The 144,179-nt window shown below is 49.1% G+C and overlaps 2 protein-coding genes and 1 pseudogene across 6 annotated transcripts in view; 2 read left to right on the forward strand and 1 right to left on the reverse strand.

The window, feature by feature from the left end:
* Positions 1-1,681, forward strand: part of FARP1 (FERM, ARH/RhoGEF and pleckstrin domain protein 1) — a 273,217-nt gene extending 271,536 nt beyond the window's left edge. For all 4 annotated transcript variants that reach the window (XM_059377548.1, XM_059377549.1, XM_059377547.1 and 1 more), the window contains one exon: positions 262-1,681. In XM_059377548.1, the coding sequence (XP_059233531.1) occupies positions 262-343 (82 nt within the window). In that variant the 3' untranslated portion in view covers positions 344-1,681. The remainder of the gene's footprint in view (positions 1-261) is intronic.
* A 2,820-nt stretch (positions 1,682-4,501) lies between these two features.
* STK24 (serine/threonine kinase 24) lies at positions 4,502-117,147 on the reverse strand. Of its 2 annotated transcripts, none has more exons than XM_059378047.1 (11): positions 116,694-117,147; positions 69,575-69,805; positions 33,465-33,521; positions 25,763-25,871; positions 25,308-25,465; positions 17,177-17,362; positions 14,379-14,524; positions 12,464-12,593; positions 11,302-11,370; positions 8,853-8,989; positions 4,502-5,566 (listed from the first exon to the last, which is right to left on the reverse strand). In XM_059378047.1, exons 1-11 carry the CDS (start codon positions 116,733-116,735, stop codon positions 5,530-5,532), a joined length of 1,302 nt encoding a protein of 433 aa, XP_059234030.1. In that variant the 5' UTR covers positions 116,736-117,147; the 3' UTR covers positions 4,502-5,529. The 2 variants fall into 2 exon arrangements, with proteins under 2 accessions (XP_059234030.1, XP_059234029.1); XM_059378046.1 differs by lacking the exon at positions 116,694-117,147 and adding an exon at positions 71,285-71,501.
* LOC132002932 (small ribosomal subunit protein eS1-like) lies at positions 17,627-21,503 on the forward strand (annotated as a pseudogene).
* Positions 117,148-144,179: the final 27,032 nt, after the last annotated feature.

The following is a 144,179-nucleotide window of genomic DNA, read 5'->3' on the forward strand; positions in this document are numbered from 1 at the left end:
CAGCCGTGGTTCTCAAACTGTTCCTTTGGTATACCTCACGGAACCCTTACCCTGGCTTTCGTGTACTTGGGTACCGAGAGTTCGTTCAAGAACCCGTTTGCTAAAATAGCACGTTGCAAACCGGGCACCGGCCTGCCGTGCTGTGTTTTTGTAAGTCATGAGGTTACGTGGAGTGTCGGGAAGCCGTTACAAGGGAAAAAAACACCCTGCGCAGGTTCAGAGAAAGTAGCCCTTGACCCTGCTCTCGTTCTCCGGTCGCAGGTGGATGGAGGTGATCCGCAGCGCGACCAGCTCCACCTCGCGCGCCCACGTCCTGAGCCACAGAGAGTCTCACGGGTACTGATGGCACGTCTGTCGCTGGGCTCGGCGGGGGCGGCTTCCCCGGGAGACACTGCCTGTCCTCTGTATTAACGAAGCCTAGTAAAATTAACACCTGTCTGGGAAACCGAAACCTGGTTTTACAGCAGCTCTCCTGTCTCCACAAAACCGTTTTTAACCTTGTCTTTCCGAGCTGTTCCGCGGTCTGAACGGAACAGGGCTCCCGCTGCGCCGGTCTTCCTCCGGGTGGCCTGTTCCCAGCACACGCCAGTGTTAACCCCGTGTCCCTAACAGTGCCAAATGACCGCTCCTCCGCAGCTGCACCTTTGAGGCAGTACGACCCCATCCGTTCAACCAAAAGACAGGGCAAGCGCTCTTTTTCTTAAAAAAAAAAAAAAAAAAAAAAAGTTTTCCAGTGTTTGTGATACAGCACAGTCTTAAGCAAATGAGATCATTTTCAGATTTCGTTTTTTCAATCTTTCTACTTTTATAATAATGTTATGATTTACTTCTTTGATTAATAGAAGCAGCTCGCCGCACGCTACGTACTTTCCCCTTTGGGGTTTTATGCTCCAGCAAAATGCTGTTCTTGGCACAAGGGGACCAAATTGCTTCCGTGATTCCTCTTTACAGAAGCATAGCGGGGTGGCCCAGATCCGGCTCGAGGTCTGCGCACTCGCTGTCCTAGGAGTGGTGTGTGCGCTGGGAGGTCCTCCACTGTGGTGTCTGCTGTCTGTCTCCCGAGCATGAGAACTTGTATGTCCGTGATCAGGGCCATTTGTGATACGTGACGGTTCCAGAGGGTCTCCATGAGCTTCCAGGGGCCGTGGAAGCCCCATGAACATGAGGGGCGCGGCCCTCCGTGCTCACCCCCATAGCCTGCACCTGTGGCTGGGGACCGCACAGTTGGTAGTAGTATATATTGTGCCTGTCTTCAAGAACATTCTTTCCTCCGCTTATATCCCCCCCCCCCACCCAGGCATGGGGTATCCACAGTATGACCTTGCGTATCCGCAACAGTCGGACTACACAGGGAACCGGGCTCTGGGACCTGCGGGGCCCGCTAGTCGAAATCTGCTTGCCTGTTCTCTGTGGAGAGCGGGTGGCTGCTATTCCCTTTCCGACCCAGTCCAGAGGGGGCGACCCACCCAGCCGCTGCCCGTACCCCAGCCCCACTGGCCGGTGCAGCGGAGCCGGCGCTGGTGGGCGTGGAGGCAGCGGCGGCCCCCATGGACGAGGAGCTCGAGACGCGTTCATCACTTGCCTTACGCTGTGTACCAGATGGTTTGAAAGTACTAACAAAAGGGAATAAAAATACCTCACGCCACAATCCAGCACACTGACGTTTTAAGGCAAAACATCACCCACCTTGTCTGGTCTTTATTTTCGTCCGATGCGGGCGGGTTGCGGGGACGGAGCGGCCCAGGAGTGGAGGTGGCTGGTCCTAGCGTGGGGGGGCGGGGGGCGGGGGACCTCGTGTGAGGCTGACGGCGTGAAACCGGGGAGGCGGAACCCTGGCGGGGCCTGTCCGTGGTTAGAAACTGACTAAAACTCAAGGGATGAACACAAAGCCAGGGAGGGGGGCTACCTTCCACGTCCTTCCTCGTCCTTCCTGGAGACCAGCCACTCCTTCCCAGATGGCTTCTCTCACACCCCAGCAGCAGGACCAACTCCCCAGGAGGGGGAACGGAGGTGCAGCTGACGGGACAAAGGCAGTCTCAGGAAGATGCCCCCCCCCCAGGGTACCTGTCACTGACTTCCATAGGCTAGGGGAGGAAGGGGTCTAGTTCAGTGTCTCAGAGAGTCCAAACCGGTTCGGTGCTGATGTTGCCCTACTCCTACCTCTGTGGGCCCCTGGGACTTCTAAGTGCAAATCCTGTGGGCACCGGAGACCACCCCCAAGCTACCAGGAACCCGGGGAGTTTCAGAGACACCCAGTGTCTCAGGTCACTCGGGCAACTCGAACAGAAACATCAGAAACGCATCTCACAGCTCTGGAGGCAGGAAGGTGCAAGACCAAGGCACCGGCAGATCTGGTGTCTGGTGACAGCCTTCCCAGGTCACAGTCTGCTGTCCTCTCCCTGTGTCCTCACAGGGCCGAAGGGAGGAGGGGCTCGGGGGGGCCCGTCTTAGAAAGTCACTAGTCCCATCATGGGCCCTCGCTCTCCTGACCTCCTCACCTCCTGACACCATGGCACCGGGGGCTCGGATTTTCACCTGCACAGTCCCCCTGCACGACAGAGTCCCAGTGCTCACACACACGCCACACCGCACTCTCTCCATTTACTGCCGTATTTGATAGCACAAATACGGAAGCTGCGGTTTGTTTAAGGGAACAGAAAAAAACACTCATAAATGGACCGTGTTTTGCCAAAAGAACAGTACAAAACGCTACACGAAGAACTGCACTGGACACAAGACTAACTCAATCGGCAAACCGCTGGGTTCAGAAGGCGTGTGGCCTGTGGTTACATCACAACAGTCACGAGGCCAGCTCTGAGGTGCCGAGGCCCCCGAACCCCTGTGGTGGCCACTCGCTTGTGAAGCCAGCCAGGACACACGACAGAATGGCTAGAAGGCATGAAAACCCAACCACATAGCCCACTGCCTCTGGTCCCGCCAGGTGGTAGCTGTGCTTGCCCAAAGCCTCTCCCAGGCCAGGGACAATCTGAGCAGTGAGGCTGGGGGCCGGGGTGGGGAGCGTCTGGGCTTCAGGGAGCCTCCAGGTGCCAGCCTTGTGGGTCTGGCTGCACGGTGGCGGGGTTTCTCCCCAGGTTCCGCTAGGGCCCCCCATGGCGGGGCCATGCCGCCACCAGCCTCCCTGGCTCGCGGAGCAGCCCGTGGAAGGGCACACGGCCCACGGGCCCCGAGAAGCCAACCGCAGCCTGCGTGGCCACAGACCGGAGAGTCTGGGGGCGAGATCCCCTTGTCCAAGCTCCTCACAGCACTCCCCCCACCAACCCCCAGCAGGCTTCGTCAGTAGAAGGTGCTCAGGTAGGCTCCAGAACAATGACTCTCTCTCCCTGGGGGGCGCCGCTGTTGACCGCTGTGACCGTCTGGGGGCTGTGGGCCTTGTGCCAACCATGGGTCAATCCGCTCACCTGGAATCCGGTCTCCCTGCCAGCGTGACCACTCCTTGCGCTGGAGACCGGCTCCAGCGTGTCGTCTCAAGGTCACCGTCTACATGCAAAGGTGCGGGACCGTAAGCCAGCGGCCGTCTACACCGGCTGGCTGAAGGGCAGCACCTGCCACCCTCCGGAGAAAGCGGCGTCACTGCTTCATGGGACTGTCCCGCAGCAGATGCGCCTCGCACAGGGAGATGGGGCGCTGCCTTGCACGAACCACTCCTAGAGCGCGAACAGCCTCACGTCTTCTCGTGCAAGTTAAAGTCCCTGCCGCCGCCGAACACGCAAGATAACGATCCGCGATGCAGTTCTATTTCCCCGAATCAAAACCTATCCCTTACAGAAATCAATCAATCATTCAGATTCTGGTTTAAAAAAAAAAAAAAATTCATTGTAGGCTTTTAAACGCTGCAGTCCATGACCAAACCCAGACGGCGCACACGCACGCTCCCCTCTCTAGCTCCAGGCTGCCTCCCCTCCCTGTGGCCCAGGCCTCTGGGGCGCCAGACAGCAAACCCTCCATCCCAAAGGTGACCCAGTAACTTCCTTGCTTCCAAAACTCCCTTGTCTGCCCCTGCAAGGGCCGCTGCGCCTGCAAGAGGACGATGATTTGTGCCCACGAAAACCACACGAAGCCACGTGTACTTAGTCGGGAATCGCTGCCGACTCCCTGTCTCACCCCAGAGAAAGGACTCCGCCTGCCTCCCACCAGGCCACAGGCCAGGAGAACGACAGGCCCACGGCTGACAGAGAGCAGCCCCGGCTCCTCTAAGAAAGCAAGGTTGCCCTTAATCAAGGTCCCTGGGAAGAGAGCGCAATTTCACAAATAAGTAGTATCCAGCTCCATTTTCTAAACGGCCAATTTTTTGAAAGTCACACAGGGAGCTGACCAGGACACTCAAGAGTTTTGAATGTGGGCACGTCTTTCTGGAAGTGCTAAACATCCCCATGCGCGCGCTCGCTCGCTGTCACACGCGTGCGCGCGCACACACACACACACACACACACCAGGTACACTGCCCTCTGAAGAGTCACGTTTCAAGGAAAAATGTGCAAAATAAGTGTGTTATAAAATTTATTCGTGTAAGCATTCAGACATTTTTAGGTGGGCAAGATGATATGCGGATTCCACTACGAGGCGCGACAGAAAATCCTACTGGGAAGGACAGGAGAGCTGGCGCGGGGCCGGCCGTGGGACGATTTCAAACAAACGTGAAGACGAGAGCACTTCATCGGGGAGAAACTTAAAATAATAATTTAAAGCTTCATGAGGCAAGATATGTTCCAATTTAAAACGCTAAGAAATAGTACCATCAAATGGAAGGAAATCAACCTGTGTGTGTACCAAAAGGGCCGTCGGGCAAACAAGAGGGGATCTGCATTTGCGGAGGTACAAAGAGGAGTGTTCCGTGAGGGGGGCAGGAAGTCGTATTAATGGCAAACCCTGCAAATACAAAATAAAACCCAAATCACTGATCACAGAATTCAAAATTTACATGTAATAAAGGCAAGGCAATAGACTCGAGTTATGGCCTGTCAAATATTTACTCCACTGACATTATCTACAGAAGCACTTGGCCAATTTGTACACAGTGATTCCTTATGCACGCCAAAAGGGTTTCCGTAAAAATGACACTATATACAAATCTGTACACTGACCCACCAGAGCGATACTCCGTCTCCCGCGGCGGGGGGAGTCACCCACTTAAAGCAGGGTACCTGAGATTTCATGTCCTCAATTGCCTTGTCAGGATCCCAAATATACATTTCAGGGTTTGTTTTTGTTTTTAAAGACACTTTCCTTGATATGTGCACGATGGCTAAAATTAAAAAACACGAACGAGAAAATAAAATGATCGCTTGCAGGAGCCGACCCTCCCCAGCCCACAGGACGAGTCCGTCGGGCGGAAGCCGGCGAGGGGGGGGGGGGGCCGTGCGCCCCAGGATGGTGGGCACCCGCGGCCGGGGTCGGGGGTGGGGGGCCCCCGGATGTCACACCGCAGCAGCGGGGTCAGCAAAGGCTCTCGTGGACGTTTTCGGAGGAGGAGGAAGAAGAAGAAAAGAAACCCCAAATGCCAAAGGAATTTCAGTGGGTTGAAGTTCCTCCACCACTTAGAGAGTATCTAGGGAAAGAAAAACAAGAGAAATTTAAGTGAATGTGTGTCATTTTTGTAACCCCCGTGCAAAAAGTCAAACCAGCACCGAAATCCCAGTTTACTAGGCAATCTCAAGTCATAAAAGAAATCTAGAGGCGCAAACATCAATGGGTTCATTATTATATAAAGAATTCATAAGAACTAAGAAAGTCATGATTCTGACCCCACTTTTCGTCGGTTAGATAGTGGAAAAACAGGAAGAATGTAGCAAGCCAGAGCGCGCTTGGTCTCCTGGGAGGAAAAAAAGATGGGACAGTTGTGCTTACAGTGCACTTCTAACACTGCCCAGTGGGCAGCACCCGCTGACACGCGCGACCCCTAGGGCGCACACACGGCTGGCTGGGGCATGGCCACAGGAGGCCTCTCCAGGCCACAAGAATACTGCTGCTCGCACACGTAATCCACTTCCTGGAGCTGTCCCTGGACTGTCCAGAGAAGGAGCATTGTATTTGCACAAGGAGGTCTCTTAGGGCTTTCTGTCATTGGAAAGATTAGGCAACAACTCCGATGTCCAAGAGCAAAGAAAGGGTTAAGTAAATTCAGCAAACTGAAAAAACAGTTAAAAATTGTAATTATAGGGGGTCTGCAGGCACAGTCGGCTAAGCGTCCGACTCCTGATTTTGGCTCAGGTCATGACCTTGGCGTCTATGGTTTACACACAACGGACCCCGTGACCCAGCACCACCGGGAGGCGTGACCAGGCTGAGTGGGGTCATGGGCGCCTTCTTCGGCTTCTGATAATTGCGTGGTACTGTCTCGCTCTGGAATACAGAAAGGGGGGGTGTCTGCAAGGCCCAACCTGACCTCAACACTGACCCCCATTCACAGGCGAGGGCAGAGGACACACTTATCGGAAGTGCTCTCAACCATTCTGGCCGAGAGCCGCTCTTGCGGCGTCTACAATACTGGGCCGTCTCCCGGGGAACAAAGGATCACGTAGGACCCTGTGGGAAAGCAGGCCGTAGCCACAGATCTCAGAGCCTCCTTCCAGAAGGAGAACTCCCTGCGCCACGGGAGGACTTGATGCCACACAGAAGGGTCCACACGATAATTCAAATTACGATACATGTCTTTGAAACGCTTTAGGCAAAGTCGGTTCATTCTTCCCCAAGGTGACTGATCCACCAGAGCGATGCCGTTCGGAGCAAAACGGGCACGAAGCAGCAGCTGTGGCCACCGTGGTCTGGGCCATCTGGGTGGGGCACACACAGAAGAGCTCCAGCTGCAGGGACCTGCGGAGGACCCCCGAAGCCCTGGAGCGCGTCACCGCTGGCTGCAGAGTCTGCACGGCACAGAGCAGAGCGGGAGAGACAGACGGCGTGGGGACGAGAAGGACTGTGGACTCGGCGTTTCCTAATGCATCACAGCAAAGTACACGCCCCCGCGTGACGTGGGCCGTGGTGGGTGGGACTGAGCCGGCGGCTGCCGAGGTCACAACCAACCATGGCGGGTTCACGCCGAGATGTGCCGCTGAGTGTGAAACATGCCGGTCCGCAAAGATGCCAAACTGCGCGGGAAACAACCCCTCACTGATGACACGTCGGGGAAAGACCTGGGATGCAGTGGGTTCAAGAGCTATCACGACACTAACTTCACTGGCACCTTCTTTACTATTCCTCAGGAGGTGACCAGAGAGCCCTGGACCGTGTAGTGTGGCTCACACCAGCTGCCGGGCAGCGCGGGGCCGGACCAGCTGTGTTGGCCGCCCAAGGGCCGGGGAGCAGAGGGGAAATCAAGTCAGGTACGTGTGTCCCTCTGACCAGTTCAGGCAACTCGGGACAGGGTGGAAACCATCAGTCCTGAGAGTGGCCCTTCACAAGCAGAAAAGCAAACCAGAAAGGACCCTCCCAGCGCGGCGGGCTCCTCGTTGAGTGCTGGGACACTTGCAGGCTCCCCTACCAGCAAACACATGCACCAGCCCCCGAGCCACTTCGGGAAGGGAGAAAAATGGACCATTAAGTCATTCCTCGGTCGTGGGGAAGCCTGTGCGGTAACAAGGATGCCAGCCCAGATGAAAGAGTCACGGACACACTAACGTTAGGGACGTCCCCGCACACACCCCCGAGGGGTACGACAAGCTTGTCCCGACTGTGTGTGTCCCGCCGTCCTGACTTCTGTTTTCCTTTATGCCTGGAAGTCGTGAGTACCGACAGCGGGGAGCGGATGAACCCAAAGACTACAGCGGACTCCTTCGCTCGCCTCAGATATCAAGGCGGCCGGTAAACAGGCCCTACCGTGCTGCCGGCATAGAAGGGCGGGTCGGCGTGCGGGGATGGCGTCTACACCGCAGCCGGGGCAGAGGAGCGTGAACCGCGTGCGGTGCTGTGACTAGGTTGTGCCCCCACATCCCACTTTATCAGGACGCTTCATGGGCCAGAGGGCAGCCCCTTGGATCATCACTGCCAAGAAGCAAAAGCAACCCAACACGCCCCTAAATTCTTTACACGTTGTCAAGTCAGTGTCTCTGGAAAGACCTGAAACGCTCTACTCTCATCAAGGCTCGGCTGCCCTCTGGCAGTCACTGGACAACTCCCCCGGAAGGGGAATTTCAAAGCAATGACCCAGCCAGCTTTCTGGGGAGTGACGGTTTGGGGGTGTGGAGTAGAGCTCGAGTCACAGCTCACCTCCACTCCGCAGCAACCCCAAAGGACTGCCCTTACGTGGGGGTGGCCGTGGGAGTGGCCTCCACCAGGGAACTCCTAGAACAAGCCTGAGACTGGGTGGGGGGAGCCCGATCGCTGCCCCCCTCTGCTGCTGCCCCCTCAGGCCAGAGCCCCCGGCAGGGCAGGGAGCGCGCAGCTGTCCCGACAAGGCTCCCAGGAGCAAGGCAGACGTGAGCACGGGCATAAGCTCAGGAGAAGGTGCCCGTGTCCTAAGTCCCTAAACCCTGGGAGAGGAGAAAAGCACCCGGAGAAGGGAAGATACGCCGCCCCCAGCAGACAGGCGGCATCGCTAGGAGCGGATAGGGTCACAAGGTCACTGGGTGTTCCCACGAAAGCGCTCCAAGCGCATGGTCTGTGGTCCTCCCCTGGGCATCCCAGACCCCGTCATTCCTTCACAGTGACATCTAGAGCTCAGAACTGAAGTCTTCTCGGACTTGATTCTGCCTCAACCGTGTGGCCAGGAAGGAAACAGCCGGAGACCAGGAGCAAAGCGCCAAGGCGACCTAGGACTGCCGGGCGTCCCTCGGACAGACCAGGAAAGGCAGGGGGCACACGTGGCATGGTCTGACCCACGGGGCTGGGGCAGTTACCTCTGCAGCCGCTGGACGAGCTGGGCCACCATGGTGTCCGAGATCCCGGGGCAGGCCTCCTCGGCCAGGTAGATGGCCCCGCGCAGCTCCTCTATGGACCCCATGTTACCTCCGCACGCCTGGCTCTTCTCCTTCAGCTGCAGACACACAAGCGAGAAGAGCATGACCCGAACAGGCGAAGGAATCAAGGGGAACCTCCTCTAAGGAGGGACGCGACGTGAGGCCCACTGCGCCCCAGGCACACGAGTCCTGGCGGAGCTCGGGCTGGGCTGTGGGCAGCCTGCACTCCCTCTGGTGAGTGTCTTTCGGGGGGACAGTGCATGTGGAAACGGCATTCATTAGACCTAAATCGCCACCTTCGCCAGGAAAGAGCAGAGACAACTTTCTGGGCACATTTTCAAGACCCGACAGGACACCCGCCCCTCTTCTTCCACTTGGACCTTCGTCGACACCAGAAACACATTGTCCCACCGCTCAGCTCTGGTTCCCACAGGTCGGTCCTTTATTCCAGCAAACAGCCTTTTTGGTCCACAGTGCTGTCAAAATACTCTATTTCATACAACCAAGCACCCCCACCCAGCCTAAATTCTGGGAATCTGGTGTCCCTGTTGAGCCTCCCACCCCTCACAAGAAATCACAGCAGTGTCCTCGAGCACCACCACCGGCTCTAAGTCCCCCTCCCGGAGCAACGCAGGACAAGGAGGGCCGTTCAGGTTCAGTCACAGGCAGCAGGCGCGACGAGCCTCCCGCGGTGGGAGCCCCTCCCTGATGTCGCCTTTAACAAATGGATCACATTTGGCTTTGGCTTTGCAAACTCCCATGAACACATCACTGCCAGCATCAGCCCATCCTGGTCGGCCCATCCTGACCATGCTGGTTCCTCCTCCCCGTGGCAGGGACACATGGAGGACTCGGAGGGCCTGGTGTGGGAGGCCATGGCCCAGCGTGCTCTCCCTGTGCTCCTCCCCCCACAGACTGCGGCAGACCTGGAGGCGGCCACCGGTGTCCACCTAGGACTCCTGATCACTTAACTAATACAACCGTATTCACAAGTCGCGAGCGCCCAACCTCTCTGCCTTCTCCCATTTCCTGCAACGGTCTCCCTCTCCAGCCCACCCTGCCCTGCGCCCCCAACACAAGTCCCCCTGCCCAAAGCTGCTGCCGGATGGGCTCTATCAGCTGTCATGCACACTCCGACATCGGGACAGCCTCACTTGTAGACACGGGGATAATGATTCCTTGTTATTTTTATTGGAATTCCATAAAATGATGTATACTGATAAAAACACCTTAGACAAGACACCCGTGAATTTACCTTCAGCTTAGCTGAAAAAAATCTAAACAATATTACAGTGAGGACTAATTCACCAATTCTAAGTAATGATTTCGGCACTGTTTCTTCATATGCCCCGTAGAAAATACCTGGCTTCAAACAAAGTAAGAAATACGTTTATCATTTTCCCTAATGGCCAGACTGATCCTAGTGAAGCGCCCATGGCAGGCTAACAGGAAAGCGAGGGAACATCTTGAAAACCCAGACCGCCCTCCCACACAACATAATGAAGAGTGAGATGGTGTCTTATGGACAGGAGAGGAGGAGCGCAGGCACCCAGAAACGTCAGCCGAGGGCAGAGCCAGGGAGTGACACAGAGGGCCTCCAGCTGCCCTCTGTCACTCAGTTTGCCGTCACAAACCCACGTGTCCAGTGGTTTCAACTCTACACCCCAGGCTCAGCATGGGACCAGTGTAGCTCATTCTGGACTACCTTAAAGGCAGCCTGTGGGACTCAAAAAAAAAAACCAGAAAGGGTATCTCCAACTTCTTTTCAAATCACCTCCTAACCAGATGAAGAATAACCTTCATTCTCGTAAACTTTATTCTGGCAAACACTGCACAATGCCGTACCTCCCGGAGGCAGGGCGGGCTCCCCACCGGGGAAACAAACCGGGGGCCCAACAACAGGTAAGGAGACTTCTATGGGATTACAGTGAACTATGGGGGCACGGTAGGGCATAGGAGGTCTCTGCGAAATCTGGTATCTCCTTTAAAATCAAATTCTACACTTCCGCATCGCCATCAATTTGTGTGATGCAAAGCCGTCAGGCCACACCGAACAGATTTTGTGGAGAGCAGTGCGACAGAAGCTCAAATTCACCCTGGTGACTCCCGGAGCCATGCGGGGCCAGCACACGCAAGGAGGCGACAGTGACCTTTCCCAGGAGGACCGGGCAGCAGCCGTTGCCCAGGAGAGCAGGAGGGGCACCGGGAAGCCAGTGCCAACCCCAGCGGCCTCACGGGACCACGACGCCGACTCCCCACCTACTGGTGCCCACTGGCTCTAACCTCCCGAATTCGATTGGCGACACGTCCCAGAAAGAGGACCCTGCAGCCCACTACGTCCCTGTCACGCGCCACCCCCCACCCCCCACACGTCAACGGGGTATCTTACCTCTGCAAAGAGAGGAGAAATAATTGTAGATAAACACTGAGAGAAAGGCCTCTTTGGGATGTCTTTCATCTTAGGGAAGAAAAAAAGGTGATGAGAAGTAAGTAGTTAACATTCACATTCAATAGCGCAGAAAATTCAGACAGGCACCAAGCTAGCCAGCATACAGTCTGAAACGCTATTTGCTGTGCTTTTATTTTTAAGATTTTATTTTCTTCAGTAGTCTCCACACGTAGAGTGGGACTCAAACTCACAACCCAGGAGTCGAGGCACTTGCTGTGATAGCTAAATGGGAGTGTCTCGCTCTTTCACTAAATGTCAATGTTTCTTTGCGGCGATGTGCCAGACTCATGCAGCTGGGCCAACCGGCACCTGGACTCTAGGTGCAAAGGCCCGAGAGGTCCCAGGAGTGGCCCTCGTGCAGAGGCCGGTGACACCGAATCGCACCCCTGCGCGGTCTATGCAGCAGGACTTGACTACCGACACTCCGGAAATGGAAATGAGATCAAAGCTGGCTGGTGCAAGTGACTATCACAGGACAGGGGCCCACTTTCTACTTTTGCAATCTCTGTAATGACTCCCATCTGCCCAGCACAGCAAGACTTGTAGGATCACCAGGGGACAGCTGTGAACAGCCGCTGGTCCACGCTGCCTGACAGAAACTACACCACGGTGCTTTAAAGCAACTCCAAAAACACAGTTCTTCATAAACTTAAAGAGGCGTAAAACCAATGAAAATAAAGTCCCATGTTAAGTACCAACAGCACTATGTTTATTTTTAAGATCCTAAAAACCTTAATCCCAAAATTCTGGTATCTTTTCTGAGTAACCCCAATACACAAAACAGAGTTCCGTGCAGAGTCTGAATGTCACTTCACAGGTGAGATGCCCTCCCCCCGCCCCCCACTATGTGCAAGCCTCAGGAAAGGCCGATGGCGGGGGAGGGGGCTGGGGGACGGGGACAGGGACACAGCAGGCTCTGTAGAGCAGGAAGCAGCCTGCAGTACAGACCAGAGGCCGGGTTCTCGGATCTGACTCTCTGGGTCCTTATGGGTCCCCAATAGCGAGACCCCCCAGCACGCTACCCCAGGGAGCCCACCCCGCCCCCCACAGAGCAGGCCTGCAGAGGTGAGTGGGGACGAACTGTGGTAGGAGCCAGCGTTACCTTATTTCTTTCCAAGTCCGAAGGCTGAAGAGCTCCATTTTCAAGACTCTTTGGATCTTTCTCTCGGATAGTGAAGATCCAGTCCCCAGAGTCGCTGCCTCCAGAGGCCTGGCTGTCCGTATCCGTCTCCCTTTGGAGAGAAATCCGGAACTCCATGAGCGAGTGCACATCCCTGCACCGAGACCGGCCCCCCGCAGCCCTGCTAGCCACCCCACATTCCACACCTCCCAACCCCGCTCGTCACCCATCACCCCTCCCGGGCCCTGCCACCCGGCCCTGAGGAAAGAGACCGTCACCACGGCGCTCCCTGACTTCCCACGGCACCGGCCGCACCCACAGCCGCCATCCCACTTCCTGGACCCCAGAGAGGCCGCTCCCCGGCAGGACCACCCTGCGCTCCGCGCTCCACTGACAGTCCCGCTCTCAGAGGGCATCTTTTCTCCCCTTCGGCACCTTCCCATCAACACCCCGACACGCATCCCTTTGGCTCCCGCAACGCAACGACCCCTGCAGCCACAGCCGGCCCGCAGTCTCGTTTCTTGGCTGTGTCAGCTACACTTTGTGTCAGCTACACTTACTGCCTCTGCTTCTGACCTTCCCTCACCCCAAAACCAACCCTGTCCCTGCAGCTGCCCTGACCAAGGCCGTCGACCGCCCGCACGACACTGCGCGAGGGGGCTCCTGCTCTCTCCTCCGCCTGCTGGAGCCCCGGGTCCGTGTTCCTGCTCATCCCCGCTCCCCTCCGAAGTCTCTGCCCCCAGATCGCCCCGGCCATGGTCACCCACAGTTCGGTCCTCTACACTGGCGTTTCCCAGCAGTCGGCCCACTGGGTGGGTGACACGGTTCACTCTCACGGCTCCAACGACCATTCACAGCGTTGTAACTAAATCCCGGACCGCAGCCGGCACGCCTCACCTGCACCCCGCACCTCAATGCGCCCCTACACCATCCTGCCAGCACCTCACACATGTCCCACCCCAAACTCAGCTTCCCGTGCCCTGGCCTCCTCCCTGCCCCGCCCGGCTGCTTCTCTGGTCACCACGACACCCACCCACACGCCGAGGTCTGGATGGTCTCCACTTCCCTCACTCAAGGCCACGGCCACGTTCGGGCCGCCGGTCCACCTTTCTGTCCCCACAGCTACCACCCTCATCTCTCCGCGTCCTGAGCCAGCGGTTCTCACTCTTGGCTCCTGTGACCCTGAAACGCTTGGTCTCGCCCCCAGAAACTGATTCAACCAGCCTGGTGCGTGGACCTGGTCTGGTGATCGACTTGGACTTGTAGCCGAGGCATGAGGGAGAACAGAAGAGGTGCCACAGCGGGGCCCACTTCCACTCGTGACGCCCTCGTTCCTGCCGGAGTGGGCGGCCCAGCGCCCCCCGACACACACACACATACACCAAAGCAACTCCCAGACCTCAACCATCTCTTTGGCTAAAAGACTTCCAGAATGCGTAACCTGACACCAGTTTTCAGCAAGGAACTTCTGGTATGCGGCTTTAAAGCCCTAGCATCGACCACACCACAACACGGAATCACAAAGACGTACATTTGTATCGTCAAAAAGCGATACATGTAAAGCAGTCACACCTGACCTGACCGATAGTTTATGGGCAGGAAAAAGAAAAGGAAAAGGAGACCAGGCCTAGTTCCTTCACAGAGATTTTTCCTGGAAACTCCACTAGCAACAGAAAGAGGCCAAAAGGTCCCCAAATTGTCCCATACTGACACAAAGATCACCATCAACCTGGTGTATCTAAAAAAAAATTAACAAAGAAATCCACAAATAACAACAGAAAATCCCACCCCAGATGAGAGAGAAGAACAAACCCAAACATGACCCGTTCACAGGGCTCCCATGGGAGACCCCCAACCCAGGTCACGCGCCCCGCACGCCCACGTGGAGGGGACTCACGTGTCTGAGTCTTCGGAGCCCGAGTCCTCGTGGCTCTGCTCGGCCTTCCATCTCTTGTACCTGTCGATGAGCTCGGTCAGGTAGGAGGTTTTCTTTGCGTTGCGTATTATAAACTTGTGCTTCAGTAACTCCTTCGCGGTGGGTCTCTGGAAAAAAAGCCGCCAGACAGAACAGGAAGCAGGAGATGAAGTTCCCTGTGTTCTGACTCGACCCCAAAAGACAGACTTCTGCCTCAAAGAGTCACACACCCACACTAAAATGTAAAGATCGAGTTCTGCTTCCAGGTCTGTTTCCCTGACAAAAGCCAGGATTCCAACAGCAGTGGTCCAGCACCCACGGGTGGGAATCCACGTGCAGTGTGGACATGGCGGTTAGTGTCTGACGTGGTCCATGACATGCCACGGGGAACCACCCAGCGAAAGCAAAAAGCCTTTCCCTAGGAAGACGCACTGACACGGAAAACATGTCAGAGAACTCCAGAGATCATTTAGGACAGCTAGAATATACCTCCCAGTTTTTATAAAATATTTTGTTTTACATTCGCACACACATACTTACATACAGATGCTGACAAGAGAGAAAACATATGCTCCGTGCTACCTTGTTAACTTTCTGTGTTAGTATTTGGCTCCACCTCCCCAAAATAGTGGATAGATGGTAACGGGGGTACATCGCAAGGAAACTAGAAAGGAACCAAGATATACCCTTTTCTCTGACGCCGAAAGAGTACCGGGTGCCCTCACTCACCACGTACAAGTGCTGGCCTCCCCCGTCTGTCTCTCGCCCTGGGGTTGGGGTGAGAACCTCGTCCAGATCCTGGGCTCTGAATGGCCAAAACCACACAGCACATTCTGAAGTCGGCAACTGCCTTCCCCTCGAGGATGGCAAATCAGATGGCAAGGAGCACACTTTCCAAGCACAGCCCAAACGAGAGCAGACGGAGGGGGGAACACGGCCAGTGAGACTCAGGTCCCACTTACTAAAGCCTGATTCACAACAGCCAGTCGTGTGGCTCAAATTCAAGCCCACAGGAAACCTGGGTCACCTCAGGTGCCGTCTCACTCCCTGGGAAACTCCCAGCGTCTCCAAAGTGCTCACACTCTCAGCTTCTCGTCCTCTTCCTCAGTGTGCTTCGGGCAGGGTAGAGGTGGATATGTGTGCTCTGGGCAAGTATGCAGACACTAGAAATCCATTTTTAATGGAAAGATGAGCACACGTGTGGGGGTGTATCTTCTTGGGTGCTTCCTAGCCTCCGCACTGTGGCTAGGGACTCACATCATGCCAGACCGTCCAGAGCGCCGTGGACAGATGGAGCAGCGACCCACCCCCCGCCTGATGCATTAATGAAGCCCACCAGGCGATCTCAGGCTACGTTCCCCGGGGCTTCGAAGAAAATGCTGCATCCCCCATTTCATTCCTTTACCAAAACGAGCATACTAGAAAACCATGGTGTTCTTGTAAAATTAGTCACCCATTCTTAGATAAGAGTTAAGAAGGGGATTCAGGGACGCCAGGCTGGCTCAGTGGGTTAAACCGCTGCCTTCAGCTCAGGTCATGGTCTCAGGGGCCTGGGATCGAGCCCCGAGTCTGGCTCTCTGCTTAGCAGAGAGCCTGCTTTCCCCCACCCCTGCCTGACTCTCCACCTACTTCTGATCTCCCTCTGTCAAATAAACAGATAAAATCTTTAAAGGGGCGCCTGGGTGGCTCAGTTGGTTAAGCATCCGCCTTCGGCTCAGGTCATGATTCTAGGGTCCTGGGATCGAGCCCTGCATCAGCCTCCTGCTTAGCAGAGAGTCTGCTTCTCCCTGCTGCTCTGTTTACTTGTGCTCTATCATTCTGTCAAACAAATAAATAAAATCTTTAAAAAAAAAAAAATCTTTTAAAAAAGGGGGGGGTGGATTTAGCTTGGCCTTCAGCCAACACTGCTAGAAGACTCAGAAACAAACCAAGACACATGGTCCTATACGTAACACCAAAATACAAAGATAACTTTCAGAGATGCATCCTAATTCAGGAGAGAATTCAGCTAAGGCTATACAGGAGAGAATTCGTCTGGCCACAGGGCTCTGCCAGTCAATTACACACAAACAAAAGTAAAAAAGGAAGGGGTAGGGGGAAGGTGGGTGGTACATGCGTACTTCGTAATTTATCGTTTCTTTCCTACCACATGCCAAGAAGAAATTGAAAACATGTACTTTAAAGACACATTTAGCCATTATTTTTCTGGCCAGACTTTGCGATTACTAAAAACGGCTAAAAATAGCCTGACCTTTTACTATACACATTAAAAATTTATGATCCCACATATAATATTAAGGAGCACAGTCTTCAGGCTCAATGAGGTACGAAATGCTAGGAAATCTGAAAGAAAATAAGTAGATTTCTGTTTATTAAAAGATAAATAATAAAAACATTTGCAGAGTGCCTGGGTGGCTCAGTGGGTTAAAGCCTCTGCCTTCGGCTCAGGTCATGAGCTCAGGGTCCTGGGATGAAGCCTCAAGTCAGGGTCCTCGCTCAGTACAGAATCTGCTTCTCCCTCTCCCTTTGCCCCCAGCCACACACACCCCCCACTTGTGCAAACACTCTCTCTACCCTAAATAAATAAAATCTTAAAAAAAAAAAAAATTTGCAACTCAAATCAATCGCATCCATTTAGAAAAGAAGAAGAAAAAAGAGAACGCGGTCATAAAGACGATGGTGACTACAGCAAGAGTGATTAAGGAAATTCCAGTAAGATGGCTCTAGACCAAGTTTGGCCACACAGAAAGAGGGGCCCACCCCGAGCTTGAGCAACTCACAAAGCTTGGCTCCTTATTCAAACAGGCTTCAACAAACTCCTTGAGGGGTTTGCTGTAGTTCCCTTCCAGCGTCGGGGGATTGTTCTTTGGAATGAGGAATAAAACCTTCATGGGGTGCAGCTCCGAGTGAGGGGGCTCCCCCTTCGCGAGCTCGATGGCTGTTATGCCCAGGGACCAGATGTCTGCCTGCAACAACAAAGCATTTTTAGAGATACCAAAAGGAATAAGCTCGAGTAAATAGGCTTCTTAGGAAAAACAAGAAATACATCTCAACATACTTCTAAGGTTTTGAAAAAGATAATTATTTTTGAGCAAAAACAAAAAAGATAAGCCTTTGGTATAATTTCAAAACAGGCGACACACAGCAGAAAACGGAATACACAGACCACCTTCTAGTTCTGCACTGAAGGCGGCTTTTACAATCATTCATCTTCCGTTTACTGCTGGAGTATGAGGCACTCCATGGTGACTCAGATCCCTGGAGTGACGAGACAGTTCGCCAGAAGTGAGCAGAGCGGGCACGTCTGGAACAGAGGGGTGTTTGCAACTCACCCCATTAAACCTGCTTACAACCACGCACAGCTGTGAGGCTAAGAGCCTCAGAGACTTGGGTTTAAATGCCAGCTCCACAACCAAAGTCTTACGACAGGAGACAGTATCTCACCGGGACGCCTGGGTAGCTCCGTCAATTGGGGTCTGACTCCTGGTTTCAGCCCAGGCAGTGCTCTCAGGGTCGTGAGATCGAGCCCCGCGGCAGGCCTGGCATGGGGACGGCCTCCCGCTCCCTCTCCCTCCGCCCCTCCTCTGACCCATGCTCTCTCACGCGTGCTCTAAAATCAGTAAGTAAATAAAATCTTAACAATAAAAAATCTAACTTGTGAGCCTAGTTTCCTCAACGGCAAAATGGAAATAATACCGGGGAGGTTGAGCAGGGTGCCTCACAGAGGGCCCCGAACTCAGAACGGGTGTCTTCCAGAAACGTTCGCACACACACAGAAGTAGAGAATAATACCAGAATCTTAATAGAGGAGAATATTCACAGAACTAACATGAAGTTAATGATTATGAACAATCTGCCATATGGACTTTGTCTACTGTTTGCCACAGTGTATTTAAAAGTCAAAGATATCCTGACATTCTCCCCTGACGACCTCAGCTTGTCAGCAAGGGTTCTATACTACTGATCAAGACCTAAAATTAGGAACAGTTTAAAAATTAATAATAACTTAATATGCTGTAATAGTTAAATTTCCTCAACTCTTGAAGAAAGTACTGTCACGGTCGGTTTACTGAATCGGGATCCACACGAAGCCCGCCTCGCACAGCCTTTCTGCCCTGGTCACTGGGCACGGGAAACCCATGGAAAGTCAGAACCTACTCGATCCCTCCCTCTACAGCAAAGAAATGAAAGGCTGAGACATGGTTCAGGTCACGGCAGGACCCCGACATCCCAACCTTCAAAACCTGCTGTGTTCTCACAGCCCTAGGGAGCAGGACAGACCCTCGCTGCGATCTCCCTGGCCAGCAGCCGGCGGGGTCGGCACCACCACATGCTCTGCTGCTTCTCTTCTTGGTGAAAACAGGCCTGTCAGCAAGTCTTGTTCTGAATTCTTTGCACAAACGGATCAGACTCCAGAACCAGCATCAGGAGTCCTCTGCCCATGCTCCTTCCCTGGACTCTGCTTTAGCTCAATAGGAATGTATTACTTTTAAAGTCAGTACAAACGTGACAGATCCCAGAGTCCCTGCACCCAGGAGGAGGCAGGCTGCTCGGCAGGTGAGCGGCGCTGCGCTGCCAGCGGCAGCAGGAGGACAGGAGCAGGTGCACAGTGACAGGGAGCGGCAGCAGGAGGACAGGAGGACAGGAGCAGGAGGACAGGAGCAGGTGCACAGTGACAGGGAGCGAGGGATACGCGAACAGGGGAACGCACAGCCTCATGTGCCAACAGCTCCCAACAGTTCTTCCCACAAAAGCACCCCCCCCCCCCCCCCCTTTCTGGCTGCCTGCTCAGGCCCTCTGGGACTTCCCGAAAACTGCTGCTCTATGCAAAGCCTGCTGCTTGGCACCCACAGGGCCTCAGCCCCCCGGACCCCTGACGGACAACCTCTCGACCCCCAAGCACCCCACAGCCACTTACAAACCATAATCCAAACACCAGACCGACGGTGGCCTTTGCCGACAGCCTCTCACCATGAGCCTATGCTCATGTCCCCAGAGCTCCGAGGGCTGCGGAGCAGGCTCCCGGCTGGACAAGAGACAGAGAGTCCCAAGATTTCAAGGACCTGCACTTGCTCCTACAAGCCGGCACGGGCCAGCAGCCCACAGGAGGCCACCTTCCCGCCTGCAAGCCATGCCACAGTCTTCAGAAGAGAGGCTCAGGAATCGCCCTCCTGCTTCCCCCCTAGTCCCCGGGGAGGGTCAGCCAGTATGGCCTCGTCCCAGCAAAACGCGTGCCATCCTGCCAGCTGAGCCACAGCCTGTGTGTTGCACCAGCTCGTGCCTTCTTCTCTGGATCCTCCTCCACCAGCCAGGGCCAGGGGTGTGGCTCCCAGCCTCTCAACACTGGGGGCCCCCTGTCCCTCCTGCCCGTGGCTGGGTTCGGAGCTATCCTCTCCTCCTGGGGCTTCTCTGGGGGGGCTCCTAAGTGTCTTCCTGCCTGGAGGCTCCCTCTCTAGACCTCTCCTATCCTGCCGACAAATGTGGAAAACTTGGTGGCAATTTGGCAGTATGTAGCAAAAGCCGTAAGAACACCCAAGCTTGTTAAAACCAGTAAATTCCACTTCTAGGACTCTATCCTAAATAAATAATTTTAGATTTAGAAGATGGTGTATGCTGCCAAAAATATTCCATCGCTTCCACTAAATCTTAGAAGAAGGATGAAGCTGCGCTAACACGTTTACTGCGACACCGCACGCTCAACAGTGACAGGGGCAGAGAATCACGAATGTGAGGGGGTTTGTCCATTACTGTACTTAGGAAATCTTTGGGAAATATGGCATCAGATGAGAACACGTGTCTAGGTATTAAAATAAAAGTTATGTGGGGGAAGGGCACTTACTTTCCAAAGCAATTAAGACTGAGGTAGGAGAGGAGACCTGTTTTATTGCCATCTGGAAAACCATGAAAATTAGATGTTAAGAGAAAAGAAATAGTGGTTTTCAATATGGGCCCAACAGAAGTTGTAAGGGCAGGTGTTCTAAACTACACACAGACCCCTGCAAACAGACTGACTTCCCGCATGGACAGCTCCCATAGCATGCTCCTAAGAGACGACACAGAGTTCTCTGGTACTGAAGATCAGGGACTCCTCTCGGTAGGGGTTAGGTTGCTATGAATAGACAACACTCTCGATCTTTGCAATATCCTGTTAATTAAGTAAAAGTAAGCTGGCTGCAGATCTGCAGATACAACACAATGTTGAGTGCTATAAAAAATTTATATGCAGAAAATATTCTAAAAGGAACCATAGGCAAGGCTCTATAATCAAGAGAAGGAGGAAGGAAAAAAAGAACTAAGAATCCTGCCTTTTGGCTCCCTGGGTAGTACCATGGTGGTTGGGAAGAACCAGTGCCTTAAGCAGCAAAAAGGGAGCGAAGAAAGCAGCAGATTCATTTCCCAAGACAGACTGGTGTGATCTGAGAGCACCAGCTACGCTCAATGTAAGAAACACTGGAAAACACTAGTCACGGGGACTCGGGAAACAAACTCACATCCGATTCCCTAAGGGCTGCGTTTCTAAAGGAAGCCTTGTTCATCTGCAGAATGATGAAGGTGCACTTAGAAAATTCAGGCTAATTACTGAGGAAATTCAAGACAAAAACTGCCTGATTTTCATGGCATGCGTCTTACCCAGGACAAAATGTGCTCCACGGTCAAAAAACATACCAGATCATGATCAAAGCGCATGCCCAACTCAAGACTATTGGTTATTTACTTTGTCTATTTTGTATTGGTTTTGCTAAAAAAAAAAGGCAACAATCAGATTCAGAAGTCCTCTTATGCTCATCACCAACAGGTCTGCTAAATTTGGAAAACGATGATAGAAATCACAGCCCCAAGATCTGCAAAGGACTTGAAAGAAGTGGTCAATACATTGATTCCAGAAAGCATCAAAAGACACAGAAAAGGCCTGTCAGTCCATTTATCCATTCCATGAATGTCTTGGTTAGAAAGTAAAAATGCTGAAAAAGTCCCAACTTTGAATTAGGAAAACTCATAGCAATTCGTGGTGAAGGCAGTAATTCTGGAAAAGCTACAGGGGTTGAGACCAGTGATCAAGTTGAATGAGCCAATGGATATGAGCCACCAATCCAACAATCTGTTTAAAATTCACACATGTAATGCTGACAAAAAAATCTTATTTGTGATCTTTAGCTTCTGATCCTGCTTTTCACAGGCCGCCATGGACAAGCTAACCAGACAGATTCCAAAAACTGGTGGGCTAATACTGCCAGTCTTCCCTTATCTTTAACAATCTTATTTTTTTCCATCAACATATCACCTAGTTCCATTTTTCACCATGGTTAGATGGCAAACAGTTATTTCAGAGATGACCGGACACCAAAATAACTTAGCCTGTGCTGGGGTGGTAGGTCTACAGATGTTTTTCTTTTTTTATCTCCTTTTTCCCAACATTTTCCAGATTAAAGAGTACATACTGCTTTTGAGACCAAAAAAGGGAAAAGTTATTTACGAGAGACTAGGGACACTGGCTTCTCAGTGTCTGCGGGGTATTTCAGTCAGCAGGCCAAGTCACCTTCTCCAGCCTCACCCCCTTCTACGTTCTTCACCACAATCTAAAATCCAAATGCAAAGGTCACTCCATTCCCACACCAGACTTGGGTCTGAACACCCACCCCACCTCATCTCTGAGGGGCTGCAAAGCTCTATGTCTATGAAGCTTTCCCTAGCTTGCTCTGACTTTCTGCACACAACTCCTCTGCCCTCCCCACTCTCTGCCAGAGCCACCCAGGACTGCAATCACTCACTGAAGATGTAAATTACTCAGCACTGGGCACAACTACAGCAATAACCAAATGAACGAATACAGAGAAAGAGACATCGAACAGAGACAATGTTTTCATACAAGTCCAATCCATTTGCTAACACACCACCATAATAACCTTACAAAGAAAGCGGGGGGTAGGAGGGAATTAACATTCTTCAGCCAAGACCCTGCTCAGACATGGAAAGCAAACCCTTCTTTGTGGGAGAGCAGTTATCTCCCTTGGCACCATCTCCAAAGTCTCAAGACTTCTTAAAATAAACCAAGCTAGCCTACTTCACCTTAAAAATAACAGTAATAATGAAGGCTCGAGACATACAGACAATCATGATCTAGTAATGCTATATTTAGATGAAGAACTGAGACCAATGGAAGATGTCCCGTATGTGCAAACATGCTCAGGACACCTAAGAAGTCTGGACAAGTGACAAGGGGTCAGAGATACTGCTTCAACAGGCGTTCATGTCGACAACGTACATAAAACTAAGGCTTACGTGCCCTTTGGTTCAGTAAAGATGATGATGCTCGTGAAGCAGGGGCATTCTAGCCTTATCCCAACCTGACCTTCCTTTGAAAAGCAGGGAGTGTCCAAAAGTGAGTATGATGGGCGCAAGGGTTCAGAACAACGGTAACAGAATCCTGCCACCATGGGGCTGTGCATTCAACAGAAAGCAAAAACTAACGGGAAATATGTCTAGACAGACACCTAAGGCAAAGAATGGAAAGGGTAACTGGAAAGAAGCCAAATATGTTTGTGTACCAGGAGACCACCCGTGGCCGTCCAAGAGCCTCCACCGCCTCCCAGGCAAGCCTCTGAGAAGGGAGGCAGTCCCTAGAAAAATATCCACAAAGCAAATGCAGAAAAAGACCCTTTGTGAAAAAAAGCTGCTAGTCCAGAGCCACACCTAATGTGAGCGAACTAATGTCACATTACCCCCAAGGTCCCAGACTCAGACATAGACATCAGCCTTATCTGCACTTTCCACACCTCCTGGGTCAACAAATCTGGGAAGCAAACTTCACATCAACATCATTTTTGCACGTGATTTCCAGGTCAGAGGTGTTGGGTATGACTCGGGAAAATGAAAAGATTTAGCCCTTGATACAGGCCAGACTAAGAGGTAAAGTTAAAGGGTAGAGAGAAGAGTGGCGTAGCTTTTCATGCTCCCCAACCAAGTGCGTGCCCCTGGAGCTGGAGACAGCATCTTTAAATACACACAAGAACCCTGAAACACCCACAGATGAGATCTGAGTGTTCTGATCTTGGCAAGAACTCCGGGAAAAAGGTGGCCAAGCCTTATGATGCAGGAAAATCTCTACCGCTAGAGGCCCCATCTTGGGCAAAAGTCCAGAGTGGCCCCAAAGGAGGAAGACAGGCAGCAAGGGCAAGGTCGAGTGCGCTGTCGCGTGAGCCGTGGTGGGCGTTTCATCATGGAAAGAGAAGGTCTGAATCCAGACTCACAAGCCCCGTGGTCGAGGAGCTCATTTCCCGGGAAGAGAAGGTACACTGGCACAGTATGATCAGAGGAGTTCAGAAATGCGGATTCTAGTGCCTACCGAACTCTAGATGGACGAACTCGAATAAATGGGCCTCAGCCTCAAATAAAGAGAAAGGACTAAACAGAGAAGTTCCTGCCGAGTCCCAAACTGACAGCTCCCCAATGGCCGAACTGGCGGCAGAGATTCCCCTGGAGCAAACCCTCACACAGGGCCACACGCCAACGAGCGACAAGTGTAGTGAACACTGCGCAGCTGTCACACTGGGGACTGAAGACCCAACAGTCACCTTCAGGCCACGGCTGCCAAGGCCACGGGGGGACTACGACAGTCACGGCCACCACGGCAACTCAAAAGTGAGATAGCCAGGTCTGTCTCTGCCAGGCTAGCACCAGGGCACACCTGCGGCCCCACCAGGTACCCCACCGGTACCACCCGGTCCTTCCAACAGCCGACGGCTACAATGGCACCCTGAGGGCTGGAGGAAAGGTTGCTCTACGCTCTGCGTGCCGTGTTCAACAAGCTAGGAAGTCAACTGTCTATTTAGAAGATTCCCATTTAAAAAGAGGAAACAACGCTGGCATGTAAACGTATGGGAGTTAAACACGGGTTTGCCTAGAAATTGTCGATTCAGAGGAGCCGGTTCTCTGTGGCCACGCGAGTACTCTGTGTACAGTGTGAGAGTGGGCAGCCGGGGGGAGAGAGCAGTTAAATCACGGATTCCTGAGGCAAGAGCCGTAGGTTGTTTAGTCTATACTAAAGAAGTTTACAAAAGCTGAAGGGGACACCTGAGTGGCTCACTTGGTTGGGTGTTTTCGGCTCAAGTCCTGATCCCAGGGTTTCGAGATCAAGCCCCACAGGGGGCTCCTCACTCAGCGGGGAGTCTGCTTAGGATTCTCTCTCCTTCTCCCCACCTCTAGGTGCTCTCTCTCTTTTTAAATAAATATATCTTTTTTAAAAAAAAGAAAAGAAAAGAAAGAAATGAAAAGAAAAAAAGAAAAGAAAGTTGAAGGTACCAGGAAAAACTGGAGAGTACCACATATGACAGGTAAAAAACATAGAAAAGGGGAATCACGTTTTGCGTCATGTTAGGAAGGAGCCTCTGGGAATAAGGATCCTAATGCAGAATTGAAAATAACGAGAGGAAAAATCTGTAGCAATCTCTAAAGGCATATTCTTTCCAGATTCTGGGTTTCTATTTTCGTGGACTCTCCATTGCTTTTGCGGAGCCTCTTTCTCTGCCTGTCCCTGGAACACTGCTCCGAGGTCTGCCCGGGGCCCCCCCGCATGCTCCACTCTGCGGCCCCACACGCCCTCGTGCTTTCACCTGAACGTGTCACCAGGCCAGAGCCCGCTCCGGCCACCCTCGTCCCCTGCTCCTTCTCGGGGCGCCCACCGCCACCGAGCACCGGTGCTGAAGCTGGAAACCTCGGCAACTGTGAGCCGGGTGAGTTCAGGACAGTGAACGACGGAGAGGGAGATGACACCTGCTCTCTGACCAAGGTCTGAGAGAACCACCTTTAGGTCTCACTTCAAGGACCTCGCTTCACTCCGCTGGGAAAGGCTACAAGGTCGAAGCAAAGGGGACAACTGTCCGGAGCCGGCCACCGCAAAGAGCCGGGCCTTACCTTTGAGTCATAGGCGGACTGTTTGATGACCTCAGGCGCCATCCAGAATGGGGTGCCCACAAAGGTATTCCTTTTGATCTGCGTGTCCGTCAGCTGGCCCGCCACCCCGAAATCGGCCAGCTTCACCTCCCCATGCTCCGAGAGCAGGACGTTGGCAGCTGCAGAGTGAAAGCCGAGACGCCCCGACGTTACCTGCGGGGTGGCTCCACCCGCTGTGGCTTCAGGGGCCCGTGGTTCTGTCCCAGGGGATCGCGGGCTCACTGAGGGCAGGCAGCCCTGCTGCGTTGTGGGGAGATGCCCCCCCGAGCCACCCAGCCCAGGCGTGAGGAAGGCAGTCTCCCCACACATGCAGGATAACCTCCCTCGGGCAGAGAAGCACGAGCTCAGCTCCACAGCACCTTCCCACCCGGCCCAGGGGGGCGCTTCTGAGGAGAACAAGCAAGACACCTCCTTACCTTTAATATCTCTATGAATTTTCTTCTCGGAATGCAAATAATCAAGTCCTTTCAGGATTTCTCTTAAGATGGTAGCAATCTGAGTTTCATCTAAAGGGCCAGGTTCTAACTAATAAGAAAAGAACAATTAAAGTTACTTAAATGATCATCTTGGTTGTTTTTTTAAAAAAAGACTATTTATTTGAGAGAGTGAGTGTGTGCAAGAGAGAGCGTGAGCTGTGGGGAGAGGGAGGAGCAGGCTCCCCACCGAGCAGTGGGCTTAACCCACTGAGCCACCCAGGTGGGGGTTGCTTTAAAGGGAATGAAACTAAGATGCTCTTCCCACATGAGCATTCGATTGACACACAGACGCTGTCCTGGACAGACAAGCTGACTTGTGCATCTCAGGGCCTCGCCAGGAGGATGGTGACAGAACGGCTGTTTCCCAGGCCTGGGGCGGGGATCAGAGAGGCTCCCCTGGTCTCTTGGTGACAGCCGGACTCCTGCCTGGCACCCCCCCCTTCTGGTTCATCCAGGGCTCACAGGCCCAGCTCAGTCTTCCAGAACAGGGTCCAGGCGTGCTAGAGGGGAGGTGGGGGTGCGCGGGGCTCTTTCTCAAAGCCGGTCACTTCTCCTAAACCAATGACCCCAGAGTCTCGGGGACTCTGGCATCAGGCAGCAGTGCCCTGTGACCAGGCCGATCCCCTGGCAGTCTCCCGTGCAGGATACAGGGCCGGACAACGTGGGGGGCACACTGGTTCTACGAGACATGATGGGCTCAGAGGAGGTCACACCCTTGGGCCAACTACCCTACCAAGAAGGACCCAGTTTCTAATTCAGATACTGTCCAAGGGCCGTCCAGAGATTACCTCAGATGAAGGCAACATGTTGCACACTTTATTCCACAGAACCTAATTTTCCCCCAAATTATATGACCAAGAGTCTTATTTTTCAAGAAACATACATTAAACTATTGTTCCAAAGAGCACAACCTGAAGACCCTGCCTTGTCCGTCTCCCCCACAGCTGTTTCTGCGTGTTCACAGGACAAAGACATTTCACTACTCAGAAAGGGAACAGGCACTTTTCTCATAACCGGGGAGAGTCAGGGGAGGGCAAGGCTGCACGTGAGCGTGGGCGTGCGTGCGCATGTGCAGGTGTGTGTGCATGCGTGTGCATGTGCGTGCATGCATGCGCCTGTGCACTGCGAGTGTGTGTGCGCGTGCTACACATGCACGGGTGTGCACGGGCACGCTCGTATTCACACCAGGACCCGGAAGGACAATCCAGTTCTCCCAAATCCTATCACGGAGCACAGGTTGCATTTCCTCCTCCGGCAGGGTACCCAAATCATGAGGGACATCTGACTAGACTTGGATTTAACCACCCCCTCCCTTCTGCTATCAAGTCTCCGGAAAGGAACAGCAAGGCCGCCTGCGGCCACCACCAAGGGGAAAGAAGAGGAGCGGGGAAACTAAAACCCCTTCCCTGGATCATTAAGTGCTGGCTCTCCAATTGATAGACACATAGTTACGCCCTCTTAAACATGACCTAAGCACCACCCACGGGTGATTTACATGCCGTGGGAAGGTGGGAGATCATCCTTGCTGTTGGAGTCACTGCAGAAGGTCTGCAGTTGTTCTGGACCCAGACTTCTCCACAGGTGGGGAAGCCCGGGGTGAGCTAAGTTTGCAGAGCGATACGTTAACCTCTTCCACCACTAACATTTCTAAGCAATATCAACGTGCCGGTCTCTACCATGAAGAGGAATGTGGGCTTTTCAAATAATTTTATAAAAGAAAGACTCCCGGGCGCCTGGATGGCTCAGTGGGTTAAAGCCTCTGCCTTTGGCTCAGGTCATGATCCCAGGGTCCTGGGCTCGAGCCCCACATCGGGCTCTCTGCTCAGTGGGGAGCCTGCTTCCCTTCCTCTGTGCCTGCCTCTCTGCCTACTTGTGATTTCTGTCTGTCAAATAAATAAAATCTTTAAAAAAAAAAAAAAGAAAGACTCCCAGGAAAAACACTGAGATTGCATCTCACTTCTGGGTGACTTCGAACTCCCTCTCCCCCAAGTCTGCTTTTCCCTCCTTCCTCGGCAACGCGGACCCTCAGCCAGGCACGCAACTGGGGGCCACCTGGGCCAGGGTCCGAGGTAGCAGGCTTCACCGTGTGACTAAGTCTCACTCATGGAATATGCATAGAAGTGATGGCCCCTGGCTGGTCTTGGCCTTGAGAACACTGGCAGCAAGAGAGGACAGTGACTGAAGACCACGGGAAACCACAGGTTACAGATGGCAGAGCCACCGTCCAGAGCAGGGCCCTGACGACCATGTGGACTGGAGCCCAGTGACCCCCGCCCCTGGAAGCGGGACAAACAGAGTGGACCCTCAAACAATGTCGGGGTTAGACAGTTGAAAATCTGCAGACAATTTCTGATTCCGCAAAAGCTTAACTACTAACAGCCTACTTCCACTAAAAGCCTTACAGATAACATAAATGGTCTCTTAACATTCGTTTTGTATGTTACGTGTAGTCCACAGTATATTACAGAAGAAAATGGTATTAAGAAAATCATAAAAAAGAGAAAATACATTTACAGCACTGTCCCGTACAGGAGAAATCTGCATGCAAGTGGACCCGGGCAGTGGAAACCCGTGTTGTTCCAGGGTCAACCAGCCCTCTCTCCCGCTGGAGACACCGTTTGGGGGCCATTGCAGTAACTGCTTAGCCTAACATTAACAAACAGGCCATCTCATTGCTTTAAATCGTGTTGCATGTTCATTTTTAAGTCTGTCAACCATCTCTTGCCTGATCGAGTGACCACTTCACGGCGCAGGGGTTCTTCTAAACTAGACTCCAAGGCCAGCCCTGACAGTCTCCTGCAGAGACTGAGCTGTCACTACCCATCTCCCGGACTCCGGCCGTCTGCTGCAGACGCTGCCTGCGAGCGGCTCCATCCACCCCAGCTGGCTTCCTTCTCCCTGCGGCACTTTCCGACATACAGTTTGACTCTCTTCTCTCAGCAGAATACGGCTCCGTGCCAGGGGGATTTCCTTCTGCCTCGTTCACTGCCGAAACTTCCCGCGGCTGGAACAGTGCCCGACGCGTAGCAGGCACACAACAAGCATTTTCTGAATGAAAAATGAATTCACCTGAAACCTATCACATTTCAAGTCATGAAGTCTTCAACCGCACGATACCTATTATATTTGTAAGTCAGGGCACGCCAGAAGCAGACAAAACTTGAGAAATTATTTACACACATGGTTTTCAAACCAGAACCCAGCGTTTCCTCACAGTGCCTTCTAGGGCTTCGACGGGGAACCAAGGAACATTTTATTTCAATTTGTTCATTGCCTTTCAAATTAAAAAAAACAATCAACAGATCGAGCACACTCATATGTGTGCATTCAAAATAAAATATATGCTTATTTTACTCAAACACTCCTGGCTCCTAACAACTCAGCTATATATTGGGGGCACCTGACTGGCTCTGTCCGAAGAGCGCACAGCTCCTGATCTTGGCGTCATGGGTTCAAGCCCCACCTGGGTGCAGACATTACTAAACAAAACAACAAAATGAAACAAAACAAAAAACCTAAACTATGTCTGAAACTATTCTTCATGCCAGATCCCATCTTGTGCTGCTCAAGTTACGGGTTAAGGGTATCAGCTGCATTTTCTTAAAGTCAGGAAGGAGGCAATTCCAGAACAGAGGAAGAGCGGCTCCCAGGGACGCACCCTCCAACAGCATCAGTGTATCTGCCTCACAGAGAGAGGCCCCCGCTGCGCCCAGACAACAACACGACAGCCCCTCAGTGCCCCCACAAAAAGCAGACCTGTGTGAATTCCACAGTGGAATTTATGAAGCCTTCTGGTTGTCCTTCGACTTATCTTATCTGTGGGGCCCATGATTTACCTAGAGGCCAAGCAGCAGACCAGGATCCTCAACCCATCTTCAGCCCGCAGTGAAGTCGCTCTCCTCTCTCAGGCCACTTCCAGATGTAATAAACAGCAGCAGGGGATCGGGTCTGCCGTTCTCCTGCGCTCCGAGAGCTGACACCGCTGCTGCCTCCGACGGCTCGGGGGCAGGGGTCCGCGGAAGCATGCTCATACCCAGACAGCTCCCTACCTACGACCCAAACACCCCCCTTCCCACTGGGGAACATCCAGGCAATTCTACCTCTGTCTCCCATCCCATCGTGGAGCCGGCCTCCCTGTGGAACCTCAATTCCAGAATGACCAGCAAGCCCCCCTAAAGTAACTACCAGACATGGTCAAAAGGCAATGTCAGCTGAAGGAGGGCGGCCATCGTCCTGATCCAGGATACAGTGTCATTAAGGTTTAAGGCAAGGAATTCAACTACCATCTAAGAGCGTTAAGTAAAAAGACCCGATAACCACAATGCAGAGCGAAAAAGCAAAAACCCAAATCGGCACACGGTACTTCAACACCCATACGGACAAGAATGGGGAGGGGCTGCTGAGACAGCCATCCACCTCTGACCAGTCGGGGAAGCCTTAGATCAGGTTTCATTCTGCTAGGGACTGAACCGTTGTGCCCACCCTCACCACTGAAAATTCAAATGTTGAAAACCCACCACCCAATCTGATGGTTTTAGGAGGTGGAGCCCGCCAGTGGTGATGAGATCACATGTGTGGAGTCCTCAGGGACAGGGTTAGTGCCCTTCTCAAGGATAGGTCAGGGAGCTGCTCTGGGGCTCTCTGCTCCACCTCATGCAAAGATACAAGACACCACCCTCAAGCCAGGAAGAAGTCCTCACAAGACACCAATCTGCCCATGCCTTGAGCTTGGACTTCCCAGCCTCCAGTGGGAACTGTGAGAAACCCATGTTTGTTGTCTGAGTCCCCAGTCCACGGTAATCTGTCATGGCCGCCCAAGCCGACTATGTCGGCTGCTGAGTGCATGAAGAGAAAAGATGAATCTAGAAAGCCAAAGATGAAGCAAGAGCCAGGGAGAGCTACATGCTCTGAGGGATGGCATGGCCCTCTCCCCGACCAAGGCACATGTGGTCGCCTTTCCTCCACAGACCCTGACATGTGAGGCTCCTCCAAAGCCACACAGACATATTAGCAGTATGCCTCTTACCAGAGAGACATTTAATAAAAGCAATGTTAATTTTTCAGGCAAAAGTCCCAGAATCCATATATTCAGCTACATGGTATCCAATATTATATGCAATAATATTCTCATTCTTAAAATCTTTCATAAACAAATAACAGACCCTCTCAAAATAATCCTAATAGTTTTCAACATTCAAAAAGTAATTCTTGTCTTCTATTATGAATGCGTCATCTTTGCAGGTTGGGGACCAGCCACCAGCAAGGGGATATGAGAAAGATAAAACGAAGTCAGAGGGACGGATGAACAATGTGGGGCCAGGGAAGGCCCCAAGCTTTGCAGCCGGGCACAACGAGGTCCAAAGTCCAGTTTTACTTGCTAGCTGGGACACCCAACCTCTCAGCCTCTCCACTGGCTCGTCAATTAAAAGGAGATGACTCAGGACGTCCAAAAAAAGGAGGCCTGGCTCTCGTCAATGAGGCCATCAATGTGCATGGTGGAGAGCAGTCTGCTAGGACTGATACCAAACAAGATTTTTTCTTTTTTTTTAAAGTGGAGAGTTCTACACCTCCTTCCAATTGTAATGTCTACAATTTCACAGACTTCAAAGCTCCAAAGGCAGTTGCCACTAAATAAATTACTGTGGCATTAAGAATGAATAAACCAGGGCAGCGAGGCTAGAGCTGCTTCTCTGAAGGGCTCTGTGTGGAGGACAGAGTCCTGGCAAACAATCTCCTGCGTGCCACAAGGCGGTGCCCTCAAGGTAACAGTAAATCTAATTACCCAAAATGAGATTATTTTCTACATTCCTGTAGCAGTTCCCACAAAGGTAAAAAATGAAAAACTCTCTGTGTCAGGTATTTATGGAAAAGATGCTAAGCAAGCCATGAAATTTATCCAGCTCTTCTGCTGCTTTTCTCATTCTTATCATTGATACGGTATTAAACCCTTTCTTGAAATTTCCCCTTGAACACTACTTAGACTGATTGCTTTCATGGTTTATAACATGATAGGCTATTTTAAAATTGGGTATGTGATACTTTTAGAGATACATAAAGTTTTAGAGGTTTACCTCCCCCCCCCTGCAAAAAACGACTAATTGCTACTTCCACTGTGAGAAAGAAAAAGGGCTTTTCTTTCCTTAGTGGATAAAATCTGTGTAAGACTATAACCATTAAAACATACAGGCTTTCCAGCAACCACTCTGAGAGCAGGGAAAACTGCAGGCACATCAGCCAGACAACCGTCACCTTTTAAAACAAAAGTGACAGACAAGGCCGGTACTAAAAATGACCACGTGAGCACCCCAAGCCAGCCCTTCCAGGACAGGTGCTGAGTGCCCTGATTCCAGAGCATAACCACTGTGGGGACAAGATGTCAAGTGCTAAACAACTATGGGAGTTTTTTAAAACTTGTTCTGCCTCCATGTGTTTCTAAGACAACTGAAGTGATGCTTACGATTCACTGCTCATCTGTAAACATCTAGCCAGAAGCTAACAACGTTGCCATGTTTCACTGAGAGCAGCAAGGTGCAGCCTGGGGCTCTGAGGTCAACCCCTGGCGAGCTTCCGCTGGCTCACACACAGACTGGCAAGAAGGTCCGGGGCCAGCCAGGGGACAAAACCACGGGGATGGGGCCAGCTCCGCTGTTAACGCGCCGCCAGCACCAGCAAGGCCACCGCACGTACGACTGAGAAACAGGAGTGTGCACCCCCCACCCAGGCTTGCCCCCGGCTCCCATGGGTGACATCGCTCTGCCACGGTCACAGGCTGCCGGCCTGCCGGACTTCTGAAATCAGGTATGTTTTAAAAACCCTGCTTCTAATTAGTTATAAATGAAAATGTTACAGGCACATTTCGGAAGCTAAGCTATACTATCTGAAGTACGAAACAATAACGGGATCTCCGCTCCACAGAAGTTAAGAGCAGTTTTAGAAGACAAGCTAACAATGGTTCCCAAGGAAGGCAATGATAGGATCCTTCACGGCTTCTACGAACAAATTCACTGGCTTCCCAGGAAACAGCAGAACTGGTTTCAAAAGTAGAACTAGGGGCTCTCTGGGGGCTCAGTGGGTTGAGCGCCCAACTCTTGGTTTTGGCTCAGATCAAGATCACAGGGTCGTGATATCCAGCACCCCCCCCCCCCCCCCCAAATCAGCAGGGAGTCTGCTTGGGATTCTTTTCCTCTGCCCCTCCCCCTACTCATGGACGTTTTCTCTCTCAAATAAATCAATCTTTTAAAAAGGGGAAATTTGGGGCGCCTGGGTGGCTCAGTGTGTTAAGCCGCTGCCTTCGGCCCAGGTCATGATCCCAGAGTCCTGGGATCGAGCCCCGCGTCGGGCTCTCTGCTCAGCAGGGAGCCTGCTTCCCTCCCTCTCTCTCTGCCTGCCTCTCTGCCTACTTGTGATCTCTGTCTGTCAAATAAATAAATAAAATCTTAAAAAAAAAATTTAAAAAGAGGAAACTATAATTTCTAGTAATATTATTAGAAATGAAATTATAAGGGAAAGTCTGGTCCGCTTTCCGTGCAACTGAAGAGGGAAACACAAGTGGATAAAAACAGAATTACCTTTACAACCAAGATTTACGGAGAAGAGCTCTGATGCGTATTCAGGCATGGGGCGGGGGGGGGGGGGTACTTACTAGATCTAGCGCGGAGCCTCCACCAAGGTATTCCATTATTATCCATAACTTAGTGTCCTACAGAAACAAAAAGAGGGTAATTATTTTTAATAAACCAAACCAGAAAAAAATTTAAATAATGTCGGGGGGGGGGTTCACTGTTCTTTTGGAACTGGAAATTTCCAAACACGTGACAGCAAGAAAAGCGTGTGCAAATGAGTCCCGTGCAGGAACGGCCTCAAGACACGGTGGGCGACCATGGCTTGTCCCTGCCTGCATCAGGAGCTCGGAGGCAACATGTTCTGGACCTGCTGAGCCAGAAATCTCTGAAGAGGGGACGGACAAGCTCAGTCCGTGATCCTCGGCAACAGCAGGGTTTGGGAACCAGTCCCCAAGGCCCAGCACAGGGCCGGCGTTGGTCACACACGTTCCCCCGCATGTCAACCGGGAGGCGCCCAGAGCGCCCAGCCCCGGGGCCCGGCCACTGCCCTTCGTCGCCTGCAGCTCTGGGCTGTGCAGGGGCAGCCCTCACGCCCTGTGAGCTGAGGGAACGGGATGCTCCCGAGGGGGGACAGCAGCACAGCCTCTTATCATCCAGTTTCCCACAGCCTGAAAGCTACCGGAGTTTTCAGGAAGCTTTCCAGAACAGCAGGCCCCAAACCAAGTCTTGAGTTTGTGTGCTCGCCAGTGTCCACTTGGTGTCTTTCCCCTCCGTGTTTCCTAAAACCACTCAGCCCCCGTGACTTCCAGGGTTCTGTTTTTAAACACAAATCCCAAAGCAATGCTCCCCTGAAAGCCAAGAAGCAAGCCACAGTGCACAGGGAGCAACCCTGGGGCAGTCAGGAGCCTGCGGGCTCAGGGACCAGCCAGACCAGGGTTCGGATCCTGACCTCCTGACAGCCGGAGGGATTCAGGTAGTTGTTTCCTCTCTGAGCATCTGATCTAATCTAGTGCCTGACCCACAGCAAGCAGGCAAGGTCGACAACTAGTGACATGGACCCTCGTCACAGCACTGGTGGTGAGTAACCCGTGAGTGGTACTGGGGCTGGAGGACCCGGCACACACCAGGCACGGGGAGAGGGGTCTGGTCCCTGGCCTGGGCAGTAAACACATGGGCGGATGTGAAGCAGCAGCTTCTTACTGACTCAGTCCTGTGTGGAAGCTGTAGTGGACGTCCAGCGAGCTCTGGGTCCCTTCAGGGTGGAAGCAAGCCCTCCCTCTTCAGAGTATCCCCAGGGGCCCTCCACACTCCTGGCTCCAACAGGGCGGACTCTGACCGCCTGCTCTTCTGGAACCCTGGAACAGTTTCTCTGGCCTTTTCGCCCCCCGAGGAAGGCCGGGGGAAAAACCCTCCCCTGCCTCCCTCCCCAACATCCCGTGCGAACTTTCACTTTAGCAACTCCTGGTCGGATTTTAGATTCACGAGTCCGTGTTTCCTACCAACAGCAAACTACGCGCCTGGGGACAGTGGGGCGCGGTCAAGCTCAGGGCCTGTCAGTTACCGCGCGCTGTCATCAAGGAAGGGAGAACTGTGCCGGCCACACGTTCGCTTCGGAGAGGCAACGATACCCGCACCACATTTGTAAAATACCTTCCTTGTAAAATGTCAACTAAATTCTGACATCTGGAGTTGATTCTAAGATATTCTAGACAGTCCAAGTTTTACTGCATATAGAGCATTTTCTCAAGCTTTTAAATGCCCTTGATGTCTAGTACGACAAAGACAATTTCAGCAGAGACTGGACGGGGGGCACAGAAGCCTGACATGATGTGTTTGGGATCTACCTTCCACATACAAACATTTTACCATGACCACCCCTCCACCCCCGCCATAACTACCCAGTCACAGGCACCTGCTGGGAACAGGGGGTTCTGATTCTGAGAGAACTTCCCACCAGAAAGACTATTCTCTGGCCTTCCTTCCATTTTGTAACTGAGCCTAATGCCAGGCAGACACAGCCCCTGCTCCTCAAGAAATGTTTGTGTTATTCCTAGGCATTCCAAAAAGCATCTCATCTGACAGAAATAAATTATCCCAAGGAACAACCAATACCATTTTGGAGAACACGGGAACTCTACATTCTCCTGCCATGAAAACCTTGGAACTCAACATCATTACTCCCAAGCCCGCTGCGAGGGCTCTGTCTGACCCAGCTCCCAACGCTTGCTCTCATGGCCGTGAAGGTAGACTCAGTGGGTCATCACCCTCTCCGTCACTCCCATCTGCTGCTGGCTGTGACCAGACGTCCTGAGGGGGTCACCGCACTGCTTCCCACACCGCACCTGCCCACCCATTTCCGAGCACTAGGCTCCTCTCTCCCAAATCCCTGAGGGGTTAGCCCAGCAGGGAACTACCCACCAAGGAAACAAAAATAACTCTTTCGGGCTCCTGGGTGGCTCAGTGGGCTGGGCCACTGCCTTCGGCTCAGGTCATGATCTCAGGGTCCTGGGATCGGGTCCCGCATCGGGCTCTCTGCTCAGCAGGGAGTCTGCTTCCTCCTCTCTCTCTTTCTGCCTGCCTCTCTGCCTACTTGTGATCTCTCTCTGTCAAATAAATGGGTAAAATCTTAAATAAATAAATAAATGAATGAATGAATGAATGAATAAAAAATAACTCTTTCAACACACTACTTTTCTCCTTCCAGGGAGCCGCACCAGGTGCTAAAGTGACCCAGTTCCCCATGCTGTCCTAATACCTCGGGGGCACGTAAGCCACAGCGGAACAGGCAGCAAACCAAGTGCCCCCACCTCTCGTTGTGAAAGACCAGCCCTGCGTCTGCTATATCCAGCTCTTTCCTGGTGGCACATCTACTGGCGTCTGAAGGCTGTCCCAACACAAGGGCCACCAGATCCGAGGACCCCTGGGAAACAGCGTTAGGTCATGCGGCTTAAATACGATGGCCAGGGGCCTGTAACTAACATGCTCTTCCGCCAGGTCCACTGGCACCACTGATCAGGAACAGGTTCTCTGGCTGACCCCCGTCGGCCGAACTGGCTTTTCCAGCTCACTGGGTGAGCCGTTCACTTGCATGGGAGGTGGCCTGGGAACCGGCCCTGCACTGTGTAGGCTCAGTCCCCACTCCCTCGGGCCGAGGGGCCACAGGGCAGCTTGCCAGGGGCCGGCACCAGGAGGCTGCGGTAAGCAGGGGAGGCGCCTGCCTTTTCCCACGGAGCTGGCCTTCGGGAGCCCAAGACAGATCTTGGCAACTGTTCCCTGAACTCTATCGAGAGTAGGTGCCAAGAGAGGGTACAGCAGGGACCTGCCGGATCGCAGAGTTGGAATTGTCTCTTTGCATATAAGCCCGAATGAGGAGCTGGCTCTGGGGCTGGGGGAGATGTGGAGGAAGGGGCCGGGGGAGGGGGGACAAGTACAGGTGAGCCAACAGAAGCGAAGCTGTAAGGCAAGGTAGAGGGGACACCAAGGACCTAATGGAGGGAAGGCACGGAGGCGAGGGTGCCCCAGTGCAGAGGGACCAAGTGTGCGACAGAGAGAGGCCAATCTTGCAGCCTGTGCTAAACACTTCAGATTCCCCCTAAAAGTCACTGGAGGGCACCAGAGTAGATGCCCACTTTGGAGTGAGCCCTGGACGTGGGTGGAGAAGGAAGCAGAGAGTAGTTGAAGGCTCAGGCGGAGGCAGAGAGAGAGGTGGTGCCGGGGAGGCAGATGTGATGGGGCCTGGGGGTACAGAGGGACATCAAGGTCACTTCCAGACTTGCCCTCACTCAGATGAACACCCGGCATCACCATCTACTGACAGGGAGCCCCGGCGAGAGGAGGGGGTGTGACAAGTTTGTGGACAGGTAGATGAAGGAGTCCACAGGTCATTCATGAAGCAAGAATAACTCTCCTTTCTCCTTGAAAACAAAATGAAAAAATACACTCTGGTTTTAAGATAACTGACGGCTCGCACTAAACTGCAGAGTGAATTCCCACCTCTGTCTCAGGGAGGCCGCCCCCACTCGCAGGCACCCACGCGTCCCCTGCTCTCATGCCACCGTCCCCACCCGCGTCCCGGGACACACCGAGCTCCAAAGCCCGCCAGATCCCGCACAGCTGCTCCTGCCCCGCACGAGTCAAGACTCACAGGGCAACGCCCCCTAGGACACGCACCCCTAGGACATAACCCCCTCCCCTCTCGGGGACATGCAACCCTAGGACATAGCCACCTCCCTCGGGCCACCAGGGGCCACAAACGTCTGTCCCCATCTTCCCCCTGCCTCCGAGAAAGAGGTCTGTCTCATCCTTGTCCAAGAGTAGCGTGCCAGCCGTGCTCCCTGCCCACCCACCCCCTTCCCCCAGTGGCCCCCAGTCCCGCTACTGATGCCGTCTCTCGATCTGCCACCTTCCCTTGGAGACTCCTTCTCCACAGCCCCAACCCTCCGTACTCAATCATTCTCTCCCTTTCTATAAGCCTATAGAAAGGCTTCCCCCACGGTCCGGATGAGCCCTAAAAGCTCCGGGTTCTGCTTTGCCCTCCCTCTCCTGGCTCAAATTCCCGAACCATAAGCTCAGCTGCTGACTTCTCTTCCCCACCAAAAGGCAAGGGGGCTAGGAATAAACTCTGCCTCCCTCCCAACCTGGACGAGGACACAGATGCTGTGGTTATCATGAAAACCAGGAAGAGCGCGAAGGGACAGATCCTAGGATCTGGGGGAGCATCTCGTGCAGGCACGTAACCTGTGCCCCATCAGGAGCTCACCTGCGGGCTCCATCCCACCTCCCAGGCAGGACACATGTGCAACACAAGACAGACAAGGTCACTTACAACGGCCATGAGTCAGGATTCCGAGTAAGCTCCACCACTACCGACCCTAAAGCACACGTCCACAAGGGAGTAAATGGATGAGCTGGGGAGAGCGGAGCCAGGCTCTGGGGGAGGCAGGCAGGCGCTGCCTCTGTGCCCTGCATCAAGCCTTCTCGTCCTCGGCACCTCTGACATCTGAGGCCGGGGGAGCCTAGGCTGTCTGTCGGGGAGCTGCCCTGTGCATGCGGGATAGTTGAGCAGCGTTCCTGGCCCTCCCCAACTAGATGTCAGTAACACACCCCCAGTGCTGATCACCGACATGTCTCCAGGCAGCACCGTGTCTTCTGGGGGCCAGAACTGCCCCCACCGAAAACCCCTGCACTACATGGCCAAGGTCAATAAGCCTCAGGTGGCACTGGACCACCAGTGCTGAGCGCTCATGCTCTCCTCCACAGCAGAGCCACTACACCCCCTGAAACCTCCAGCAGGAAAGTCATCACTTATGCACTACGAGATGCTAGGCTTAAAAAGATGGTCATAACCTGCTTCTAAACCTCCAAGTTCAACTAACAGTATAATGAGATTGTCATGAACATGGACGCACTTTGCAAAGTACGAGGTGCCACACACAAACAACGTGCTACTAGCTTTATCAACATCGTCACCCATAAGTGCCTTAAAATAGCCTGGTAAAACCAAATTGCAGCCCAATTAACAAGTTACTAAATAGTATCTTCCTGCATGGGAGTGTCTGAGCAACATGAAATCTGGAACAATGATTCATACACATTCCACGCTGAAATGAAAAAAATAACTACTGCCCTACGAGCCTGAGACAAGAAAGTCCTACAAGGACGGTTTGGCTTGAGGGACACAGCAACCTGTCCTCAGTGACCAAGCGCTGCCTAGACGTGGACTCACGACCCTCATAAAACCTTCCAAATCATGACTTGTGGGGCGCTCTCAGAAAAATAAATCAGAAAAGCTCTTAAAACATGAATGATTTTAAACAGAATAATTTCATTTTTAAAACACCTCAAAAATGTAAATTATAAGCGACCTCGCGATACAATTTTCTCATAAGTGAAAGAAAATGGTTCCTTTATTTAAAAAATTCACATTTCGAAATTTAAAAGGTACCAAAATGCATACAGTGAGAACCTTCCCTCTCCCCCTGGCCCCGGGGTACCCAGCCTTTGTCCCCAAACTACCAAAACATGTGGTGCAACCTCAAAGAAAATGCTCTCCACAAAACCCACAAACTCCTCCTCCCCTTTATGCAGATGGTAACATTCTGTGCACTGCTCTGTACCTTGCTTCTCCTTGGAACATTCTCTATTTGACTATAAACAAATTCCTCTTCTTTTTTTAACCATAACTAACCCATGCCACACCGACAACACGGAGTCGTTCCCAGTCTTCTGCTATCACGAGCCAAGTGTCAAGGAAGAACCTCACATGTTTTCACTTGGAAGAGTTACGGGAAATAAAGCTTCTAGGTCAAAGGAACCCACATGGATTTTAACAAATAATGACAAATTTCTCTTCAAAGAACCCATCTCGATCCATGCCCCACCAGCAACGTAGGAGTGCCAATTTCCCCTTTCCTTCGCCAACAGCGTAATGAAACTTTTTCTTGTCATTGTCCTAAGCTGAATTTCGTGCCCCCCCAAATTCATAGGCTGAAGTCCTAACCCCCAGTTCAAGATTTGTATAGCTGACCCTTGAACACCAAGGGGTTAGAGATGCTGACACCCCCTTACCCGCCCCCGGAGCCCCAGATCCGCAGAGAACTTGCGAGTCCTCAACAACTTTACTGATGGCCTGCCGCTGACCACAACCTCACCGGTAACGCCCTTACACTGTCTGGAGAAAAGGGTATTCGGGACAAAGCACTGACAGAGCTGTAAAAACTCTGCACCCATGAGTGGACCTGTGCAGTTCCAAGGGTCAACACTATGCAGAGACTGGGTCTTTAAAGAGGTAATTAAGTTAAGAATCAAGGCACCAGGGTGGGCCCTGATCCAACGTGGCTGGCATCCTTCTAGGAGATGAGGACACAGACACACGCCCTGGGACCACGGGAGAAGGGGGGCGTCTACGAGCCTCAGAGGGGACCGACCCCACCGATGCCTTGCCCTCTGACTTCCAGCCTCCAGAACTGTGAGGAAATAAACATCTGCTGTTTATGGCACCGGGACTGTGGTACTTTATTATGGGAGCCCTAGAACATGAAGACAGAATCCACGAGCAGGGGAAAATGTCTCTCAGGACGTTTCCTTCTCTGATCGTAGGCTGAACACCTTCACATACCAAGAGTCGTGACTGCTTTCCTCTCTGTGAACCATCCTCCATCTACATCCTTTGTCCGTGTCTCTACGGGCTTACAGGGCCTTTTTCAGAGGCAGTAACTTCTTAACGTCTTAGGGAAAATAGCCTCTTCTCCCATGAGCTACAGAAACAGCAGTTTCCTCATTCGGCTTTTGATTCTGCTTCCCGTAACTTCTGCTTGAACAAATTAATCTGATGTCAACGCAACAACAGCGCAGCTTCCAGGAAAACTCTCCCTGAATGATCTGGAAACACTTCCTGAGAGCCTGGAATGGGTGAGCGAGCTGGCCCCCACATGAACAAGCCCCAGGGGCTTCATGGACACCCAGCAAAAGCTTACAACCAGGCAAATGAGACAGGGCAGCGTCCACACAGCTAACACAGAACGAGATTTTACAGCAGGAATTCCCAAGTTCTGCTCTGCGTCTGCACTGCAGTCAGAGGCCTCCAGATCCATGACCCACAATACGGGAGGCTTTATTAAAACAATGCCAGTTCCCAGCCTTAGAATATGGCGGTCTTCTTAGTGGGGGGGAGATGCCTGGGCGGTTCAGTCGGCATCTAACTCTTGATTTCGGGTCAGGTCATGATCTCAGGGTCCTGGGATGGAGCCCCATGTGGGGCTCCGCGCTCAGTGGTGAGTCTGCATGAGCACGCTCCCTCCTTCTGCCCCTCCCCCACCCATGAGTGTGCCCGTGCACCCTCTCTCTCTCAAGTAAATACATCTTTAAAAAAAAAAAAAGGATATGGCTTCCAAAGCAAAGGCCTCTATGGTAGAAAGGGAATCATTCCCACCTACAGAGGATGAAGAGGTCACCCAGATGAGAACGGGGAAGAGGAAAGAGAATCCAGGCTTCCCTCTTCCAGGCCCCAAGAGGAGGACAAAAGTGCTGCAATGCAGGGAAATTCTTCTAGTGTTGGAAACACATTATGAAGTGGGAGAAAGGCCCTATATACAGAAATCAGCTAAAAATAGGTTGTACTGGAAAGCAGACAAAGAAAAAAATAAGTCAACTAAAAATTATTTGACCAAATCCTTAGCCCAAAGGGAAAAAAATCAAAATCTTCACTACAGATCAGGCAAAAATGATGTTGGAAACACTATGCACAGGCATCCCTCATTTTTCTGCAGGCCCACCAATGGAACGTCTGTGGCAAGCCTGTGCTGAGTGAATCTACGGGCGCCATTTTACCAATAGCACTGGCTCCCTCCATGTTTCTGTGTCACATACTGGTAATCCTCACACTGCAAACTTCCTCATTAGTGTTGTATTTCTTATGGGGATCTGTGACCAGTGATGTTTGATGTTACCAATGTCATTGTTTGGGGGCATCACGAACCATGCCCGTAAAAGAGGAGGAGCTTAACAAGTACATGTGGTATGTCCTGGAAGCTCGACCAACTCGCCATTCCCCTGTCTCTTCTGGCCTCCCTGTTCTCTAAGACACAACAATATTGACTTTAGGCCAATGAATAACCCTACAACAGCCTCCAAATGTTCAAGTGAATGAAAGAGCCATACATCTCTCACTTTTAATCAGAAACAAAAAATGAGTACGCTTACTGAAGAAGGTATGTCCAAACCCAAGACAACCTAGGTCTCTTGTGCCAATCAGCCAAGTTGTGAATGCAAAAGGAACCTTTCTAAAGGAAATTAAATGTGTTACTCCAGTGAACTCACAAATGATGAGAAAGGAAAGGAGCCTTATTGCTGATGAGCAGTATGAAGTCCACTCCATAAAAGCCGAGAGAGGTCAGGTAGCTGCAGGAGAAAAGTCTGAAGATAGCAGAGAGGCAGGTTCCTGTGATTTAAGGAAAGACGTCGTCTCCATAAATAAAAGTACAAAATGAAGCAGCAAGTGATGACGTAGAAATGCATCACGTCATCCCAAAGTTTCCTGAGATCACGAATGATGGTGGCTGCACGCAACAGATTCTCAATTTGGATGAAAAAGCCTTCTGCTGGAAGACACTGGACCCTCGTAGCTACAGAGGAGAAATAAGTGCTGGCTATGAAGCCTCAAAGGCCAGGCTGAGTCTCTAGTCAGGGGCCAATGCAGCTGGTGATGAAGGTGAAGCCAGTGCTCAGTGACTATTCGGAAACTCCCAGGGCCCTGAAGAATGGGCTAAATCTACTCTGCCTGTCCTCTCTACATGAAACCACCAAACCTGAATGACAGAGCACATCTGTTTACAATACTGTTTACCTTTTTATTTTAAGCCCACTGTTGAGACATTACTACTCACGACAAAGGATTCCTTTTACAACGTTACTTCTCAGTGTTAATGGTCACCCAAGGGCTCTGGTGGAGACATGCTGTGAGATTCACAGCGTCTTCGTGTTGTGTGAACAACATCCACTCTGCAGTCCAGGGCTCAGAGTCATTCTGACTTTCCAGTATTAGGATTTAATACATTTCCTCAGGCTATAGCTGCCATAGGTTGATGGATCTGGGCAAAGTCGACTGAAAACCTTCTGGAAAGGATCCACCATTCTAGATGCCACTAAGAACATTCATGATCCATGGGAAAAGGTCAAAATTATCAACACAAACAGGAGTTTGGAAAAAGTTGATTCCAACCCTCATGAATGATGTCGAGGGGTTCAAGACTCCAGGGGAGGAGGTCACTGAGGATGTGGTGGAAACAGCAAGAGACCAGAGTTAGAAGTGGAGCCTGAAGATGGGCTAAATCACCGCAATCTTAGGATTTAACCGACGAGGAGATGCTCTTTGTGGAGGAGCCAAGAAACTGGTTTCTTGAGATGGGATCTGCTCCTGGAGAAGATGCGGCAAAGACTGTTGAAATGACAGCAAAGGACTGAGACTATGACACACACTTAATTGATAAGGCAGTGACAGGGTTTGAGAGCACTGACACCAACTGGGTATAATAGTATCCAACATCACGGTACACTACCGAGAAGCTACTTGGGAAAGGAAGAGTCAATCAATGCAGCATACTTCAATGTTGTTTTAAGAAATTGCCACAGCGACCCCAACCTGCGGCAACCACCACCCCGACCCTGAGAAATGGTCAGGATTTCTCAGCAATAAAGTATTTTATAATTAAAGTATGTACACTGCTTTTTTAGACAAAGTGCTATGATTGCACACTTAGCTGACTACAATATAAACATAACTTTTCTGAAAGCGTAACTTTTACGTGTACTTAAGAGCCAAAAAATTCATTTGTCTTGTTTTAGTATACAATATTGAGCTTTACTGCCATGGTCTGGAACCAAACCCGCAGGATCCATGAGGTCTGCCTATATAGCAAAAGCTATATCTACAGTACAGCCAAAGATGTACTCATGATATATCATGATATATTTTCATTATCACACCAAAAAATAAAATGAAAAATAAAGAAATGTTGAGTGTTAAACCCATAAGCTAGGAAGGAAGGAAAAAGGAAACCAAGAAAAGCAAAGCAAAGACTAAAGATAAAGACATATGCATATTGGAAAATATTAAAATGAGAAATGTATCATTTTTTTAAATGACAACTTCCATTTACTGCAATCAAGAAAAAACGGCAATACACTATATTTGCAAAAATAGCAATAAAGAAAATTACAAACCATTTTCTAAATGCAAATAGAAAAGATCACAATATTTCATGAATAGTAAATCTGAAAATCCAGAACGAAACTTAACTTCTTTGTAACGTACGAATTAAAATTAACTCAAGCAAGCCCAAGACCTATAGACAGAAAAGGAGTCAGGGGAAGAAACGGATCAATTTCCTTCCTCTACAAGCATCTACATAAAGACAGACAGCAAGCAGGAAGATCAGATGGTTTCTGCCTTTGAGTGATTTCAAACCTTGGAAGAACAGAATGTATCCTAGCACCATCCTGAGGAACAGGCATTTCATGGCATCGCCACATACCGAAACACCTGCAAGAGGCAGGGTTGGGAAAGCGCCATGGTTCCCACTGAAGGACGGAGCACAGCAGGGAGAGGAGAGAGTCGTGGGAACCCGGGCGCCTCTCAGCACCAGGGATGCAGCGCAGCCTAGGAGAGGAGCCGTCAGCTAACAAGGGTCATTGGCCCCAAAAGTTATTTCTAAAGAAACCCCTTGGAAATAAGTGAATGTTGGGTGTGAGTCTCTTTGCACAGAAAGCTTCCACCTTACACTAGCATCAACCACCCCAGCCCGACCAGCTCCTGCCTGCCCCCCGCCCCGCCTGTCCCCACCTGCTCCCCCGTGCCTGCCCTCCCGCCTGCCCCAATTACAGCGCTTTTGGGGGTCTGGGCTCCCCTCCACATCTGCAGTGGTCCCCCTGTGATCAGACAAGTACCTCCTTGTAGGGAGAACAAGGCTGCTGTCCCCTGGGGCCGCCTCTCACCTGTGACCACGAGGGGCTGAGCTGGCTGCGAGGTGGTGCTGGCCCAGGGCATTTAGGGAAGGAAGGGAGAGCTGTCCGCAGCCTGGGGACAGGCACGTTCTCCTTCACGGGGGGCAGCCACAGGCTCCCTGGGGAAGGAACAGTCCCAAGAACTCCTCGTGCCTTCCTCCTGATCAAGGAGGCGGGGTTGCCACCATCATTTCCCACGAGTGCAGAGCCAGGCACTTCCTAAGGAGGGTCTCACTTCATTCTCCCAATGACCCTGCCTGCTCGGGCAATCCGTCTCCTCTCGTCTACGGAGGTACCTGGCCGGTGGCAAGGAAGGACAGCAGTCGGGCGCCTCTGGAGACATTCTGACAGACTGAGACCCCCGACAGAAGCCACCATAATGAACACCACAGGCTCTCAGCAATTTCTAAAGGAATCCAGTGAGGAAAATACTTCCTGATGTCACTGTCCATAACATTTAACTGTTTAACTGGCTTCCTTTTATACAGCTGTGAATTCCAATCTGACTGCTGGGAAAATATAAAATGTTTGTCTGCAATTTAAGGGATTCCCCAGCCCCACGCTCCATCACGGCCAGTTTCAGAATTCTTGTTCTAATGTCCTTTAATAAACTGGAAAGAGCGCTGGACGGTCCCTGAAATGCTCCTCTTTGGGCTTCTATCACAGGACTCTTTCCAAAAGGGCTGTCTTATCACCGTGTATGTGTGTGCGCGAGTGTGTGCTCACACATACAAGTGTGTGTGATAGGTCAGTCTCCCCAGAGAGGTCTGAGATGGTCCTCTCTTCCCCGGCAACAGCAAGCTGACCTAACTCGATACCACACGCGACCGTGGGAAGTTTCTGTGCTGACTGCTCACGCAGAGGAAGACCACGGAAACCGCTCTGCTCACACGCAGACACAAAGCATCCAGATGCGCGTATTCACAAAGGCTCTAAGTCACAGGGAAGAGCAGCAATCAAGAGCAATGTGAGAAACACACCCTGGGAGGTAAAAGAGAAGGACCTTTCCTCCCCCGCGCCTCCGCTACCAGAACAGCAAACGCCACGGTCAGGAAATGCCAACCACTAAGCTGACCAAGTTCTCTGCCCTCACCGCGCCACGGATGGATCCTTCTGCCAAAGGGACATGCCTCGTGCCTACACGACCCTTCAGCTCAGCGACAACCATCGCGGGTGTGACGCAACATATGTCAGAAACACTCATCTCAAAACCCACAAAATCCAAAGAAGGGCCAACTCCTACTGAAGATGGCATTAGTTCTTGGAGAACGACCCAGCCCGAAGAGACAAAGCCAGGTCCGAAGGCGAGGACGGCTGGGCAAGACTAAAAATATATAAACTGTGCAGCCCGCACCTCCCGCACATCTTTAAAGAAGGGCCGTTCGTGTTCTGAGTCAAGCTACGGAGTTGGTAGATTCACAAAACACAAATGCTGTATTTTAAATGCCTGCATGCGCATTCATATCAGTATTTTGTTGCTGTGTGTGGAGTTTACCCTGAAGGCGGCGGCTTGCGAAGCCCAGGCCTGCAGGCCACACGCCGACTCCGGGCGGTCGCACCGAGACCCGCATCCGCCCGGCGCACCTCTGCTCTGCTCCCGCCGTGCTGCTGGCTGCTCACTCGGGTGTCCTCTGCACGGCACCAGTCCAGAGCAAAGGGCTCGGGACACGCACACATTCTCAACATACACTGCGTCTGCGACCAATGAGCTCCTGAAAACACTCAAGCTGCCCTTGGATCAGATGCACAAACCACGGGCTCCGTCACGGGGAGCAGCACTGGGGCTCACGGTCAGGCCCGAGAGAGCGCGGAACGTGCCCTGCGGGGTACAGGCTCGTGCTTCCCCCCACGGCGTGAAGCACCGCCAGCCCCAGCCCGCCTCTGCCCCCATAAGGAAGACCCCGTTGTGTATGAAAAGCCGCACAGCTCGATCGCAGACTCTTCCCGGACCGCCGCCCTGACGCTCTGGCTGGCCCCTGGCAGGCCCCTTCCTTTGGGGCAGGATTCGATCCAAGGGCTGGTTCCAGCGTCCACTTTCCTTTTTTTTTCGATAGTCACGCTGTGCCACATGAACGAACGAACGCGGAAAGAGAAGAATGACCTCCCTGGGAACAAGTCTTCCCTTCAATTACAACCCAAGTGGTCCCTCTTTGCATAATCTAAATGAGATCTGTGATGGCATATATCATACCATTTTTTAAGGAATTTACTCAGAAATATATGTTTTAGAGGAGAAAACATATGGCATAATTATCTTATCTAAATACCTCAGCTGTGTTTAGATACTCCAGACGAAAGTTTAAATATGCAGAACATGTATGTTGAAATGAAGAGAACGAGAAATACAATTAATATTCATTTTAATTTACATGTAACATTAGCCAAAACAACAACAACAACAACAACCAAAAACCCAGAGTTGAGTTTCTTTTTGGTGAAGGAAAATATTTAGCCTAACTGGAATTTTAATTCATTCGACTTTCTGGAGAGAAAAACATAAAATGGAGCTGCCAAATGTCTTCAGGGACCTTCTTCAATTACACTAGGACAGTGTGTTCGGGAGAGAGAAAGGGATCCAGTCGCCACCCTCAGAAACATTTCAAAGCACATCTTTTATATTATCTTTGGCTCCGAGCCTACAACTTTCCCCCCGTGACTGGTTGCAAAATGAAGTGTATTCCTTTGCGATTTGAAAGCAAGATTTACTTTCAGATATTTTCAATCTGCTCAAAAGCAAAGTTTTGTCTTTGCCCACGGTGACCCTGGAGTCTGATACCACAGACTCAGCACACCGTGTCTATTTTCCCCAGAATCGCAAGGACACATACTTGCAGACTAGAAATTACTCTCCAAGGAAACAGATGTGCTGCTCCCTGTCCCAGGGGCTGTGGCTGTTCCAGGCCATCAGGGAACACAGCTGATGCCTTCCAGACATTAAAGCAGGGATGGGTCCTGCTGTCTGCCAAGGGCCCTTCAGCTGGGCCCCCTTTGGCCAAACCTTGGTGCATAAGGCAGAGAAAAACGCCTCTGCTGGCGTGAGGGCAGCTAGGGAGCTCCCAAGAGGGGCTCACATCCTCTCAACACTTAGGACCTCCAAGCCTTGGTCTGACTGCACAGCTGGCCAGGAGAGGGCAGGAGGCTACCACACAGGGAAAAGCTGCCCCCCACCACCCTGGGATGCAGGACCCAACGGGGTGTTGAGTCAGTTCTCTGTGCGACCAGAAACACCAGCTAAAACAACTCTGGCTCCAGCGGACTCCAACCCTCCATGTCTCCAGGACAGGCTCTGTCTGGGCCAGTACCAGGGTCTCCTCACCTCCTTAATCTCCTTTGTTCTGTCTTATTGTTACCCTATAGAAATGCAACTGACTTCTGTGCATTGATTTTATATCCTGCCACTTTGTTGAATTCTTGTATGAGTTCAAGCATTTTGGGGGTAGAGGCTTTTTGGTGTTCCACACAGGCTATCATGCCATCTGCAAAGAGTGAGAGTTTCACTTCTTTGCTGATTTGGATACCTTTTATTTATTTTTGTTTTCTGATTGCTGAGGCTAGGACTTCTAATACTATGTTGAACAACAATGGTGATGTGATAGTGGACATCCCTGCTGCATTCCTGGACATAAGGGAAAAGCTGTCAGGTTTTTCCCATCAAGAATGATATTCACTGTGGGCTTTTTTATATGACTTTTATGATATTGAGATATATTCCATCCATCCCTATGCTGTGAAGAGTTTTTATCAAGAAAGGATGTTGTAAACTTCTTTCAAGATATGTCTCCAAAGGCAAAGAAAACAAAAGTGAAAATGAACTTTTGGGACTTCATCAAAATCAAAAGCTTCTGCATAGCAAAGGAAACAGTCAACTAAACAAAGAGGCAACAACACGGTGAACAACACGGTGCCTCCGCCACAACATAAAAAATCCATTTTGCCAACATCTGGGAAATTATTGCTCAAAGTTGTGCATCTGACCATAGCATGAATTTCCTTTTTTTTTTTCAGAGTCCAATTATGTTCATGGACTTAAATGGAATCATAATCCCCAAACCCATCTTCTTTAGAGAGTAAAGGATATTCACTGAAGGAAACAAAGAGCAAAAGGAGAAATAAGAAGCATGGAAACAGGACAGATACTTGAAGTAAGTCCAAAATCAGTTGTGTTTAAAATAACAAGCCAAAAATCTAAGAAAACAACACAGAGGAATCACAAAATGATCAAATGGACAGATCTGACCACTTCCTGGCACACATTCGACTCCCTTTTCCAAGTTTTAATTTACTTAGAGTGAGTGTAATAATGTTAGGTCAGACATTTCTAGAAGCAACTGGCATATTCCAGATTCCTCCCGATTCTGACACAGGCCAGGGAAGCAAGCAAATTCTGCATAGACGCTTCCTTCCCTGCCAAGCCGGCTCCTCGTGGCTCCCCTGCCCATGGCACTCTTCCTCCAAACAGCCGTCCTCATCCACCTTCCACCTTCGAAGCCCCAGAGATACCACAGGAGCAAAGTGGCAATGGAAGGCCTCAGGCAACCCCAGACAGCCACCGGGGAGATGTGTTCTGCCAACTCTGTCTCCTAGAGACCACGGGCAATTTCATGAAGGCTTCAACATGGCTTCAGGGGTGCCGGGGTGGCTCAGTCAGTCAAGCATCCAACACTCGTTATCAGCTCAGGTCATGATCGCAGGGTTGTGAGACCGAGCACTGCGTCAGGCTCCACACTCAGCCTGGAACCTGCGTAAGATTCTCTCTCTCCCTCTGCACCCCCCCCCCATTCTGTCTCTCCTGCTCTCAAGAAAGAAAGAAAGAAAAGAAAACACAGCATCAGATGAAGGCCGAATGTTCTTGACACAGTCACCCTGAAAAAGCGCTGCCCACATTTCCATGGTATTTTCAATGTATGCCCTACAAGGACCCTGCACTTCAGAAATTTTAAACTGATTCATTTATAAACAAGGCCAGGCCACCATCCCCAAACTCTAGCTGAAGGACAGGATGGGAATCAGCGGTTTTCAAAGCCCTTGGATGTTCTGCTTTAAGTTACTGTATCCACCTTAAACACGCTCCTTCTCACCGATGCCTTCCTAACGTCAACTCCGGATTCCCTGAGACCCAGCTCACCTGACAGGAAAATCCGCTGCTCGGGCCTGTGCACGGTGAAGTTTGTATGCGACATTCTAGGGGAAATAACTGGTAAATGCTTCAGTAAGTAGATCTGAGGCCTGAGCAAGGTCCAAGCTAGCCGCGAAACCTGGGCGGGAGTTAAAAGCCAGGACAAAGGAGCATGTGACGAACAAACAGGAAAAGCCAGCTAACAGCAGGCAAGTAAGGAACTGCAGACAGAAGACATTCCTGTCAGACATGGAAACCGTCACGCTCCCCAGACCAGAGGGCACGAGTCACCTCAGCTGTGCTCTGGCCCCAACACAGGGACCCACCCCAGCATCAGTGTGAAGGTTATGCAACACCTCCCTCCCCTCACACCTCCCCCCACTCCCTCCCCGCCCATCCCACACCGCTGCCAACCCATGGAGCCCAGGTGTGCACCCCTGATCACCGACTCAGCATAGAGACCCAACCTAGCGAGATACAGTATAAGTTAGCGGCGAATTTCTTTATTCGGGACACTCAGAACAGTGGGCTACTTGCATTTTTATGGCACATCTAGACTTGGAAAGCTTCACACCACTCGGTCCTCAAATGCGCGCACCTTTCCCCACCATACATGGTGAGTAAAACGTGCCTATCACGGCAGGTGAGCCAACAGATTGTCTTTCCAGAACCAACCCGGTCTTTCTGTTACTGCTGAAACTCTGAAACCAGAGACAAGGGGAAAAAAAAAAAAGAAAGAAAGGGAAACCACAACAGAGAGTTCCAACAATATTTATATACCGTTATTCACACCTCTTATGTGTGCTCTGAAACACTTGAGTTTCTAATTAATTAACCAAATGAGTAAAAACAGTTTGGACTTCAGAAACTTCAGTTTGGACTTCACCTGTCAAGTGAAATTCTATTTTTTTTTTTTCCATTTAGGAACAGAAAACCATGCTATCTGAAAACTGGGTGCACGTACAGAACTGACTGCTGTCATCAAATCCAACTCACACGCCAGGTGCCTGACCTGACCAGCAGCCACCTACAGTCCCCACGTGCAGCAGGAGAGCAGCCACCGGAGGACAGTCCAGGTCGCTCTCCTCTCTCCCTCCTTCAATTCAGTGTGTTTATTAAGAAATTTCGGGGCACCTGCGTGGCCCAGTCAGTTAAGCGTCTGCTTCTGACTCAGGTCACAATTACAGGGTCCTGGGATCGAGCCCCGCATCAGGCTCCCTGCTCAGCGACAGCCTGCTTCTCCCTCTGACTCTGCCTGCCATTCTGTCTACTTGTGCTTTCTCTGTCAAATAAATAAAATATTTTAAAAAAAAGAAGAAAGAAATTTCCCGGGTATCAACCTCCTAAATCACCCCACCTTCTCACCCTCTGTCCAAAGGCTTCTCCCAGGCTCTCCGAGGCCCACTGGCTCGGTCTGCCAATCCTAAATCCGTGACACATGAACTCCAAGAAACGCACCCCGTGTCCCCCTGCCCTCCCCCTCCTATTGTGGAGGGCTGCCCTTCCTGTGTACTCCAAGTACAACCTCGTGCCCCCACCATCAGAGCACTTACTCGGGTGATGCCTGCCTGGCTCTGTCTCTCTTTCCCTCACGACACCAAACAAGTTTCGGGTACAGAGACCAAGCCTTCATTCTGAGACCAAGACAGAGAAGCAGAGCTCAGGATGCAAAGAACCGGTGACCCACAGATTATGACAGCAGGAGAAAGAAATGCACCTGACCCTACGCCTGGGAGCCCTAGAAACTGGGTCTTGGGATTGAGGGAGAGTATGACCTTGAGGTGCAAACACAGTTTTAAGATGCTGTTGGAGAAAGAGGCTGGCGCTGTCATCCCAAGTTCTTTCCTCACATCGATGAAATCCCATGGGCAAGGTTTAAAAAAACAAACACCTGGAGGACTATGAGGGTGGTGGGGGCAGATCCTACTAATGAAGGGCTCACACATCTCATACCGAACATACTGGAAACAACTGCCGTCAATTTTTCTCGGTGTGGTACAAGTAGACGCTTCTTAAATGTGCTCTAGGGGCTTCCATCCCACACCCAACGGCCACATACGGGACTCAGGGTACCAAGGTGGTGATTTTTAAAACAAGTGCAAGGCGGACACAACTCTGCACACTTGTGGTGCACCCAGCAGAGGTGAAGGGACCCAATCATTCCTGCTCGAAGGAGAAAGCAGAAGTCAGAGACCAAGAACATGCTGCTTCTGCTGCCAGCTACGCCAGTGGACTAGTTCTCATTCCTCCAATGTACACTGGAGGCAGAAACTTGATGATCAACATCAGAAAGTGTAGTATCCAACTTGGTACATTATTAAACCAGGCACTGATGCTAGAATCAATTCATTCGACAGCCCTGAGCCCCTTAGATGGCAAACACAGCAGTGGGGACCCGAGCACTATAAGAACATGTGAGAACCAGGAGATAAGCTTCCTAATACATTCCACACTAGCCAGAGCCTCACACGAGCACGGCTCCCAGACAGGCCCGGAGCTTACAAAGGAAATCCTTGTAACAGACCTAAGGTGGACCTTAAGAGGTTAGAATAAAAAAAACAAAAAGCTGGGCGCCTGGGTGGCTCAGTGGGTTAAAGCCTCTGCCTTCGGCTTGGGTCATGGTCCCAGGGTCCTGGGATCGAGCCCCTCGTCTGGCTCTCTGCTCAGCAGGGAGCCTGCTTCCCCCTCTCTCTCTGCCTACTTGTGATCTCTGTCAAATAAATAAATAAAATCTTTTAAAAAATTAAAAACAATTTAAAAACCAAAAGCTTATCACGGAAGTGTCTTCCTTTCTTAAAAATATGTACAAGTTGGCATAAAGGAAACGCTCAGTGAGGTCACGAGACGTTCTCCAGGGAGAACAGCCTCAGGTGGCAAACACTCGGCAAACACGTAAGGGCACCCCTTACACTCTGCAGACCACAGCAAGGGCGAGGGTGACTTCCTCCGCCTGCACTGCCGGCGCGTCCTGCCACGCTCAAACACACTCCTCTCCTCGCTTCTGCCAAAAAGGGAAACAGAAGATCTACTGAGAAGGTCTGAAGATGACACTCGGGTTAAAATCCATCGCAACAGTGCCACGGAAGCTTCCAGAGTTTTACACGGAAACAGTGAAAGTGAAACTTTGCTCCCAGCAGCTTTTCACAAGGAGTAAGTTAAGATTTCTCCTTATTTCGACCCTGCAACTGAAGCTCTTAATTGAAGGCAGGAAATAATTAAAACAACAACCAAAAAATGCTAAGAAAACCCTAATTTATTCTGATACATGTAGCCCTTTAAGAATAAAGCAACACAGCCCAAGGCAGCAGAATCTTTGCCAGAGACAATCTCACCTACACGGGGTCGCAATCCACTTCCTGAGGAAAGGTAAATGTCTGCTGCACTGTGCCCTCCTTGGGTTAAGACGTGGAGCAATACCTTCTAGAAAGTTCCAAGCTCAGTCTCTGAAACTGCACATGCCTGCACCAGAGTCATAACATGGTGTTGCCAGCAAGTGCATCAACAGAATCTCCCCCAAAAGAAGGGACAGACCATGTGCAGCTTGTCCCCAGATAGCAACACAGTTGCTCCTAGTGACCAGAATTAAGCCCAACACGCAGTGAGAAATGAACACAAAGCCGTAAAGGACTGACTGTGAGTTCAAGACCACCAACTCAGAAATGCCTGTCCTCAGTCAAGAGAAAGCTGCCACAGCTGGCTCTCACTCCACACATCTCTAATCCCTGTGCAGGAAGGGCTATCTGTCACCTGAGGAAGTGGAAAAGACTCAGGTCCTCTGAGCACGTGTATGGACAGTGTGGATAGAGGCAGCGCTCAGGACTGATGAGGAAGGCGCCTGTCCGTCTGGGTGGCACTGACAGAGCAGCTTACCTCTGAGGAAGTCTGTTGATGTCAGGGTCATGTGCCCGCTGTCCATCGGGCTGCCATCCCTTTGAGGAGAGGGAGACACTGATGTGAACCAAGGGATCTTCTAAAGGCAAGTTCTTACTGCAAGCTGGCCCAAAGGTCCCTGCAATCAAAGAAATCATTGTGGTTTTGCATCTGGCATACTTATGCCCCCTCTCTTCTAGGAACCAGTCCGTCAGCCTCTGAATGCATCTCAACTCTCAGAAAAGTGTCCAGAAATATAGATCCATCAAAGGAAGGAGAGAAAAGCAAGAAGTCTTCATGCTACCGAACACAAGCCAACTCCACCTCGTCGGGCCTATTTAAGATACATAAGCAATAATGGCTGCAAAATCCATACCACCCTATACCAGCCTCGGCCAGAAGCAAGAGAAGACTTGTATATGAACAAGAAACGCAGGCAATGAGCTCCCATGAGCCCTGGTCTATAATCAACCTTGCCATTGACTTCTCTCTACTGATTTCACTTACGATGACAGCGAAGAGTCCATCAAAGCATAAACCAGAAAGTCAACCTCGTACCAAGTTAACCAAAAAGCATGATAATTCAGAAAACTACATACCTAATCCAGTGTAGCAATGCTTGGTCTACTTCACAGGTTATATATGAAATGTTTTTAGCAATTTGGTCTGCAGTACGCCAACAGCCCCCCAATGCCAGAACACACTTTCCAACTGCACAGCTAGGCAAGTTATTTGTCTATGTTCTACTGGATATCGTTTCAAAATTTCCTTTCTTAAAAAAGTCCTTTCTTTCAGGCAAAGAAATGCCTTAAGATACTTGATCCTTACCTCCGTAATTAATGCAAATAAACAGAAGTCAGAATACTCTGTATACAGAATAACTTGCATACAGTTATCTGTGCAAAAGCATACAAAAAAGGAAGAATGAAGAAAACCTACTCACGCAGAGTTTCGTGAGGGAGAACATCTTCATGTTTTAAAAACAGGATTCAAATATGTGTTTTTTCTCCAAATATAGGTTATAGATATCCAGGTAAAGAGGAAGGAGGAAAGTCACCTACAAATTAATTTACTTCCCTAAAGATCAATCATCAGAAAACGGACAAAAGGGCTCTTAAACATACCAATTAAACCTTTAGGTCTGGCAGGTTCTCAAAAGGCAAGCATCTAAGCCACTTCCCTACCCCAAAGGACCAGGAACTAACTTCACATCAGTCAATCCGTCAGAGCCCAAAGAGTCTGTCACACAAAAGAGCAACAGCCACAAAGGACCTGCTCTAGGATGTACCGGGGAAAAGAAAACAAAGGCAAGTTATCAGGAAGAACTCGGCTCTGTAGAAAGCAAGTTTGCTACTACAGCAAATCCCCCCTTATCCATGGCTTTGCTCTTGGCAGTTTCAGTGATCAGCACTAAACCACAATCCGGAAGCAAATGATCCTCCTCCCAGTGAAAGGCCCAAAAGGTCAATGCCTGTGTCTTGCACCTCACTTCATCTCATCACATAGGCATTTTATCAACTCACAGCATCATAAGAAGGGTAAGTATAGTAAGATATTTTGAGAGACCACATTCACATTAATGCTATTACTATAACTGTTCTATTATTATTATAGTCATTGCTGTTAATCTGTTACTGTGCTTATTTTATAAATTCAGCTGTATCACATATGTACATTTAAGAGAAAACATAGTATATAGGGCTTGGTACAATCTGCAGTTTGAGGCAACCACTGGCAGTCTTGGAACTAATCCCCCACGGATAAGGGCAGGCTACTTTAAGTTACTCGAACGGCTGTTTGGAAAAGGAATGTAAACTCTGCCAGACTGTTTTATGGGCAACCACAGAATCATCCACAGGTGAGGAACAAGGAAGGTGGTGCTAACAATGAGAGCTACAGGACCACAAAACCAAAATGGAAGGAATAGGAGGGACAGGGCCGCCCTGCAGGGCTCCTGTGACAGCCAGCTCTGGCAGCCAAAGCAGGTCCCCATTATCCCAAGGGAGTCCAATTATGAGTCCCATAGGAAAGATTTTTTTAGGTGTTGGCTAGGCTTCTGGATCTATGTCAAAGCGGGCCATAGCTACTGAAACAAATTCAAATTCATTCATTCATTCAACACATGTGAGCTATAGAGGTTGACAATCATCTATGCACCGAAGAGTAAATAACTGAATAAAGGAAACCTCATTTAAAATGGAGCTGAGAGGCCAGAAGGGGGGAGCCCCATACACCCTACTACTGTACGCAACGCCTTAGAGCCCCAAAAGAAAGAAGCCTATACCCTACCACTCCAGCAAGAGGGACTTTCTCCTCCCCCGGCAACACCCCAGCCAATGAGAGACCGCCACAACTCAGCCAATGAGAAGCCGCTACACATCCAATCCTCCCCTTCAGTCCAATGGACTTTGTTTTTAACAGCCCTGCCCAGCGCCCCCTTTCCCCTATAAAAGAGTCTTCCTCTCCCATATCTTCTGGACTTGACTATGCCTTTTGCTTCAGCTTGACAGACCCAAGTTGCAATTCCTCTGCTATCCCGAAATAAATTCATTTTGCTGGTAAAATAACTGATTATTTTACTTTTAAGGTCAACACCTGCTAGGCAAGAATCTCTCTTGTTAAACCAGCCAAGAAATAAGGTAGAAATTCAGCACTAGGCCATCTGACGATACTAACTTGGACTCAGATTCAAGGCAGGTGTGAAAAGATGACCTAGGGCCAGGCGCCTGCAAGTCCAGGGTCTGGCTAATTTGATCAAGTTTCCAGTAGAATCTCAATGGCCACCAGCAAAATGGAACGCTCCCAGGTAAGCAAATGCCAGACTCCCCATGGCAGGGGTGGCAGAGAGCTTCCCAGTGGGCATGTCTAGGGCAGGACCTAACAGAATTCCTTTTCAGAGGCTCTGTTGGTTGACTTACTCAACCAACACTTCCCCCTTCTCCCTCCCTTGACTTCAAGACTCTGGGGGAAACCCACTCTTCTCCAGCTCAAGAAGTAAATCCTAGAGGTAACTGGCAGGCTCAGTGCAAGAAGCATGCAATTCTTGATCTCGGGGTCATGAGTTCCAGCCCCACAGTGGCTGCAGAGATTACTACTACTAACAGGTAAACTCCGGGGGTGGGGGAGAGAAAAAGAGGTTAAGTCCTATTTGGTGGGGCCCGATGAGGTGGCCCCATCTCTCCAGCCAGGGGCTCAGTGAGGCATCAGGCTGTCACCCAGGTCTGATGAGTGACTATGTAAGGAGGGGGCCTAGGGAGGCTTTCTGAGAAAGGTTTCCTATACCTGAAGAACACTTCCTAAAAAAAGAATGGCCCTTTATCTGCCCACAGGCCAAGCTAAGACCCTGAGGACTTCGGTATGAAAAGGAAGAAGGAACCTGGATCCTTGAGGACCCTGGGGACCATCAGCAGGAGGTGCCCTTCTTCTGGAATTTTTGCTCTGTGAGGAAACACACACCCTTCTTGCTGAACCTTCTGAGCTGGTATTTTCTCCAACACTGTTCAAGCTTCCTTAGTGGTAATTACCTTCTGTGTGCTGCTCTCTGCGGACGCTCCTTCTCCTCAAGGTGATCCTACCGATTAATGACTTTCACCGTGACCTCACATTACAGTCACCCGGGGAACTTTTAGCACTCCCACGGTCTAGGCCACAGTGGGGAACCAAGAAAGGAGATCATCTGCAGGTGCAGCCAGGCCTCAGGAGCTGACGCTCGCCAGGGGCTGCCTGCGGAGCTCCATCATCCGCGGGAGGGAGGAAAGGGCAGGTGCTTCGTTAAGCAACGGTTAGGACCCCCGTCCTCAGGACTGAACAGCTCAGCTCAGGCAAAATGGGCTAAGCCACGGATGAGACCTTGAAATCCTCTTCATGGAAGGAGGAACAAGCCACCAGCGGAGGGAATCCAACACGGAAAAGGGAAAAGTATGTGACAGGACAACAGTCAGGTGCAGGGAAGCCAAAAGGGGACAAGGGGCGAGGAGCCCCGCAGCCCTGAACCCAGCCCGACTCTGATACCAGGAGAAAAGGAAATCACTCAGCTCATCTGTGCTTTGGTTTTCTAATCCAGAGAATAAAGAGTGTGCCAGGAGCCTGCCAAGTCCCTTCCTGCTCTGACAATCTAGGATTCTAATTTCTCTGACTGTGCTTAAGAATTGCTTATTGGGGGCACCTGGGTGGCACAGTCGGTTAAGCGTCAGACTTCTGATTTCAGCTCAGGTCGTCATCTCAGGGTCATGAGATCAAGCTCCGAGTTAGACCCAAGAGGGGCTAGCTTGGTACTTCCTCCCCACCCCCCAGCCCCCACCCCACCTCCAGTGCACCTGTGTGTGCTCACGCTCTAATTAAAACAAACAAATAAGAGGGAAAAAAAAACTTACTGAATGGCAAGCTAAGCCAAAACAGAGACTGAAAGGAACTTTATTTTGCAGACGAGGACAAAGGCCCAAGATTCAGAGCCAGAATTAGCGCTTCAGAGGCAGACCTCCAGATCTCCAGGGCTTGGGGTCAGGGGGGCTAGAGCAGAACAGAAAGCGGCAGGGAAAGGCGATCTTTCCCTTCTAACTAGGTCTCTTCTAGAGCCTCTGTAGGATATTTCCCCAAACCAAATTCAAAGACCCTTCCCCCAATCCCCAAGCGTCTCTGTTCCACGTTCTCACAAACCTACCTATCCCGAAATGTAGAGGCAAAGTACCAAAGTGCAATCTAAAACCAGTGGATGGAAAATATTTAGTATTATAGTAAATTCAAAAATACAAGAACCACCAAGGCAGTCTGAACCACCTCAACCCATCCTTCCTCTCCTCTTACCGCCACCGAAAATACTCCCAAGTGTGTCTTGGATAGTCCCCAGCAAAGGGAGAAACAAATCCCAAGGTGCACACGTAGAAATGGTGACCCCTAGACCTTCCAGATACCATCTGAACAATTCCCAAAGAGACAACTCTATCAAGGTACTCTATCAAGGTACTGCCCCACAAGTAATCCCTCCAGGCCAGTTTCAAATACAAAAACTTTCTGCCTCCTGGAAACCTCTTGTCAAATTCAGCACAAGCCAGTGTGCAGTGATTTCGGTCCAGCTGCTTTGAGCCGGGTTATACCTCCACCCCAGGAACCCACACAAGGTTTGGGAGCCAAGACGCACAGTAACTGCCCGCACAGATGTGAGTAAATCACTCAGCAAGCAATTGAACAGCTGCTAAAATTCTGTCTCAGCATCGTTCCTGACCCGTGACCAGGAAGGAAATGCGATGGTGGGAATCTTGGTGATGGGGCCCCTGCAGCGGCCTACAGTCCAAGGCAAGGTCAGGTTCTACTTCTCTCTGTTCCATCTGAGTGGTATGCAAAAAACTGCAGGCCCCAGAAGAGGACCCTAGTTCTCAGCTAATGAAACCAGCTCCGGGGTCTTCTTACCAACATCAGCTAGAGAGGACCGTCCTCAGCCTGTGACACCCGTTTCCTTTCTCAGAAGTTGGAAGGGGCACACCTCAGATCTAGCCAACCTACGTACACGGAGACTGAAAAAGTCGTAACTGAAAAGACATAACCGTCTTTAAAACTACAGGGAAAAAAAGAGTATTATGATTTGTTACCTCCCCTTCCCCGATTTTATTTATTTATTTGACAGACCAAGATCACAAGTAGGCAGAGAGGCAGGCAGAGAGAGAGGAGGAAGCAGGCTCCCCGCTGAGCAGAGACCCTGATGTGGGGCTCGAACCCAGGACCCTGAGATCATGACCTGAGCCGAAGGCAGAGGTTTTAACCCACTGAGCCACCCAGGCGCCCTGTTACTTCGTTTTTTAAAGAGCCTTCTAACTAGGACTAGAGGCAGACTTCCTTATTTAGAAAAAATAGTCTGCACCGCCGAACTCTGTATCAAATCCCATACCTATTAAAGAAAAATTTAAGATGCATTTTCTTTAAGATCAGGAACGACACAGGTATACCCTTCCTATCACTACGTAACCAACACAGTCACAGTCCTAGAGGTCACAGCCAAAACCGAAAATGGAAGATGCTGGCGGAAGGTGTTAGGGAAGGAAGAAAACGGCTGGTATTTACGGATCCGAACATACGCGTGAAGAATTCAGCAAGATTACCAAAAACAATACGAAAAAAATTATCACAGTGCCCTTAACTAAACGACCCGAAAATATATCACGCAAAACAGCAAGGTAAGATATGTGTCTAGGAACTGACCTACAAATCCACAAGATCTTTTATGGGACAGTATTTAACTTTATTAAGGTTCACAAAAAGACAACTTTCCTCAAAAATAAATCTTTAAATTTCAGTAGGATTTTAAACAGAAAATGTACAAATTCATTCTTAACCTTATACGATAGAATAAAGATACTCAAAGACCTCATGCAAAGCTTTTGTTTGTACGCGGGAAAGATGAAGAGGGTTATCCCCACCAGATATTGAGACTTAAAGACAAGCTAATAATCACACACATAAAACATGTATGATACTGGCTTCACAAGTGAACAGAAAATCCAGACACAGGCCTAGAAATATGTAAGACTTTGGTGTGCTACAGCATCATACCTGAGCAGGGCAAGGACAGACCATTTACAGACTCGTAATGGAAAACCTATCCCACTGTATGGAGAAAAATAAAATCCCTACTTCCCACTATATACCAGATAAAGATCTAATAAAAAGCAAAACTCCAAGGCTAACTGAAGAAAAAAACCATAAAAACTATAAACTTGAGGAACTAATGGATTTCTCGAACAGGATCCCAAAGGCACAAACCAGAAGGTGAAAAACTGACAGACTGATCTACACTAGAATTAAAGATTTCTTTCAACAAAGGATACCTCTCAGTTAACAGTACAACAGAGTCAGAGAAGCTACTTGTGATATCAAATATGGACTTAAAAAAATCAATAACCTCTGGGCGTCTGCCTTTGGCTCAGGTCATCCCGGAATCGAGCCCCGCATCAGCCTCTCTGCTCGGTGGGGAGCCCGCTTCTCCCTCCCCTGTGTGTGCACACTCTCCTCTCACTCTCTATCAAATAATGAAATAAATCTTAAAAGAAGATTCAATTATTTTTTAAAAATCAATAACTTAAATATACATACCAAATACTAAAAACTTAAATATACATACCAAATACTAAAAACGGAAATACTAAAAAAATCATACATATGATGGGCTACAATTCAGCCATGAAAAGGAATAAAGTATCAGCACATGCTAGAACATGGGTGAACTTTGAAAAAGATTATGCTAAGTCAAAGAAGCCAGTTACAAAAGGCCACATATCCTAGGATTCCATTTATATGAAGTTTCCAGAATAGGCAAATCTATAGAGTTGGAAAGTAGGTCCTTGGGGGCCTACGGATGGGGAACCTGGGAGGAAATGTGGAGTGACTGGTCATGGACACTCGTTTCTTTCTGGGGTGATGATAATGTTCTAACGTTCACTATGGTGATGGCTGCACAACTCTGGGAATACACCAGAAACCACTGAAGACTTCATCTAAATGGATGAACTATGGGGCATGTAAATTCTACCTCCTTAAAGCTGGTTTTTTTTTTTTAATTTTTATTTATTTACTTGACAGACAGAGATCACAAGTAGGAGAGAGGCAGGCAGAGAGAGAGAGGAAGAAGCAGGCTCCCTGGCGAGCAGAGAGTCTGATGTGGGGCCCGATCCCAGGACCCCGGGATCATGACCTGAGCTGAAGGCAGAGGCTTTAACCCACTGAGCCACCCAGGTGCCCCCTTAAAGCTGTTTTTTAAAAAGAAAAACAAAAAAACAGAGAAACCAAAAAGGAGTGTCAGGTAGTAAAGCAAAAGTACCCTACTCCAGAGGGCTGATGGAAATAAGAGCCATATGAAAAGACAGTCAAACATCCTAAGTCGCTGGAGAAATGCGTATGAAAACTGCAACGAAATACCATGACACACCTACAGAGATGGCTACCATAAAAAATGCTGACAAAGCCAATGCAAAATGACACAGGCACTGTGGGAACTCCAGCATAAGCTTAACCACATGACTCAGCAATCCCACTTCCAGTATCTATCCTAGAGAAACGAAAGCTTACGTGCACCTGTGGGGGAGTGTTTACAGCAACATTACACACGATGGCCGACACCCGGAAACTACCCCAGTGCCCTTCGATGGGTCAGTCTGGTACATCATGACAATGTGCATGACCCAACAATGAAAAGGCACAAAGAACGGACACACACAAACGTGGATGAATCCCAAATACACAACGCTAGCTGAGAGAAGGACCAGGATGTGCGATTCCCTTTATAGGACACTCTGGAACCTGCACATCCCCAGGGACAATAAAACACATGAACGGATGCCAGGGGATCAGATGGGCAACGAGTTGGGAATTATTCGTGATGCTGGGATTGTTCTGCGTCCTATGTATGGCGGTGCTTGTAAGAATCCATACGTGTGTTAAGACACAAAGAACTAGAACTGTAAGAACTGTACACCCCAAAACGCTTAATTTTACCGCGTGCAAATTTTGAAAAACAACCATGTGGTAGGGAAAAATAAACTCATGCACAACACACAAAACACTGTATCTACTGAGGACACACTATCCTAAGACATATCAAAACCTATGATACAGAAGAAAAAGGTAGGGGGAAGAAGGAAATACAATCAAATGGATGAAAACAGACCAGGGTCTTACACAGATCAATACTGATGGTGCCACACCGAAAAACAGGGGCGGAAAACCTGCACTCTCCTTATCTGATGTCCATTAATGGAAAAAGTGGAAAGAAATACGGGGGCGGGGGGGCATGACCAATTCTTTATTTAACATTATAAAACAGGTCATTTTATTAATTAGGCAGTTAGCCCAAAACTCGGAGAGGCTACAGTGGGACGATCTCTGCTTAAGACTAAGAATGACACGCCACTGTTATGAACAAGTGACCAAAAAGAACTAAAAAGTAAAAAACATACCAAAAACGGGGGAAAAAAAACAAGGCATCAGCATCTCACTTGCTGCATCATTAACTTTTGACCTTGGCTGTCATCAAGAACACAGACAATAAATCAATCGGAGGAGGTTACGCAGCACTCGTCTGGGTATTAAATAATGTCTCCGGGGTATGAACTTTGTAGTAAGCCCACAAATGCTCACGGGAGAATCCCGCTTCCCACTCAGACACTCAGCAGTGAGGGAAGGCTCCCTCTCCTTCCCGAGACCAGCATCCCTGGGCGGCCGGACCAGCAGCACTCTCCAGGGCTTTGTTGAAAAGGGCAGAGTTTGTCATGGACACTAACCAAGAGAGGGTCCTAGACAATATTCAGGTAAATGACACACTTACTGCCCCATAACGTTCTGAAAAATCCTACAGCCTTTGTCCTATCTTACATCAGAGTAAAAGTCACGGAGGAAAGCATCTTTTGGATACCACTGTCCCCAAAATACCGTGTGACATTTCAGAGGTTAGCCCAGCATACAGAGCATGAGGTCACGGTCCCAGATGTGGACGCACCCTGCTCACGCGGCTTCCGAAGCTCGCTTGTGGTCTGGCCACAGAATCACATGGACATCATCATGGTCTCTGAGAGTGTCCAAAATACCCCTGGGGATATTTCCCAGAGTCCCAACCGAAGCCCCAGAAATTCCATTCCTCCTACATTCTGGGACAAAAGATCACGGCTCACTCCATGGGCCGTGCTGTCTCCGCGGTGGCACGACGGACACTTGGGCTGAGTGGCTCTCTGTTGTAGGGGCTGTCCTGGGCTCTGCAGGGTCTGTAGGAGCAACCCCGGTCTCCGCCCACTACCACACGCCAGTAGCACCATCCCCGGTGCTGACAACTGAAAATGTCTCCGGACATGGCCACGGGTACCGTCAGCGTCGCAGGGTGCGGCCTGGGGATGTCGGCAGGAGGTACAGAGGGACCACATCTACTCCATTTAGGTGCCTGGGCTGGGCCCCAATTTCACATGCCTTTCTCTGTTACAACCACAGAAAGTCCCATTCGGCACAGGGACTCCTAACAGCAGGCGAGTTCTGACTTTCCCCTCTGGCCCCTTAACTCTCTGCCTTGTTGACTCAAGTTCAGTTAAGCTGCAAATCGTTGCTCGTGGACTATACCCACAGAATCCTAGATACCACGGTATGGCATCTTCTCTGTCTCAGTGAGAATATGCTGGGACACTCTGCTTTCAGGGGCAGGGAAAGCATGAGCGAGGAGGAACCTGTGTGCTTTATGTAAGAATGCCTGAGGCAGAGTGTTTACACGCATACTAGGCATATATGTGAGCTGAAATGCCTCCCAAAAGTATTGCTAACTATGTCTGAAACTAGGTCAATACAACAGCAGGATCTACTGTGGGGCAAGCAGTTGGGGAAAAAGTGTGAGCGAAGATAAATTCAGACATGTCCCAACAGATATGTTTACTATCATGTTGCAACACTCTTATTTCATCTCTGAGATAAAAAGATCGTGAAATTATAATACAATATAGGGAAGCAAGAGACTGTAGTTTGGGTTTAGTTTTTTTTTGTTGTTTTTTTTTTTTTTTTTCTTGAGATAAAGCAGAATAGGCTGAGTACATTGTCCAAACATGGATGCTTCTGAGAGTCAAAGGAGAGGCTATTAGTCACGCTGGGACAAGAAGCATGAGCATAGTGGGTGGACGGTAACCAACCCAGCAGCCTCGTTCACAAAGATGCCAGCCATTTATACATGTTTTCTTTTACTTCTTTTCCTAAGGGCAAAATGATTGTTTTTTCTATTTCATCACGAACTATTTTCCCTTTGGAGAACGAAGAAGAAAAGAACCAAAGGGTGCCTGGGTGGCTCAGTGGGTTAAAGCCTCAGCCTTTGGCTCAGGTCATGATCTCAGGGTCCTGGGATGGAACCCGCATCGGGCTCTCTGCTCAGCAGGGAGCCTGCTTCCCCCTCTCTCTCTGCCTGCCTCTCTGCCTACTTGTGATCTCTGTCCTTCAGATAAATTAATAAAATCTTTAAAAAATAAATCATTGTGAAGTGTACTTGTAATGTACACAACGTAGCCAACCCTTTTACCAGCCTAATCTGTCTTTACATAGAGCGCTGTGTTTTCTAAAACTCATCAGGGGACTTTTCCATGTTAGTTTTCTAGTGAATCTGATGAGTAAAAGTACCCTAAATTTTTTCAGGAACTGAAGAAAACCTTAGTTTTAGGTTGGGGATCTGAATTCACTACTAGACACCTACTCACTCCATGGACATGTTTCCTTAGTATCAATACTATGACAAAAACAGCTAAGAGAAATACAGCTTTTTTTGTTTTCTGGATTTTTTGCCTTGCATTTGATTTGCTTTGGTTAAGCTGGCTTCATATGTGAAAGTACTAAGTCATTTACTTTAAAAGGAAAATGATCAACCTCGTTTTTAAAATGCTAATGATCTGTTTTTAAGATTCATGAATTTGGGGGGCACCTGAGTGATGCAGTCTGTGAAGCCTCTGACTCTTGTACGGATCTCAGGGTCCTGAAATCAAGACCTTCCCCTCCTCTGCGCTCAGCAGGGAGTCTGCTGAGATTCTCTCTCCCTCTGGCCCCCTCCCCAAAATAAATCTTTTAAAAAATAAAAACCTCATGAATTTGAATCATTTGTCACAGGTAACTTCTCTCTTACTTTAAAAAAAAATGATCATTTGCGAAAGATCTCCCACATGCCAGGCACTTTATCTACCTGTTCTCAATGTTCATCAGTAACCCCGTAGGGGAAGTTTCTGCTTCTGCGTTTTCTCCTTAGAAAATCAGCAGCCTAAAGCACGCGGGGTGGGGGGGCGGCGGGGGGGGGGGGTGTCAGCACCTGTGCTAAGACCCTAGACTAAACTCCTGGCCCTTACTGTGACCCTCAGAGTGGAGATTCTAATAACGCATCTACCTCCGCAAATTGACAACGACAAAAAAACCCCGGAAGAGCCGGGTAGAGCTAACGAGGGTGAGCAGCACTTGTGAACACTGCTCAAGAAGGAAACAGGCTTAGAATCCTAAGGAACATCATGTGGTTACGATCTTCTGTGTCTTTCCTGCCCGACTAAAAACCACCGACTTCTCTCTCCCCTCCCTCACATCGCCCGGAGCATCGCCACGTGCACGCGCGCACTCACACACACATGCGGGGTACGCACATGCACACAGTTTCATTCTGACCTTGCAGGTGGTATTTTTCTAACAGGAAATTCCAGTAGTTTATGGTTAGGACTCAGAGGCTTCTGGTTAATTAAATATTCTCACTGGTTTCATTTCCCAAACATGAAACACCTGAACTACAACAAATGCGGTTCTTCTCTGGACCCTGGTAACCTTCAAGCCCCCCCCAGGCTTCAGATTTGTCACCAGAACCTGAATTGGTCTCCTCCTTCAACTGACCTTGTTCAGGCGGAACACTTACTCCACTGCGGTTCTTGATCGGATCCCAGCCACACAGTAGGAAATCAACTCCGCGCCCCTCATCTTCAATAACATTCAGTGTATCAGAGCACTCCGGACCTATTGTGCTTAATCTCTTTTTCTAGACCAGATGATGGAAACCAACGGACACAGTTAGGAAGCCTCTAAGTGCTAGCCCAGTACGAAGAACCCAGTTTCTGCTCATTTCTTCTCTGCCCGGTCGTGGTATATGAAAGTCCTTACTCAACGCCAGGTGAAACGGAAGGCCCTCGCTGCCATCAGCCCTTAAAGAACTAAGAATATTACCCTCTGAATGCTACCGGGAGATTTTAGAAGGGAAACAAAACCACAGAAAGCACAGTAATTTTCAACTTAATGCCAAAGACCCACTGACCCACCATCTGTCTTTTCTATCGATTTAATTTGTATCCTACCTGACAGGACTTTACAAGCTTCAACTGCGTCAGCCTGCAGAGATGATACGAAGCCCCTGGCTCATCACTGAGGCTCTTCCTCTGGGCAAGGAACTTCATGGAATTGATAAACAAGAACCAGCGGATAGACTCACAGTTCTGGATTCTTGTCCTGCCCAACTCATAACAGCCATTACTGCTTAACTAGAAAAGTTCCTTATGTTCTTAATCCAATTACACAGAATCCACTTTTACGTGGTTTAAGAAACCAAGGGCAAGTTTCCACAATGATGATATTATTTTTGGCATTCTTGAGGCAGTTATATTCTCTAAAAGACAATCTGCCTAGTAAAATGTAAGACATTCTAGACAAAGTTATCAAAACTTTTCATCCTCCTGAAGATAGTTAGTGGAGAAAATCACTCTGGAAATTATTCTACGTCCTTTACAGGGTAAGAGGCTTCAGAAAGGGACGGTTCATTGAGCACCAAGCCCACAGCCGGCTCCATGAGGCTCATGATGAGATGCCCTTTCCCAGCCTCTCCGGAGTCTGGTGTGGTCGAATGACTGCGGACTGGCCAGGGGAACACGGGCAGAAATGACGTGTTCCATACCTAGGCCTGGGCATATGGACACTTCTCACAGGAGTCTCCATTTTGGCTCCCACAGTGACTTAAGGCCCACGAGCAGTCACGCACGGAAGGTGGAAGGAAGAACAACAAGGAACCAGGGTTCCTCAATCACTGTCTGGAGGAAAACCACCCATAAATCAGGCTTACCAGTGAGCAAGAAATGAGCTTGTATCCAATGTGAGCTGTTATAAATTGGGGGGGGAGGAGGTTATTCTAGCAGCTGACATTATGTTAACCAAATAAATTTACTGGACGACTCTAGATCAAGGTTAGGTTGACTTGGAATATATGTTCTAGAATCAGTGACTCTGGCAAGAACGAGACATTATAGATGGAATCTCTAAGTATGTAGAGTCAACACCATGTTTGGCCATAATACAGCAATCTATTCCAGCAGGCAGTTAAAATTTTGCTGGAGAACTGGGCTGAAAAAGATACTTTTGAACCACTGATCCTTTATTCCCATAGTCGACTATTAGCTGGCATAAATCACCACAAATTTGCCAGAATCTTCCACCCTTCCTTTGCCGAAGGAACCATGAACATATTAAAATACAACATCAACACACCACATAAAACCAACTCTGAATTTACAATAAAGCTATTGTCGAAGTCATTTCACAAAGAATATTAAGTGGTACAGCAGAGTTCAAGTTGAGTTTCTTTGGCTGTTTGTTTTTTCTCAATAGATATTTAACATCACTAAGACCTTTGCTTTTCCCGTCTGGTAGTCAGACGTGTTTTTGCTTAGACCATGAGAATCAAAACATACGGTGCTTCTTTTTCTGCCCTATCACGACCCAAAATGGATGCACCCCACCCCAACATCCACTGTTATCACTGGCACACTTCCTCCTCCTTGCTTTGACCTCAGTGAATACGTCCTTCATTGCTAGGTAATTTCAGAGAAGGAGTATGAATAAATTCAATTAAGGAAGGAAATTAACACTCGTTAAGCACCTAGCACATGCCAGGTATTTTTACATACTTGATACCATTTAATCTTTCCAACAATGAGGTATATACCATAATTTCCCATTTTACAAATGAGGAAGCAGGGAAGTTTTTCAAAAAACAAACAAATAAGCTTGCTCAAAACCACATGCCAAGACAAGCAAGATTCAAGACCAAGACGTCAGACTCCAAAACTTATTCTCTCCATTTCACAAGGCTGCATTTGACCCATGGCCGACTGCCATCCTTTGCCATTTGAACCTATGTCACATTGCCAAAAAAAAAAAAATAGATTGGATTACCACTTGATTTTTATTTCTTTAAATATTCATTTTAAGTGAATCGATGGGTTCTCAAAATGTCCATCCTTCCGCTTATACCTTATTATTCCATTTCCTCAAAGTCAAAGCCTGCACCGTCAGGAGGCTGACATGGCAGGCAGCACCGTGAAGAGTTCAGAGCGTAAACCCGGTCGGGAGGAAGCCCGGCCATACATTCTCTGGGCTCACCGCCGACCACCTCTCAGGAAGGAGTTCTTCCTACCTATGAGGTTTTCGTTTCCACAAGTTATTTTAGAATTTTTGTTCACCAATTCTTAATTGCCAAAACTCCACGTTGGAAGATACTACACTGTTAAGGTCAGTAAAACGGGCGTTAAGTCAAGGGACTTGTAACCCAAGGGACAGCCTTATGCTTTCTGAGTGGTGCAACCGGAGTGACTGACAACACCTAACACAGTCCCAGGAGGGACCAGAACACCGATCTCAATGCTCGTCTTACCGACTCACAGAACCAGGTGAAGTCAAGGACAATGCGTAGTGGACTGTTGTAACTCTTTTAAGTAATTATTTACTTACCTACAATTCTTCAAAGTCAAGTGGAGATAAACTAGCTCACTCAACAACAGTATCAGTTCCAGCAGTTTTTCTAAAATAGTATTAAACTACACTAGATAAGTGATAAAATCAAGAGGCTAATATTAGGGCAGCATGAGTTTTTATGATAAACCATGCTAAAACCAGGGAAAGTCATCGATGCCCATTATAATACCTTCAGAATAAAGGTGTCTTTGATGACCAAGTCCCCCTCAGAAATAACTTTCTTCTTTGAAAGGCAACATCAACAAAAACTTAAACCAAAATATATTTCTACAGGTGACATTTAGGATGATAAAACTATCAAGGCCAGGTTCTTCTGATCGCAAAGGTCAGAACATTTCTCCTTCCTCTGAAAGCTGCCACACTGACGTCCTTCACGTACACAGCTCCAGCTCGGTCACACACCGGGTCATGGAAAATTGCGTTCTCATTTTCAAGCCTTACCTTCAGGTAGGATCCATAATATTTGGTTACGTAGGGACTGTCACACTGACTCAGCACTGTGATTTCTTGTTGAATGTCCTCTATCTCATCTTCAGCTTCTTCCAGATCAATGATTTTTATGGCAACCACTTTCTGAGTCCGAAGGTCAATGCCTTTGAACACCTCGCCAAAAGAGCCTTTTCCAATTTTCTCCAGTTTCGTAAAAAGCTCTTCTGGATCTGCTTTCAGGTTCTGTAGGAGAGAACGAAAAGAAGAGAACCTTCAGAAACTCACAAGATAGGGACAGATTTTCCTTTTTCCTTACAAACATAAAGAACACAGTCTTCCAGTCTTCTTCATGTAAGGGTCAGGCTGGTTGTGCTCACAGCTCTTCACACACAGGACAACACGGAGATTTCTAAGCCTCCTCTCTATAAAACACAGCGAGTGTGCAAATAAGAACCACCCAGACTATAAAAACTGGGAAAGGCTCCAGCACTTGCTTAATTAAAAACCCAAACCCTTATTTGAATGCAATATGATATATGGATTTATTGAAAAACACCCCTATTGAAGCAAATATTCCACTTTTCTCCCTTTTTTCCCCCTCTCTGCCTCATTTCCTAAGTTCAGGTTGGTTATGCACTACGATGTAGGTTAACCAGCACTTAATGATTTCCTAACAGGCCCGGTCTGAAGTCCAGCAAAGGCAGCCCTATGCATCTTCACCTACAGCTACTACCTTGGCCTCAATATTTTAACCAGAACCCAGAAAACATTAAGAACCTGTTTCCTGTTGTCTTGTAAGCATCACGCCCTTGAAATCCCTTCTGAAAGCTCTTAATCTCTAGTGCGATTAGGTGAACACACACACACACACACAGTGTCCATTTCCTAGGGGACTCCAACACCCACCCTAAGGACTCCTTGACCAGAGAGATGTGTGAGCAGCTGAGTTCTCAGTGGGCAGCAACCTGTCATCCCAGGAGGTGACAAGGGAGGAGACTGACATTCAGCAAGGAGACTGAGGGGTACGGCCTATCTCAGCACAAGGGACCATCCGCCCCAAAAGACTGCTGGCACCACCTGAAACCCCCCAGAGTAAGACAGGGCCCTGGATACACCGCCTCCCACACCTGCTCTCAAAAATGCTGCCCACCAGTGAGAGGATGGCAGGCGCACCCTCAAAGTCTACCAGTCCTCGTAAGAAATGGAAACATGGAGAAGGAAGGAAGATGGGGAAGGAGAAGGGCTGAAAAAGAGGCGGGAAAGCAGGCACAGGAGGAGGAGGTGTGGGGGCCTCAACAGAGAATTACAGCAATGTCGGCAGCACCGTGAGCTAGTCGGCACTAACCACGAACCTGCTTTCAAGGTGAAACCCGCAGAGTCCCAAGCAGCACCTCACGAGGGAGGGACTACTGAACCCCAGCCCGCCCGTTCCCATGCGGAGGGGCTGCTGCGCCGCAGTGTGAACCCCGCAGGGATAGCATACCCCACTAACACAGGCGCACCAAGTCAGGGGCTATCTCTCAGATGCCAAAGAAGCCCCATTTTTGAGACTGTGCACTTGAACAAGGTAAACACTCGCAAAACCCACTAACCCCATCAGTAAAAATGAACAAAGTAAGTGAGAAAAAGAACACATCCTGGGTTGCAAGAAAAAGGAACAAGAGAGAGACCACGTCCATCTTCAGCAGCTAGAAATCCCCATTTCCAAACCCCTTCCCTTACCTCCTTCCCCCCAGGATGAGGGGAGGGGGCCCTCCTTTTCTTCAAGGCCAATCCCAAGCGCTGAGCTTTTGAGTCCATCCTTCTGTCCCCCGGGCTGTGGCTTCATCGGGGGCCGGCTTCACTGCTCGCTCTTCCGCTCAGCCCTCTCTACAGACCCATCAGCCTTGGCAGCCTGCTCGGGTTTCTCCCATTTGAAAACACACACACACTGGGCTTCCCTGGTCGCCTTCCTCCTTCGCCCTCTCCTTCCCTTAGAGTTCCCCGCCGGTCACGGAGTCCAGCCAGGTGCCCTGCCCCGCCCGCCCCCGTCCATCGGCTGCAGCCCAGAGGCTGCCGTGCCTGATCCTGTCCTCCTCCACGAAGCCCTCCCTCTGGGAACTTTCCAGGCCCCTGGCATTAAACCCTGTTCTGCACTCGGCTCCTCCCGGTCCCTGGTCCCAGCAGAGTCTCCCCACACAGACTACCCACAGAGCACAACATCCTTCCTCTACTCGTCCCCGCCACGCAGTGTCACGATTTGAGACTGTGTTCCCCCAGCCTGGCTGGTCGGAAGCCCCTGGGACACGTGGGCAATCCCAAAATGCTCTCAGCCATGCACAGGGCAGGGGCACATAACCCATATTGTTCGAAGACCCCCAATTAATTCTGACGAATAGCCACCTCCTAGGAAAAACGGCTTTAAATTACACATGGGGTAACTTTCAAAACTGCGAGCTCCTGCCCTGCCTTCTGAATTTTAACTCCCAGGATCGAGGACTTGCTAGATCCATAATTCTACATGGACACCTCGAGCTCCAGCTACACGAACTGCATTTGTCACTTCCCTGAACCGGCCAGCCCTCCCACACTACCTCCTTCACTAGACTAGGAGCCGAGGGAAGTCAGGGACCATATTTTAACTCCTGACCCATGTCCCTGGGCACGATGACTGATGGCCAAGAAATGTCCCCTGAGCAGGGAGAAAGCCCCAGCCTCACACCGACACACGCCCTGCAGGGTAGAGTCTACAAAGAATATCCTAATTCAGGGGGACTGAGAGCCAGAGGAAGGGGGAGCGAGGAACGCGGCCCTCCAGCTTGCAAGGCTAAGGGAGCCGTAGGAAGAGCCCCCTGAACTTGCAGAAACGACCTCTGTGGCCTCAGAATCACCTGCAGGCTTGTTGGAACACAAACTGCCTGGCCCCAGCCCCGGAACTTCTGGTTCAGCAAATGTGGTGTGCGGCCCCCAAGCACCAGAGAGCAACCAGGTGACGCAGATCCATGGGCCCACTGTGAGAACCACTGCCCGGGAGACCCGGGGACAGAAGCGCAACAGCCTTGACAGGCTTACATGCCACTAAGATACGGCTGTTTTAGGTCAGCTAACCTGACACCCTCTGTTAACTGTCCCCGCCCCAGACTAAGAAAAGACCGTGGCATTCCTTTTTGAGAATAGAAAATGAAGCCAACAAAAATGTATCCACACTCCCACAATGCCGGAGAGGAGAGCAGGGAGCCTGGTACCAGGATAACCCCAGCGAACCGCCCGGCTCTAGGCCCACACCCGCCTTTGCAAAGTCACTGGCCCTCCTCCCAGCAAGAGTCTGCGTCCCCACCCCCTAAATCTGGGCAGACTTTGACACAGGCTCTGGCCAAAAGAGCGTGGGGACTTCTAAACCTAGGCCCCAAAAGGGCTGAGGAGGCTGGGACTGAGCGCAGGGGAGGGACTCACTCAGCCCCGGCGATTCCACGGCTCAGGGGACCCTCAACCTCCCAGCCGCAGCCCCGCCACCAGCTCACCGAGCTCAACGCAGCCGCGTGACAGCGCCCAGCCAAGGCCAGCCCAGCCTCCCGGGCAGCCACCGACTGCAAGAGAGGGAGCAAATTTGCTCTTGGAAACCTCCAGGTTTCAGTGGGCTGGTTATTGACCACCACCAACGGACACCACGGCTGACGCCCAAAAGGAGCCCGCTGCCAGGGCAGGGCCGGACCTCAGAGCTGCTAGGACCATCCGCTGCTACACGCCCTTCCCTCCCGCCACTCTTGAAACAGGCCCGGCTGCTGCAGTCACCGTGTTCCCACCCCGCCATGCTGGTTTGGTTGCTTGTTTTGGGGGGTGTCTTTTCAAGCCTCGGTTCCCTGAATGAAGAGAAGCCAGATCTGCGGAGCTGCAACCTGGTGGCCCCCCCGGGACCATCGCCGGCAGAGGCCGGCGGAGCACAGATTCTAAGGTCGATGCTGTGCCACCTGGGAAGGGAAAAAACAGGAGATCCGTATATCCTGTAGCTGTATCCATATATCCTGTAGCTGTAAAGGACACGGATCCTCTGGGACAGCAGGCAGCCTGGGAGATTATTAGAGTAACAACTCCATCGCCTTATGTCCACACCCCAAAGCCACTGTGCCCCTTGCTCCCACCTAGAGGTGGCCTGAATCAAGCTGGCCTTTGGATTTCCTAGGGCGCTGTGCTCTTGCCAAGGTTAAACCTTAAGAGGCCCTGCCTGCAGCATCTGTCTCTGACATCTTGGAATGCATCCACTGGCACAAAAGGGGGCCTGGGCTTGCCTGCTGGAGAGGTCACACGGAGAAGAACCAAGACACCAGACATAACCTGGGACCCAGGGCAGACAGCCAGCACTCCTCCTGCTGACCACAGGCACAGAACGAGCCCAGGAAGGACCTGCAGGGAAACCCTAATCAACCCAGGAATCATGAGCCACATTCCATCATCAATGTTTCAGGCCACGATGCTCTGGGGAGAAGTTAGACAAGAACAGGCAACCAGTTTAACAGAAATCCCACATCACTGCCAGAGAAACGTGTCCATCGTGGGGGCGGCAGGGGCAGACAGACATTCTCTACTCTGGTGGAGTGTTTCATTTTAATCAACTGCCCGATTTCCCTCTGGCCTGATGGAGACCCAGCTGCTCACACGACTGCTTGGACCCTCTCCCCCAAAGCCCTCTCCTGCAGCCTGTACGGTGCAGCTGGCGGCCACAGCTTGCTATTGCGTGTGGTCGAATGTGGCGTGTCAGTCCCCACTCTCTGCCACTGTGTCAGCAGCTGGAACCAGGCTGCAGACTGTCCCTGGCATGGAGGGAGACATATGCTAATACAGTGACAGCAGGGGACTAAACAAGCAGGGTCCCCTGCCCTTTGGCAAGTCATTATCAGGCCATGCAGCCCCACAGCCATGAGAGACTCAGTGCCAACCATGACCTTGTTCAGAAAGCAGCTTCAGCATTTGCCTGTCGGAATCTATGCCACGGGCAAAGCAGATCCCCTTGGTAGAACGGGGGCTGTTCTGACCACCATCCTGAGGCTTTTCTCTCCAGAACAGTTTATGCTGGGGAGCACCTTGGCTCCTCGGATTAAGTGTCTGACTCCTGATTAGGGCTCAGGTCATGATCTCAGGGTCATGAAATCAAGCTCTACGCTTAAAATTCTCTCTCTCACCCTCTGCCCCACCTCCTACCCCCACTCCCAGAAAGGAAGGAAGGAAGGAAGGTAGGTTGGTTAATGCTGAATGAACTAAGCTGGCCATCATCCCAGATGAGAAAGGCTTGCTGGCGTCTCACCCCCGCATCCCACCTGCCAGACAGGTGGCAGGGTCCTGCTGCTGGAGCCCCAGCCAGATCCCAGGCAGGGGTCAGGACACGCAGCAGCTCAGCCTTCTCCGAAGCAGCGGGAAGGTCAGGACCCTCCTGCCAAAGTTCACCTCTCCTGGATCAACAAGGCGGGGCAGGGAGAGAGCCCCAGGTGGGGTACTGCCAGCACAAGAACATCCAGCTCCCACCCTACAGGTCCTGGACTTGACCCTCAGAAATACCACTCAGGCCCCCCAAGTCCAAATTCCCACCCGCACTGCTGGCCTGGAGAGCCTCATTCTGAGCCGGAGGAGGAAGAGGTTTCTCATGATGGAAGAGTTTGGACGGCGTTTATATATCTACTATGTAATAGGGCCCCATATGCTACTCAACATCTGCAAACTTCCGTTTCCTCCTTTGGGAGAAGGGTCATGGGGACAGAAAGAACAGTGTCTCCAGGAAAAGCACTAAGGAGTGGGCACCTAGCGCCTTCTCGTGGCGCCAGGTGACACACGGACCATGCGATGTCTGCCCCAAAGGCCCTCCAACACCGAGGGCTCGTCTCTAGTCACGGCTCTCCAGTTCTCGCAGAACCACTACGGGCTATGTCCAGAAAGTCTGGGAAAGGACATGTGGATTCCACTTCTGGGTGCCATCGTCCCACATTCATCACCCCTTCTCCCTAACACCACCAGGCTGCCTGTCTCATTAAACCTTGGCTACATTCTGGAACTTCCTACGCACTCACACATTATCCTGTTTACTGTTAATTACAAGGTCTAGGGAGACCGGAGCATTTGTTACACCTAATCATATTAAGGTCAAGATCCCTCAGAACTGACCAAAATAAATGGCAGATGCATTCCCTCAGGGGCGGGGCTCAGGCAAAAGTCTGGGCTCTGGAAAAGCTCCTGAGCCCCGACCCCACGAGCCTGGAAAACCTCCAGAGCTCAAGGACTGTGGGAGAGCTGAAAAGTCAGGGTGAATCCAGAATCAACACAAGCCTCTCGCTGATTAAAATATGGAAGTTTCGGGGTGACCAGCTACCCTAGCGCCTGGGATCTCCTAGAAGCCCCGGCCACAGGAAATGGACATGTGCTCAGCAGAAGTAGTATCCCGTGCCACGCGGCACAGTGAGGACAGGCCCACCTGCACCGTTGGGATCTCTTTGGGAAGAAAATCCACATGCACAGTGACCCGCTCTCCTCCAAAGCTTAGAGAAAGGGCTAAGCTGCGCGCTCCCGGAGCTCGGGCTTCTGCTACAATTCAGCGTATTTCGTAATCCCTTGAGAGAATACATTAAAATAGTTCTAGGATGACAAGTATTTTATATTTTTAAACTTGAATAGCTATTACTGTTTTCTTTGGATCATTTCTGGCAATGAAAAATGCATTTGGCATTACTAATCAACTTTCAAAGCTCCTTGGCTTTAGCTGTCCGGCTCTGGCCACGCCATACTACCCCGCTCTGGGTTAAAGCCAAGCTTTGCTCTTTGTTTCTCTCTGAGAAGAAGAAAGGAGCCAAGTTTGATATGTTCGAACACTTGCTACTTATCGCATTCCCGTCCCTATAACAACAGAGAGCACATGATGAGGAGGGGGAGTCGGCGGCAGGTGCGCCCCAACCCCACCTCGGAATCGGGCACGCACCCACTCACCAACCGCAGATCTGTCCTCCTAGAGAGGCCCTCGGCCTCAGAACCCCTTCCCCCCGCCAGGCAGCACCGCAGGCAGCCACCACCCGTGCAGCGGACAGGCACCCAGCCGGGAGACCCATGTGCCAGCCGGGGCAGCCCCACCACCCGCATGCTTCCACCCTGGCTGCCCGCCGTCCCTTACCCTCATACCTGCCGGGCTCTCCCAGCCCATGTCCCAGTGCCACCAGCCTTCTTGTCTGCCATTTCTATAGCGGCGGATTCCAACATCCTAATTCCTCTGCTATCCCAACCGCCCAACTGTGGCCATCATTCTTCTGGAATGTCTCCCCATGCAATCCCCCCCTGCCCCGCCTGACCCCACAGCAGCTGTGCCTCCAACTGACCCACTGTTAGACCTTCCTAAACCCTGCCGGTGGGCTCCCACTTAACCTTAAAGCCCATGGTTTTCCTTCACTCCTTCACCCGCGGGCAACGCATCATCTCTACTGAAGCCCCAGATGCCCCCTGTGAACCAGAATCCCGGGGCTCCTTTCCGACACCCCTACTGACTCTCCCATCACCCACCTTCTCAACACTGTCTATGAGCACCAGGGGTTTAGTGTACGGTTCCATTTATAGAACATTCCTGAAGTGACAGAGCTAAGAGTGACGGAGAACAGCTGTGAGGCTGTGGGGGAAGGGATGCTGGGTAAGAGGTGACAGGCAGACTTTTTGTGACAGTAGAACAGTCCTGCATCCCAACTACACCCTCCAAAAACTACAGGCAAAAACTGGCAAGTCTGGCCTGAAGTAGGTCTGCAGCTAATTCACCAGCACCGTGCCAACATCGGTTTCCTGGTTTTTACAGCGTGAGAGGCTATCATTGGGGAATGCTAGGGGAAGGGCACACAGGAACTACACAGCGTTTTCTGCAACTTCTTGAAAGTCTTAAAGTACTTAAAATTATTAAAAATTCTTAAAAAAAAAAAAAAAAGCCCAATCTCAACTGTGTGTCCCACACCCTCTTTCTTCTGTAACCAAAGAGATCAGCCTTATTTCAAGGCTCTTGGGGGGGGGGGAATTCCCATTTACTGCTTAATGACACTCAACCCTGACCACTCCCTTGAGCAAAGGCAGTGGTTCCAGGAGCACACCCACGCGGTGGGAGGAAAACTGTATTAACATTTTTGCAGGCTGTTTTCCCACTTGAGATTGTGATCACCGAAGAGAGCATCTTACCATCTCGCCAACCTAACCAGCAAAGAGGTGAGCAGCAAGACAGCATCCAGAGTTCCCTCAAAAGGAAAGAACGGGGAGAATCTCAAGCAGACGCCCCTTTCCAAGAAGGAAAGCCGAAGACATATTCAAACAATAGAAAACAAAAACCCAGCCCACATCCAGAGCATTACAGGGAGGAGAGACCAGGAAAGCGGAGGCCGAAGAACAGAACCGGTGTCAGCTGCTCGCTGACATGCACAATCTCTCATTTGGGGCAGCAGCTACCTAAGATCTGGAGAGATGAGACCCAAAATAAACTATCAGACAGTTACTCAAAACTGTCCCTCTTGATGCTTAAATTACCCGCCAAAAACTATGGCGTCTAGGGGCCCGAGCACTTCAGATCTCTGCTCTGCCAAATTCATAGCAAGTTACTGAAACCCCCATATCTGTCTCCACATCTGTAAAATGGGCAAACAGTACATTTTCAGGATGCTCAAGAGATAAAGGAACATAAGGAAAACTGCTTCTGTTGTAGTTCTTCGTCGTTAACACTGAGCTGCCCTTTCCGACAGCGCTTGGTCATGACTCCGTAGTTTCTTAAAAGCCTTTCCCTTGAACTGCGGACAGAAGTAAAACCCCAAATCACCTAACTCACAAACCAATGCACATGCCACTGCGCTACCCTAAAATCAACTAAAACAATGAGGCCTTTCCTCCTTCAGGAAAGGGATGAGGGAGATTCTAGGAGGCTTGAGGGAGCATCACCAGAAAGCGGGAAGGAAACATCTGCAAAACTCCTAAGTTGCAGAGGACAGCCCCGTGGAGGTCATGTGTGGTGGTCGTCAACGAACCACCGACCAGGGAGGCCAGAGGGTTGGGCCGCCAAGCAGCGTTCTAGCACAAGGCTTCCAGAGAGACCGCTGAGCCCCAGACAGCCCCTCCTCCAAGTAAAAAGCTCTGAGGTCTAAGAAATGATGCTAAGAATTATAAAAAGCAAGAACTTTCTGAAGACCTTCCGCTCCCGGTAAGTGCGGACTACTCCATCCCCTAAAACGGACACAGAAGCCTGGGTGGCTCAGTGGGTTAAGTCGCTGCCTTCGGCTCGGGTCATGATCTCGGGGTCCTGGGATCGAGTCCCACATCGGGCTCTCTGCTCAGCAGGGAGCCTGCTTCCCTCTCTCTCTCTCTCTCTGCCTGCCTCTCCATCTACTTGTGATCTCTCTCTGTCAAATGAATTAAAAAAAAAAAAAAAAAACGGACACAGAAGGCAGGCTCGGCCGTGCAGGAAGTCTCAGAGAGACTCAAGGTTAGATGAGCACAAGCAATGGAAAGGGAGAATTATGGCCAAGGAGGAAAGATGCAAAGGCACTGCCTGGTGGGTGTGGACACAGCACACCCAAGCAGTTTATCAAGAAGCCCATGTGGTTCCCAAACACAAACACAATCTTAGAGGTGCCTGGGTGGCTCAGTCAGTTGAGCGTCCGATCTTTGTTTCAGCTCAGGTCACGATCTCAGGGTAGTGGGATCGAGCCCCACAACAGGCTCTGTGCTCGGCAGGGAGTCTGCTTGAGATTCTCTCCCTCCTCCCCTGCCCCACTTGTGCTCACTCTCTTTCTCTAAAATAATAAATTTTTAAAAACAACAACAACAAAAACAATAACAGAAAAACAAAAAAAGTTTTAGTTTGTGAAAAAGACATCCTACTAAAACTTCCTGAGCAGAAACCTGAACCTCAGTTTGTCTTGCAAAACAAGCTGAAGACTGGAACACACACAGCAGCTACATCCTGACACCTGGAGAGAAGCCAGAGACCTGGAGCAACTCCTGGCCTTCCCCATTTCACAAGGTAGGGGAAAGCTACAGTTGGAGGCGGTCAAACTCTTTGGTCTCAGATGTGCCCTAAGGCAGAATGAAGCCCTAAGAAAAATGACAGATGCCCACTCGGAAGGATGGATCCCCTCCAGCTGGCAGCGGTCATGCTGATTTGTTGAAGGACACAGGGTATATGACACACCCCGAACTCAAACCCATAGCCATCTACTTCCAAAGCCTGAGCATGTCACATTCAGGTAAGCGACCGACTCTTGATTTCAGCAGGGTTGTGAGTTCAAGCCCCGCATTGGGCTCCACACTGAGCTTCGAGCTTACTTAAAAAAAAAAGAGAGAGAGAGAGAGAGAGAGAGTAGGGCACCTGGGTGGCTCAGCCAGTTAAGCATCTGCTCTGGGCTCAGGTCATGATCCCAGGGTCCTGGATCCAGGATACCATGGGAGCCTGCTTCTCCCTCTGCCTGCCACTCCCCCTGCTTGTGCCCACATGCTCCCCCTACCTCTCTGTGTCAAATAAATAAATAAATAAATAAATCTTTTAAAAAAATAAATAAATAAAGTTTGAGCATGTCCCTCCTTGCCTCCCAAGCTCTGACAGCAAAATACAAGAACACAAAAGCATCAAAAGACCCGGATTGTCCCCCTGTGGCAATACTGTCCTATGACTTTGAGCAAGTCCTTAATTTCTCGGTGAAACAGAACAATGATGCTCCCAGTATTTATTTACCTTATACATGTCAGAGGATCCAATTAGCCTCAGAGAAAGAGAAAAAGTGAGGCACTGGCACTGACTTGTTACCTTTGCTAGAGCGGGCGGGCACTCAGCAAGCACCTCGGAGAACAGGTGAGGTCATCTTTAAAACAGCACTTAGTTTTGGAAACATTTTTAGAAATCACTGAAACACTGGCCAAAACAGTTACTGAAAGCATACCATTTATAACAATGCAACGTGGTCCCAAATAGGGATTTTTTTTTTTAAGATTTTATTTATTTATTTGACAGAGAGAGAGAGAGATCACAAATAGGCAGAGAGGCAGGCAGAGAGAGAGAGAGAAGGAAGCAGACTCCCCACTGAGCAGAGAGACCGACGTGGGGCTTTATCCCAGGACCCTGAGATCATGACCTGAGCCAAAGGCAGAGGCTTTAACCCACTGAGCCACCCAGGCGCCCCCAAAGACACATTTAAAGACTATCATAATTTTAAAGTATGGCTTAATACTCTTGTTTAAAAAAAAAGATTGATCTATTTACTTATTTTAGAGAGAGAGGAAGGAGGGGCAGAGAGAGAGGGTGAGAAAGAATCCTGTGCAGCCTCCGACTGATCATGGAACCCAACACAGAGCTCCATCCCAGGACCCTGAGATCATATATGACCTGAGCTGAAATCAAAAGTCAGCACTGCTTAAGCCTCTGAGCCACCCAGGCTCCCCACATTCCTGTTTTTTTAGTATAAATTATTCTTCTCATAAATAAGATATCTTAGAGCTAATTACTGGCAAATAAAATGCCCTGAACACCCATCTCATCAGATTAATGTAATCGTTACATTTCAAGAGGCACTCTGCACTGAAAGATGGGATTTGTCTAATCAAGTCCATGAACCCGTAAAAGCTTTTCCCCATCCTAACAAGTTGAAAGTTCATTCTTGATTGGGATCTCTCCCATGCCTACCCATCTTTAAAAAAAAAAAAAAAGCTGAACTTTTGATGAAACACATATAAGATTACATACATACAAAGCCACTCTAGTATCTATAACCTCCCCCCAAAAAAGACCCAAAAAAACTCAGATGCCTTTCCATGAGTATTTTCCCAGAAATCCTTGCCATGTCTGGCCCCCTAGAGTTCTGGGAACGGACACAGTGAAGAAACTTCGTGGTACACCCCTCGCCTCCACCCTTGCCTGGAAAGTCTCCGGCACACTTCTGGGAAGGGGTGTCCTGCTTTCAAGGAACTGAATCGTCACAATCAGCACATCTCCCCTGGTCAGATCACTGGGGTTCCCCCCACCCCGCAGCCAACCGTAGACACATTTTGACCTAAACACAACAGGGGAACCCTGGCCTCTTCACTCTGACTCAGTCGGAAGTCTAAGGTCGGGGCTTTGGCCTTTACACCAAATGCTGATTCAGGACACGAGGGCTCCTCTTCAGGACACAGGACAGGTGTGCAGGACAGTGTCCTACTTGGTCAGCCTGCACCCTCAACAGCACAAACGGCACTCATGAGTTGTGGCTTGAAGAACTAACCACCTGATGGCATGCACCATCCCCAAGATGGCGTTGGCCTCCTTTGGCACCGAGCAAGAGCCACAGCGACCAGAGCCCGGGGCCAGGACAACCTGCTGGGGAGGGAGCAACAAAGACCAATGGCTCTACTGGCTGCTGCCCCACCGCGGAGTGGTTCTCAACCGGGGCTGCACACCACAATCACCCTGGACCATGAAATCCAAAGCTCTGGGGAGGGGACCCCCCAGCATCAGTGTTATTTCGAGTCCCCAGAAGGTTCCACCAGGCAAGCAAGGTTAAGAACCAGCGGTCAGGCGCAGGAGACTGCTCCACAGTAACGCCTTGAGAACTTTTCTCCCGCTCACCTGCTTTTCTCCGCTTGGGAAGGAATCACATCAGCGAAGTGGGACGTCATTCGGGCTGGGGTATCTCCCCAAGGCTCAGCCTTTCAATCTTCTCTACCTCCTTCCCCTGCGACCTCCACTAACTTGCCTCCTGGTAATTCGCTGACCTTGCAAGCTTGCTCTCTGCCTCCAGCCCCAAAGGGTGTTTTGTGTATTAAGTTGGTTAATTCAAAGTCTCCAAAATAAAAACTTTTATTTACCATAAAACACCTTTAAATAGCAAATGGTGTATATTAGCTCAAAGAACGGACAGTTTTCCAATCCTCAAAAGAAAGAGAAGCCTCATTCCTCACTAACCGATGGAAGATCAATTTGTAATGCGAGGCCGAAGTCCCGGGTCTGTAGAAATCTGCTCTCTCCTCATTGCAGTAAATACACGGGGCAGCACAGGGGACGCCCCGGGCCTGGCTCCTGAGCACAGCACCTCCTGCCCTCAGCGGCAGCCCCGGCTTCCCCACCTGAGCTCTCTGAAGCCCTTCCAACGTGCCCACCCCACAATCTGGCTTGGCCAACGCATTTCCCCCATACTGTACACTTCGGCTCAACCCCACAACAGCCCCATAATCTAGAAGAAACTCAGTAAATACTCTACAGTATTTGGCAAGAAAAAAAATTTTTTTTGAGAGAAAGGGATGTGAAACCCTATGAATATAGATGTCTAGACCTACAGACGCACACCGGCAGGAGCTTTAGGGGATCCTCATACCAGGATCTACTATCTTTAACGGGATGTGTTCGGTAGAAATTGCTTAAGTTTTAAACTCACAAATGCAAGTTTTTTAGAAAAATATTATAATTAAGAGAATAAAATGACTTCTCCCCCCCAGTTGAATTCACTGTTTTGGCCTCAGTCTCTAATAACACACACAAACGCACATACACACACCCGCGCACACCACCTTACAGGAAACCAGCGTCTGCAGCTCTGTGCCATCAGAGCTCCGGCGAGAGAAGGAGCGACAGCGGGGACCCAAGGGCCAGGGAGGGAGAGGGCCCGGGCTGGAAGGACCGTCCCTTGGCTGCAAGCTCTCTCAGCACACACCGAGCAAACGGCTCTAAGGCTCTGCCTGCCTGCTGGGTGCCAAAGCCTCACCCGCCCTCACCACTCACTGACAACACAGGGAGGAGGACACCCGGGCCTGGGGCTCCGACTTGCCCAAGGTCACGAACAGTGCAAGTCACAGCAGGACTGAGCTTCTGGGCCCCATAGGCCCCACGAAGTCCAGCCCTCTGAGCCCCTGCAGGGGTTGCCGGGCACCCTTTTCTTCCATGGAAGGCTCGCCGCTGACACAGGAAGGCCTGGGGTGTCTCCGGGATGATGAGCAGCCCCAGACACGCAGGCAAAGACGGAAACCAGGCCAGTTCTATCGGGCAAGCAGGTGATGAAAAACACAGAATGCATCCCAAAGAGATGACAGAGCTCCCAGAGAAATGAACGCTGCCACCTCCCTTATTAACCGCCCCCCCCCCCCAAAGATACATGCATGCCCTGGAAGAGCTTCAGACTGTACCCTACAATAAGCACTGACAAACAACAGGCACCCCCACTTCCAGAGCCCCCGCACTCAAAGGCTCTGTGCAGGGCGGTCTTCCTAACTGGGCCTTTCCAGACCTCACAGCCACAGCAGGAGAAAGCGAACATGACCCTTGTGAGGCAGCTGAGGGCACCTGGGTACTGTAGGTAAGTCACGGGCACGCGGGCCCCTGCAGCCAGTCAGGGGGCTCAGCCCCACTGTCTATGCATCAAGGGTCAGCCTCTGTGTGGGGAAGTGCGCTCCGCAGGACGGCTGGGGAGAGGAACCCAGCAGGCAAGGTGTGCCCTCGGGTGATCACAACAGAACGCCACCATCAGCAGAAGGAGCACAATCGGATGCCCCCCTGCCCCCCGTTCCCTGCAGGTGAACTCGCCTTCCCGTATTTGACAAAAGCTTACAGTAGCAAGTATCAGGAAGCTCCGGTTCGGACTATTCCAAAAGGCAGACCAAACAATTTAGGTGTATTTATATTTCAATCAATGGTCACATTTCCTTTACCTGAAAATCCTCAGCTTTTAGAGGCATTAAGGAGAAAACAGATGAAATAAAACTGCCAAGGCAATGAGCAAGGCTGATTCGGCCCAAGCAGGAAACCTGCCTCCCGCCCACCAGGGAACCGAGGGGATCATAGAGCGCTCCTCTCTCCCGGGGTGGGGGGTGGCGCGTCTCACACTGCTCAGAAGTCTTGCCGCCACGACCGGCCAGGAAGACAAGCACCAGGTTGGCTGTCCTGGGCGATGCTCGGGAGGGCTGAGGCCTGCGTGGCCTGTGCTTGAGCAAGGGCAGAAAACCTCTCCAGGAGCAGACAGCCAACACCTCGGCTGCGTCCGCCAGTCTCCGTGGCTCATTCCTCTTCTCTTTCTTTGAACAACTCTTTATGAATGGAAAAACCGTCTTAGCTCATGAGCTGACAAAGTGAGCCCAGGGCAGCTGGAGTCTGCCCATCCCCAGGCCATACCACCAAGAGAGTAGACTCTGTCCCCCCCCTGCATGCTGGTAAGGCTGCCTGATCCCACCAAAGGGACCCAGGACCAGTGCCCAGGGCAGGACAGGAGCCGTCTGGGACCTCAGAAGTCACGGCCAGGCATCCCTGGGCAGAAGCGAGCAACGGACCCCGCCACGCCCCTTCTCCGGCCCTCGTTTCCCAACCCAACGCGCCTGTCCATCATCTCACCAGCCCTCGGACGAAGACACTCCCACGGGGGAGAAGATGGAGGCCGGCAAAGTCTGTTACTTCCCCGGGGACACAGTGCCAGAAGGCACAGCGTTTAGCTCTAAAGCCGAAGTCCTATTACCCTACACTGTGACCCCTAAAAACCCGCCTCACATGGACCAGGCTACCTGTTAAGCATATTTATTTTTACAGTTGGTGCCAGTGATGGAAAGCTTTCTGGGCCCCGGCCCCAGGGCAGGGTTCCGGTCAGAACAATGCTCCCGGGTATGACTCTTTAGAAGGGGGAAGATCTACTTACCTTCCTGCGCTCTCGAATAGCAAACACAACCAGGTTCAAGCAGGCGTGAGATGTCTCCAGCCCAGGCCAGCTCTCCCTCTGGTCCAGGGCACGCTCCGCCTTGAACAGTGCCATCAGTTCGTATCGCTCCCCCCACCCAGCTATACAGAAGGGACGCAAGTAAGGCGACCCAAAGTTAAACAGGAAGCAAGAAGGAGCAAGACTATTTCTAGTCCTCTTCTGGGTCCATTTCCACTGCCTCTCAACCGAACACACCCTGCAGCTGGACTGCCTGGATCAGATTCTGGCTCTGACAAGGGACAGGGGATGAGATCCTGAGTGGCTGGGGACCTCTGTTCCCTCTTCCGCCCATGAGGACAACATAAAGCCCCTGCACTGAGGGCGGTGGGAGGTCGGATGAGTTCATCGGTGCCAAGGGCCCTGGCACGGGCCGTGCGAGTTACCGGCATTGTCCCTCCACTCCACAGCTCAAGGTTCAGCTCAAGTTCAGTGCCAGCAGACCCTCCCCTGCAGATCTGACCTCCTTCACAGCAGACACTGGCTTTCTGTCACTCTCATCAATGTCACTGACCCACAGGGCCTTTGCAAATTCTCATCACTTCCAGAACCTCCATACTGAGGACCACACCAGACTTCAGGTTATAATTAAACTAAACATCGTTGGGCTTGAAAGCCAAGTGCTCGGCCCAGGTGGTATTTCACATCCCTTGTCCCTTTATCCCCACATTAAGTTGACCTTTGGCTCCAGAGGACACCTGTTAGCTCGCCTTACTTTCTGCCCCCCTCAGGACCCTTCCGCTCCTCTTCCTGCCCCGTGTCTTACACACACACACACACACACACACACTCACACAAGACAGACACACTCCCTGTCCCGGGATCACGAGCGGCTCAAGGAGGGGCCCGCCTGCCACCCAAGCCCCCAAGCTCCTCTCAGTCCCTCCCCCACAGCTGTGCGGGGAAACCTCCGGAAAACCTCAGGAAAGGTACCGAAGGCTGTCATGACTTCCAGAAACTACCAGAAGGAAAATCAAGTGAGGAGACGCAGGAGCCCAGGGCTGGCGAGGACTGAGAGGAAGGTTTTAGTAACTGAAAAGGACACACACAGTTATAATCCACAGACCCTGACAGCCACCAAACAGAACGGAAAGGACAAGTTGTTTACATGCACTCGGCCCGCAGACCCCTGGGCACGCTGTCCTCAACTTCTGTCCCGTTCACTCCAATCACGATGCTCGGCGGCACGCACCTCTTCGACGGTGGGTCACGATGGCGCCAAGCCTGAAATGGCTGTGGGTGGGTAAGGAATGAAACCACTGCTTTTGCTGTTAGGTTGTTTTTCTCTGTTTTGCCATATTGATGGAACAGTATCCATGTTATAATGGAAGCAATGGTAAATCTATTTAATCTATTAAAAATATGTTGCCCCTTCCTACGGTAAACTGCTAGTGGGATGTAAAACGGCGTGGCTACTTCATGAAGCAGTTTGGCAGTTTCTGAAAAAATCAAACAGCAGACCACCGTATGACCCAGCAGTTCCACTCCCATGAGAACTGGAACCCCGAGGGCTCGCACAAAGACACACACAGTGGTATTATTCACGGTACCCAAACACTGGGGACAACTTAGATGTCCGTCAACTGGTGGACAGACAGACGAAATGAGGCACATCCCTACAATGGGACAGTATTCAGCAGCAAAAGGGACCAAGCTACTCACACAGGCCACATCACAAACCTCAAAACCATGCTACGTCAAAGGAGACGGTCACAAGACCCACAGACTGGATGAATTCATTTATATGAAGTGTCCAGAAGAGGCCAAGTGATGGAGACAGAGGGGACTGGGGCTGGGGGGACAGAGGCCGACTGTCCGTGAGCATGAGGAGTCCCACTGGGGGATGAACACGTTCTGAACCGACTGACAGTGAGGGCTGCACCACTCAGTCAAGTCCCTAAAAATCACTGAATTATACACCCCGGGGAGTACATTCTGCAGTATGGAAAGGAAACCACAGAAGCGTTTCAAAGAAAAAATATCCCACATTGCACTCCTATATTCGTCTGCGTCCCCGCAAACGACCGTGAGCCCTACAAGGACAGACTCCACTCACTCCATCTTACCTCATCCTCTCGCGGAACACCCGGCTGAGGTGTCCACGGAGTGGTTTTTTCCAAAAACAAGAAAGTTTTGTGTTTTTCCATAGCTTCCTGATTCACCGAAATTTCACATCCCTGACGACGACTCTTCCAACCCACCTGCCCCCAAACACAAAGGCCAAGCCAGGCCACAGAGCATAAGTGTCCATGAAGCGTCAGGCCACTCACAAGCGACCCCAACACCTCTGGAGGTATCCTGAGCCCCTACTCAGGAAGCACAGCACGGGTGTCTGCTCAGGGCGGGAAAAGAAAAGGTGGTTTTCTTCTGTTTTCCTTGTGGCATTACTATGAAAACTCCTGGGATTGTGAGTAGAGAAGAGCATGCTTTTAGCATCAGATTCAGAAAAGGTGAAGGTTCAAGGAAATTACATTCTAATCTAAAATAAATTCTCAACTTCTTTCAGGGAAGATTTATTTTTTACTTAGAAGCAACCAATTTAATAAATACAGAAGATACTGTCCCAGGAGGATTAAAGACACAGCAAGCAAAGCGGTAAGATAAGCTTTGGACTCGCCTGTGCTCTACGCCATTTTCTCCGTCATGAACAGAACCTGAGAAGACGCTGTTTCGACAGACCATAGTTATTATTAAGGAGGAACTCGTTAAGCTTGCTTTGAAATGTAAGGTCTTTCTTTTCTCAGCCAGTACTGTGGCAAAAATAATGCAGGAGTACAAACAAACTGCTTACCATATTCCACACTACCTAGAATTCATTCGTGTCCTGCCTTCCCTCGTTTAAGTGACACCAGCATCTGCTGTTAAATAGAGAAATAAAATACACTTCCTCATGGTGTAAGTGCGAAGTGTAGTGGTTAAGGGTGTGGGCTTTTGAGACAAACTGGTTCAAGTCTTGCCTCTACCACATATTTGTTTAATGATCTTGGGCAATTCACCTCACCTTTGTGTTGTGGTTGCCCTGGCTTTTGAAGAGGTAAAGATTAAATCATTTAATTTCCTCCAATCCTCACAGGCTACTTACCCCACCTTGAAAATGAAGGTGTTCACAAAACTGCATTATTTTCGGGACGCGGTCATCAACTCGCAGATTTCGTAATTTCTGGCCCCACATTCCATCACGCCCAGTACAGACCGGTGGGTCAGCTGTTTTCAAATATTATAAATGGGGATTTAAGTGAGCAACCTTCTGGAAGGTGTGCAAACCGAAATAAATACTGCTGAGTAAGGCCCATTCCAGCCAACTCCCTCCTGGCTACCAGGTAAGGGCAGCGAGTCTAAGGAAAACAACACACCAGCCTTTGCACAGTCAAAAAAACCAACCTCTACCAGTAAGCAGGATCGTTCCAGGATTGCTCCCTGCCCTGCGTTTTACTGATTGTAACTAAAATCGAGCCGACCTCACAGATCCTAGGTCAGTTCCACAACAGCACAGTCATCCCTCACACCCACTTAGACCCCAGAAACGGCATACAAGACAATTCACCTACTTCAGATTAAGGAACGGACATGTTAAACCTCACACTGCTGAGACGAATACATACTCCGTTTCCAGGGTCCTCGCTTCTCCAGCACCTCTGTGTAGCAAATCCTCTCAGAGGAGGGGAAACACTTGTATGTTAGGGAAAGCCACATCACCAAAAATGCCAGCAAGGGTAAAAAGAGAAGGAAGATGGGCCCTGGGCCCTGGGCCCTGGGCCCCGATGAATAAGAAGAAACAGCCAGGCATGCTACCCCTCCCAAAGATTACCGCTTCTGTGAAATCCTTCCCTACTCAAGGATACTACAGAGCTGCTCATTCCCAAAAAAGAGAACTAAACACTTGAAGGGCAAATCAAATGCATAAGGCAGCAGAGTTGCCCGCCCCCTGCCCCGACCCAGGGGCTGGCGTGCTGCGTGAAGTGTGCCTATATTTAAGGGAAGCTCGCACAACTGTTCCAGTATAGTAACCCAACTCCGACTCAGAGGTCAGATTTTTGAAACCTCAACCCTCCGGAAGCAGGAAGCCTTCCGCCTCCAAGCGCAGAAAGAGAGGTCACGGTCATGAACCCTGAGCCCTGAATTCGTGTCCCCTGCTCTGCACAGAAGGGGACCTCAGTCCCTCTCAGAACATTCTGGCCCATGAACAACCCACACTCTAAGGGAGGTTGCTAACCCACAGCAGATGAGAAGCAGCAGCCCAGCGAGGGTGGGCGAGGCCCCGGAGCGGCTTGGGCGCCAGCGGAAAGCAGGACAGTGCAGAGAGCCGCCGGCTCTCCACTCCTCAGCGAGCTCTCCACTCCTCAGCGAGCGCCCAAGGACACCACTGACTGACCGACTGACGCACCTCCCCAGTGTGACAGGAAATGCCAGCCATCCCTCGTAGGGTGAAGTCTGAAAATACCAAATACCGTGCTGAGGTCATCAAGAGGATGCCCAAACAAGGACCTGCTTCGGACACCAAAGGATTCGAGATCCTGCGCCAATGTAAGTTTCTCCTTAAAATTACCTTCTTTCCAGTACTCAGTTCTCCGAAGGGAGTCGGGGAGGTGACCTCTGGGAGGTCCCCTCCTTCAGGAAGCTGTCCTGCTCCTGTCCCACACGAGGTGGCACGAGCGGCCTGGGAGGACCCGGGCTCGCAGGGCTCCTGCCGCGCCAGCTACTGTCCTCCCACCAGCGAGAGGGGATGTCATCCAGAGTAAATGTCATCCAGACCCTCAGTGGGAGGAAGCTTCAAGGAAACAGGGCGCCTTTAAAGGGCTGCACCCAGCAGGGAACCATCCCCTACCGGGCACAGGGAGACTCAGTCTCCAGCGCGGCTGACTGGTCCAGATAAGCGCCCGCACAACACAAAAGCTTCCTTTTCCTCCAAGTCCTCCTCGGTGCTCTGCTCAAGGAGAACAGCACGTGAGGCAGACTGGCCAAGGGTGACTATTCGGGCACTAACTCCCCATCCATCACGCGGACGATCGTGCTGACAGAGACCGCAAGGAGACTCGCCAAGGAAGAAGGCAAATGAGCAGCATGTTTACGCCTCTCTCCTCTGACCCACACTGGAGGTGATGAAAGGAGAAGAAAAGTCCATCTACAAGGAAACTGGGGAACAGCCGTAGCCCTGAAGACTGCCTGCCCGATGCAGTGACGCCTGAGCCCAGCCCCCGCTCGCTGGGCCCCAGCAAGAAGGGGCTTCTCTGAAAATGAGATGCTCTAGGAAGGGCAGGGGCTCAGGCTGTGGGCAGGACTCTGAGGTGGCAGAGCCCTCCTCATGTCCCCAACCAGGGAGAGGAGCCCACCGCAGGGGGCGGCAAGTCACCCCAAGGAAGAGCAAGCGGAGGCAGGAGGGAGCTCACCCCTGGCCTGGCGGACCTGATGGGCAAGTGGTCCAGGGGAGCGCCCGCATCCCTGCACCAGACGGCAGGGACCGACAGAACCCGCCCCTCGGAGTGCTCCTAAGCCGGGAGGACCGGTGCAGAAATGCGACTCAGCAGAGCGGGCAGAACAAGCAATACAACAAGCAAAGGACTGAAGGAAAATGACACGTCATCCTACAGAGGACTTCGCAAGGGACAGGGGAAAGGTTTCAAATACTTCTCTTGACTCAGAGAAGCTAGCGGGGTGGCGTCGAAGGCTGCATCACTGCATCGCACACCTGGAACCAGCCTGACAAGCAGGAGAACTGACTGGAATTTTAAATTAATTAAAAAAAAAAAAACCTAAATAAAATAGGACACTCCCATGTGTCCCCCCCCCAAAAAAAGTAGCCACCGCAGTTGAAGATAATAAAAGCCATGCAAATAAACATCACGTTAAAAGCAGAAAACTCAGGAAAACTGCAACAAAAAGGACAGGGAGAACAAACACCATCTAAAAATGAAGGACTAAAAAGATGTGAGTGATCACAAAGGACGAGCTCTGGAAGCAACAAGGACTCCGCGTGCGTGTGCGTGTACGCGTGCGCGTGTGCGCACCAACAGTGCCTAAAACTGAAATTCAGCAAATAAAACTCCCGCTTCTAGCGCATCCCAAGGAAATAGCCAGATAAGGATGCAGATTCGTATAGTCATTGGCATTTTCCTTTTCTCCTTTTTTTAAGTTGCAACTACCGAAGCAGATACCCATGTAGGATTAGTTTCAGGAACTGCTCTGTGGCCGTTCAATGAAATACCAAGCAGCCGCTCCGAATGATGATGAATCATCGACACGGAGAAGTGGTCCGGCGTTTTACAGGAAAAAGCACATTATGGGATGGTACATTCAGAAGATTCCATTTTTGCTGTGTGTGGAGGGGACAGATGCGTAACATACATTCACCGAAAACTTCAGAAGGATTTTACACTAAAATAATAACAAGTGGTTATTTATGGGCTTTTTAATCGTTTTTTTCTGCATTTTCTCAATTGTTACCAATGAGCTTAATTTACAAATTTATACTAAGAAAAAGCAGAGCTGTAAAACTTCCATTTTTTTTTTAAGGATTTTATTTATTTATTTGACAGAAAGAGATCACAAATAGGCAAAGAGGCAAGCGGGGTGGGGGGGGGGGCGGGCAGGGGAGGGGGCAGGGGAAGCAGGCTCCCCCCAGAGCAGAGAGCCCGATGTGGGACTCGATCCCAGGACCCTGAGACCACGACCTGAGCCAAAGGCGGAGGCTTTAACCCACTGAGCCCCCCAGGCGCCCCAACGCTTCCATTTTTAACAAACACATATAAACATGACATACACTGAAAGACTCTTTTTTGAGAACATTTTTTTTTTTTTTAAAAGGCCAAACTGACTTCAGGAAGATCTTAAGTTTATGGTCCCAAATTCTTGGCTCAAACCATTCTGGCTACAAAAGGTCAGTTTTCAGACATCTCTAATCCATTACCCTAAATCAATCTGGACAATGATCAAGAAGCTAAAAGCAGCAAACGTGCTTCTATAATAGATTAAACATCCTGAACTGTATTATACCAAACACTATAACTATTGCATTTCTATTAAACAATTCTCTCCAGAAGAAGAACCAATAAACAAAACCAAAATACTAAAATAAATAAATCATCTGGAAAAAAACTTAATTTCTCCTGTATTTGCATTTATTTTCAAGCCTGTTTAAATTTTCTTCCAAAGCTAAAAAGGAAACATGGAAGTTTAAAGAAATTGGAAAAATCACAGGAATTTCTTAAGATACGGATGTGATTCAATACTCTTAAAATCTTTGTCATCCTAGGTTTCACCAAAGAATGAAAGAAATCGCTTCAATGTGCAAAATCATTCAGTTTAAAGGACAGCGTGTTTCATTACATGTGGACCCGCACTTTCAGCCAGAGAACAAGGTCTGGCAAAGTAACGCTGGTAGGGGGGCCGGGCGATGAGTACAATGCCGCTTTCTAAAGGACACCTGATAGAGGGCAGGCCCGCACGGGGCCCTGCTCACCCCATCCCACAACGCCAGGTTCTCCTACCAGATACGCCCCAGATCCCAGAGGGCCATACACAAAAAGACCCTCTGCCGTCAAAGGCCTACTGACCTTCTTCTCACTACACGTTAAACACCGGAGTAACTCATTTTACAAAGGACTTGCTGTTATTTTTGGTTTTGCTTTCTTTTAATGACGAATATCATAAGATCTGTCCAAAAGCCTGAACATGGAGGAGGTTGCTGCAAGGGGACCAATTTTGCCAAGAATGTGGCGAACAGAGACCTTCTTCCACTCTCCGGCCAGCTCCAGCGCTCCCAGGGACCAGGTGCTCAGTAAGTCGGTGTCCACCTGCCGTCCTCCTCCTTGGCCTCCTCCCACGCACCCCACCACAGGCAGCCGCTCCTGCTCCTAACTATCGCCCACAACAGCTCTTCCTACCTCCAATCCCAGCGATGCAGATGGCACAGCCTCTATCACAGGACGTCAGACTCCTATCTCCCGCTTCCAAAAAGGGGTCGACAGAGAATCAAACAGCCGCTCAAAAAGAGCGAAGAAGATGGGTTTTCTCAACTGAAAAGGGACAGAACGCACAACTCTGCACGTTGCCACAGGAACGCTTTTAGAGTCATTCCCACCTTGATCTCGGAGGCCCTCTAACGCCTCTGCTCCCCTTCTTCCCAGACTTAGTTAAGGCATGATTTTTTAATGTTGAAAATATGTAGGGGCAACTCGGTGGCTCAGTCAGTTCAGCGTGTGTGCTCCGCTCAGATCATGGTCCCGGGGTCCTGGGATCGAGCCCAGTGTTGGGCTCCCTGTTCATCGGGGAGTCTGCTTCTCCCTCTCCCTCTGCCCCTAACCCGGCTTGTGCTCTCTCTCACTCTCTCTCAAATAAATAAATGATAGCTTTACAAAAAAGAAAGAAAGAAAGATAGATGATATTGAAAAGATCTTTTTTTTTTTTTTTTAAGTGAACAGAGAGAGACACCTGGGTGTCTTCGTCATTAGGCATCCACTTTTGGCTCGGGTCAGGATCCCAGGGTCCTGGGATCAAGTCCCACATCGGGCTTACTGCTCAGTGGGGAGCCCGCTTCTCCCTCTCCCACTGCCCCTACTTGTGTTCCCTCTCTCGCTGTGTCTCTCCCTGTCAAATAAATAAAGAAAATCTTTTAAAATTAATTAAATTAAATTAAAGTGAGCAGAGAGCAGGCTGTGCTGTTTTCCCAGTATTTGTACTGACTCCTCTTCACGGACTCCTGCACAAGTAGGCCCCTGCGGAGGGGAAGGGGCGATCTTTCATTGCAAATCACTGTTTCCTCTGCAAGGCCCCCATACGTATTCAGCTCTCAACCCAGAAACCTTGGCCTTATTACCAACCGTGCAAACTGAACAAATGCACAACATGTACAAGTCACCTTCTCTATACCTCAGTACCACAGCCTCAATCCCGTATCCAATCAAATACCCCAATAAACCCATCCCAGACGGGGTTTATTCCCCATACCGAACAGTGGGCTGCAAAGCGCTCAGAGGAGGTGGGGCCCGTTGTGGGGCTGGACACCAATTTCTCCCTGGAGAACCGAACAGAAACGCCTCACGCTGCAGTCCAGGAGGCAAATGCACTGGAGAACCACAGCGTAAGGATGGTGCCCACGGCCAGAGGCGGGTGGGTTCAAACCTTTTCCGTTTCTCACTCATTCCGTGCCTCTGCCGGCCCAAGTGTTCATCAAAGAGGAGACAGAGGCGTACATACTGCAGTTTCCTGAGAATCATATACTGGAAGTTTTCAAGCTGGCATATGACAAACGTCCTCGTGTTCCCATCAGTCTGACCCGAAGCCTTAGGTGCCTCTTTCCTCTGAGTCGCGAATGCGCAGCGGCGGGAACGCGGACGACAAACGACAGGCACCCGGTCCACTGCAGCCAAAGGCCGGATATGGGAGGAGGCCTCCGGGAGCGTCCCGGCGCTGACCCGGCCCCAGGGGTCCCCAGGGGTCGGCCTCAGATCACACAGCAGCCCTGGGCACGCGCCACGACGCCCCCTCCGGCCACCGCTTTCCCTCTGAAAACCGAAGGAACGACTTCATCTACTTGGTCACCTATTCCGTCCACCGTCCGGCCTCCCACAGGCGTCCGGAGCGCTCGGCGAAGCCCCCGCCCCCCGGAGCCCGCGCAGGGGTCGCGCAGGGGGTCGCGCAGGGGGTCGCACAGGGTCGCGGGGCCTCTGCACCCGGACTGTTCACCCAACTCCGGCCGCGACTCCGCCCCGAGAGCGGCGACCGCCGCTGCGACGCACCAAGGTTTCAGGTTGAGCGACTCTTTCGCGCCAACCCTCTGAAGAGTCTTCAGCTCCCCGCAGGCCGAGCGAGGGCCCAGCCGACCCCTCTCCGGCCGAGGAGCCCGACGCCGCGGCCCGAAGCTGCCCCGCGCGCCGCCCCGCGGCTCCGGCTCCGAGGCGGCCGGCCTCCCCCGCCACAGAGGGGTCTTCGCCCTGCGCGCGACTCGTCGCTGACACCGACGTCGCCGCCGGAGGGGACTCTGTCAGAGAGAGAAGGCAACCCTTCCTTGTTTCTTCTGCCCTGATTACACAGCAGCTGCCTCCTTCCCTCGCGGCGTCTCCCCCGCCCGCCACGGGTAACCGTCCCGGAACCGGTCCCCGGAACCCGTCCGCGCCTCCCCGCACGCGGGCCTCCCGCCGAGCTCCCGGCCGAGCTCGCGGCCACAGCCAGCCTCCCCCAGGGGAAGCCCGCCCAAAGCTCTTGGCTCAAAGGTAAAAACACTCATATACATTTAAAGATTTTATTTATTTGAAAGAGTGAGGAGGAGGGAGAGCACAGAGGCAGGGAGAAGCGGGGAACCCGACGCGGGGCTCCATTCAGGACTCTGGGATCATGACCTGAGCCACTGAGCCCCTCCCCAGGCGCCCCTGCGGGTATTTTTGCTTCGTTCCAAAGGCCCTAAGCACACAAAATAAAGCGAAACCATCTATACCGCCCCCCTCCCCCGTGCTTCCGTGTGCATTTAGCCCAATTAAAAAAAAAATTAACAACAAACCATTCCTCTGAATCAGGAATGAAGATTAAGGTCAACTTTTAGAAATGGAATATACTGGGGCCAGCCTATAGAAATCAAGACCTACCTAGGTCTCCAATCTCTCCTTGCTATGTGTCCCTCAAGCCAGTCAGAGATAAATTAAGAGGCCACCAAAGTCACTTCAGGCCACTGCTGCATAATCTGGATGACCCAATCCATTAAGGAGACCCCACCAGACTTGAACCCCCCAGACTTCACCTTTCTTTTCTTAGCACTTTTATCCTATTCCAAACTGAAATCTCTCTAATACCTTTTCCTTCTCATTTTCTCGGGTAGGGGAAAACGTTCACTTAACTGATCTACAACAGTTATCCCAAATTACAGCCAATTCCATGACAAGATCCTATCTGCCTCGAATGCTCTTTACCCACTAGCACCTTAAAGAACTACTTATATGTATGCCCAAGGCCACCTCCTCCAGGAAGGCTCCTTTCTTTTCATCCACTTTGATTAGTATCACCCTATACTCCGGGCGCTTGCTGGGCTGCCGGAATGTCTGCGGGCAACGGGCTGCGAGAGCATTACGGACAGCAGGCAAACCTCATCTACTTCCCCGGCCTCTAGCAGGGTCCTAGAAACACAGCAGACATCCAGTCAATCTCTGTTGGTTGAAGAATGAGTATCATGTCTCATCAGGAGTATGGAAAGCACTTAAGTGCTGGCAGAAACTGGATGGCTTAAGGGGTCTTGGTTAGAGGTTGGTGACATTTCCGATAGAACTGCTGTGATAAGGAGGAAAAAATAAATGGCATTCCCAGCCTTCTCCTTCAGTTCTCAATGTAGAAGAGTGAACAACCCTTTGCAATTAAGGCAAACACAGAATCCTTACGTTCAACATTAGTTACCCTGAGGGATAAAACCATACAATTCTGTACTGATTTTTTTTTTACAGTTAGTTATGTTTACTTCTGTAATATTTTAAATTAAAATTTGTAATAGCTTGTTTTTTTAATGGAGTCCTTACGTTAGTCTAGGGGGATTGGAGGGGGAAACCATGTGCAGTTAATTTTTCCCTCCTTACAATTCCCAACAGCCTTCCACAGGAGCTGGGTTATAGGAAAGGGTTCAGACCCAAAGGACCAAACTGGTATCAGACACATCAGAGACGCTAAGGCCAGGTCAACAGTGTGCGGCAGCTCCGCAGAGCCTCAGCCCAGGCAGAAGTCAGTGGAGTTGGGGGGCTCTGAAGCCTAAGAGCACCTATTCCAACTCTGGGGCGAAATGGCCTTCGCCTTCCCCTTGACCCAGCTGGGAAAAGCCGGGAAGACGGAAATTTTAGGGATTGAAACGAAAAGAAGAGCTACTCAGAGGAGGTGCGAGCCTCCCCCGCGTTCAGTGCGGATACACGCTTTTCAACTCCACAGTCTCAGAACTGGAGGAGCAGGGAGCCAACGACGAGCTGTGGAGGGAGGCCCTGCTAGAACCTTCCCTTGCGGGGCGCCTGGGTGGCTCAGTCGCTGGGTGTCTGGCTCGGGTCATGGCCCCCCGGGATGCTGGATCCAGCCCCGCCTCAGGCCCCTTGCTCATACCCTCTCCCACTCCCCCTGCTTGTGCTTGTGTTCCCTCTCTTGCTGCCTCGCTATCAAATAAATAAAGTCTTAAAAAAAAAAATCCTCCCTTGTCTGGTTCCTGGATGGCTGCCAAGAGCCACTAACTTCTCAAGACATCATTTGGGATACGTGCACCCCGAGAACCCCAAGTGCACACAGCTTTTATAAGGACGGAGACCAAGGGCAACCCAGGCTCCCCCGTACCAAGAGAAAACTACTCTGGTCAAGTCAGAGAGTAAAAAAACGGGAGGAAAAATGGTGTACAGGTAAAAAAATATTCCAGTAGAACCAAAAGGACATGTTTTTAAAAGACCCACACTGATTTTCTGGGCAGTGAGACTCTTCTGCACACTGTTAAGGGTGAACACATGTCCTCACGTATTTGTTAAAACCGACAGAGAGTGCGACAGGGGTGAACCATGTGACACAAACCACGGACTTCTGATGATAATGAGGCATCAATGTAGGCTCATTGATCGGAACCAATATAATCAGGGGCGGGGCGGAGGGGGGACATTGAGAGTATACAGAAGTCTGCGTACCCTCTGCTCAATTCTGTTGTCGACAGGAGTATCCTCATCGCTCCAGGTACCACCCCCAGAGAGCCCCCACCGCCCCAACACCCGGGACACCCACAGCTCTTCACCGAGCACAACGGGCCCTTCCACTCCAAGTACTGAAATTAGCTCTGGCAAAACCAGCGACGCAAACTCAGCAGCTCCCATCTACCCCAAGTTGTAGGAACTGTCCTCTCCAGGCTCCCAAGTTATTTAAAACATCCTGCTTCTTGGAGAGTAACTGGAAGTAAACCAACAAGATACAACTCCAAAATCCATTTCTTGTCAAAAACCAGTGCTTTGGCACGCTTCACGTGCACACACTAAAGAAAATGATTGCAACAGCGCCATCGCCCGACACGACCCACCCCATCACTGCCTTCCTTCTTCCTGACTTTTCCTCCCCGTCGGACCGGGTGCAGTCAGGAGCCCGGCAGGGACCTCCCCTTCAACCTTCTGGGCTAAACGAACGCTCATTTGGTCGAGTTAATCTAGAGGCTTCCACACTGATCTCTGCAGGTGTAACCAAACCAAAATGTCTGAACGTCCTCATTAAATTCTGCTCTCCAGCTCACTGGAAAGCTGCTTTCTGATCCACTTCAGCAGTCACATCCAGTAAACCACCCATGAGGGAGATTCAGGGTCAAAAGTCAGCATATTTTGAGGACTAGGTACTTGGAGTTCTGGCATAGGATTTAACGTAATAAAACGTGTGTCAGAAGAAACGCCCTGCCACCCAAGAGACTAGGAGCTGCTCTAGACTACAGAGCAATCAGTTTGTGAACCCTGCCCCCAGGGAACAGACTAACACCCACCCTTCCGCCCTGCGGCCTCGGACCGCAATGCCCTGCTGAGCAGCTGGCAGAGCTCCGAGCACGGCTCACAGGGAAAAGCAGGCAGGCGGAACGTCCAGGCGTCCGGAAGCAAGATCCTACGCGGGCTCGTGGCTTTTCAACACCCTCTTCACCGCGCTCACGCCTGTACTGCTAACCACCACTGATGACCTACTTATTAGTAAGTCCCAGCTTCCGTCCCTCCTCATCCAGACCCTTCCCCCAAGCTCCAGACCCAGATGGGAAACCACCTATTCCTTCCCTCCTCCTACATTCCAGCATCTGAAATAGACACAGATCTCCTACCTCGCCTCCACAGGCCCATCATCTCAGGGGCCCCTCCATTCATTCATCCACACGCCCCAGCCAGAACCCTAGAGGCTCCCCTCGGACCCCCTCTCCCTCCACTGCCACCCCTACCAAATCCAGCCCATTCCACCTACCCTCTGGAATTCCTCTTCTCCCTACCCAGCCGGGGATGCCCCAGTCCAGTCCCCCTAGTGGCACACCCGAGGTGGCAAGGGTCTCCTAGCCCAGGCACCAGGCAAGCTGTTAAAATCCAAAAGTGGTCTCCGTCTGCAGCTGCAAACTTTCCTGGAAATTCTGCTTTACCTAATAGGCTGCAGCCCCGACCACTCAGCATGGTCCTTTATGATCTGGTCCCTGACGACCTCTTCAATTCCTGTCTCTTGTTCTCCTTCCTTTCCCTTTCATGTCGAACAAAAGTGAATTCCTTGCACTTTTCCAAACTTCATGCTATTTTAGAGGGGGAAAAAAAAAAACTCTTACGATTTTGAACACTCTAATCTGTCTAGATTCTTTTTGCCTTTAAAAAATCTTCCAGAACAGAGCTCAGGCATCATTTCCTTGATCGATTTTCAAAGTGCCACCTCTGGTATTTCGTGACTGTCTCCTCTATGCTACCTCTGTGCCTTACGCTCCTGCAGCTGCCTTCGTCCCACCGACGCGGGCTCATACACGTGCCCTGCTATCAGGACATACGCCCCCTGAAGACAGGGCTTGGCATCTGTCTTCCAAGTTCCAGCAGCAGCAGGCATGGGGCGTGGCACAGACGCTCTCTCCTACACAGGCCTTCAACCTTTCACTGCCTGATACTCTGCATTTTAGGTATTTATTCAGAGCAATGCACTTTCTTCCTGGAATCAACGACTACTACTTATACATCAACTAGTGGAGAGGCTTTCCCAAATCTAGCTAAAATTGGCTTTAAAAGAAGGAGTCGGAATTTTAACTGGGAACGACTGAAACCTGCTGCCACGGACGCGGTCAAGAAATCTCACACCAGAGCCACGGTACCAAGAAGGCCTCCACGGGTGGAGACAGGGACTGGGCAGGACAGTGAGGGCCAGCAACCTGCCGGAGAGCCCCCTGAGCTCGGCAATGCTGCCCAGGGCCAGCCCTAGACCAAGAAAAGGAAAAAAAATGCTTCCTTCTCCCCCAGCCCTCTTACACCAACTGGCTTCCTGCCTCCGGAACCAGGAACGTGACCCTTAAATTGTAGGTCGGTGAGGCTTTTCTAGCATAGCCTCACAACTTAACCACCATTTCTAAACTCGTTTCTAGACGAAAACATGCCGGACTTCTAACTGACAAACTTAAAAACCCAATTTGACATGCACTGGGGCAATGTCCGTATTTTAAACTTTTTCTCTGACACATGAGAAATTTTGCTTCGGCTTGCAACAAATGGTAACAGTGGTAGGATCCTGGCACTAAATTATAATCAAAATATCAATATAGCCTTATAAATGTTTCTGTTTCAATACCACAAGCCAAGAGGCCAGTCGACACCATGTTTCAGCTATAAATAGCAAAGACCTTGAGACACAGGGTCTGACAACACTTCCTCCCCCTCAGTAATTGTGCATCTGTCCAACAACACTCACTTCTGTGTCTGCGCTCACAAGAGCTAAACAACTAAGGATGATCAATTGTACAATAAAGAAGTTTTTAAATTTGAATGAAGAGAAAAGGCCAACAGGTTCCAGCGGAACTCCGTAATGCTAGATTCTCCGATCACTGCCTTCTAGTTCTCAAATTTCTGTATTCAGGAAAATGTACATATGGTAGAAAGTTGGTAGTTACAGGTCCATGTCCCTTATTCGAGGTTCCAAAACTCCCAAGTCTCTGAGAAAACAAGTTTTTCCTAACTCCTTTGGAGGAAAGATTGACGCTGATCTGAAACCAGCGGGCAGGACGCCATGAAGGGATGGGGGTCGACCCCAGTCTTGGTGCAGAAACTCAGCCCGTGGCGCCGCCCCCCCCCCCCCCCCCCCCGCCCCCGGGGCCGCCCCCCCCCCCCCCCCCCCCCCCGGGGGCCCCCCCCCCCCCCCCCCCCATGCAGCTAGCGAGGCAGCCCACCCTCCACACCCGCACCGTGGAGGCCAGCAGTCCCTTGCTCCCGTAGGCACCATGTGCGGGAAGAGCCGTGGATACAGGGCCTCTGGTACATACTCTGAAACTGCTAAGAGCAGGCTGGTCCTGTTCGGGCGTGAAGGTTCATTTGGTGCAGGAATCTCAACTCACAATATCTGCACCGGTCACGGTCCTGCCAGTTTCCCAGCTACCTACAACTTTTCATTAAAGCAAAAGACTGAAAAGAAATACACACAATAGAAAAGCTATTCTACAACTAGAATACTGGGGTGCCTGGGTGGCTCAGTCAGTTAAGCACCTGCCTTCAGCTCAGGTCATGATCCCGGGGTCCTGGGATTCTGGGATCCTGGGATCCAGACCGGGGGGGGGGGGGGGGTCCCTGCTCAGCAGGAAGCCTGCCTCTCCCTCTGCTACTCCCCCTGCTTGTGCACTCTCACTCTCTCTCACAAATAAATAAAATCGTTTAAATAAAAAAAAAAAAAGCTAGAATACTTATACGTACCACATAGATAAAGTGTTCACCTGAAGAACAATTAAGAACACAGTACAGCCCAGCAGACTTCCTGCTGTTCATCATCCTCGGGGCCGAGGGGTCGCTTCACTAGCTAACTAAAGGAGGCCCAAAAGGAGAGAGGTTCTGCCATTGAGTTACCGCTCACACCGGCCCATGCGTGCGTGTGCAGGTGCTACACACACACACGCATACGTGCGCCCAGTCCACGCACAGTGTCCTCTGTTTGGGACACAACTCGGCAGGGGAAGCGGAGCCCAGCATCTATCTGCCATCCCACTGGGTGAACGGTCTATAGCGTATCAATGTAAGCAAAACAATTAACCACAAAGACTCATGAACAACAGTAACAGTGATGAATTACTGTTTCTTTCTCCAAAAGCAAGACAAAGTGGCAAGGTTACTCTGTCCGGCCAGCAGAGACGAAAAGGATAGTGCTTCCGACCAGAGCTCTGAGTCCCAAGGAAGAGGGAGCCTTACATGACGGAGGCAAGGTTAAGTCAGTCAAGACCTTAAAACAAACCATGCGGTGGGGTGCCTGGGTGGCTCGGTCATTGGGTGTCTGCCTTCGGCTCAGGCCATGGTCTCAGGGTCCTGGGATCGAGCCCCACATTGGGCTCCTTGCTCGGCTGGATGCCTGCTTCTCCCTTTCCCACTCCCTGCTTGTGTTCTCTCTCTGGCAAATAAATGAATAAAATCTCTTTTAAAAAAAAAATGTAGAAATGGGGGACGATACCTATGATCCATTTCTGGATGGAAAATACAAAAGAACCACCTGTGTATGAGTGCGATTTCTTACAGATCTGAACGTACGTACGTTCAGAGACGACTGGAAAATAAGCAAAGTCATAAACAGCTTTACTCAAGTACTGACACCATACATGCTTTCCTTTAGAAATAACTTTTTTTTAAGATTTTATTTATCTATTTGTCAGACAAAAAACACAAGTAGGCAGAGAGGCAGGCAGAGAGAGAGGAGGAAGCAGGCTCCCTGCTGAGCAGAGAGCCTGATGTGGGGCTTGATCCCAGGACCCTGAGATCATGACCCCAGCTGAAGGCAGAGGCTTTAACCCACTAAGCCACCCACACGCCCCTCTTTAGAAATGATTTAATGGGGGCTAGAGTGAGTATGTGTTCCCAGAAAGGGGTTCCCATTTCTGTACCTATCTTCAACCCCCCATTTCACATAACTTTTTAGTAGACTACACGTAGGCACTATGGCCGGACTGGGAGGGAGTGCTCGTACACGGCAGCAGGTAAGCAAGTGAAGCCCTCGCTCCGGTCTTCCAAGAGCCTCCACGGCCACAGGTTCCCCAGCAGAAGTGAACAGAATTATTGTGACCCTGACACGAAAGGACACAGGGAAGAATCTCTTTCCCGGAATTTCAAAACCAGCCTTGATCGCTATGGCTAACCTACTAAGAAGGAACCGGTGCAACAAACCATGTAGAAAAATATGGAGAATTTAATCATTTTAAAAGGGCTTAGAATATTTCATCATTTTTTATATCTCCTTCTCCAAATTTTTATTTAAATTCAAGTGCATTAATATGGAGTGTAATCCTGGTTTAGCGATTCATCAGTATTTTATCACTTTAGGTAACTTTCCGTTCTGTTTTTCAGGATGTTGAGGGGTTTGTTCCTTTTGGAGATAAAAAGAAAACAGAAACTTTGTTCTTTTTGGACCTACAAAGAGGATAAACTGCTTCTAACTAGGAGTGTTACAGCACAAGGTTTTTAAAGGCTACTTACTGACACATCACAATGAAGAGGAAAGAAATTAACATACTGTATATGAGCACACATATGTGAGCACAGACATTTACATTTACATGGGGGGGGGGGGCTGAGAAACCTTTGCTCCACATACACAGTAATCCATCCAAAGGGAGGGATCAAACAGATCCTTGACAAAACTGCTTTTCAACTCAAAACTATTCTAAACTAGGGGATCACTTGAAAACATGACCCCGCTTCAAGCCTAAGCAGAGAAGGAATTCTGTCCCACGATACCTCTGGTCACACCCCGGGGCTGTGGCTCTCCAACTGCGAGCGTGACAGGAGAGTACCACCACCACCACGCATGCCCGCGTTGGGGACAAATTCAAGCAGCCCGTGTGAGGACAGTGAGGTCAGGAAATGCACCCAGTTTCACTTCACAGCAGCACCTCACCGTTTCTTGAAGGAGAAAACACGGAGGGAAGCCCTCTAAATGACACAAACTCTGTTTTTAGGAAGACCCCCAAGTCGTCACTGACTAAGGGAAGAGAGGAGCCCAAACCTCGAAACTGCCCTTCCTGACACAGTCCATCTCCTAAATCCATTTACCCTTATACACCATTTACCCTTATATTGGACAAAAAACACATTTTAAAAAGCTCTGTGGGGCGCCTGGGTGGCTCAGTGAGTTAAAGCCTCTGCAGTCGGCTCAGGTCATGATCCCAGAGTCCTGAGATCAAGTCCCGCATCCGGCTCTCTGCTCGGCAGGGAGCCTGCTTCCTCCTATCTCTCTCTCTCTGCCTGCCTCCCTGCCTACTTGTAATCCTGTCAAATAAATAAATAAAATCTTTAAAAAAAATAAAATTAAAATTAAAAATTAAAAAGCTGGGAAAAATTACAATAGACTTAAAAAAAAAATCAAGACTTCTTCCTTCCCCCCAAAACCACCCTCAAATAAGCAAGTCAGATAAGGCTGAAGTTTAGCTAATCGCAGTAAACTCTAATAAAAGACTGCTAATATAGAAATACAGATTATTTTTCAAATTAAAATCAAATCAACTATTTATACATAAAAGCATACAACCTCTGAGATCCCAAATATAACAAAGTCTACTGGCCTGGAATATTTTTCCCAGTCACACATATATGTATATCTTCAGTGTCAAACAGAACAAGTGCAAGAAAAGAAAATCAATTTTGCCCAAAGAGAACCCATTCATTTCCTAGCTAGCCCCCCTCCCAGCAAGGGATATCCTGTCAGATGAGCAGGTTCCCAGAGGCAGGAGGAGCGGAGAGCTGACCAGCGAGAAAGACTGAAAAGCAGTACAAGCTATCTGGTCACAAGCAACCAAAGGCTTGAGTTGGGACGATTAAGTCCTCCTCACAACCCTAGGAAAATGATCACGTCAGGACTTCTGTTGTGGTTTGGTGTTTTCCAAAAGAACAGTGGAATGCTAATTCTAAGGGATGCAGTCCTTACAAAGTAAGGTTCTGATGTCACAAAGATACAGAACACAGATCTTCCTTTATTTCCCAACAGGTTTATGATACCTGCTAAAACAGTTAAGGCTCTAACAAGTCTCACAGAAGCCCAGTCAATTCCCAATTCCCAAAGCTATACCCATGGTTCCAAAGTCAGTCTTCTGAAATGTAAGTCATAAGTCTCAAGAATTGTCTTTCTTTTTTTTTTTTTTTTTTAAGATTTCCTTTTTAAGCCTCCTCTACACCCAATGTGAGGCTCAAACTCATGATCCCAAGATCAAGAGTTGCAAGCTCTCACTGTCAACAACAGACAAATCATGGAAAGAGCCCGAACGTCCACCAACTGATGAATGGATAAAGAAGATGTGGCGTGTAAACACAATGGAATATTACTCAGGGGTCAAAAAGAATGAACGCTTGCATCTGCAACAACACAGAGGGAACTAGAGGGTATTATGTTAAGGGAAGTCAGTCAGAGAAAGACAAACACTGTCCGAGTGAAAACTCACATGTGGAACTTAAGAAACAAAACATACGAACGTAGAGAAGGGAAGGAAAACTAAAATAAGATAAAAACAGAGGGAGGCAAACCATAAGAGACTCTTAAGTACAGGGAACAAGCTGAGGGTCGCTGCAGGGGGGTGGGAGGGGAGACGAGCTAAACGGGCGGTACGGAGGGCGCGTGACCAAACGAGCACTCGGTGTTACACACGCCGATGAGTCACTAAATTCTACTCCTGAAAACAACGCCGCACTGTATGTTAACCAACTTGAGTTTACGTTATAAATCAATAAGAAAAAATGAAAATCCGAAGTGGTGAAACCCCTAAAAAGAGCTGCAGGCTCTACTGACGGAGCCCGCCGCACACCCCAAGCACTGATTTTCAACTGAGATTTCAAATGGGGCATCGCTAGAGTGTCCCACAGTGGCCAGCAACAGGGATTTAAGGATTTTTAATTCTCCAGTTTAATGGTTTTCAAACTGTGGTCCCTGAGACAGACACACAGCTGGAGAACTTGTTAGTGTTCGTCCCAGACCGACAGCCTAGCAGTCTACAGTTCATGAAGCCCTCCAGGTGATGAGAAAAAATGCTAAAACTTCGAAACCACTGGTCTGACTATGGGTACCTTCTTCAGCTATTCTGGCAACAACAGAAAGGCAGTAAGAGGCCCCCAAAGGCCCCAATCCCACTGGAGGGGAGGGCCAAGGGCTCAGTAGAGGGACTGGGGACCAGAAATGGGGAAAACACCTTAATGTCCAAGTCACCACCCCCACAGGCACAATCACACATTTTGGGAAGCCACTTAAAAATAATACCAGAGCAGGAACAAAATATTTAAAAGTAAAAAAAAAAAAAGGGGGGGGGGGTAATACAGGTGCCCAAAATACCATCTCCTACTGGGCTGGTTTCACAGAGGCTGGAAGCACACTGTGACCCTTAGGGACACAGGATCCCATGTGGCAGGACGGGGCAAGGGCAGGACCTGAAAGGCTCGGTGGGAGGCATTCTGGTGTGAGGGAGAGCACCGCCAATGCTGGCATCCGATGTCAGAGCTCTCGCCCCAATAGGGCTGTTTTCTAGCTGAGGGGCCTTGGTTAAACTTCCTAAGCCTCTGTTTTCCCACCTGTAAAATGGGTATAAGAGCCCCTCCACCTGGGCAGAAGCCTCAAGGACTGCCCAAGGGCAGAAGCAGCCCACCAGCACCCTCCCCTTGGGAAGAAGGTAATAAAAGTTTGTCCTACTCCTTCAAGGCTTCCCTCCACTACAAGCAACAAATATTTATTTTCTCAACTCAGCAAAGCAAAAGGCACCTTTACTTCTCCCACTTATCTATTCTGGTAATGCAGAGGAGCAGAAGGAAAAAGAAAACCCGCCTACCACAAGGAACCGCTAAGGAACTGAGTAACTCTTTGTACTCAACATAATTCTTCTCTTTTCAAAATACCTCTCGAGAAACATTGGGCACAACGAAGATGCATCAAACACAAGGAAACTCCCAGAATGTTCAAACAATGCCTTTCCCCAGCTGGCTCTCAGTTTACCCGGAGTTCAGGTAGCAATTTAGCAACTGTAACCACACTGCACGGAACTTCAAAGTTATCCTATGAAATGGTACCGAAAATAACTGCTAACCACCACCTTGTCCCCCAAATTCAGGATGATCTTTCACTTTCACTCAATGATTTATTACTATAAGTTTCTACCCACCCCCCCAAAAATACTTTGCTCCTAAGTAGGAAATCAGTTTAAGGTCCTATCCCACAAGAGCAACCTTACCTGCTTAGATACACACCTGAGCTGAGGGCTCATAAATGCTGAGGCTGCGCACAAGGCTGTGCACGGCATGGAACCTGCAGAGACCCCCACGCCACGGGCCTCCGTCCACAGCATGGAACCCCCTGACACACGGCCAACTGGCTCCACCACGTGTCCTCCTGAACACCGTGTCGGGCTATCAGACAGCTGCTATGCACCTGCGCCCGGGTCCCGCACTGACCACCACGGAGCCAGTGGCCAGGGGAGCTGCTCCAGGCTCCCCACCTCCAGAAGCACACAGTCCATTCCAAGCCAGGGCTGAGCCCCCAAAACACACATCAACTGAAGAAGATGTTTCTCCAAAGAGATACTATGAGGCTTCAAGAAATGGTTCTGTGCCCACATGACCTTGAGACTAGCAAATGAGACACAGAATAGAGAAAAACAGGTTCTCAGCTCAAGTTACAAAAGTGGAGGTCACTGATAGAGATATGTAAAAAACAGGCATGGATTTATATGGTCGTCGACTAACAGAGAGAAAAGAGAAGGCACCATCTCCTGAAGGGAACGAGGGCCTGAGGAGCCCTTCACCGGGCTCGGGCACCTGGAGAAGACCTGACTTTGGAATTCAAAGTGCACTCATTCTATTCTGTACCAGCTGAAGGAGGGGCATCCAGGCAGAAAGCTGAGCGTAACCTACTCTGAACAATCCTGAAATCCCAACAAACCAGAACAAAGGGAGGTTCTCTAAGGTTAAACCTCTGCCTGCCAGGAGGGGAGAAAAGACCAAAAGCAATGAAATTCCATGAGTGGGAAGAAACTCAGAGGAGGGAGGGGAAGGACAGGCGAAACTGGAGATGGAGAGAGCGCCGCCAGCCAAGCCCATTTGCAGCCTGAATCCGCAGAATTCAGGAACCGGCAGCATCTAAAATAAGGATGGAAAGTCAATTAACCAAGTGGTTAGACCCCCCAGTGGCCTTCCCCGCTCACAGCCTTCCCAATCAGGGCAACTACTGAAATCACAGTTCCTAGAAAGGAAGCCGAGGGCTCCTGGAGGAGGACAGAGGCGGGAGTTAAATAACGGGAGCGCAGCTCCACAAGACGGAGCACCCACACTCAGTCCTCCCCCAACCTCCAGCGCCTGGCGCACATCAGGCTTCAGGTCTCAGATGGGAGGAGGGAGCAGCAGGGGGAGCAGCAGGGGGAGCACCAGCTGTGGACAAGAAGGGGTCCAGACCAGAGCAGGTCAGAAGCTTCTCCAGGAAGGGGAAATGTATAAAAGGCTGAAAGAAACAGACATCAGCCATTCGTCACCTCTGCCATCTGGCAGAAGCACCCGGCATCACTGAGGTTTACAAAGCTCCAGTCAAGGGCTCAGATTTCCAACCAGCATGGTTGTCCCCCACTCTTAAAGAGGAGTGGACATTCAAGGGTGGCCTCTAGCATTAGAAATAAAGACCATGACCAACAAGAGGGGACCAAGGGCCTTGGAGGAAGAGAATCTATTCTGGAGGAAGGAAACATAACTGCAATTAACATACCCAGGGAGATAAGAGCAAATATTTCAACTGAAATAATGAAAGAACATTCAGAGAACCAAAAAGACCTCTTAGAATTTAAAAAATTAGAGCAGAAACACTCATTAGAAGAGTTAGAAGAAAAAACTGAGACAGTCTTCCAGAAAGCCAAGTAAGCGAGACAAAGAGAGAGCAAACAGGTTTAAAAGGATAAAACTCTTTGAGGACCCGTCCTCAATGGAAGGTCCAACATCCAAATAATAATTTAAGAGAGGGAGACCACAGAAAAGACCTGAGCTGCCCAATGATAAGGGCTTCCTGAGTATCGGTCACAAAAAAAAGACCTGCATCATGACAAGTTATTGTGAAAACCGAGCTCAGGAAGAAAAAATTCAGATCCTATTAGGCTCAGGAAGAACAAAAGAACTCACACACACAGAATCCAGTGCTGGTGTGGCACTGCAGACTTGACCGGCGACAATGAAGCCTCAAACACTGAGAAATGCCTTCAAAATCCTGGAGGAAAATAGTTTCCACCCTGTAACTATATCCCATGCCAAAACATTAATTGAGAGGAAAAGAAATGTTCATGACCTCAAAGAACCTATCTCCTATGTACCTTATTCACAGGAAGGCACTGCAAGATACACTTCGCCAACACAACAGTGTAAACCCAGACAGACAGTGACAGGAGACACAGAAAAAGAGGTGGTCCAGGGCAGCACGAGGAGTCCCACGTTTGAGGGCAAAAGGTGACAGAGGCCGTGAGCAGAGCGCTAAGGGCAGACGACCACCAGTCCACTCGGGAGCGGCTCAGAAGGCTCACAGCAAGATGTCTCCAGACACCTGTCTGCTTGACCTAAACTTCGGAAAACATTTCAGTAACTTCTGCAAGCTTTGGCTGAGTAAGTTATAAATACTGCCACAGACTGAATGTCTTGTGTCCTCCCCAAATTCCCACCTTTAACCCAGTCCCCTCTGGGATTGGTATTGGGAGGTGGGGCCTGTGATTAGATCATGAAAGTGGAGCCCTTGGGATTGGGACAAGTGTCCTTAGAGAGCGTAGAGGGCTCCCACACCCCTCTGCCATGGAACAGACCGTCCATGACCCGGGAAGAGCTACCCTCAGCAGACAGAGAATCTTCCAGAGCCTCGATCTCACCAGGCTCCAGAACTATGAGGAATCAACATTTGGTGTTTAAGCTACCCAGTCTCTGTACGGGACGTTGTCACAGCAGCCCAAACTAAGGCAATTACATTATTTAAAAAAAAAATTTCAGTGAAGATTTGAAAAGTTATCCCGGTTTGCTAAAGGGCTGGGCTAGCACGTCACCAAAGTCAGAAGAAGACTATGCCGGGGAGAGGGAAGAGAGGGACCTGTGCCTGAGACAGCCAAGAACCAAAGCCTCTTCTTCAGAGTCCGAAGTCCACACACAGACCCCGCCCTAAACTAGGAAAAAAGCAGCAGCAATTTTTTAAATGTTCTATATAAATAAAGTAGAAATAACAACAATTAGCTAACAGAGATCAAGGGGGCTGCCTTTGGGGAGGAGGACGAGGGAGGCAAGGGGCCAGTCACGGCTCTCCTTCCGAACAAACCTGATTCGGCCGTATGTCTCTTTATGCTCAACCTTTTAAATAAAAACTAAGCAAAAATCCTAAATAATTAAAACAAAGAATCTGGACCTACATGGTCGTTTCAAGTCTCAGGGCCTTTTAAAAAATCTTTTTAAAAATAGGAAGAGGCTTAAAATAATAGGAAGATAAACACCCGCTACATATTTCGTAAGCATTAACAGAAAACTCAGAATGTTCCCACGATTTATTCAGATACCAGCAGGCGCTGCTCAGATAAGGTTCCCTGTACTGACCCTGACCTTCAAGAAAACCTAACAACCCTCAAGAAAACATAATGGAAGGTCTCTAAAGTCAACAATGCTGTCCCCAGGGGTATGCACATACAGTGCCTTTGTAATCCACAATCTGGGGTGTTCGTATATCTTGTAGCAAGCAAAGATACTTTTTTTTTTTTTTTTAATCTGAACCTTGGAAATCAAGGAGCCATTTGGGTTTAGAAAACTCCATACTCTAACCACTGAGCGACCTAGACGCCGTCGGGAAGCACCTGCCTTCGGGTCAGGTTCATGATCCCAGGGTCCTGAGATAGAGTCCCACATAGGGCTCCCTGCTCGGCGGGAAGCCTGCTTCTCCCTTTCCCACTTCCCCTGCTCGTGTTCCCTCTCTTGCTGCATCTCTGTCAAATAAATAAAATTTTTAAAAAAAGGAAAACTCCATACTCAACTCCACAGCCAGGTGTTATGTTAGCCATGATTTTTTTTTTCTTTTCCCCAAAGCACTGGGCCCTAGGAGTTTTTTTAAAACATACTGTACTGCAAAAATGTGAATTATGGGAAATGACTGGTCCAAGGACACCAGATGACCCTAAACAGACACACAGGGATAACAGTGCAACCTCTATTTCCTGCACTCCCTGCTGCTACAAGGTTCCAAGGTTCCCTGAACGATAACAATGCTGAGCTGAAGCATAAAAAAGAAGCCACAGAAGGGCTGGCTCAGTGTGGCCCATTTCCTGCAGGTACGGAATTCCCAAGCAGGCAACTCTGAATCACTGGGAGATGGCTCCCAACGCAGTGCCAAGTGGCATGTTTCTCCAGAGATCCTCTGACTCCTTGACCCTGGCCTCAGCTGCCTTAAAAAAGACTCTAGGAAGAAGCAGCAGCTGCCAACAGGCTCATTTCTTCAGTGACTCCTCACACCACGTCTTTCATCAAGGTCCTAGAAATACCCTTCCACGGGCACGAAGTGGGCGAGCTCTGCTCTGCGCATGAAAACAGCGGGAAGAGGAACGTGAAGTTGCATCACACGCAGGAACGAGAAAGCAAGGATGGCTGCCACTTGCCCGTAACAACCCTGAGGGGACACCGTGCTATGTCGGCAGCCTAGAAAAATCTAACCTGACCAATTTCGACTTGAAGGTCATTTGGTTCTATGTGAAATCCTACCAGGACCGTTCCCATAGCTGGATTACAACCAAAATGTCCTACACTCCTTCAAGTTATATTTAAACGGGTATTTAAGAAAACATATTTAGCCTGTCAAATAAAAAATTTAAAAAAAAAAAAAAACAATCTTAGGCAACTAACAGTAACAGAAAACTGTGCCTTTACTTTCCTTATTACTCTTAGCATAGAACAGCAAAAAAGCATCAAAAGCTGGGGAGATGGGAGATCGTATTAAAAAAAAAAAAAAGAAAAAGAGTGTTCAATGTTCACTGAGAGTTCAAAATTACCAAGGTTTGAAGTCAATCTGCTAAAAACTCCACCCTGAGGGGCAGGCCTCTGGCTTGGCTCAGTCGGCGGAGCATGAACTCTTGATCTCAGGGCTGTGAGTGGGTCTCGGAGCTCCATGTAGGGTGGAGATCACTTGAAAATAAAAAATCTTGAAAAAGAAGAAAGTCCACCTTGGCTATCCTGCTGACACCTGAACCTCCAACCACTCAGTTTTGTCTGTCCCGACTCTCACCAGCCTGGGGTTCCTCTCACCGCCTTCCAAGTGGCAGCCAGCCAGCCCCAGGATCCTACTTCCACCTCCAGCAGCCAAGCAGGACTCCTAAAGCTCCTGACACTCAGTGCTTCCCTACCCCAGCCGGAGCGCAGGCCCCCTTCCCCAGCCCCCGCTCTGGGGTCCAGGCTAGTCCCCATGAACCTGCTTTCCAACCCCTGCTTTCCAACCTCTGTGTCCCCGTGAACCTGCTTTCCAACCCCTGGGACCGCCCAGATCACAGCCCTCGCTGGGCAGCTGACTTCCTGAGCACGTGGCCCGCCGAGGTCCCCACCCACTCCTCACAGGTCCTGGCACCGCAACCACAGAGGCTCCCCATCTCGTCCAACATCGGACCCTAGACCCCATTCCACACTAAAGCATTTCGCTCAAGGTGCCTTCAGAACCTCAATCTCACAAATCCCGGGAATGTCCACACCCCGTAACATGCCAACCTTTCCCCAGGGCGCAGATGGCAACAGGCTGAACATGGAGAGGCCTCTTCCATGGAAACAGGAAAAAAAACGATGGCAATGCGACACAAACAAGGGGAAAAAAATCCGAGAGCACTGAAGCCACAATTAAATGCAGCTGTCCTTCTGTTTTCCTTCATTTCCCGTATTTTTAAGGGTACACAGGTGTCCCCAGGGCAAGCAAGAGCACTTGAGGAAAGTTCCCAACATGTCCAAACCAGGCTGTTCAACGCTCCTCTCGCAATCCCCACTTAAAGGGACATTCTCAGCCAAGGTTAGTCTTTCCAATCAAGGAGAACAATAGAGAGGAAGAGAGGGGGACAGGATGGCTTACCAAGTAGAAACTAAGTTTCCCAGCTATTCCTCTAAACCCTCTTGTACTTTTCAAATCGGGAAATATAGTAAATTAACGACATCCTCAAAACATGCTAAGTAACTCAGCTGTCCTGCACATGGGACATACCAAACTCAGTATTTTTCGGACTTGGGTCAAACCAGTCAGCTGTGAAATCAATTTAATGCTGCAACCAGCTTTTCTTTCTTTCTTTCTCTCTTTCTTTTTAAATAAAAGACATCACACAAAAGCAGGACATCACAAGTAGTGAGGGTCAGGGCTGTCTCTTAAAACTTCTGTTTCAGATCTTGATGTAAAATGTACTTCTTACGCGGGTCACAAACCAAAAAGCTTGGAAGCTGAGATGTGACCAATAAAAATCTGCAAGAGAAACTTATAAACCAAAACCTAATTCTTCTTAAATTACAACTTAAGCAAACTAAAAGCTGGCTAGTGTTCCCACTGACAACTGAAGCTTTTCTTCAAATCTGAATTAAACTGATTGAAACAACAAATGTTCAAGGACACGGAGTACATACATCCCCAAATCAACCTAATTTCTGTAAGTCTATTTGTAGTTACTACATTCAGTTCATGATTTTTTATTTTCTCCCCTATGTTAATAGGAAACTGAGATGTGGGAGGTAAAAAAGGCCCCTGGCAACCTTCATTACACATTTATTACAAATATTAACTCATTCAGATGTACAGTCCTCTACCCCTTACCTAGGACCTGGCATATAAATGTTCAATAATAGTTCCTGGCCAAATAAAGTATCAATCTTGTATTCCTCATTTAGCATAGTTCTTCAGCAAACCCAAAGTGGAATTTTTTTTTTTAAGATTTTATTTATTTATTTGACAGAGAGAGATCACAGTACACAGAGAGGCAGGCAGAGAGAGACAGAGGGAAGCAGGCTCCCTGCTAAGCAGAGAGCCCGATGCGGGACTCGATCCCAGGACCCTGAGATCATGACCTGAGCTGAAGGCAGCAGCTTAACCCACTGAGCCACCCAGGCGCCCCCCAAAGTGTAATTTAAAAAGCCTTTAATGTTTGCAAAAGTTATAATAAAGCAGCAGTACACCATGATGAGCAGAAACACAGTCTGGGAGACAGGAAAAGTTCTGGTTTCAAATCACACACTTCCCAGCTCATATACTCCCTCTCCTTGGTCAGTTCAATTAGTCTCTGTTGGCTTTCACATCCAGAAGACAGAATAAATAACACCCCTACCTCCAGAGGCACCAATAAAAATCTAGAGGCATAAAAATGATTTGCGAGACAACGAAAAAATGGTGTTTATATGAAAATGTCCTTTCAGGCTTACTTAAGTATCTCTGATACTTAAATTCAGGCCACCTAAATTCACTCTGCTGTCTTTCTGAAATTTTTACCCCAACTCCTTATAAGCCCTGTTCAGAAGATGAGAGGGGAACAAAAAAAGGGGGCGGGGTGATTGGAAGTATCGGGACCAGACACAGAAGGGTTAGCAGTGTCTCTTATCTTATTCTAGAGAACAGTCAAAAGCAGGTGTGACTTCCATTTAATTTAACCCATAACTTTGAGGAAAGCCTCCTGGGCTGGTAACAACTGCTAATTCAAAGGAGAAAAATAAATGCGCCTGTTGTTTTTCTTCTTGGGAGAAGGGAGAGGAAAGGAATGTTCTTCCCCAAATGGCACACTAAACACAATTACAGTTTTTACATGGACTTAAAGACAGGAGTGCTGAAAGCCACCTTTTACAGCTCCCTGCCCCCAACCTATGACAGCTGAAAATCTGGAGGTCTCAACCAAACAAAAACAGTTCCCTTGAAATGGAAATTTACATCCTCTTTCCAAGATTTCGCCTATCCACTTGAGGGGGAAAAAAAAAAGACAACAGACAACGTTGAGAACAGACACCACCACCTGGAGACCACCTGATACCTTCTTCAGGGCACCAACCAACAGGGCTTTAAGTACCGCCTCAAACTGATTCACTTTCCACAAAGGCCTTACACCTCCACTGTAAACTTTAAGTGAGGCATCCGTACTAGATTACAACCTGATTAACACGGCAGACGTCAGTCTAAAGGAAATAACTGATAAAAAAAAGAAAAGAAAAGAAAAGTTGTTCAACTCAAGAGCTTCTTCTTGCTCTAGGGCTCAGGAATCATTTTCACCCAGTTCACCGTGCCTTCCTGCCTCTCCATTCAAACCAAAGCGAAGCAGGAACTTTAATACCAAGAAACCACATCTGATTTTTACCTAACAGTCTGCAGAAGCTTAGGTTTTAAATGAGTGTTGAGTTTAAAAGCTCTTTAAATGAGATTCAAGGGCAGTTTTCTTCAAGTACACTCAAGATACTAACTTTGACTGTTATTCCTTTATTAAAAAAAAAAAAAAAACTTCAGGATAAAATTCTGGTAGCTTTGGTGTTGCTATTTTTATAGATTTCAAACCTGAACAATGAAATCCAGCTTTCTTTTTACGGTTAACAAAAGGCGGGGGTGGGGTGGGCCATACGACCTGCCATGGGAAGACCTGTCAGATTCAAGTCTCAGCCCTTAAGATGCCAGGTCCAAACACTGCACTTCTCAGCCCTAAAGAGCAAGGGAAGACGGAAAAAAATGGGCCGGCGGATGTCTGTAAAATAACAAATAAATCCACTTGGATACCGTGGTTGTTTTTTTAAAGCTCTTTATGTACACTCCCTCAACTAAACCGGGAGAACAAAACTTTAAAGACATACTCCCACTGTATCATGAGATTTCAGTCCCATTTCCTATTTTGCCACCATTTGTGCGCTTGCAAATATGACAAATTAACCAGGGCCAAGTAGTTTTGTTTTCCAAAGGACTAAAAACAGTCCCCAAAGGCGAAAAGACTCTAATGCTAGCAGGCACATTTGAAAGTCAAGCCCAACACACAACCCCCACCCCCACCCCTCCGCCAAATCACTGGTTAAGCCAAGATGCCACAAAGTATCCACCGAGAGGTTTACGGGGAAGGAACTCGTCTGGATCCAATCAAGTGTCCAAGTGAAAGCCCAGTGTCCCGAGATCGGGCGGGTCAGCGTCGGCTCGGGACACTGGAGTACATGCTGTCCGCCTGATTCCTCCTTCCAGAAGGTTTACACGCTCGCACTTTCCCCTCAGTTGGCACCAGAAGGAAAGGCGCGGAGCAAAAGCGCCGGGAGTGGGGGCTGGCGGTTACACCTTCCCTCACCCCGCCCTGCCTCCTCCGCCCGGCCGGGCCCAGGACGAGTCGGGGCGCGCCCGGGGCTCCCCTCCGGCCTCTCAACTTTAACTCCTGCTCGCGGGGAACGGGGCCTCCGCCGCCCCCCGCCTGCACGCAGGGCCTAAAGACCGGGTCGGGGCCTCCAAGGGCATTTCCCCCCATCACTTCTCCCGGGGACCCGGCGGGCGCCGGGCCTGCAGCTCGCAAGGCGTAGTGCGGAGAGGGCGGCGGAGAGGGCTCCCCCACATCCCTGCCAGACCCCCGCGGCCCCCGGCCCGCGAGGGCGCCTCCAGGCCGCGGACCCCCTCATCCCTGCGCTCACCCCCACCCCCTGTCCCCGAGCCCCGGGCCGCGGCGCGGGGCAGGGGCGCCCTGGGGGCTGGAGCGCCGCGCTGGAGGCCGGCGCGACCCCGGAAGGGGCAGCGTGTGGAGGGGGGGCCGTGTTTACACCGCCAAGTTCCCCGCTTCCGCCCCGGGCCGCGCATCCCCTCCCTCCGCTCGCGGCCCGGCTCCTGCTTACCTGCATGCCTGGCAGGCCCGACTGCACCGGGGAGTGAGCCATGGCGGCCAGGACGGCCACTTCCTGGGACGGGACGGCCGGGCCGCGGCGATCCGCGCGGGCGACGAGGCCCGCGGGCCGCGCGCAGCCCCGGGGCGGCGGGGGCGGCCGGCCAAGCCCGAGTCCGGCTTCGGCGGGGGCCTGCCGGAGTCTGAGGCCACCCCAGCCCCGGCGGGTCCCGGGCGGGGCGGCGGGCTCAGCGGCGGGCGGCGGGCCGCGTCTCCATGCACCGCGCCGGGGAGGGGCTGCGAGAGTGGCCCGGGGACTCGCCGCGAGCTGCCGCCGCTGCTGCTGGGCTGGAGCCGGGCGGCCTGGGCCCGCGCGCGCTGGCCGCCTGGAGCGGGAGTGGGCGCGCACAGCCCGCCGAGCCCGCGAGCGCAGAGCCCAGCGCGCCCCGCCCCGGCCCGGCCCCCGCGCCCGCCCCCGCGGCCCGGCCGGGGACCCCGCCCCGCGCTTCCGGGAGGGGGAGGAGGCTCGCGGCCGCCCGGCGCCCTAGGCCGCAGCCGCCTGCGCCGCCGCCTGCCGGGCGGGCGGGGGTCCTGGCGGGGATCCGAGCGCCTCCCGCGGGCCGCCTCCCGCTGCCAGCCGGCGGAGCGGAGCCGGGAGGCGGCCGGCGCACGAGTGCGGGGAGGGGGGCCTCAGCCCCCGCGCCGGGCTAGGGGAGGAGGGGACTGAGTCGGACCTGGGGTTGGCAGCGTGCCCAACCCCCCGCTTAGCCTCGCCGCCCCCACTTCCCCCCGCGCTCCCGGCCGGAGTCCGGCGCGCAGCGGGGCCGGGCGGCGAGGGAGCGGGGAGCGCCAAGTCTGAACTCTGCCATCCTCTTCCTGGTCCACGCAAGCCCACCCCGCTCCGTCTGCCCCCAGGGAAACGGGCTCCGGGCGACCTCCCCGAGGGCAGAGGCTAGGGCAGGGGGACCTCGGGAGGGAGAGGGCCCAGAGGGTCCCCGGTCCGTGGCCAGTTCCAGACTACCAGGGCGGAGCTTCTTCGGCTTCTGGGTGAAGTTTCCCACCCACCCGAGGAGGAAGCCGGGAGGGGAGAGGTCGAGAGCTGTTCACGCTCAGCTCCGTGTTTCTGCTGCTTGAAAGCAGCCCCACTTGAAGGCTGAAACTTAACGAAGAAGTGAGGGGGCTGCACCCCACCATCTCCGGGCCCCAGACCCAGGCGGCAGCGTCCACCCAGAAGAAAGGGAAAAATGGGGGCGGGGGGGATGGAGGGGGCAAGGAGGAAGAGAAGACAATGGAAGGAAACCGTGTCTAGACGTATCCCCGGCCCTCTCTCGGCCTCTCTTTTCGGCCGCCTGCAAAAGTTCCAAGTCCCCTCTGGGGACCAGTCCTGCCTCTACTTTTTAGTCACCTCTTCTCCAACAACGGAGGAAAGAAGCTCCGGAAAGTATTTTACTTGAAGGGGACAGTGGCGGCCACGAGCTGATGTCCTGCACCTCAGGTTGTGGGGACCAGGCAGTCACTGGTGCTGCCCGGGAGTCCCCCGGAGATCCTAAACAATTGGGAGGAAACTCTAAGTCCTCCAGCGAGCGACGAAAGGGGTGTTCATACTCCGAAGGGTCGCGGTATCCTGGGAATTGCTGCTCCCTGAGGTGCGCTGGATCCGAGGAGGACTGGGGTGCTAAAAATAATCCTCACTTTCCCTTTGGAAACGTGCATGTTTTTCCTCAAAGTCCAGGATGGATACCTTCAGATTATCTTTATGGGATCACTGAGTCAGGAATTCCTGCCTCCCCCAAGGACTGGGAAGAGAATGCGGCAAATACAAAGTTAAGAAAAGCATGAACCCGGATACCTGAGAGTTCACCATCCTGTGTAAGTTTCATGTACTCAAAAATGGGAACATAAAGAGAGAACCAGCAAAACAAGCAAGAGATGCATCTTTAAAAGGTTTGTAATCTTCCACCCAGAAAGTCTCCTTAAGTAACATGGCCTAAAGTTAGAACCAAGACATGCCCAGAAATGGATACAAAAAGATGCAGGGCAAGGAGAGCTACAATTGTGGGAAAATTAGGAACAGATTAAAAATTTAAGAGATTGTTAAGTAAATGATAGTGTGTTTATACAGTAGGTACTATGTAGACATTAAAAATGATGATATATTACAATATCTAGTAACATGGAAAGGTATTTTCATTATAGGCTGTCAAGAAGACACTGTGCAAAACACATGTATAGGCTGAGCTCAAACCACTTCCTATATATGAACATATATTTGAACATTATAGATATGTATAGATATACATGTATATAGATATGTATAGATAGCCACTGCTCAATCTTGGTAATATATACTTCTGGGTTTTTCTCTGGTAATGCATCACAGACATATAACATTATAGATATATAGATATAGATATATACAGATATATATTATAGATATATATAGATATCTATATATCTATAGGTATGTATATACATGTATATCTATAATCTGTATCTATATCTATAGACATATAACATTATATGTCTGTGATGCATTACCAGAGAAAAACCCGGAAGTATATATTACCAAGATTGAGCAGTGGCTATCCCTGGAATTAAAGCTGATTTTTTCCAGTCTGTACTCAACCAGTAGAGACCATCGTGCTAAAACTCTCTGGGGTTAGCAGTCAGGGGCAGTAACAGGGCAGCAAGATAAGGAGGAAGAAACAGGACAAGTGGACAGAAATGTTTGGACGCTGGTCGGAGGCATTATCATTGGAAATTCATGGAGTCCACCTTGCATGAGCTTATTTCCAACAAATAAGCCCTGGGAGGATGAGGGGTGTCGGGAGGGGAGGCCTTGGACCTTAATCTTGTATAAAAAGTAACCAGAGTCCCACTTCATATCCAGAAGCTAGGGAGGCTAAGAGCATGTAGATTATAAAAGGATACAACTTATCTGGAAACAGTGACTTGCATTCATTAGGGGCCTCTTTCCCTATTGATTTCTCCCTGCTATTTTCCCTTTTTACCTCCTCACTATGACTGAACTTCATTTCCTCCTTTGACCATATTTATACCACTGAGCACAATTCTCCTCGTAAGAGAAGACACAAAATAGGAGTTCCTGGTCGCACTGGGTCATATGCAGACATTACCCAGTATCCCCAGGGCAGTGGCCTTCTACCTTTGTTTCAACAGAGCAGATTGACACAGCCCGAGCCCCTGATGAGATCCCGCCCAATTGCTTATTGCCTCTGTTCACCCATTAACACATTTTTCGAATGCCAACTACGAGTCAGACATCTGGTTCAGTGTTGGGTCCATAAACACTGGCACTCCTCAGGTACCTCTCCTCCCAACCTAGAGAAATGACGTCCCAGAATCCTAACTTCAGAATTTTACTGTAGAGCAGTTGATTAAATTTAGAGTTGCAACAGCTCTAATTTCCACCATGGAAAGAAGAGGATTATCCTCTCATCCTCTTCCTCTTGTCACTTCCTCTCCACCCTCCACACAGAATTACAAGAGATCATATACTATTATAATTTCACAAGGAGAGATTTTGAGGGTCTCCATAGAGATTATGCATTTGCTGGTCTCCATGGAGATACTAGCCCATGGAATTATTTTCATCCCCTGGCCCTCTTTGTCTTTTGTGTTGACTTAAGGATAACAATTGAGCAATGAATTGTGCTCTGACACATATTCAGGACCACAAAGGACATTTCCAGGCCCCTATATAGGGCCCTTCAGAATACAGAGCCCTTGGCTATCAACTCCCTCTAAACCAGTGAGTAGTCCCAGCAGAGCTCCAAGAGCGTAGCTGAAAACAAGAATTCAACAATCAGTCCCTTCACTTCTCCTTCTGGGTTGAAAAGATAAACACCCCCAAATGCCACTTTATAAAGAGCAGCTAGACAAGTAGCTCATTAGCAATTTAAATGTACAGATTCAAGAAAGGGACTTAGATGGTGAACTTTAAAGAGAGAAATTCGAGTAGCTCGGAGAAGTAACAGAAGGCTTGACAAATCCTACACATGTTCAGCAGGTGAAGACACAAAAAGTGGAAGACAGATCATTAAGATTGGTATGACATGACGGCGAGGAATTATATGCTAGGGCCCCGGGAAGAGATCTGGCTACGTTGGTGCAAAGGAAATTTCATTTGGTGGGCGTGGGGCTCGGAGATCAAGCTCTCAGAGCAACATGACTCTAATTCAGTTTGGGGTCGCACCCCACATATGTCTCCCCGGGCTGCCATGAAAGAGTACCATGGGTGGGCAGCTAAACAGGAACGTTTTTCTTCACGGTGATGGAGGCTGGACATCCAAGATCAGGGTGTCCGCGAGGTCCATTCTGCTGAGGCTTCTCTCCTTGGCTTGTAGGTGGCCGCCTTCTCCCTGTGTCTCCACATCGTGCGTGTACATATGCATGTGCCCGGATTTCTTTCTACCAGGACACCTGCTAGATTTGGTTAGGGCTGGCCCTCAGGACTTCATTTTAACTTAATCACCCCTTTAAAGACCTTGTCTGCCACTGCAGTCACGTGCGCAGGTGCTGATGGTTAAGACTTCAACATAGAACTGGGGGTGGGGCGCCTTGTCAGCCCTGAACCCAGCCCTTTCCCTACACAAGCGGTTCTGGCCACCTGCTTTATCTAGTTCCTCCAGGCTCCGCTCCAGGAGCGGGAGCTTCCTTTCTCCTCTCTCAAGGCCTGTGCACCATTCCACACACGTCACATTTCACATTTATGCTAATAGGCATTGCTTCATATTTCCGTGGGCGTAGTCCCTGAACTTCTTCTCATGGAGAAACTAGAGCATTAATCTCCAGCCGCTGGACAACGCAGAGCAGAAGCAGGGAAGAGAAGCACGTATTTGCTTGGTAAAGCATTTCCAATTAGAAGAAATCATCTGAAATACGTGGCAGAATGTGCCAGAAAAGAGTTCAGAATATTTTCCAGGGAGTATTTCGAAAGTCATAAATACTCATTTCAGCCAAAAGGTTACACTTTAATAAAGTCTTTCTTTCTCTCCAGTGTCTCCGCGCCCCGAGTATCATGGTGCTTGGAGGTGAAATTTACCAGGCTGGTTGGAAGCTGAGCCCGCAAGAGGAAGGGGCTTTTTGTTCTCTGTTTCTGGCATGTTCTCGGGGCTCACACCAGGGAAGTTAAGGCTGTTTAGCAGGGTACGTTAGAACAGGCTCACTACACAAATTCTCATGTGCAATTCTGCCTGGCAAAAAGCCAATTAACAGAGCTTGTCACCCTCTGCACAGTGGACACTTGACCCTGCCAATCAGCTCATAAAGACTCAGTACACAAAGACTCATCAAGTGTGTAGATTTCCCTCCCTCCCGAGGCTGGGTTTGCTTTCAGACGTGTCCAGAAAGGGCATAAATGAAATCATCCCCAGAAGGGTGATATCATCCATCCCACACTCTCAGAACTGCGGCTCCCCTGTTAAAAGCCCTTGGCCCTATTTTCTGACAAGGAAGACAAATTGTAGAAAGCGATTTTAATTTTAACTTCAAGGAGATCTAGGGAATTATGTGCTTAAGGAACATTGTATAAACCACCCGAAGGTAAAATGTGCCTGGGAGTTGTAGGCATTGGTTCCAGAATGCACACAGCCAGCTATACTCAGAATCCTCATGAAAATATCGACCTGACACAACCCTATCATCAAGGATTCACCTGAAAAAAAGCATGTAGTTTCAAACCTTGATTTTCCAGCCCAGTTTTACTTTGTTTCCTATGAGTTTATTAGTCAGTGAGGCTATTAGTCAGTCCTCTTTAAACAAGTGACGGAAACCTAGCTCAACCCTTCATAACCGCAAAAGGGAAATTTTAGCTCCATGATGGAAATCCAAGCTTCCTGGTTGAGGCTTGGTTAAATCCAGGAGGGTGTGTTGAGTGATAAAATCGGAACGCTGCTTTTCTTCTTTCTGTCTTCCCTGCTGGCCTCTGGTTACCCTTATCCTTGTGTGGGTTTCCTAGAAGAGGTGCCAAGATGGAAAGACGGAAAGAAGACTCCTGGGCACCCCTTGGCTGCCCAGCATGTGTCCATCCACACCCCTTGGCTGCCCAGCATGTGTCCATCCACACACACACATACACACACACACACAAACATACACATTCTCTTTTTCCATTTATGATTTCTTGTGTGTGTTCCCACCCTAACATACTACAGTCAGCCCCTGCCTAGCCACCCATATACTCATTACTTCTCCAAAGCAAGTCAGGTTCCAGCAGCGTCTACTTAGGTCATCCATTCCTACTCTGGAGGTTCTGGATAATATGTATTCCTCTTTGTCAAGTCTGGATATAGCTTTTCATAGGTCAAAAATCTGCTATATATCTACACGGTAAATGTTAGCACACTTAATGTGTTTGATACGGGGAAAAATTTTGATAACCACCTTAAAAACTCTCATCTGAAAAGAAGGGGAGAAAAATGAGCAGGGGTCATCATCAGACCATGATATACATGATACCTTTCCGGAAAGTGAGACAATTGGGGAAGGACCGGGATCAGCCACTGGGACTCTACTTGCCTCTGTTCTCTGGAAGGTTCTCCAGATTCTGTGGCTTTCTGTGGCCACACTGGAGAGGAGCACATGGAGGTTGGCCCTTCTGGAGGGTGCACTGTTTTAGCAGCTCACCTCCTATTGGTGAGGATCTGAGGTCCTGGGGATGGTCTTAAGTGCAGAGGTACCAAACTTTCTCCTTCCCCGGTACCCTCAGCATCTCAGTAATTTTTCATAGCACCTCTGAGCCAAAAGAAATACCTAATAGTCCAATTAATCAAGAAGCTAGGTACAAGCAACTTAGTGGTTCTGTTTTAATAACTCAGTAGCCCTTTGAAAAATAACACTGTAAATTAGAAAATAATCTGGGGCCATCTAGGTGGCTCAGTCAGCTCAGCATCCAACTCCTGATTTCAACTCAGGACATTATCTCGGCGTCATGAGATCAAGCCCAGAGTTGGGCCCCACACTGAGTTTGGAGCTTGCTTAAGATTCTCTCTCTCCCTCTCCCTCTAACTCTCCCTTCCCTGCTTGTGCTCTTTCTCTCTCTCAAAAAATAAATAAATAAATAAATAATAAAAATAAAAATAAAAGAGTCTATTAATTTAATTCTTAAGTAATCGCAGTTATATGCTAAGGGGACATGTGTTCCTGTTGGATAATATACAACTTCTCAGACTTTAGAATGAGGTTGGACATATTTCTTCAATGCTTCAGTTCTTGGTACACATTGATTTTTTTTTTAACATAGCAGCTGTCAAAATATAAGCAGATGCTCTGCGGCTCTATGACATCACTGAAAAGAAGGAAGCGTGATCTAGTGTTGAAACTGTGGACCACCTGTCAGCATGGCCTCTGACAGATGTTTAATACCGCTGCATTTCTAGAAAATGTAAACCATCTTGGGCTACCTCTGTGAACACTCAGGGCACCTTGAGGCAGAGTTTGGGAACCATGGTTTTAGGAACCAGGAACACCCACTGCCTTCCATTCTGTCTTCTGCATGACAGTTTTTCTCTCTCGCACCTTCTATCCCTGGGTCCAGGTTTATACTTGTCTAGATTCTGCTGATTTCACACAACGGAAACCTGATTCAAATTAGCTTAAACAAAAAGAGTCATTTATCTCATTTACCTGGGAAAGCCAGTATTTATAAGCCCGTCACATCAAGTTTAAAGAGTAAAATTGTAAAAAGTGAAGCTAGCTGCTGACAACTCAATTTGGGGATTCAAGGAAGGTCATCAGGACTCTGTGTGTCTCGATATTTGGGCTTATTTGGCTCCTGCTTGCCTTCCCTGCCAGACAGGCTCTTTCCATAGGAGAGAAGGATGATCATGTCATTCTTTGCCCTTATCATCCCAAAGATTTAAGAGCCCAGATAAAATGAGACATCCTTCATGATAGCTCTGCTTGAATTCATAGGGAGGTCTGACTGGCTAGAAGAGTGGGAGGGACAGAATCATCCCACAGTTTTGTTTTGTTTTGTTTTGTTTTTTTGCGGCGGGGAGTGCCTGTACCCTAAATAAAGTCACACTGAGCAATCCGCCCTTTGCCCACTGCAGTTGGGGACTTGGAGGTTTGTTCTGAGCAGCTGCTTAATCTGGCAGTGGGGAAATCTTTCTTATTAAGTTCAGGATCTTAGTTGTAAAAATGAAGGACGGGCGGACTTCCTGTGAAGGGCAGGGGTATCAGTATTTTAAGTTTGTGGGACCTGGGATCTCTATCACAGCCACTCAGCTTCACTGTTGTATCAACAAAGTAGCCACAGACAATACCATGCAAGTAAGCGGAGCGGAAACTTTGTTTGCAAACACAGCTGGTAAGCCAAGTTGGCACCCTGCCTGGTGGTTTGTTGACCCCTGGTCTGGATGAGTGACCTTGGTAAGCTGGATGAGGAGTCAGACCACTGAGTTGAGTTCAAAAAGGATGAGTTTAGGGAAGTACACGAAGGAGGAAAAATAAAGTACAGCCACACTACCTGGCTATGTAGAGTTGGCAGAAGGAGACCAAGAAGCTAGCCTGGACTGTGGATTGTAAATAAGCCCTCAGTATATAATTGCAATTTAAAATAAGGCAGGGTCCAAGATGTATGTATAATTGGTGAGAGGACAAGACAGCAAGTTTCTATACAGAGGATTAGGCTCTTGGGGAATATTCCTAATATTCATTTCACAATGAAAACTGAGTCATACCAAGAATACCTATGAAGAGGGGCGCCTGGCTGGCTCAGTTGGTGGAGCATGCAATTCTTGAACTCAAGGTTGTGAGTTCAAACCCCACGTTAGGTAGAGAGATTACTTAGAAATAAAATCGTAAAAAACAAAAACAAAACAAAACAACAGCCCAAAAAAGCCTATGAAGAATCATGAACTTCTCAAGGTCAGGATTGAAGTTTAGTTTTTTTCCCTTGTGATCCCAAGAGTATTTTTGGTGTGGAGATGTGGAAGAATCATATAATATATATTTGTCTATGCATGTCAGAAGCAGGTAAATTTAAAAATTAGAATTCTACTATTTAGAAAGTGCTTAAAAATGGGACACCTGGGTGGTTCAGTTGTTTAAGTGTCTGTCTTTGGCTCAGGTCATGATCCCTGGGTCCTGGGATTGAGCCCAGCATCGGGTTCCCTGCTCAGCAGGAGTCTGCTTCTCCCTAGCCTCTGCCTGCCCCTCCCCCCGCTTGTGCATGCTCTCTCTCTCTCTCTCTCTTTCTCTTTGTCAAATAAATTTAAAAAATAGAAAATGTTTAAAAACATAAGGAAACTGGGGCTTATACACTGCTGGTGAAAAAGTAAGTTGGTATAAATTCCCTAGAGGGACCTTTAGTAATATAACAAAAACCTTAAAATAGTCCTTCTTTTTTTCTATCACATTTTTGTTTCAAGATACTATACTTAAGAAATAAGTACAACTACTTAGAAAGGTAAAATGACCATAAACATCATATTAGTGTTCATAACAAAGAAAAAGTAAAAACAGTCAACGTGTCCAATTATAAGGGTTTGGCTAAAAGATTATGATTCACTCATAGAATGGTAGAAATTCTATGTACCATCTTAAAATTATTGTGTAAATTAATACTAACATACTTATTAAAGATTTTCATGGCTCACATAGGGATAAGTGAGAAAAGCAAGTTATAGAAATGCAGGTACATTATAATAGTATTTCTCCTTAGAGTATATGTAAAATTTTGCTCTGGCAATGGCTGAATTCTGGCCTAGGTTATTTCAGAACAATGTCATTAAATATGACTAGAACAGGTAGATGAATTAATTAATAGATTAATAAATTTTTTAAAAAGTGTTTGACGTTATCAGAGAGTTAGCAAGGCAATTTGTGGAACCAAGATCCAGAAGATAGGAAAGCCACAAGAGGTAGACCTGGCATGTGGAGCTGCTCTCCTTCCTGAGGCAATTGCTAATTTGAAAGAGACAACTGAGTGGCAAAAGAGCGAAGCAGAAGTTCGGCACTTCCCTAGGGCCAGGTAAGCAAAGTTGTGACTTCAGTGCTACGGAAGAGAAGTTCTGGCAAAAAACCCAAACTTTTGATTGGGACCACAAAGCACTACACCCTAAAAATGAAGAAGAATCAAAATACATTAACTCTCAGGGCACCCGAGCGGCTCAGTCAGTTAAGGGTCTTCACTCCTGATCTCAGCTCAGGTCTTGATCTCAGGGACATGAGTTCAAGCCCTATGGACTCTACCATGGGTGTGGAGACTACTTAAAAAAAAAATAAAAAAGAAAAGAAAAGAAATAGACTAACTGTCACAAAGGATAAGCCTAGCTTCAAATCAGCCCAATAAATCAGACTAAGGTGATCTGTCCTAGCCTTGTGCTATTCCAGAAGTAAACTTCAATCCTTTCTGGATGAAGATTCCATCATCTGGAGTCTCAAACCATCGGTACATTTTTTCATAAGCAATGTATGGTACTCAATAAAAAATAACCAGGCAGTGAAATAGAACTTACAAAATATAACCAGGCATATAAGAAGGCAAGACAGGACAGAAGACTGAGAGAAAAAGTATATAATAGAAACATAATCATGGAGACATCAAAGTAATCAGAAGAAACATACTAAAATAAACATGACTGAATATGAATATAACAAGAAATTAAATGACAGATGGAGATGGAGAATTTTCCAGAAAAATAGAAACTATAAAAATGAATCACATTTTTCCAATTCTTAAAAAGAAGGAAAGAAAAGAATCAAATGGGGATGGCTGGGTGGCTCAGTTGGTTAAGCATCTGACTCTTGATTTCTGCTTAGGTCATGACCCCAGGGTCCTGAGATAGATCCCTGCATCAGGCTCTGTGTTGGTCATAGAGAATGCTTAAGATTCTCTTTCCTTCTCCCTCTACCCCTCTCCATCTCGCTTGCATGATCTCTCTAAAAAACAAAAAAAAAAAAAAAACAAAAAAAAAGTTTAAAAAATTAAAAAGAATCAAATAAAAATTCTAGAAATAAAAAGTATAACTGAAATTCTTAAGAACTTGATGAGTTTAAGAGCTGATCAAACACAACCGAAGACAGATTTAATAAAGAGAAATGGTGTGTGTGTATGTGTGTGTGTGTGTGTACACACTGAAACTCAAAACCTGAAGTTGAATAAGAGAAGGCAGATATGAAAGAATACTACACATATGGAGTACTGTATGATTCCACTTACCTGGAGTTTAAAAACAACCGAAACTAATCTAATAGTGTTAGACCTCCAAAGTGGTTAAATTTGAGAGGATAAAAGGAATAATGGTTACCTGTGGGAAAGAGGGCGCTATTTCTTGACCTGAGTTGTGGTTACACTGGGGTTACACTTCCAATTATTTGTCAAGTTGTTTTTGACTCGTGTAGTTTTATAGGTATGTTACATGTCAATAAAATATTTATTAATATATGTGTATACAGGGGCACCTGGGTGGCTTAGTGGGTTAAAGCCTCTGCCTTCGGCTCAGGTCATGATCCCAGGGTCCTGAGATCAAGCCCTGCATCCGACTCTCTGCTCAGCAGGGTGCCTGCTTCCCTTCCTCTCTCTCTCTCTCTCTGCCTGCCTCTCTGCCTACTTGTGATCTCTGTCAAATAAATAAAGTAATTAATTAAAAATATATGTATATACACACACGTAAATACAAGAGGCTATTTATATAGGTTATCTTTGATTTTTTCTTTGTTTTTTTTTTCTACAATGATTATGGATTCCTTATGAAAAAGGAAATAAAAGAGAGAAAAAGAAGGAAAAAAATACCTGTTGTTTAAAATTGAGGTATAATTGACATATAAGTGACTGGTTTTATTTATGAAAATTCTCCTAATCCTAGAATAAAAGCAAATGGGATTTAGATTTGGCTTAAGAAAAAATTTCCAGGAACTAAAGTTGTTAAACAAAGGAAACAATGGATTCTTCTTCCCAGGTAGCCTTTCAAAATAGAGTAAGGATTAAGTGTTATTATTATTATCCATAAACTAACTATAATAAGTTATTATCCATAAACTATCCATTATGAACACTTAATCCATATTCTATTTTGAAAGGAATGGCTCTAAGCAAGAGTACCTTTTAAGATTTGTTTTGGGTCCATGATCCTACAGATTCAGCATGAGGGAGGTATATTTAAAGAACTTCATTTATAGTGAGTTTACCTTCCAAGTGGTAACGGGTGGCTGGAAATAATATGTAATCATATCATTAGGAACTCATAGTCTACAGAGGTCATATAATTATAGATGAAACGTGAATTCTATTCACTCATCAACAAGTTATGAACTGCACATGCCTCAGTCAGACTCTGATCACGGGACTGAGATTTTGCGGTAAACATAACAAAATCTATGCTCTTGTGGAGTTTATATTCCAATAAACAAATATATAACACATCGAGTGATTATAAATGTGTTAAAGACAAAACATAGTACGGATAAAAAACAAAGCAGAGTAAGGATAAAGAATGATCGTGGAGCTGGTAGCAACGGTGAGCAATTTTAAAGATTCTAAAGTCATCTCTACACCCACTGTGGAGTTCAAACTTATAACGCCAAGATCAAAAGTCGCATGTTCTACCAACTGAGCCAAGTGCCCCCAGCGTGAGCCATTTTAGATCGGACAGACAAGGAAGACCTCTCTGTTTGGGGATATTTGGACAATCACATGAAGGAAGTGAGGGAATGATCCATGTGGTTTTCCAACCTGAGCAATTCCAGGAAGGGATGAAGGAGCTTGGGGCAGATCATGTAGGGGTTTGTGGCTCATCATGAGTACTTTCAACTTTATCTTTCCAAAATGGGAAGCTTGAAAGAGTTTGAACATAGGCATGATGCGATCGGCCAAATTTTAAATGGGTTACTCTGGCTGTTGAGTGGAGAATTCATAGTAGAAAGGCAACCGTAGAGAAACACCATGAGAAATCTCTTGCTTTTCTCTAGGCACAAAGTAAAGGTGGTGAGGACCATAAAGGTATCACGGGGCCTAGGGAAAGCGGACAGAATTCTGAATATATTTTGAAGGCAAAGGTGAACAGGATCTGAAGGAAGAGATGTGAAGTGTAAGAAAGGTAGAAGCAAGAATAACTCCAAAGATTTTAGTCTGAGAAACTAAGAGATTTGAGAAGCAACATTTATTGAAATGGTAGAAGTCTTTTTTTTTTTTTTAAGGATTTTATTTATTTATTTGACAGACAGAGATCACAAGTAGGCAGAGAGACAGGCAGAGAGAGAGGGAGGAGCAGGCTCCTCACAGAGCAGAGACCCCAATGCGGGGCTTGATCCCAGGACACCGAGATCATGACCTGAGCTGAAGGCAGAGGCTTAACCCACTGAGCCACCCAGGTGCCCCTGAAATGGTAGAAGTCTTGAGAAGTACCCTTGGGGAGGGTTATAGGACCACATGAGCAGAATCAGCTTACAGTTCTTTTCATACAAAGGAGGAAGCAACTAAAAAGACTGAGTTAGGCAGGTAACCCTTCAGAATGGATAAAAATAACTATTCTCACATTTTGACAGTGACTTTGCAAAGTGTGCATATCACAGGGTTTGTAATGCTAATTATTTCAAAAACTATTCATTATTTATTTTTCTCGAATTGCTCTTCCTTTCCGTTGTGGCATTTTAACAGGGTCATAATTAATAACAAACCATAATATTCATATCTGGAAATCATTTTAACTCACATATGTCTCCCCTCATCCCCACCTTAAGTATCACCCTCTCTGGAAAGCCTTCCTCTGCCTCTTCATCTAGGGTTAGGTAATCTTCCCATGGATTTCCAGAAAACCCCAAAGATTGTTCTGTCATATTTCTTACCAAATACATTGTATTGTCATCCTCTGCTTTTCTCTCTGACCAAATGGACAGATTCAGTTATCTTTGAATACCCAGTAGTTGACTCAAGTCTTGGCACTTATTAAAAAATATGGGAAAGGAAGGAAGAAGGGCAGGGAAGGAAGGAAGGTGAGAAGGGTCTAGAATGTATCTTCTCTCCATTACCTGGAGATAATTTCATCGCACTAGCTCTACCTTGCTTTAGTTCCCGTCCTTCCTGCTGCCCAATCCACGGGGCCTGGTGAGATGTAGGTATATTCTAGAAATGTTGTCTACTATGATTAAGTGGAAAATCACCACACAATGGATGACTTATGGAAGCACCTTAACATCTTCCCTCCTTCCAATTGTGCTAAGACTGAACTTATGGGCCAGAACTGTCCAATAGGACTTTCTGTGGTGAATGGAAATGGTCTATATCCAAACTGTCCAATAGAGGAGCCACTAACTGCATATGGCTATTGAGCACCCGAAATGTGCCAAGTGTGACCCAGGAGCTGAATTTTTATTTAATGAATTTAAATTTAAATTTAAGCAACCACATGTGGGTAGCGGCTACCCTGTAGTCATGATGGTCCAGTCATAGACCCTAATGGGAGTCCTAGTTCCTCATTTCCTTCCTTTACAGATGAAGAAACACATTCTTCAAAGAAGCACAATGGTTTGCCCAACTTCCTAATTCCTTATCCTGAAACATGTTTTTTTATTTTGTCACGACTCATTCCTAATGTGACCTTTGTGTTAAAATCTACCTCTTGCGCAGAAACTTTTAATTTTCAGCTAGCAGACTAAATGCAATCCTTACAGACTAGTAACAGTAATAAGCCACGTTAAAGGGGGGGAAAAAAAAGACCTTAAGTGCTACTATATTTAGAAAAATATGATTTTCTCAATAAGGAATCTTAAAAAATTATTGTGATTATAATAAATTATATACTATGGCTCATCTGATGATTACTTTCCATAAGTGGTATCATTTGTTGAAACTCAGAATTAGCTACACAGAACATTATTCCAGTAGTAAACTGAATAACTGAACAATAAGCCTAATTTCTGAGATTCTACATTCTCACCTCGATAATAATGAAGTGGGAACACATAAAATAACTGGAACACTGTAACTCCATAAACTATCCATAACTATATATAAACATATGTAACTATAACACATAACCATAGACAATGAATATCACGCTTACTTCCAAAAGCAGCTCAATATTCTGTACAAATATCTTGGAGGAAAAGGTAGGTGGGTGGTCTTGCAGGAGGATGGGGGGCCAAGGGAGGCTGGGAATTATCTCTTGTCTCCTGTGATAATGAATACAAATCTTGTAAACCTACTGGGTGCCAGACACTATAGCCTATAGGACATTCTTTTCACTAGCTTAAACCAAACTCTACTTCTCTTTGGGCTTTTCTTCCACGTTCGCTCAGCGAATGACCAACCCTCAAACGCCCACCTTCGTTGTCTTGCGCCTGGGAAGCCAAGCACCTGCAGCAAATTGCACTGGGGGCCAGATCGGCTGTAGAGATAGATCCCCTCTCTCCCACAGGCTCTCAGCTCTCCCTGGAGACCACCTGTGCTACTCGGGGTGGTCATGTTCCCTGCTCGCCTCACAACCCAGCACCCTCCTTCTGCCCATCTGCTTCTAGCAGCTGACTTCTCTCCTGCTTGGCCAAGAACAGGAACTGTGGGATGAGAGAGGTCTCATATCTCACCTCCATGTCTGCAAGCCTATTACCATTGGTCCTCTCTTGGGCTACAATATGGCACATGTCCTTCCTTGCATCCAAATCCATTTCCTCCAACCCTCCTCCGTTTTCAGGGCCCTTATGCTACCTCTCAGTCTCTCTCATTTCTGAATCTTTGGTCTTAAACCCAGTCTTTTCCAATGGCAAAACACTCTTTTGTCTTTTCTATTTTGAAAGATAAGAGACAAGGTTCCCTCTGTACTGCATACGCCCCAGCTACCACCAGCTATCTCGTTCCCTCCGCAAACTTCTTCAAAGTCTATCCTCTTTTCCTTGCTTTATTCTCCCCTCTCAAGTCCCTCCAATCTGGGGTAGCCCCATCCCCCACTCTGCAGAAACTATGCTAAATTCACCAGTGACCTAGGTAGACACTTGCATCGCGTGGGTAATTTACTGTCTTTTATTTTTTCGTGTTATTTTTCATGGTTAACTACGCTGCCTTCTTGAGCGTCTTTCTTCTGTTAGCATCTGCATCCCGCACTCCTGGTTTCCTCTCACCTTCTAGGTTTCTCCGTCTTGCTCTTCCCAACTGGTTCAGTCTACTTCCCCCAACCTTTAAGTACTGGAAGCTCCAGGCCTTCTCCTTCTTATTCCTCTTTGCTCCTTTGGGTCCATTATGCCATTTAATCATTCTGCTGACTCCCAAATTTATATCTCCAGCCCTTTCTTTTGAGCTCAAGACATCTAAATCCTTCCATCTTCATTTATATGTTTTCCAAGGTCAAGATCTGCCTCTCACTCAAAAACATGGAACCCATCCTTGACCCATTCGTCTCCTTCTCCTGATTAATCAGCTAGTCCCCTAAACCTGTCCTCTAAATTCCAAAGGGATCCATCCATGTGCTCCATCAGTGCTGTTACTGCCCTACTCTGAACCTCGCCCACTCACGTGTGGCCCATAATCAAGAGTTTGCTAAAAACCCTGGTGATTTGCATGTACCTGGAAGCTTGAGAGGCATCTCTCCAAACCAGCTTCATTTCTCTGTCTAGCCCCCCTGCTCCTACTCTGGCCCCTTCCGATGGATTCTGCACACAGCAAACCAAATTATGTCTCTCATGTACTTAAAGTCTTACAATAGCCTCCTATTTTCCTTGGAATAAAATATATTCTGTATGCTTTTCCTTTTATCTGCTGTGATTCATGATACTGTTGTCCTTTGTCTGATTTACATCTTTATTGTATCTCTTTTAACTTAGAAATATTTGACAGCTTTGTTTTTTTAAAGTATCTTTAATCAGGAAATGTTTTATTTAATGTTGTCTCTTTTTTTTTCTATGAATGTTATATTTGCATTGTAAATGGGGCTATTTCTCAGTTCCTGTAGTTAGTTAATTCACATAATAAATGCATATAAAAAGCCCTCAAGTATTGAAGAAGTGCTTTTTTTTTTTTTTTTCCAAACTGCCATCAATTATGCTCTGAAAGCTTGAGAGAAACCTCCTTGGATAAATAGAATTAAAATCTGAATGTTGTTTAAGTATGGAAAATAAAACTCTTTCTCATTTTATTTGTTTATTTTTTGTAAGGAAGACAGTATTCTGGACATGATGGCTGCTTCTTGAACAAATCCAGAGAACATTCTCTGATAGACCCACACATGTTACAAACTGGCTCAGCAGTCTGTTTCAACTCCCTGGACAAATGCCAGTGTGGAAAAGCATTTTGTTGTCACAGGTAACCCACAGAGCTTTAAAGGCAAAAGCACTATTGGTGAATCTATAAAAATTCAATTGAAAAAAATATCCCTTTCACCTGTGTAAGTATAAAGAGGAGTTTGGGATAGAAATATTTCATAAGGTTGTGGAGTCCAATCCAGAACATTCACTGCAAAGCAGATTCCCCTCAAAAGCTTTCTACACCTTATAATTTGCAGTGCAGTGAAGGGGAACTGCTGATAAACTCTAATTAGGCTGCCTAGGATAGTGGCTGATTCCATCAGGCAGCCGTGCTCTCAGGTAGACACCGTCCAAAGTACTCTGGAACGTTTCTGATTCATTTACAGCACTGAAGGACAGTCATGGGCGGGATTGTAGGAAGTGTTGTCTTCTTGTCATAGAGGGACAGAGCAAAGGCAAGATTTTCTTTCTTTCTTTCTTTCTTTTTTAAGATATTATTTATTTATTTGACAGACAGAGATCACAAGTAGGCAGAGAGGCAGGCAGAGAGAGAGGGGAAAGCAGGCTCCCCACGGAGCAGAGTGCCCGACGAGGGGCTCGATCCCAGGACTCTGGGATCATGACCTGAGCTGAAGGCAGAGGCTTTAACCCACTGAGCCACCCAGGCGCCCCAAAGGCAAGATTTTCTAAGGACAACTGAATTCAGAAGAGATGGCAGGGGCTTCTGCCAAGTAGGGACCAAAGAACCCAAAGTTGGTGGTCAGGGTGCAGAGTGCTTAAAAAGACAGAACTTGGGGCACCTGGGTGGCTCAGTGGGTTAAGCCTCTGCCTTTGGCTCAGGTCATGATCTCACGGTCCTGGGATCGAGCCCCACATCAGGCTCTCTGCTCAGCAGGGAGCCTGCTTCCCCATCTCTCTCTGTCTGCCTCTCTGCCTACTTCTGATCTCTGTCTGTCAAATAAATAAAATCTTTAAAAAAAAAGAAAAAAGAAAAAAAAAAAAGAAAAGACAGAACTTAGGAGAGAGGAAGAGGAGAGTCAAAAAAGTCAAACCAGTAAAATGAACCACATATTGTAAAATTCCACTTACTATTTTTAAAGATTTTATTTATTTATTTGAGGGAGAGAGGATGAATGCGGAGAGGGAGAGAGGGAAAGGGAGAAGCAGTCTTCCCCCCTGAGCAGGGAGCCCAGCACGGGGCTCTGTCCCAGGACCCCAGGATAATGACCTGAGCTGAAGGCAGTCACTTAACCAACTGAGCCACCCAGGCTGCTGGTAAGATGTTTCACATGAAACATTCAGAATAGGCCAGACCATAGAGACATAAAGTAGGTTATTGGTTGCCTAGGCTGAGGGAGAAGGATGAGGGGTAGAGGGTTGACAGCTAAGGGGTGCAGGGTTTCTTTTTGGCATAATAAAAAATTCTAAAATTAATTGTAGCGATGGCTGCACAAGTCTGTGAATATACCAAAATGTACTGAATTGTAGATTTTATTTTTTTATTTTTTAAAGTATTTCTATTTATTTATTTTCGAGAGAGAAAGAGAATAAGCAGCAGAGCGGGAGGGGCAGAGAAAGAAGCAGGCTCCCCACCGAGCAGGGATCCTGATGAGAGACTCGATCTCAGGACCATGAGATCATGACACAAGCCAATAGCAGATGCCTCACTGGCTAAGCCACCTATGCGTCCCTGAATTGTACATGTTAAATGGATGAATTGTATAGTTGGTCTATCATATCTTGAGGAAGCTGTTAATATAGGAACTAAAATGGGGGTGCCTGGCTGGCTCACTCAGTAGATCATCCCACTGATCTCAGGGTTGTGAGTTCAAGTCCCACATTGGGTATAGAGATTACTTTTAAAAAAGCATGTGGGTTCAATACCCCATGTGGTATGAAAAAATAATTAAAAGAAATAAAAATAAACTTCTAAAAATACCCCTCCTATGGGGTGTCTGGGTGACTCAGTCAGTTCAGCACCTGCCTTCTGCTCAGGTCATGGCCCAGGGGTCCTGGGATTGAGCCCCACATCAGGTTTAGTGGGGTGTCTGCTTCTCCCTTTGCACTCTGCCTCTCCCCCTGCTTGTGCTCTCTCTCTCTCTATTTCTCACTCTCTGTCTCAAATAAATAAATAAAATCTAAAAAAAAAAAAAATACCCTCCTAAAAAAGATGAGGAAGAAAAATGTCAAGATATTGAGCGGAAGCAATAGGGATGCTTGCTTCTTATGATGCTCATAATTATTTCTTGAGGTTTTCCCAGTACCTACCTACCATGGAGCTCCTGCTACAGGAGATAAAGATTCGGTTTCTCATATGCCCCATTCCCCTAGGTACACATACTTTGTCCGCCCACCTTCCTCCTGTTATAGCTGTGTTGTAATTTTTGGTAAGATCAATATTCAGCATTGATGACTCTTAAATGTATTACCTCCAACAAAGTTCTTTCTGGAGTCTGGATCATATCCAAATGCTTCCTGAACATCTACAATATCTAACAGGCATCTCAAATGTAATTTGTCTAAAACAGCTTTTGCCGCCCCCCTCCGCACACTCCTAAACCTGCTCCTCTCTGCCCTTCCCATCTCAGTAAATGCCAGTGTCATTTTCCCAGTCATTCAAGTCAGAAACCTCAGAGGCGGCTTTGACCTCGCTCTCATTCTCCCACCCTCCTACTGATTATCAGCAAATCCATCTCACTCTCCCGTCGAAATACATCCAGAGTCGGATACCTCCTTTCCACCACCACGATACCTTCCCTGCTCCAAGACACCGTCGCTTCTCCCCTGAATGACTGCCATGGCCTCTCACTTGGTTTTCCCATGTCCACCGTGGTCATGGTCCCTTGATCTATCTTCAGCAGAAAGATGCAGTTAAAGGTGGAATCACACCACTCCTCTGCTTCAAAGCCCCGAGTGGCTCCCCATTGCACTGCTGGGACATCAGTCACGGTGAGACTCCTGGACCATTAAATCTGGCTGGTCCTCCGCTAGTCTGCTACCTGAGCACACAAGCCTAATGTCTATTACCTGTAGTTTTCCAGAAGGGCTAAGAAGGTTAAGTCTCCACTTAAAACATCAGCCACAGGGGCACCTGAGTGGCTCAGTGGGTTAAGCTGCTGCCTTCGGCTCAGGTCATGATCTCAGGGCCCTGGGATCGAGTCCTGCATCGGGCTCTCTGCTCAGGGTGGAGCCTGCTTCCTCCTCTCTCTCTCTCTGCCTGCCTCTCTGCCTACTTGTGACCTCTCTCTGCCAAATAAATAAATAAAATCTTAAAAAAAAAAAAATCAGCCACAGAAACAACTCAGCCTTCACCTGCTAAACGTATCATGATGGTTTCCAGTGAAGATTTCTTTCATCCCGATAAACAGAACTCCCTGCCCTTGTCTTATACAGCGAATGAGGATGCCAGACTAGTTTTCTACCCGGTCTAAATCCAGCTCTAATGTCCTTAATGAGGAGAGGGGAGAGAGAGCTGCTCCTTCTCCTAACCCACTCTCCATGGCTACAAGCCCTCTCTGATTTCTTACACAAGCATTTGCAACCTTATCGGGGGCCCAACTTGGGGGGCCCAACCTTATCGGGGACCCAAACAAGTCTCCCCAAACGGACACTGAGCCCCGTGTACTACGCCCTCCCTCTGGATGTCTTAATACCCGTTTCTTTATATTTGCAAATGACTCTGTCCCTAATTAACATAACATTCCTGATCTAGTCATTATTCTATTAATCCACAGTAATCGTCTTAATCTATGAAATCCAAGTATGTTATTTGGAAGTAGTGTCACCCGGAATTGAGATACAGAATTTGCTTCATGGATTACAGAAGCAGAACTGGGAAAATGACAGAAAAGTTGCTATAAGCTAATTTAGGAAGCATGCTTATTAAAATAATCTCTTTGAGCCTATTTTTCTCTGAAATACTGGGGAGGGGATGGTGGCAATAGCATTACTTGCTGCCGAGGCTGCTAGGCTCTCGTGTGTCCTTCTAATGAAGGAGCTGCTTCAGGGCAAGCCCTCCTCCCCAGCTACTTCTCGGTCCTGGCCCTTCTCCTCACACTCATTCATTCATTTATTCATTTACTCACTCATTCGTTCATTCAGGCTCCTGGGGCTTCAGTCTGATTTCCTCTCCTCTTCAGGTCTTCTACTAAGTCTCTGCCTCTCAGAGTTCTTCCAAAACTGACTTCAGTTTCCTCAGTTTCCCTTTTCCTTGCTGTCCCTCCTTCTCTTAGTCACAAATGTTTGCTGAGCACCTGCTGTGTCTTCCAGTGTTTCCATCAGACTCTATCTCTGCCCTGGAAAGTCACAAGCGTGAGTGAGGCAGGCGCGTGGGAAATGACTGACAGCTACGTACGCTCGCACAGAAGACGTGTGATCTCTTACGTCTCGACATTTCTGAAATTGAAATGCATCTCTCTCATCTTACACTTAATGAGAGAGAGAGAGAGAGAGAGAGAGAGAGAAGAAATTCGCTGATCTCTGAGTCAGAGAGCACCACAAGTAGTTACCCTTGAACGCTGTTAATTTGCACCTCTGCTCTTCACCTGCATGCTTCTAGAGCACACGCCGAAGGGGCTACCTTGGGTGGCACTCCTCCCAAATGCAGAGCCAGAGCCAAGGGTTAGTGTATGCACAGTGTGCTGGGGTCTGATGCCAGGGAGCAGGAACGAGGGGCTGGGTAGCGTGCCAGGGAGAGGAAGGACCCGAGCAATTATTGTCACCCTGTGGGCACTTGGTGGTCGGTCCCACTGAGCCTTCTGAGGAACCATGTGGAATGTGCCCCAGAGCTATCTACCAACAGATAGAAGGGAGAGGTTTTGCCACCTGTGTCACCCTCCCACACGCATGAATGCCACAGTGCATGCTGGGGAAGTCCCATGTTTGCAGGGCAGCTGAGGCGAGGTGACGTCCGGTCATAACTGCTCAGAGCGGCTGCTGGGGAAATAGGTGGACTGAGAGGAGGGGACAGCAGGGGAAAAATGTCCCAAACACCTGCTATTTTTTCCCTCTTTATAAATGAGAGTGCTCATAGATGGAACACCTGGGTGGCTCAGTCGGTTAAGCGTCCAACTCTTGATTTTGGCTCAGGTCATGTTCTTGGGGTTGGGGTCATGGGATCAAGTCCCGCTGTGGGCTCCACACTCGGTGCAGTCTGCCTGAGATTCCCTTCTCCCTCTCCCCCCGCCCCTCCCCTGCCGCTCATGCTGTCTCAAAAAACAACTAAAAAATAAATAAATAAATAAGAACGCTCAGAGCAGCTTTATACGCAAAAGCCAAAAAAATGGAAACAATCCAAAAGTGGATCCATCAGTAGGAGAGTGCATAACCAAAATGTGGCGTGCTTATATAGCGAAATCCTACTCAGCGACAAGAGCCCAGAGCACAGATTCGTGGAACAACATGGCCCACTCCTACAGACATGACACTAAGCAAGAAAAGGTAAGAACCAGAGGGTCCATACTGTAAGAATGGACTTATGTGCAGTCAGAGAACAGACACAACTGATCCATGGCTACGGGATCAGAGCAGTGGCTGTGTCTGGTGGGCTATGGAGATTAACTGCCAAGGAGGATGAGAGAACTTTCCAGAATGATAGAAATGGTCTACCTCTCGACAGAGGTTTGGATTGCATGGGGTTCTATATCCATTAAAACCAATGGATTATACATTTAAGATGTATACATTTCACTACTTATAAATTTTACCTAAAAAAAAAAAAACTATTAATGAAATATTGAACCCTAACTAATAGATTTACCTCTTACAGTAGTATTGGTTAGTAACTGAAATTACTTTCTGTGTATTCAAGACTTGAGCAAATGAATAGGACGTATTTAGGATGATGAGAGCTGGGTTTCTCAATTTTGGAAAAGGAAATTATAAATAGGGGCAGACGGAAGGCCACGGTGTTGCTTTGGGAACCGGAGGTATCAATATGGACTTATACTTTTACATGGATACAGACCTACTGTATACACATAGGTACAGGCATACACATAACATATACACATACATTTTAAAATTTTTATATAAATTCAACTAATTAACTAATTATTTAACAATAAATGATAATAAATTCAATTAATTAATTAATTATTACATTTCTTAACTCTCTGCTGGAAGGGTCTTGAAGCAATGACCCACCAGGAAAATGAGCACACGTAGAGCCCAGATCTTGGTTTCTACCTACCATTCTCGCTAAAAGGAACCAGGGCTCTTTGGAGAAGTGGCTGACTCCAGGGCTGTGGCAGGAAAAGTACAAAATGACCCCTGAACATCTTGTACCATTAAATAAGAGAGTGAGATAGCGAAAGAATGGATGGACCTCTTTGAAGGAGTTCCTGGTGGGCAAATCTGGGTCATCTGAGCATCAAGATAAATGATGACTGGAGTGGAAGTTAATCATCATGGAATCCCATGGCAAAATAAACTGAAAACAATAATTCTAAACTCACAGTAGTTAGTAAAATGCAGCAGGAATGAGAGCCACTCAAGACCATGCCCTACTTAGGACAGTACTGTTAAAGCTCCGATAAGCAGTGTTCTTCCCAAACGTGAGCAGTCCCAGCTACGCGAGAATGACCAAGCCCCGCCAAGTTGCCAAGAGCTTCAAGGCAGCTAGCCAGACTTGCGCACAGCACCCGACTTAGAATCTTGTGTCCATTCCAGTCACTTCTAACGCTAGCAACTAAAACTAGAGCACACTTAGTAAGTGAAGCTGGTGTAAAGCTGAGTTCACAAATTCTAGGAATGCAAAATAAATATCCATTTCTTTGTTTTCTTTACATTAAACGAAATCTTCCAACCCCAAAAATGGCAAATTGGATTTTTGTTGTTACTGAGTCTTTCTCCTCTGTTCCCAGACTTTCAGGGGAAGTCAGAAGCTCTATGTGGTGCCAAGAACAGGAAAGTCCACTCTTCTGGGTTTTGTGCCCAGTCGGTGGTCCTCATTGTCTAAGACCACCTGGGCTCTTTAATCTGGAAGGCCCTTGCCTCCTTGGGACCAAGAACCCTGGGCCCACCTAAATCTCATCATACGTGCTGTGGGGACAGCAGGGGACGGAGCCCATAAGCTAGAAGAAATCCCTCCAGCTGCTCTTCATTTGTCCTCAAAGAAAGAGAAGACTAGTTCTCTACTGAGCTCTGGTTTTAGGAAAATAGGCCAGGAAGAAAAGCATCTTTTGCATAGTTTTGGTTTTGGCCTGGTAGTCCCCGACTTCCTCTGAGTGCGGGGGTAGTGGGAGAGGTGGGGTGGGGAAGCACAGAGGTCCTGCCAACCTTGGTGGAATGTGGGTGGGGGGAGACTGTCAGAAGAAACACCCCAGGAATGATCCTGACACACAGATTACGTGTAAGTGGCCTTGGGTTGTTTGTAACATGAGAACTTGTGACTCATGTTAATTACTCATGAAAGCCAAGAAAAGGTTTGCATCTAAAGATCAGTTTTGTGTTCAGGTGGGGGAACACTGTGGTCCGCTGATGGGCCACCCAACTTCCTTCTGGAACTGGGACCTGGCCCAGCCTCCCATCCATGGAGGACACAGTGACAGCATCATCATGGGGCAAACGTCCAGCTCCTGCCTGAACGAGCTGGGCACAGGAAAGAGCTGTCCCCCCAAACGTCAAATGATGCTTCCCCGAACAGCCCTCATTGAAGACAACCTCTGCCCCTTCACCTGTTTTCACTGCACTTTTACCTTCTCACACTGCCCTGAATTTGTCTGATCTGCTAGTGGTGGGTCCAGGGACATCATCTTAAAGTTTTTGCAGGACTCTGGGGAACAATGTACTTGGACTTGGGGTCCCAAACTCATTCAAAGCATTTACATCTTCCCTGAGCTCGTGTTCTATCTAGGCCTTTGTACCCCCTGAATGACTGTGCTCTGCCCATTCCCTTTGAAAAATTTTTTATGGAAAAGAAAGAGAGAAAACTAGATGGAAATTAAGTAGTTCTACTTTTTGTCTCTTGACTGAAGTTTATTCCCATTATATAAACTGTGGAAGTTCATCGTTTACAAGAGAGGGGAAAGAAGAAAAAATTACTCAGAAACTCAACACCCAGAGGGCTCTCATTTTCTTTAAATGAATGGACATAAGCCTTATCCTAGATTTGCCGATTTCTCCACAGGCTATACTGTTTTAAACTTGGTTTCTCCTTTAACCTGTCTCTGAAAGGCCTGTGTTCTCACGCTGGCTCTTCATCCTTATACCCCGGTCTCGAGCAGTGAGTTACCTCTTTGTTATCTATTTATTTATTTTACCTGTTTGTTATTCTTATTTCAATTAGATCTATTTTCTAAAGCTCCTGAATAGCTTGTTCTCCAAATTCCTCCTACCAGTTATTGTAGTTCAATAACTTTCATTGACTTGACTCTACATACGTCCTTCCGTCCTCTGCACAATCATTCATCACCTGTCCGTGTCAGTGTCACCGGGTGCCACCTGACTTCCTTCGGATAACCTCCCGTTCCCTGGGAGCCTGGGTGCTCACTCTCTTAAGTGTCTCCCTTCGCCTGGGGTCCTGGGATCGAGTCCCGCATCGGGCTCTCTGCTCAGCGGGGAGCCCGCTTCTCTCTCTCTCCCTTTCCAGACAGAGGTGTTGCCCTGCCCAGACCCCCTTGGGTTCCTTTTACCAGTTCTGTGCGCGCCCATTACCCACCTCTGCAAGAACTCTCCAGGGATCTCACTAGAGTCATCCCCACCCCTGAGAGACCCAGAAACCCCCCGGGGAGTTTCTATTCTTCCCCCACAAGCTCCTACCATATCTCCCACCCCCATAGACTCTAATCATCGACTGACTGATGGGGGCAAATAATATAAAAGTCCAGCTCCGTTCCCTGACACAGAACAAGCTGGAGGTCTGATTTTATACTCTTGAACTCCCCATTTCTCAGCCCTTCAGAAATTCCCCTCGGAGCGCCTCACTTACACCCTAATCCTTGGTATTGAAGAGCCTGATAGAGCAGATGGGAAACCATGCCGCCCAGGGAAGAAGAAATCAGAAAAGACTTGTTCCTGGTTCGGGTCCCTTGTGAGGGCGCAAGCGTTCCCCTTCATGACCATTGTGGCCTGATCCTGAAGCCTCCACTCACTTCTCCCTTGGGGTGAAGCTTGAACCAGCTGGTTTCTTGACCTATGATCCTAAAAATCTTACTTGGGGGGCATCTGGGGGGTGCTCAGTCAGTTAAGCATCTGCCTTTGACTCAGGCCATGATCTCAGGGTCCTAGGATCGAGTCCTGTATCGGGCTCCTTGATGTGTGGAGAGTCTGCTTCTCTCTCTCCCTTTGCTTACCATTTTCCCTGCTTGTGCGCTCTCTCTCTCTCTCTCTCTCTGTCAAATAAATAAATAAAATCTTTAAAAAAACCAAAACAACCTTATTGGGACACCCAGCATTCCCTCCCTACTGACAGAGTCACTGTCCTCCAACGTTCCCAGGGTTTCGCTGGGATCAATTATTTTTTTCCAGTTGGTCAGCATCTGGGAGACGACATTATCAGTGTGACAAGTTTAGAATTTATCAGAGGCTCTGCTTTTACTGGAAAGGGGCTTCCGGCAGAATTTCTAGACCGTTAAGTCACTCAGGACTGCAATGTTTGGCCATGTTTATGCTTTTATACTTATTTCTAGACTTTTAAACAATAAATAAATGCATTTATTTATTTAAAAATATATATTTAATATATGTCAATATTATATATATTTATATATAAATAAATATGTGTCACTCTGGTCCGAGAACAAAATTTTTACTGTAATTAACAGCTTTTAAAGTATTATTTTCATGGAAAGTTCATGTCTTTTGCCCTTTTATCCAGAAGTCTATTTATAGAGAAAAAAACCACAAGCTCATGTCCCTTATTTGGTGTTTTTGTGTTTTTGGTTTTTTTTTTACTATAGCCTGCCTAACAAAGATATTTCTGTTGTTGATATGGAATTTCTTTTTTTTTTTTTTTTTTAAGTTTCTTTCCTAAATGCCAGGGGCTGCTTTGTAAGATAGTTACCAAGTTCCTCCCTGGCTGTGATGAAGGCCATATGGCTTTCACAGACATCTCCGTCAGGGAGCCTGGGTGGCTCAGTTGGTTGAGCATCTGACTTTCAGTTTGGGCTCAGGCCGGGATCTCATGGCTCATGGGATCGAGACCCGGGTCGGGCTCTGAGCTCTGCTTGAGATTCTCTCCCTCTGCCCCTCCCCTGACCTGTGATCTCACAGGTATGCCCATGCTCGCTCTCTCTCTCAAATAAATAAATCTTTTTTTTTTTTTAAGCCAGACATCTCCGTCAATGAATTAGGTGTTTCC

This window comes from Mustela nigripes, chromosome 15 (assembly GCF_022355385.1).
Source record: "Mustela nigripes isolate SB6536 chromosome 15, MUSNIG.SB6536, whole genome shotgun sequence".
NCBI classification, from domain to species: domain Eukaryota; kingdom Metazoa; phylum Chordata; class Mammalia; order Carnivora; family Mustelidae; genus Mustela; species Mustela nigripes.

Bases quoted from the DNA above. Each gene is read 5' to 3' on its own strand.
- STK24 (XM_059378046.1), bottom strand. From the start codon at position 71,362: ATGGACTCAAAAGCTCAGCGCTTGGGATTGGCCTTGAAGAAAAGGAGG. The intron at 33,522-69,574 runs GTAAGGCTTGAA...TTGTTTCTGTAG, and splicing joins ATTATGGATCCTACCTGAAG to GACACTAAGTTATGGATAAT. The intron at 25,872-33,464 runs GTAAGTACCCCC...TTTTCTTATTAG, and splicing joins GAGGCTCCGCGCTAGATCTA to TTAGAACCTGGCCCTTTAGA.